The sequence below is a fragment of the Plutella xylostella genome, chromosome 29 (genome assembly GCF_932276165.1).
Source record: "Plutella xylostella chromosome 29, ilPluXylo3.1, whole genome shotgun sequence".
Classification (NCBI taxonomy): domain Eukaryota; kingdom Metazoa; phylum Arthropoda; class Insecta; order Lepidoptera; family Plutellidae; genus Plutella; species Plutella xylostella.
The window spans coordinates 1,438,555-1,580,616 of record NC_064009.1 but is presented as its reverse complement, the minus strand read 5'-3'; the positions used below and the strand labels follow the sequence as shown (position 1 = coordinate 1,580,616).

The window sequence follows — 142,062 nt, the reverse complement described above, 5'->3', positions numbered from 1 at the left end:
AGCTCACTGTACAAATTAGGAAGAGCAAGGGTCCCAATACAGAGCCTTGAGGAACACCGTTTTTGTTTTCTTAAAATAGAAGTGGAAACAAGCCAACGTTATCGCGATCGCCTGAGCAATGCTATGCAACGTTGAATAATCAACCAGGAACCCTTCATTAGTGCGTCGTATAACTCACCGTAGTACGCATCGGTTCGCATCGCATCGGACGCATCGGACGCATCGCATAAAAAACGCAACAAACGCTTATCTAGAGAATTTGCCTGCAAGTATTTCCAGCTGTACAGTCGGTGCGACGGGACGTTGCCCAGCTAATTATTTTTTACATCTTTTATTTGTATTTTTTTTTGCATGTCGCATATTCACAAGATTTATCTTCAATACGAGTATCAATGAAATGAAGAGTATCAACGACAATATTAAATACACCATATTTTTATTACATACCGATTTTATCAGACATTTTGCCCAGAAATAAATGAAAAAATAAATAAGACGTGCATTATATTAGTTATCCCAGACAAATAATAATTTGTACGATTTCCAAAACGTGCAAGAGATCTATGTTGTAGCACATTAAACGGAGAAACAAGTAGTCTAGCATGTACCTATAACACACAAAACTTATCATACATATAATTAAAGCATGCCCATCTTCACTGCACCACCCAGTACACTCATAAACACTGCTACTCTCAATTTGTCTGCCATAAACTTCTTTTAACCGCAATTTGTCAACGTCTGATTGCAATGCGCGTATCGATTCATCGGCCGAGTGAATCGATTCAGATCGATATCTCGTCTCTTTGTATGGATGCTACCGATTATCTCGAGCGATTATTCTGATTGTGTAAAGCCCGTTCGGTGTTCTCTGATGTTGAAGTGTGAGTGAGGAGGAGGAGGTACACAATATAGAGTGCAACTTTATCAGTGATGCATCTGACATAAAAACTCGACAGTTATAACATAACTTATAAGTAACTTATGTTATTAAATAAAGATGAGTGATGATGAGTTCATAACTTTTGAATAATGTAAATATTTCCTTCTGTTTCTGACTCATCAGGAAATTTAAACTGTCTATTAAGTCCAGCGACAAGCATCACTGAACTATTTGCCTATCATTAAAAAAAACACACACATTATGCCACACATGACTCCGAGAGGAATCATAACTTTATGTTTCCTAAAATGCGATTTTGATTTTGCAAGAACCGATTTTAGTTTTTTTTAACTACAATTTTTATGACACAATATTTCATCGCACGTGTATTAACCACGGTGATTTGGTGCCATCCATTTAAATAAGAAGTACTATGTAGGTACCATGAGGTGGTTCTGGAGGATTACTCTATACTGACGAAAAACAATCGAACGAGAGCAGCTGTCGTGCAATCGGCACGTTTATTACAAAGAGATAGAGTCGTGGCTCGCGCAGCAGCGCTCCAAAACTTAATTTTTCGTCATATAGAGTGACCCCAGAACTGGCTAATCCCTGAGGGGACTTCAAAGACGCAGGAATAGCCAGAACGTCAACCGCCCACCACAGGTGATCCTTCAGCGACTAGAATAGAATGTGACGGTATAATCTGAGGACGGCAATCTTGCTACAATGTTGTCCCGCTAGAGAGGACTATTAACTTAATTATTGTCATCAATTTTAATGGGTTGGCAGTTAATAACTGAAGTTAAATAAAGTCAGGACGGTAGATGTTCGTGTTTACCCACCCGATTGGGAAGTTGAATGTCTCAGCAGTTGTAGCTTATACAATGTCTACCAAGTTAGCAACAACATTATCTACCTACTTATACTGTATTTTTTATAACATAACACTATTCCAACAACAAGGGATCAGATTAATGTAATTTGTCTTACATATACATGCATACATGGATGTTTAATGGTTATGGACAAGAAAAAGGACTTGGTTATCACAATATAAAGAATTGAGAGCTGGAGAATGTTCCTATTCAGGATTCTATAGAGATTCCACTATGTTATTGTATTTTTGACTTTCCTTATGTCTGGTAAGTAAAGTTGGTTTTCCTTTGCAGTTGTCAATTATGTATGGGATTTCGAATGTCAAAAAACCAATAACATAATGGACAAAGTATAGTAGCACCTTCGTTCTCTACATAGGTACTTATCTCGTTGTATTATGCTGCGTACACACCGGGCCAACGAAGGCCAACGAACGGGTTTCGTTGGCCTTCGTTGGTTCAATCTGGACGGCTTAGCGAATGCCATCGATCGCTCGTTGGCCTGTGCCGGCGATCCGAAGCGTGGCGGCAACATCAAAGAAATCGAGCTATTTGAACAAACTCTGTTTGGACGGTCGCCGAAGACCAACGAACGAACGCTCAGTTGAAGCAAGTGGGCGTAGCGTGTAGACGTCCAATTTGATTATTACTTGGATATTTCCTCCCCATTTAGATCATGCAGAAAAACAAAGAATGGAGTAACGGCGATAATAATGATGTTGTCGTCGTCCATGATTAAATTGCGAATGAAAGAGAAAAAGAACCGGAATCCAGTGCCAACGAACGTTCGTCCGAGCACTAATTGTATTTGGACGTATTAACGAACTCCAACGAACATGCGGAGCCAACGCTAGCGAACGATAAATATCCTTCGTTGGCCGTTCGTTGGCCCGGTGTGTACGCAGCTTTAAGCGTGCCGATTGCTTGATCATTCTCTTCGTTCGTCGATTAACTGCCAGTTTCAATAACTATCTATCTATAACTGGTAGTTACTTTCATACAATTTTGACAGATTGTTACTTTTGATTATGTCAAAATCGTATGAAAGTAACTACCTACTTACCAGTTATGGATAGATAGAGTTATAGAAACTGGCAGTAAGGGAGTGACCCCCCGCATTTCTCAATACTGTTGGCATCGTCCCAACTGATTCACTGTGGCCGATGCATAATTTATAATTAAAACAATACGCGCTTTTCCTGCGTTGTTATTGTTAATGTACAATCTGATGTACAGTCAGCAAAAAGATATGTATGCCCTCCAGCGAAAACACTTATTACTTTAAGAATTACTCGGGATTGATAGGTTACACGAATAATATTTAATAGGTTTTGTGTGGTAGTATCGATATCGATTCAATCAACAAATATATGTTTTAACAGTAAATTCAAACGGTGTGCGATTGGGGTGACACTTTTTTTTTGCACATTGTATAATCTACTAGTTCCAACTACATATAGCCACTATTAGTTATTTTTTTTTATTCTCAATTTTGTATAACCATTTATGCGTAGTGTCTACTTGTTAGATTAATTTCTACTTCATATATAAATTTCTTTTCTACTTTGTTTTGTACATTAATTTCTTTCTTTCATGATTTTGCTGACTGTACTCCTTGTTTTGACGTCCCCGCTTGTTCCTTGTTATTTATACAGTTTTAGATAGGTGAGTATACATAATATACTCGCCATAAAGATCACTCTAATATATTTTGCTAATCCATTCATCCCATTTGCTAAATAAATGTTGTAAGAACAAAGTTGTTTTAGCTGGTGGTCAGCCAAAATGTACGTCAATCTGTTCAGATAATCTTTATAAATTGTTGTTTGGTATGTCCGTAACTTTCAGTAGTTAACTAGTGTTAATGGGCTTTCAAAGTGATAGTAATTAAGTTGTATTTTGTACTTCAGAACTGTGGAACTACGAATCGCTAATTAAAGATGTTACGGATGCCTAAATTAATAATAAATAGGATGTTAGCATCCAGAGGAAAAGAAATACTTATCAGTTTTACACGCATATAGTTAACCATAGCACCACAATAGGTAGCTATTGGAACAATAAACAGAAGATGTATACCGTTGTAAAATTACACTCACGAGCAATGAAAATTTTTCAGACACGTAGCAGTAGCACCAAATTACTCCTAAACGGAGAAGCTTTCTCTTTGCCGTCTAAAATATGTAAGTACATTTAACAGCGCCTCAGAATATTACCAATTTCTCCATAGTTTAGAGCATAAATAACCAGGTATTAGTGGTAGACTTATGACACATCTGTCAAGAATTTTATTTGGAGATGACGTATAATTGATGAACCAATCCCTGGTCGGTTAGATAACCGACTAATACTTTGATCAAATTCTAAATTAGAAGTTTTAAAAAAATGGGGTCATTTGTGTGAAACGTTTTCATTGCTGAGGAGGTAGGAGGAGGTATTCAAAAATGCGGAAGCATTACTTCTATCGCGTATGTGTCCACATCCAACGCACAGATTCTTGATGGCTGTTAGATGTAGATACGGAGTGTAAATGCAAATGGCGTCACTTGTGACACAGCCAGCGCCGATGTGGAGGAATGTCTCTGATGCCGCTTCGGGATAGGGGATTTCAGTTTGGCCATTTTCAAACTTTGCTGCTACACAAACGGAGGTAAGCGGTATTGGGTATTGCTATGGAAGACCGACAGTGATGTGGCACTTTGAAGGGGCAGTTCAACAGTGTATAATTTATTTGCTTACCTATATGATGAAAATAATAACTGACACTGAGGCATAATTTTATAACATTTTTCTAATGATTATATCAGCTTACGGGCTAAATCTTGAGTCTCTAACAGTACATAAACTCCGGGCACTCCAAATTATGTCACCATTCTTGCACCATATCTGGACCATCTCTATCTATCTATCATACCCTCAAACGTCTGCCAATAACCGAGCAACCAAGAATTTGCATAACAGCAAACTGATGGCTTCAAAAGACACGACATTCAAATTAATGGCAGGACGATACAGACACGATCGGAAAGTCTTGACTTTGTTTATATTGCAGCTCGAAGGGCATCGGCGAAGCACCATAGCTTCAGGTGATCATTGTTACGACAGTGCTATATCTTCAGAAACATGTAATAACCACGTAGTTTCGATACCTCCAATCCGCCTGCGAGCCGCCTGGAGATTATAACAAAAAATTCAACAAGCAAAATTGAGATGTTGTAGGAGTAAGACACTTATGAGATTCTTATATTGATTATTTACCAGCTTCCCGGTAGTGGTTGGAACTGACTGCACAAAAACAGAGTGTTGTGACGGCCCTTTGGATAAGTTTAGGTCCCGCAGTTAACAAATACGCTGATCTTATGATGAGGCTTTATCCAGAGATGTCCAAGATGTTGCATTGTCTGTAACACGTTTACTTCCGAAGCCTGTCCTAAATGTGCTAAGGCCATAAAAGGCGACGAAATGATCCAAGCCATCCGCCATATTGTTAGAGTAAATTGTTATTTTATAGCGTTCCGTGCTGCGTTTACCTTGTATGGTGTGAAGGGTGTCGAGAAATGTCACTTCACTTTAACGCCACCTAGCGGGCCGAGATAACTGTAGTTGTGTTAGGATATCCTTGGGACACTATGGCGTTAGCTATGTGAATGAAGTCAAATTAAGGCTGTGTTCATCCTGATTGAGACTGTAAATCGGTTCAACAGATCCTGTAGAGATGTCTGACTATACTATGATGAATTGTGGCTGTCAGAAGGATGCAGCATAGATTTCAATTATTCATCACTAGTATTTAGGTAGTATGGAATTATAAGAATAATTGCTAGTATGGAATATTAATATTGCTAGTATGGAATAATTCTGACAGCTAGTGATGTTCGACTACACATCTATATAATATCATCTACTCCTTGTAATCTTCTCCTGACGATTACAAGCTTCAGCAGCTTAACGATTGTCCAACATTGCAGGTTCATAGATCATCTAAATAGCTCTTTTATTTTTGATCCACCTAAATTCTTACTCAATTGACAAATAATTAAATCGTACAATATACGCACGCGCGTATAAGTACATGTATGCATTATGGAGTTAGTAAGACTTAATTGCGTGTCGAATTAGAAACGCTAAGTCGTCCCGAATACCACACCGGGATACAATGAATTATGAATTGTGCTGTTAATAAATGCTAAGCCTTAATCAAGCCGTGGGCTGGTGGCATCATAAAATAAACACATCAATACTTCACGTTCAATAATTATGGAGTCCACATTAAATATTCCTGGCACAATGGCAACGAGTAGGAGGATTCTAGACCAATCAAAGCTAACGTCAATCAAACTGTTATAAATCTTGAATAACAAATAATAAACGTATATCACCACCTGACATTCGTAAGTATACACTTGATGTAGCTTACAGTGGCGGTTTATATCAAACCTGCAGTCAAGGATATTACATACTAATCTAAAACTACTACTGAACGAAAAGACGTACATTTTGTCCATAGTGTTATGGTAAGTAACTAAAGCTGCGACTTAGTTACCTAACATAATATATAACGCAATATTTAACACAGAATAATCTTACCACAAAGCTACACTTTCATCTACAGTTGTACTTACTGTATAACTTATCCGTAGAGATTATAGAGCTTTTGAAGGTAAAATGAAGCTTTTGAAAGCTAAATGTTGTTTGTAGGGTAGTTTAGAAAGCTTGGAATTATATATTATATACAGTGTTTATGTAAACAACTGAGTGTGTTAATGTACTGTTGGAGCTGACCTCTCGGTCAATGATAGGTTTGGCCAAAATTATGAGAAGGTTAGTGAGACCACTTCGTTTGAACGAGTGTGAACTGTGAATATGTCGCATTCGGCTATGGTCATAAGTATGTACTTATACAAAATTGTATGCAAAAGATATATGTATATGTGGTGATAGATAGAGCTTGTTTGTTTAACTATCGATAAAATAATATTATTTTATTCATCTAACTTCTGCCTATGAATGACGAAACGGTTTGACCTGTTCATCGTTTACTATTTTTTTGTCATGGCTGCGCCTATTTGAAAATAAAATGCCTTACCCAGTGGCCTCACTACCCTACCCTGCCTTCACCATCTAAGCTACTAGGAACTCCTTGTCCCACACTGTAAGTGTTCAGGACCAACTATTATCAGGTTTCTAAACAACTGACTGACACCTCAGCCCGTTCATTTGCTTGAGGGCTTGTCCCTTCCTTTCTCATTACTAATATAACCTTAACAACCGTATCCCAGAGATATAAAGACTGTTATTGAAGATTTTTCATGGTAGGAAATCTATGACGAATGGACAAGCTTACGCTGAACGTATGGCTGCTATTATAGACGGTGGGCTATACTTATTGTACTATTGTCTTTAGCAGTTCGGATATCTATAAGTTGCCTTTCCCTTTCGCCGTCATATCTGCGGATCAAACCATTGCGATAATGCTGCTAGATAGAGATATTATATGTTACTTACCTACTATTGCTGGGCTTGCAAATACCTATATTCCACCAAAAACTTTAAAATTTAAAAAAATGCCAAGTCTCTCGATGCAGTCTTTCCAACGTAAAAAGTTATGAGATCTCATAGAAACCAAGTCCTATTCAAATTAATTTGTAGTTATAAATCAACAGTTAGTAATTTTATCAATAGTTTTCTTTATATTATAATTACAGTGACTTGGCAATGAGCACAAACTAAAAGCAGTCGAAATCCATACACAATGTTCTTACCAAACCGCAAATATAAAATTGTTTTCTATGCTATATATATATTTTTTTGTTTTTATTATTTTTCCTTTATATGTGGCTTGACCTATTACGGCCGAATGGCGTAGTGGTTAGTGACCCTGATTGCTGAGCCGAAGGTCCCGGGTTCGATTCCCTGCTGGGGCAGATATTTGTTTAAACACAGATATTTGTTCTCGGGTCTTGGCTGTTGATATTTATAATTAGTATCTATCTATCTATATATTTGTGTAAATATATCAGCTGTCCGACACCCATAACACAGGTTCGGCCTAGCTTGGGGTCGGATGGCCGTGTGTGAGATGTCCCCACATATTATTATTATTATTATTATTATTGCCTATCTTGTTGTAAAATTTTAAGTTTCAGGGTGGCTTTTACCAAAGTGATAAATGTATTTAACTTTTTATTTAAACACAATTTGAAATTAAATTTCGTAAAACATCTTTTACCACGACTTAAATATGATTAGTAATCTGTTAAACCTAAATGCGGTCAAATGGCTATTTAACTTTACTAAACACATTTATCTACTACGCATGTCATGGCGTCAGTCGCGGCGACCAGCTGACCGACCGGCTGTCAAGAGAACTTTTCCATTTCTAGCATTTTTCCTCAGTGATGTCTATGTCTAGTCTTCTTCTTCTTTCGTGTCAGTGAAATGCGATTTTTTATATTTGTCCAGACCAAAAAGAAGCAACTTTGATAGCATTCTGGTTGGCCTGGAGTAAGTCTTCCCGTGTGCAGGTGGAAGGGCACAGGGGACAGGAGAGTAAATGCTCCATAGTCTGGGGGGCGGTACCACAGTCGCATAGGTTGGTACCAACGGTATAGCCCCACTTACAGAGATTGTCCTTGCAGCAGCCTACCTCTGCTCGCAACCGATTTAGAGTCTTCCAGATGTGCCAGGGAAGACTGTTACCGGGAGCAAGTTTTTCCTCAAGAGGTAGGAAAGGATCCTGGGGCTGCTTTTCCTCCCAGAGCCTTAGCCTTGCGTTTTGTGGGTTTTCATCCGTTAAGGACACCTCACTATTTAGAAACGCTTTGCGGCTCTTAAGGCGGGAAGGTGCGGCAGTATGTGAGTAAAGTGGATGTCTGGAGTCGCATTCTTGTTTGGCTTTCTCTACAGAACATGCCACTTTACGCCGTATGCAAGGGGGTGCTATCCCAGCCAGAGAGTAGAGTTTGTGGAGCGGTGTCGGTTTGAGGCATCCCGTAACTATACGAACTGTGTCGTTAAGAGCAACATCTACTTCTCTAGCATGCGCGGACCTTGCCCATATGGGGCAGGCATATTCGGCAGCTGAGAAGCAGAGTGCTAAGCTACTTGTTCGTAGAACTTGCGGAGAGGCGCCCCAGCTGGTAGACGTAAGCCGTCGCAGAAGGTTGTTTCGGGAGCTGACTTTCTTCTTGGTGATTTGGCAGTGAGTTTTGTACGTGAGGGATCTATCCAGGGTCACTCCGAGGTATTTTGGTGACGAGCAGTGCTGGATTTTTACCCCTTCCCATGTTATGTCCAGCTCTCGATTTGCCTGGTGGTTGCGTAGGTGGAAAGCACATGACTGAGTTTTTGATGGGTTTGGCCTCAAAGCGTTTTGACTGTAGTAGTCACCCAGCTTCCGCAAAGCTGCAGTCAACGTGCCTTCCACTTCTTCGAACGTAGCTGCCTGCGATGCCAGTGCAAGGTCGTCAGCGTAGAGGAATCGAGCTGTTCCTGCATCGCGGGGCTGGTCGTTGGTATATATGTTAAAAAGAGTTGGCGCCAACACACTTCCCTGAGGCAGTCCATTTTTCTGAGAGCGCCATCTACTTTTTTCCGAGTTAATGCAAACTTGGAAACGGCGGTTGTGGAGCATCTCACTTAAAAGTTTGACGAAGTTGTTATCGTTAGTGAGTGCACCGACCTTCACCAGTAGTCTCTTTATATTGACTGTGTCATAGGCGGCTGATAGGTCGACAAACACCACACCAGTCACCTTTCCAGTTTCAAAACCATCCTCAATGGATTGAGTCAAATTTAAGGTCTGACTGGTGCAGGACTTTCCTGGTCTAAAGCCAGCCTGTTCAGGTATAAGTTTTGGCTCTATTTCGCTTGTGAGACGGTTAAGGATGAGCCTTTCGAACAGCTTATATGTATGGCACAGAAGAGATATTGGTCGGTAGCTCTTAGTTTCAGAAGCAGGCTTACCCGGCTTTAAGAGCGCTACAACTTTTGCTTTCCTCCATGGCTTAGGGATTCTTGCCGAATCAGTGCAGTTGTTGCAAAGGGCAAGTAACCAGGACACAGTCCCAGGGCCGAACTCTTTTATTTGCTCCACCATGATGTCGTCGACTCCAGCAGCTTTACCAGTCTTAAGTGATTTTATGACACAAATAATTTCACTGAGCGTAAACGGCTTGCTGATGTTGGTGGAAGGTTCCTCCTGGTTTACTTGCTTGGGTAGTCTGGGAAGTCTGCATGGTGGTTTGCCATTAAGTATCAGCTGGTGGGCGACTTGGTTTGCGGTAACTTGCCCTGGTTGTGTAGCTGCAGGTGGGTCGTCTGTGAGTTTACGCACCATCGACCACGCTTTCTTGCTATTATGGGTCATGTTGATGTTAGAGACCATGTTCATCCATTTTTGTTGACGGCTGTCACTTAACTTAAGCATGAGCTCCTCTCCGGCAATTATGGTCTCTTCCGAGAAAGGGTCCAGGGCGTAAAGTGACTCATATCTGGAGATTAGATCAGCCGCATCGATTGGCTGTCTGTATGTCTAGTTGTTGTCTGTGAGAGATTCAGAGGTCATTGTTCCGAGGTTATGTTGAGGTTATCTAATAAATAATGGATTTGTGGGATATTTTGTTTGATGACGATGATGAAGAATTACTTCTCTATATGAATAGACCTCGCTCATTACGCTATATTGCAGAAAGAACTAACTTATTTGAGACACTACCGGATAAAAAATTTGTTAGGAGATTTCGTTTGACAAAACAAACTGTATCGCTATTCTATTCTATTCTATTCTCTGTGGGGGTATAAGTACCTGCACCTGGCTATCTCGAGTGGAACCTTTGTGCATATCCCCAAGGCCTAAACTGCCTTCCTAAGCTTGGACCATTGCCCACCACCCTGGTCCACTGCGGGTTGGTGGGTTCACATATCTAGATGTGCTAGATCTAGATATGCAGGTTTCCTCAAGATGTTTTCCTTCACCGTAAGAGCGATGATATACATTGTACTTAAGTTAAAAGAACTCATTGGTACATGGTACATGTCAGCGCCGGGATTCGAACCCGCATCTCTGGCGTGAGAAGCGGGCGCTTACCCGACTGAGCTACCACCGCTCGCTAAACTGTATCGCTTCTACAACAAGAAATTCAACATCATCTTGAATTTATTTCCACCAGGTAAGTAGCTAAGGTATTGAAATAATAAAGTTATCTGACTACATAATTATCTTATACTTTTATTTAGACCTATAATTATTGTTACAAAAATAATGCAGTTACTCCAATGAACCAGTTGTTATGCACACTCCGATATTATGCAACTGGCAGTCAGTTAATTACTTGTGGAGATGTGATAGGTGTGGAAGAACCAACAGCTTGCAGAATCATTCATAGAGTTACTCATGCAATAGCATTATTGTATAAAATATACATTAAATCTCCTGATACCATTCAAGAACAATGTTTTTTTGCTCTCTATAATGTGCAAGTATGGTTCCAATACATTGCACAATAAATCTTGTTCTTCCCTTGTAAAATTGGGGGCACGAACACGAGAAGAAGCTGCTTGACTATTCATTTTACTTTGAAATCACAACAACAAATAAATACAAACACTACCACGCGGTGAAAGCCGAAATAAGTTTTGTTTTGAAATGAAATAAGTAGTGTTATTTTCTCTATGTTTGAAATTGATAGATTGACTCCGTTTTACGCTGAGTCGTTTCGAATGTTCAATAAAAATATGAAGTCTCTCATTAAAAGATGTGGAACTGAACGTAAATAACAAATCGCAGAATGCTAAACGCATTTAACTAAATAGTAATCAAAAGACCATGGTGAATTATGAAGCTAAACATGTTTAGGATAAAATTGTTTAGTGCATTAAACGAAATTAGGTAAATGAATTTATGTAGTATTTAAATAGAAGTTCGTATAGTGCCACAATCTTATCTGTTCCGGTGGTCAAAATGTGCAACTAACGAGACGTCATTGTCAAACGTCATTTCATATTCTGTGCGTTATTTGAGTTGTCAATTTCTGCGAAGAGGCTGACGCTACGTTATTTAATTTGTTTTGTGATTTTCGGCGTGAAAATAATGCCAAAAGCGCTAAAAAGTGATGCAAGAAAAGTAATACTAGATATATTGGCTTTTATGCAGGAAGAATAACGTATTCAGGCGCCTTTAATTCCGTTTGAAAAATTGGAAGAACGAGTTGCAGCGGCTACAGGTTAGTGTTGCCAAATATGACGAATAATTTTACCCGTATACTCACATGTAATTTTATTAATATTTTCACCCCATCCCGTGCCCCAGCAGTGGGGACGGGATGGGTCATAATGAAAAGTATATAATCTTTATTTTTCTTTGATTACAGGTGACATGTCACTTTAAATCATAAGCAGTATATACCAAGAAGAATTTCGCCTGCAGCGATTTTAGACGAAATAATAATGATTAATGACATGTTCTCCCAACCTACTATCAAGGGTTGGCTGGAAAAAATTGCTTTTTGGCAATTATCCTTTGTACATTGTCTGAATTTCTTTTAATTTTATGCTCTTATTTCTTGTTACTTTAGAAAATGTAAAATATAGTGTTCATAAATAAATAATAATTAATAGTTTTTTTAAGTCTGTCTATCTCGGTATTTCCACGACCCACAGATCTGATATTACCTAGACCATTGTAATCTAGATTTAATTTCCTATATAAGAACATAATTAGAGCTTATTTTATTTATGTTTGCCGTGTACAAATTTCGTTTGATTTATCCTCTTTCATTTACTATCGTCCCAATATTTTGATTTATCTATACTTATGAATGTACCTAATTATAAAATAGGCAATAGCAGAAATGCATTGTCGTTTAAACCACAAATAGGCAAAATTTAATCGATGGCATCACTGGATTCGATCACAGCGATGCCGTCACCGGAACAGATAAGATTGTGGCACTATAACAGCCACCTGCTAGAAGTACCATAAAGTTTTTAATGATCTGTCACATAGTCAGTGAGTGACAAAATGGTATAACTTTGATCGACCGTAACTCCTAAACTATTAATTCAATTGGCATGTTACTCAGATCAACTACAAATAGATTCGCAATCGCCGTGTGCACTATTCTCTTACTCAAACCATAGATGTTGCCGACAAAAAAATAAAACCTAAATATGGGGAAATTTCACTTATCATAATAACAAAAACAAAACTTGAGTATATCGTCGGTTGATAGGAAAAAGACACTAAAGGCTAATTTTTCAATAGCCAGACAAAAGTTTTGCTGGGAAATAATTTTGATGCTGTTGCGTCTCAATGTTTCTCAATGTTTGTATTACCCAGATAACATTTATCTGAATATTGAAAAATCAGCCTTAGTGAGTTTTTCCTGTCAACCGACGATATAAGAAAAAAAACTTTACTCATACTTATTTGATTTCAATATAATTATTTAATATACACAAACTGAGTGGATTGTATAATTCATTGTCTTCGTCCAATCGAAACAATCCTCTTCAAAATGTGCCGAACACAATTTTTGTATGTTTCCTTGGTTCCCAATTTGTGCGACCGGTAATGTCTATCCATTTTCTTGATATTTTTTTTTCTGTCGGAAACCTATGAAAGAGATAAATGGATGAGCATGAGCATTATAATCGTGGGCCAAATATGTGATGGGGTTTTTTTTAAAGGAAACACGTATTTCGTATCAATACAATAAACTTTATATTATACAGAAGAAATCACACATGGAAGAAAAAAAAAGAAACGAACGTTTCCTCACAATGAGAGGCACCTCATTTGAAAGAGGAGAATGACTTCTACAAAATACAATCTTCACAAAAACCGAATTCGTGCGCCCCATTTGTAAACCCAACCCGAGTCCGTTACAATTTCTAGTATTTTCTTTGCATACTATAATATTTGTGGGTAAAATAAATTTTCAATAACTTGCAACACCATGTGATTTGTTATGATATGGTACCTCGTAATTTTTACTTAAAACTGATACTAAAAGACCTTACAGTATTAAAATTAGTATCGTTTGGACGTAGTTACGCAGAAAGGCCTCAATCCACAACTTTGTCAAAATTGAGTTATATACTAGAACATGCTATTTAATGTAGGGTCTACCTGTCAAGAAAACAAACACAGTAAAAAACCAACTACAACATACTTTTTTGATGTGGGGGACCAACCCACATTGTATGAAACACACATTTTTTAGTTTCACATAAAGGACTCAAACTGTTTGAGTCCTTTTACAGAAACGCATTTCCTATGAAACCATGAAAAATTTAGTTTTTCACAAAAGACTCAAGCGCTCTGAGTCGTTTTAGAGAAATACGTATTCATTAAAAAAAGACAATTTTTATTTAGCAGAAAGGACTCAACCCGTCTGAGTCGTTTTAGAGAAATACTTATTCATTGAAAAAAGACAATTTGTATTTAGCAGAAAGGACTCAAACCGTCTTGAGTCGTTTTAGCGAAATACTTATTGATTGAAAGAAGTCAATTTGTATTTAGCAGAAAGGACTCAAACTGTCTGAGTTGTTTCATAGAATATAAGTTTTTAATAAAACAGAAAGGATTCAAACTGTTTTTGTTCCGTCTCTTGGCCACTATTCTGTCACCGCATTTTTCCACCTTCCGTCCCCCCACGAGCCAAGTATCCTGCCACTCCCATTTCAGTTCGGCGACCCGTATACCGACGTTGAACACTTTCCCCTTTTTGACGGATCACCTCGTTGGGAATACGTCTAAGCGAAATACTTAACATGGCTCGCTCTATAGCTCTTTGTGGAACTCTGATTCGGTGCAAAGTTTCGTTGGTCATCGTCCATGTATCGGCACCGTATGTTAGTGTGGGCAAGTCACATTAGCAATTAACAATCCATAAGCAGCGTCGCTCGACTCTCAAACATCTATCAGATTCATACAAGTTACACCCGATTTGACAAGCGAGCGACGATGCCTAAGGATTGTTAATGGCTAATTTTCGGTGGTGGTAACTCCAAAGGGATGTCACAAGGTGACTTGGTTCTCACACGACTGTCGGACCGGGAACCAAATCGACCACATTTTTATTATTCTAAAATGAAGACATTCACTTCTATATGTTAGAAATACTTAAGAAGGGTTGCTAAAGTCAAGAGTGATCACCACTTAGTCGTTGGAAAAATCTGCTTGACGATAGCGGGAGCTCAGAAGCAGGCCACAAGATCTGCCAAAGATGTCGCTGTAAATAAGCTGCAGGACCCAGAAGTCAGAAGATAACTTAGTATCCAGATCCACTACAAATACCATCAACCTACTAAGCGTGGGCGACGCGCCTCAATCAAAGATAACTGCACTGGCATTAAAGACATGTTTTAATAATAAGGCACAAGGAACACTTAAAGAAAGAATGGATGTCTAAAGGAACATGGCATATGATCAACTCTCCAAGGAAGACTTAACATCGAACTAGACTACCATTCTAAAGAAGCACGAGTTGCGTACGAGTATTTTCTTTGTGAACAAAATATCAAACGTAATTTAAAAAAGGACCAACGCTGTTAGTCTGATTCTATATCTTGGAGAAAACAAACAGCGGCTGCCATGAAGGATCTATAGAAAGAATCAAATAAACTTTGCAACAAACCCCAGGATATCTCCTTGTTGCTATGGAAGACCGACTTGTAAGATGGTATGACCACATTGCCGAAGTTTTTAAAGATCTAAACCAGTCTGCATCTGATGAGTTGGATGCAGATTCAATAAACCAGGAGCATCTTGTATATCCAGATCTTGATGTATGTCAAGAAGCATAATCGTAATCATTATGATTATAATAAAATCGATAGCAGTCGTTAAGCCTACTCAGAGACCTTCGGGCGGCTTGAAAACATCTGACAGTCGGGTTGCCCAATTACCCGTCAACTCTGTCAGCACAAGCTTGCTTGTGTTGGGGTCCACTAACCCACACTGGGACAGAGTAGTGGACTAGGCCTAACCCCTTCCTTCATTGGAAGGAGACCCATGCCCCGGCAGTGGAGATGTGACGGGTCGTGATGATGGTTAATGATAATGAGATTTATAATTATTCTGCATCTTAACATAAATTTTAATATCCAACCGCAAAGTAAAGTCGAAGTGATACGGACCATACGATCGCTGAAATCCCACTTTTCAGCGATCGTATGGTAAGCACAGGGAACGACGGATATCCTACGGAGGCATAAAAAGGAGGATACTTGCAATATACCGAGGATGATGAAGTGAAGTTAGAGTAAAGGAGAATTTTATTTATGTCCAACTTTATCCTTTGAGGTTTGCTTATGTTCATATTGCTTTATCCTGAAAAGTATGGGATAAATACGGGTCGTAGACACTTACTAAAAAAGCGGGCTTCCATTTCGTAAAAAAATATATCAAAATCGGTTAAGTTGATCCAGAGTTTTGCTCTTGGGAACACATTTCCGGTTAGAATTTTATTCATGCCCAACTTTTTTCTATGAGGTTTGCTTTCCGCCAAAATGCTTTATCCTGAAAATTATGGGATACAAACGGGTCGTAGATACTCACTAAAAACGTAGGCTTCTATTTTGTAAAAAAAATATCAAAATCGGTTAAGTTGATCCAGAGTTTTGCGCTTGGGAATACAGTTCCGGTTAGATTTTTATATAGATGTGAAATGTTGTTTCCGATTACATTTCAATATAAATTATTTAATAATAGGTTTACTTTTGATATATAATTTTTATTTTGTGTAAAAAAGTAATGTCTTGTGTCTACAATAAAAATATTTTACTTTAAAAACCATATTGTTATTTTTAAAAATATTTTATAAAAATAAATATTTGGTTGGATCCTTTCTGCGAAACGTTGAATTTCCCTGCTTGCATAGAAAAAGCAATTTAGGAGAAAGGATCCAAGTGCATATTTTCATTAATAACTCAATAAATATTCGTTATAGCCACACCATGATTTGCAATAGTAAAATAACAATAAATATGCATAATTTAAGATGATTTCCACATATAAGATGCTTTTCATTGCTGAAGAATACCGATTAGAACTTTAAACGTCTATATCTCAGAACTAGGTTTGTGTGGGTTGAGTCCTTTCTGCGTAACTACGTCCGTTTTATATTAAAATCGAGCCAATAGATAGTACGATGATGAATGTAAGCTTGTTAAACTTGATAGTATCTACTTACATGTGAAAATATATCTCATCCATCATTCCATCGTGTTTTCGTTCAATATGCTCTATACAACCGAACAAAATCCACCCACCCATGTCACACACTCGTTAAGTGATGATAATAGTCTAATAAACTTAATAAACACCCACAAATCACTAGCAAATCAAAAATAAATAGCATTTAGAAAATTTTGTTGTAACTGTCAGCCTTTGTTTGGCACAGATTTTTCATTTGTTTCATTGTTTGGCACAGAGAACTGACGTAAACAGGCGCCACAGCAAAAAGGACAAAAAACATTTACAGCTTAACGTTTCTTTCTTACGCTTAATGTAGCTAAGCGTCTCTTTTTCGCAATGTCAGAACTGTCACGATTATACCCCTGTGGCATGTTATTTCGAAATTAAGCTTGTTATGATGCCTACTATTATTCACCGAAAACCTAAACTCCTAGCTTTGTCCACATCGAAGATATAGGGGGTGCGAAACTGCCGCGAATCGCTTCGAGAAAAGATGGTACGGCCGTGCCCGTTTTGCTCGAGACTTCGCTGGGGCACTGCCGTGCCCCCAGATTTATGTTTTCACGAAATTCCAAATGTCGAGGAACAAAAGTTAACCAGAATTATTAAGCTTTGCAGAATTGTTAAATTATTAAGTTTTAACACCCTGAGACTATATACACATTATCTATATTATATAAGTATATAAAAGAAGACAGTGACTAATTGGGCATCAACGCACAGCCCAAACGGCTGAACCTACAATCATGAAACTTGGCACGTAGGTTAATTCCTTAGGTAGTGTAACTGAGCACTAAGAAAGGAATTCCCGAAATTTCCACGGGGAAATCTTTTAAGGCGAAGCGAAGCCTAAGATAGCTAGTCACAGGTACCAATACAAAGGGCATTTATTCAAAGTCTTTCTTACTCGATCATTTTACCGAACTACGACTGTGGAAACAAAATGCCGTTGCGCAGATAATAATAAAGAAATCAGTGCACGCTGCCTGCAGGCCATCCATCAGAACACCACAAATCGCACCCATCTCACGACTGCGGCCGCGAGGAGTCGGGCACTCGGCGCTTAGACTAACAATGTACGAAGAAGATGGTCTGTCGTGTACATTGTACCAATGAATAAGGTCTCAGTGGTATTCTATTCTATTCTGAGAGGGAGCAAAGTTCCTGTACATGGCTCTCTCGAGTGGAACCTTACGTAAAAGTCTCAGTGGTAAAAATGGGTTGTTATTCGTCGAGACGTTTCTTTAGCACTGACACTCCATCTGGTTGTACATTATTAATCTAACACTCGATGAAACCACTCGATGATGGACTATTCGATACTCGGCTCGATGTATAATCGATACTTAGCTCGAACAGCCGCGGGCGGGGGTGGGCTAATGACTGGGAAATGATTTTAGACGGGTCCTGATATCATGGTAGCCCTACATGTTAGATTGAATGACTGGTTCGGCAGAGATTTCTTAAATCCACGGAATTATTACAGTGTAACTCGAACTGGACATTAATTAGGGTATGGTTCTCAATGTCAGGGTAAATGTATACCTGTGGGATAAAACGCTGTCACTGTTTAAAAGACTTTCATCCCACAGGTAGCCATTATCCAGACATTGTGAAACAGGCCCTTAGCCTTTGGTGCTTTCGTATACTTTAATACAGACTGCAGTTAGTTGCTATTGTATTATTATGTTTACATGTGTATAGTGCAGCGTGCGTGGAAAAGTGGAAATAATACATGACGTGTGATATAATAGGCACGAAGCTATTAGATACGGATTCCCGTGTATTGTGGCTTTACCGCGCAATGTCTGTGCCGTTGCCTACTCTCAATCGTCATTGGTCTCCATACCCGTAGGCTAGCCAATAGTAACTAGTTGAGTTATGCCTAGTTTCACCATAGTCTGTTAGATCATTAACAGCTCCATTACATTGTTAGTGTCATCTAACATAAAATTTCCATATTGAATTCTTAATAGATGTGTCAAAAATCAACAAGTAATCCCTTTTTATGATATAAATAACATGATGTTTATGATCAAACAGAGTATGGTGAAACTTAAGGCTTAGGCCCTGTTCCACAATGTCTGGTTAGTGGCTACTTGTCAGATAAAACACATTCTGTCACCCTCTGTTATTATTTTTTTGACAGTGACAGCATGTATTTTATCTGACAAGTAGCCACTAACCAGACATTGTGGAACAGGGCCTTAGAGTGGTATTTTATCAGTGTGTTTTTGTTGGCAGGTAAATGTATCCGGCATACTGAGCAAATTTATTGTGGAATCCCTCAACCTTTTCTATGTATACCTAATATTTACTTTAAGTTCTACATCACGAAAGGCATGACGCGGCCTTTGTGAAATGATGGTAGAGTAATATAATATTACTCTATCGACAATTTTTTTACGTCTAATATACAGTGTTTCATTTCATTTCATTACAATATTTCATATCATTTTAGATATTTAAAAAAATAGATTCAAAGTAAGAAAAAAAAAAATTTTTTTTTTTTTTTTTCAAAGTAAGAGTTGTTGTATTTTCTGCTCCCGCGCATGCTGAAAGGTGATTAACATCATTATCCGCCGCAACTCACTCGTAACTCACTCGCAACTCACCCGCCGGCCGCGTCGCTCTCACTTCACACCAAATAACTCACCGAGAAGCCGATAGGCGTACTGAGTGGGCGGCTGGCAATCATGCGATTTTTTATCAAGGAAGAAATATATATTTTCTAATGCTGAAAAAGATGGAGGCACAGATCCACCAGACTTAGACAAGTTACCAGTAGAGCGATCCGGAAAAAACGCAGCACATTCTATTCGATAGTCTATTCGAAAGTGCTGTCAACCTGTCAACAACAAAATGGCGGTGTATAGATTTGCGAAAGTTTGACAGCTATCATTCCATAGGTCATTGTCAGAATAATATTATGTATACTCTGTGGTCATTCTTTTCGAAACTCTTTCGAAAGGTAAAAAGTGTTCGAAAGTGCTGTCAAGTTGACAATAGTCGCACTCGCATTCGATTCTATTCGTTAGCTCGAATTTTCGTGATACGGGTACAGAAAAAGACGGTATTACTGAAAATACTTCTTGTTACAGCGTCGTTGCCAAAGGTTACAGCTAGTCTAGGGTTTGTCTCCGAGGTAGAAGGATTGCTTCTCCAGCGTGCATCGGACGTATGTACTTATATAAAATACAGTTGATAGTGTTGATACGTCACTCGGGCTCCTTTCATGTACCCCATAATATTACATTTTATATTAGGTACAACGAATCCCATAATTGGCATCCGCCCACAATGCGCCACTGCAATTACGCATGCTAATACGCGCACGCAGCGAGACTAAAGAAAAACAATATAAAAAAACTATTAAAATTATAATTTATTGCCCCGCACTGTCATACGATACCACGCGTGAAAACAGGAAGCAGAAAGAATATATTTTTACTATCTTAAGTGAAAACTTAATTGTTCATTGAATATGCCTGCGGTAAGTTAAGATAAGTATCGTTTGATTTCACAGAAGATTACTTTAGCTCAAAGCTTAATCTATGCGCCAAGAGGAAATACCTACGTACGTACCTAACTAACCTACGATGTAATTAAGAAATTGAAAACAGCGAGTAACCTTATACCTTTTGTTCATGGCAGATCAAGTAAGTGCTACCTACCTAAAATACTATTAGGTATTTATTTGTTTTTGTCTGGTTATCGGTTATGTATCAAGAATTTATCAAAAAATAACCTTTATAAAAGGCTTTTCCCGTAGGAACTTCTGGCATAAAAAGCAAGTACTTACCACGTTCACAGGGTGTCAACTTATTGAATGCCAAATATCATAAAAAAATGGTCCAGCCGTTTTTCTGTTAAAAAGAAACAAAGTTTAAACTTTGTTGAAAGAACTCAAAGTTAAAATACTTACCTCCAAGCAAACTCTTCAAGTTCACTGCTAATGAACCCACTCCAATATCAAACTGCAACAATCTTAGCATTACAATAATGCAAGCATCGAAATGCCACTCATTTGGCTATCGTTTCACAAACAACCCAACAACCGTATCATGGCCACCAAAGGTGCCAGTAGGCAGTCGACGACATGAGGTTGCAGCATACGACCTGTCGCAACGTCACTAGTGGCTTTTAGGCCCGGGTCTCCTATTTACTCCGTAGGTCGCGTCAAGTGTCACCGCCGTGGGCCGCGTCACAATGTTCATTATGTCTACGCGCCAACGTCGGCGTGTGAGGGAGACCGCATCAGTACATTTCTATAGTGAGCATCGTGACGCGGCCTACGGCGTGACGCTTGACGCGACCTACGGTGTAAATAGGAGACCAAGGCCTTATGTATTTCTATGGCTGTGACGTCGAACGCATGTCGCTGGCTGCCAAAAGAATCCCATAGTACTCATGTTTTTTTTCTCATTTCTTACTACCAAGGCTATCTTATGCAGTTATCATACCATCATCGACACATTGGTATTAACAATCCATAAACTGCGTCACTCGCCTATCAAACATCTGTCAGATCCATAAAAGTTACGTCCGATTTAACTTCTTAAGGATTGTTTATTGCTAATGTTCGGTGGTGGTAACCCCACAGTACGACATAATGTGTATCTTTACATGTGTGGTCCTTCTGTACACAGAAATCAGTTGTAAAACGTCGCAGACCGCTGTAACAAGTCGTGCGCCACCAATTTGCGCCATAACAATGCCAAAAACAAAAGAAACACATCGTTTGACAAGTGAAAAAAAGAATTACAAGAAAAGGCGATTGTTATCGGCCCTTCGAGGTAATTCCCTAAAGTTTGTGCAAACAGTGTGGCTACCTCTCAAGCTGTCTGCAACTTGCGTTGTTGTGGCGGCAGTCCTGTAGGGCCCTTGACTTGGACCCACAGCAGATTTAAATTAATTGTTTGGTGATGGGATGGTGTTTTAGTTTAAATTGTTCTAGAGATGCACCCATTTCTATTTCTATTTGAAATTTCTTATTTGAAACTATTTTTAATTACATAAATTATGGTACCCCAAGATACGGGCAAAGCCTAGTTTTGGGACCACTTTATTAACTGAGATAACTAAGACATGTGCAAATTATAGTGTAATATTATTAGTGTACCTAACGGAAAATGGATGTACCTAAACTGTTTTTTGTGCAACAAAGTTTCTTTTTATTTTTTTATTTTTATTTATTTAAATGTTTGACAACCGGTAAAATATCTTAAAACCAACTAGTGAAACGTAAATAAATGAACATTAACAAAACATTATTGATATTACGTTGTTATACTCTCTTAAATCTTATGATCGAAATTCTAGACAGCATACACTGGCTTTCTTGCAATAAGTTGATACCGACCAGTATAATTTAATTTTATTGCTGCTCCAAAAAGTCCAAAAGCTCATCCCATTCGGTCCAGGGCCACTGCAGTTTTTGTCGAATGTCCGGTGTAAAGGCGTATGCTAATGCAATCCGCGTAATTACCAAGTGGCAACCCTGTATTAAAATATAAGCGCGAGCCTGCCAAACAAATTGATAAGCCTCATGCATATAGATGCGGTAAGCTTTCTTTGTCCGCTGACTTTGATGTACAATGGGGTCTCGTATGTCTTTGTACCGTTAATATATACTTCTTACATATTATAAAATGTATTACCATATTATGAGTTTAGGGATAACTGATCCTTTTAAATGGACAAAATGAAAATTACAATAAACCTAGACAGAAAATATAAGTTTCATAATTAAATAAATATATATTTATTTGATATTCTTTCTTAAAAACGTACGGAACAGTTCAGGAGTTCAGGCATGCGAGAGACAATATTTTACAATGTGAACAATTTATTATACAAGGTACTAACTTCAGCAAACCCTCCTATTTTCTCACAATTAAAAAAACTATTTGCGAGGTGGTGCTAACTTCCGAACGCAGCCTTAACTTACAGCAGGTGCGTAAGCCTTGGAATTTAAAATGAAACATACATCAAGGGGTTAAAAGTGAAATTGGCATGGTACGTGTTATAAGTAGTTTGGATGCGTTCATGAATATTGGAAGGGAAGAGTAAAATTTATTGACTTTTACGCTCATTGGCTACTGAAACTGTCTGTGTGTGAATAATGGCGCTGCTTCCTGTTTGTCTATGCTTCGTTATGGACTAGATTACCATCGACACTTCCACAGGATGTCCAAAGAGGAATTATAACTTTTTATAACGAGTTTCGTCCAATTATAAGTCTATTGTCGATTGTCACATAGTGTATGCTATCCCTAATACGTTTAACTCAATTTGCAGTATTGACCATAAATAGAGTATAAGTGCCAATAAAATTTTATTCGTACCATGTTCGTATCTGATACAATTTTTTGTCGATAATGTTTCTTAAAATATGTAGGTAGCGTTTCCTCATTCGCAACATTTTATTCAATAAATAATTCCTTGTGTGTCACTTAATTGAATGAACGATCCGCATTTTAATTAAATAAGAAACCATATATAAAGTTTTCTTTAAAACAATAAGTATAAAAATATAACAATCAGAGTTTTTTTTTTGTTGTGTGCCCTTCAGTTTAGATAACTTTAAATTAAAATAACTCAGGTTTTCAATTTGCAGAATACTACGAAGAATATAATATTATTCAAAACATTGCGAGGGCTTAGGCATACCATTAGCAACTGTGTTCCCACAACAATAAATTATTTAAACGTATAAATTGTTACTTTGACGTATTGGACATAGGCCTTACAACTGCATAAATTGTAAATGACATATGCCTAGTGGCACATCCTGCCTAGGAACAGGGGCCAAGCCTACCGGTCGGATAAGGATCTAACTTTGACCCATACGTCCAATATGAATTTCAGTGCAATTTCGTTATAAGCCGATTTGACGCGGTAGATTTAATCACGCATGTTTGCTCCTTAAATCTTATTAGCGTAGTTCCCGTCTCACCCTTTTATTACACCTTAATTTGAATGTTGTGAAACATGTTGTACGGAATGTGAATTAAATTATCAGGCTTACATTTCAAGAAGGATTTTTAATGACCAACTATAGTTACGTATCATCAGTTCAGTACAATCTTACCAATAATTATCATCTTAATAATTCTCGGTATTAACTGCCGGGAAACTAACTAAAAGCTGTCACTTACCTAGCAATTAGAGTACAATTCAGAATGGACAATGAGACCGCAAGATGGTCCTCGCAAATCGTCTGCGTAACCGTAAACATGGCGTCCGCGTCCGCAGGTGCTCATTTCCAATCCTTATTTATTATTCGAAGGTTGGACGAGGTCTGAGAAGACCGTGGGCTTTGTTACGGTCGTTTGACCCATAAAAGTGATAAACAATAAATCTTTATTCAATGAGTAATTCTTTACATAATGATTACACACTCCACACTCGCGAGAAATGTCAAGTTCCACCCACAAAATGCCGACACCAATAATTCAAAATTCAAATCATTTATTTATAAAATAATATTTATACGTCACAACTCACAAATCATAATTACAATCACAAATCATAATCACAAGTTATACTTATTACATTTTATAGATAGGTACATTAGCTAATTAAGTATGTAATATTATTTAGGTAATTACAATTTAATTTTAATGTTAATTTATAATGTTGTTAAAAATACAGTAATTTTACAGATAGGTAGGTACAGGTTGTTATTGCAATTTAGTTGGTAGGCAAGGTTGGGGTCACAGAGGACAACGAGGCAGGGAAGTCAGTGAATTTATAAATAGGCATATTAACCAATATATTTTTAAGTTTTGCGATGAAAACGGTTTCAGATTTTGTTTCTTTTACGTTATCAGGCAGTGCATTGTATACTCTGGGAACGAGAGTGTTAATACATTTATCAGACTTGGCGAGCCTAGTCGCGGGCGCGATCAGCTGGTTACGCCGCCGGGTGTTGACCCGGTGGAAGTCTGCTTTAGTATTAAATTTGTCAAGGTTACGCCTTGCGTATTTTGCAACTTCTAGCGCGTATAGGCACGGTAGTGTTAGGATGTTACAGTTTTTAAATAATTGTTGAGCGGGACAGTCCCATGGTTTGTGAGCAATTATTCGTACGGCACGTTTTTGGAGTCTTAGTATCCTTTCGGAGCACGCCGCATTACCCCAGAGGTCAACACCGTATGATAGAATCGAGTGAAAATATCCGTAGTATGCTTTTTTCATATTTTCATTAGACAAGCTACGAGCCAGACGGGACAGCGCGAAGCACGCGGAGGCGAGGCGGGCGCACGTGACGTCAATGTGAGGCGCCCAGGTGAGGCCGGCGTCGATCACGAAGCCGAGGTACTTCACCTGGTCCACCTGCGGCACCGCCACTCCGTTGCACACCACATTTAGGTCATGTCCCCTAGTCCTTCTCAGTTGGAAATGAACAATGTTCGTTTTTTCTATATTTAGCAGCATTCCATTTGCGCTGAACCAGTCATGTATGCAGGCAGTGACTAGGTTTAATTTGTGTTTGAGCAGAACATAGTTCTCAGCAGATACAATCAGGCAACCGTCGTCTGCAAACAAGACATATTCGGCGTGCTCAGATGCCGCTGTTAGGTCATTGACCAAGATTAGGAATAGGTAGTTTCCCATAGTAGAACCCTGCGGCACCGCGCAGTCACCTATGAATTCAAGGTCGGACTTCGAGTTCCGGACGTACGTGCATTGCTTCCGGTCACGCAAAAACACTGCAATTGTGTTGTAGAAGTCATCAGTAATACCATACAATTTAAGTTTCTTTAAAAGAAGTTCGTGGTTAACTAGCTCGAATGCGCGCGACAGGTCACAGAACACGGCGGCGACCTGCCGGCCCGCCTCGTGATGACTCATCACTCGGCACACGACATCACGCGCCGCGTCAACAGTCGACCTGTTTTGCTGATAAGCGTATTGTTGATGATTGAGAAGTTTATTTTTTATGAAATGTTTTATAAGTCTGTCACTTATAAGACGCTCAAATACTTTTGATATTATAGGTATGAGGGATATCGGTCTAAAATACTTAAGCATGTTCATTTCACCCTTTCCCTTGTATATAGGTTGTACTTTTATTTGTTTTAGAAGGCTAGGATAATCACCCTCATTTACGCATTGGTTGAATAGCATACAAAGTAAAGATATAACAACAGGAGGTAGATAGTCTAATACAGCCGTTGACATGTCGTTTATATCAGTGGATTGTTTACGCTTTATTTTATTTATAACATTTATTATTTGGTTCAATGATATAGGTGTGTTTATGAATTTAGGTACTTCGTGGGATTCTAAGTATTTGTTGAGGTAAACAATTGCGGAATCACAGCAAGGCCGGCAGTTCGGGTTGTTGTTAGCTTCGATATAGTACCGGTTGAGGGCGACGGCAGCGTGGCGCGCGCGCTCGCAGTCGCTGGCCCCCGCCGAGGCGCTGACCAGCACGTCGAGGGCGGCGCCGCCGCCGGGCGCGCCCGCCCGCCCCGTCTCCGACGCGATGACCCTCCACACAGTGCGGCACATGTCCTTTCCGGCACTAGCTATTTGTTTATTTATATATTCTTTACGCGTTAGGTTTAGGATAGATATGTGTTTCTTTTCTAGATTAACCAATTTGTCAATTAAGATTTGATCATTAGGATTTTGAGTTAGTGATTGTTTGACTTCTCGTATTTTTCTACGGCTGGACCGGACGTCCTCGGTGACCCACACCTTCGCGTTGTTTCTTACAGGATACTTCTTCAGAGGGAAGTGTATGTTAAAGTAATGGTTGATTACATTAATTGTTGCATCAATTTTTAAACTAGAGCACTGATATTTAGATAACAATTTTTCCCAATCATATAAATCTAGGCTTTGTTTAAAGTTGCTAATGTTAAATTCCGAGAAAAGGCGCTTATATCTTTCTAGGTTAAGCTGTAACATTTTGTTTATTTGTATAGACATAAATACACCTGAGTGATCTGAGACTTGTAATTGTAAAGGAGATACTTCATTTATATTAACATTTGGCATATTAGTATAGATGTGGTCCAAACATGTACTTGATTTGTCTGTTATTCTTGTAGGAAAATTAACTAATGATTTAAATCCAAACTGTCTTAAAGTCTCTGATAATAATTTTGAATTTGGACATTTTACTAACATATCAATATTCATGTCACCCATTATAATGATGTTATAGTTATTTACAAAGTGTATAGAAAGTAGGTCATTTAATTTTGAGAAAAAAGTAGGGAAGTCCCCTCTGTCTTTACCTCGAGGTGGTCTATAGATACAGACCACCACGGTGTCCGCACCGACGCACTCCACGGCGCAGGCCTCGAAGTGCATCTCCACCGACAGCTGCGCCACCTCCGGGCGCTCGATGGCGAGGACCTGGTCCCGCACGTAGATGCAGGCGCCGCCGCCCTCGCGCCCGCGCCGGCAGTAGTGGGCCGCCAGCTTGTAGTTCTCGAGGTGCACGCTGGGCAGCTCGTCAGGATGCAGGAACAGCTCGGTCAGGCAGAGGACATCTATGTTTCCGTGGACTTGTAGTTCACACTCCAGTTTGTTGGTCTTGTTTTCTAGTCTGTTGATATTTTGATGGAAGATTGTTAGATTTCTTGATTCAGTGCTGGTTGTTTGGTGTGTCTTTTCCGGTGGACTCATCAGGTGGTCTGTTGGGCCTTGGTAAGAGAAAGGGCCGCCATTTTGATATATTCGTATTCAGAGGCCACACGTCTGTTGCCATGAATTTTTCTATTGATGCAGCTGGTATCCCGATTTTGAAGGATGTATAGGTGTCATGTTTGGATGGGATCTTTTCCACGATGTACTGGAGTCCACCATCCACTTTCTTCAGGTGATCGATTAGGGAGTCCGTGGTCGTTTCAGTTTTGAAATAGCACCCGTGTAGGTACGTGTACCTCTCAATACCTTGGATGCCAGTGTTGGTTGCAGATCCACGTATTGCAGATGACTTTCTGGGCTGGCGTTTGGTGACGGTGATCCATTGTTCTCCATTTTCAGTTGCAACATCGGTCGTCGGGGTCGTTGGGATGCTCGTAGGTGTTACAGTAGTCGTATTTTTCTCAATTGCAGTCGTTTGATTGGAGTTAGAGGTCAGTGGGGTCGCGTCCGTTGTGATTATTTTGTCAGTTATTATTTTTTTCTTGTCCGTGGGGGTATGTTGGCTCGAGAGTTCTGTCTTGGCTGGTTGGCCGCGTCGTTGTAGGCTGGTTGGTCGTGTAGGTCGGTTCGCTTGCGTTGATATCTTCTCTTTCGCACGTATTGCAGTAGTGCGCTTCTCGCGTTGTGCCGCTGCCGTTAGAGAGGGACGGCTAGCTGGTGTGGATTTCGTACTAGAGGCCGGTGTTGTCACCGCTTCACTATAGCTGCCCGGTTTTGTTGATCCATCACTATTTGAATTCGATACAACGGATTTTAACTCGCGTATTTCGTCACTTATTTGGCTTATTCTGGAGCAAATGTCATTAATTTTTTCGTCAAGTGGTTTCAAGGCACTAGTTATTAAGTTTTTTAACAAATCTAGATCGATTTTTTGCGACATTTCAACCGCATAAATTTGATGTTTATTAGCGCGATAGTTTCGTATGCTTACGCGCGGGAGCGCGACCAACGACTACGAATGGGCCCAAATTATTAAATCATTTTATTTAAAAATAGAAGGCAAGTAAAGTTTTTGGTTTGTAATATTCTAATGCACTGTTAAATACATTTCAATATCGCAGACGGCGTTATTAAGCTAGCCTTTTCTCTTTAGTTGTAATTTCGTGTTATGTCACTAGCACTTTTTCATTGCTCTCGAGTGTATTACATAATATATTATAATGATCATATTTGTGTCATAAAAGCAGGGATAGGAATATAGAAATAGTACTTACATAAAAATTTATGATGTTAACATCAATTATGAAACACAATCTTTTAATACGACACTGCGACCTTTTGTAGTAGACTATACGGGTCTTACCACAAAAACTTAGACAGTATTTAACAGATGTTTAGCGCTGTCAAACGCTTACAAAATCTGTCAAATTTCGTTTTAAACAGTGTTTAAAGTTTTTTGTGGTAGCACAGTACAAATTTAAAAATAACTTTACTTACATATTTTTTATTAAAAAACTAAACGATTTTAATTTTAAAATAATAACATCAATAAATATTTTTAATAGGGTTCACTGCCATGTCCCAGTTGGGACCGCACCACACAGCTAGCTTGGAGGTTACAATTAATCCACCGAGCAGAACACATTAAGTGCGGGAAATAGCTAACTAGCAACGAATAGCTTGCGATTGGTTCCGGATGTTATATCTTATCGTATCTTATGTTATATCTCACGGTATCTTATGCTACATCTTATGGGTGCGTATTGCGACGTATAAAAACGAAATGTATAATTTCACATTAATAACGTTCACAAGATATAATGAACGTTAAGTATAACAACAAAATCTATATTTTCATAAGGTATAAGATTCAATTGGTATAACGTACATTTTATATAATATCAAAATATATAATACTTACGAGGACTAATATCAATTCGTATAACATACATTACGTATATCGTTTAAAATATATACTATCATTTAGTATAACGTTCATAAAACATACTAACATACAATAACATAATCTGTGTTTAATTACCCAACACCGTCAAACCCCTTAGCACCAAAACCTAAAGATAGGTGCGACGACGAGCAAAGCGAGGAGGAGCGTGTTAGGTGCACATGTTCGTCGAAACCAAAGCGGAGCGCAGCGAAGCGGAGCGGAGCGTCTCCCCACATAGCGTCAATAATAATAATAATGTCAAAACCCCTTAACACCAAAACCTAAAGATAGGTGCGACGACGAGCAAAGCGAGGAGGAGCGTGTTAGGTGCACATGTTCGTCGAAACCAAAGCGGAGCGCAGCGAAGCGGAGCGGAGCGTCTCCCCACATAGCGTCAATAATAATAATAATGTCAAAACCCCTTAGCACCAAAACCTAAAGATAGGTGCGACGACGAGCAAAGCGAGGAGGAGCGTGTTAGGTGCACATGTTCGTCGAAACCAAAGCGGAGCGCAGCGAAGCGGAGCGGAGCGTCTCCCCACATAGCGTCAATAATAATAATAATGTCAAAACCCCTTAGCACCAAAACCTAAAGATAGGTGCGACGACGAGCAAAGCGAGGAGGAGCGTGTTAGGTGCACATGTTCGTCGAAACCAAAGCGGAGCGCAGCGAAGCGGAGCGGAGCGTCTCCCCACATAGCGTCAATAATAATAATAATGTCAAAACCCCTAGTACCAAAACCTAAAGATAGGTGCGACGACGAGCAAAGCGAGGAGGAGCGTGTTAGGTGCACATGTTCGTCGAAACCAAAGCGAAGCGCAGCGAAGCGCAGCGAAGCGGAGCGGAGCGTCTCCCCACATAGCGTCAATAATAATAATAATGCCAAAACCCCTAGTACCAAAACCTACAGATAGGTGCGACGACGAGCAAAGCGAGGAGGAGCGTGTTAGGTGCACATGTTCGTCGAAACCAAAGCGGAGCGCAGCGAAGCGGAGCGGAGCGTTCCCCCCACATAACATCAATAATAATGAAAATACGATACGACAATCTTTTATACTTTTTGTGCATTATGCATTATGATAATTATATCCGTTGTAGAATATATGTTATAAACGTTATATATTATAATAAACGTTATGCATTTTAGTCGTTATATCAATTGAAATTATACTTTTTGAACGTTATTCTTTACGAAATTATGTATTTAGTAATTATGCCTTTCGTTTGTTATGCACAGTGATCGTTATACTTAATAAATTTATATCATATGGGCGTATACCTTGTGAATGTTATACCATTCGTTTTTATACCTCGTATTAGGGCATGCAATACCGCAATACCGGTATCCGTAATACCGGTATTAGGGACAAAATTCACGCTTTTTTCAATACCGGTATTGAAAGTTAATACCGGTATTGAAGTAATACCGGAATCGGACATTTTTTAGGCTATAAATCAAGCTATTAAGATATAGTTAGCCTTGTTCTCCTATATACTATGAAAGTGTACTTGTTTTCAACCGTTACATGCGGTTTTTGGCCTTTGGAAACCTACTTGTTGTCCATGCGTTCTAAAATTTTAACTCTAATACTCAATTCTCGTAAAAAATATTACATAATACAGAATTTGATTGCTTTTTCTTGTTGTATTTTGCCCTATACGACCTTTAAACAAAAAATATGCCATTTATAACAAGGAAGTCTAATACCGGTATTAATACCGGGATCCCGGTATTGAGTTCTAATACCGGAACTCAATACCGGTATTGAAAATAGTTCCGGTATTGCATGCCCTACCTCGTATTACTTACCCACATCTTATAACAGTAAATTACTAACAATGGTTTAGTGCTATATTGAAATCAGCCACTTCGATTGGCAGTTTTAGTAATTCTGCAGGGAATATTTTTATTTTTTATTTTGAAAAACGGGTGCATTCCGAACATACTTACGTGGAATTTATTACCCACACCTACATACTCCTAACTAATATTATAAATGCGAAAGTAACTGTGTCTGTCTTTCTGTTACTCTTTCACGCCAAAACTACTGAACGGATTTGAATGAAATTTGGTATACATATGGTATAGACCCTGGGACAGAACATAGGCTACTTTTATCCCGAAATTCCCACGGGAAAGCTTTTTAAGCGAAGCTCGCGGGAACAGATAGTATATTATAAACTCGCAAGCAATGAAAATGTTCATTGACATAGCACCAAATTACTCCTAAACGGAAAATGCTAGCTTAATGACGCCCTATGTAATTTTGAACTACATTTAACAGCGCATCAAATTATTATGCCAGTAGAAAATGAGAATTAAGGAAACCCGCATTGAGTCGAGTTTTAAACAAAGAATTTAATTTGTGCCTTCGGATTCGACATCATTATAAATAATATCACTAATGTATCACTAAATAGTAAGTCCATCCGTAGCCTCTCCTTTATCACCTACCAATTATTTAATTCCTCCAAAACCTTTGGCTTTTGGATATCAATTTCGGAATCTGCACAACAATCACAAGCCTCCACCGGTAACCTTCACTTTCCCATCGTCGAGTTAGCTTATCTGTAGTGGTCCATCGCCATATTTTAGCGTGGCGGATTCGAACCCGGGACTCCGGGGTCGGAGGTCGCCGCTTGACCGCTAGCTTTATGAGCTGCGCTGTTTAGGTCTGACGTCTAGGGTAGGATAGCGGTGCCAAGGAGTGCTTTAATTGTGCTGTTTCAAGATTAGATGGGTGAACATGTGCAACTTAATACAGGGTGTTGCAAAAAGGCTATTCTAAGCCGAAAACCCCCTTTCGGCTTAGTATACCCTTTTTTCAACACCCTGTGGATGTAATTTTAAGTCATTTAACGTACGGTAGATGCTGAAGAGGCAGGCCGAGACGGAGATGGCGGGACGACCTGGACAAATTCAATAATAACTGGGCTGAGAGTGCACAGGATCGAACGGTATGGAAGGAAAAAGGGGAGGATTTTGCCCAGCAGTGGGAAACTAAATAGGCGTTAAAAAAAAAAAGATGCTGAATGCGGTCACTCTGTAAATGAAAGAACGAACGAAAATTGTCACGCAATCGACACGCTTAATGCAACGAGATAGAGTCGTGGTTAGCGCTGCAGTTTAGTTTTTCGAACCAAGGCTCTATCCCATTGCATTAACCGTATCGATTGTTCGTTCGTCGATTTAGAGAGTGACCCCTTAAGCCTTACACTCAAATTCATACACCGTATTTCAAATTATCAAATTATCTTTTTGGTTGTAGCTCTATGCTATTTCAAATTTACAACAAGGTTAAAATTGACATTGAAACACACTAATGTCGACTCTTTACGTCAGTCAAAAAGATGAAAATGAAACTCGTATATCACAACATCAGTTTTAAACCTATTGTAAAGTGTCAAAAATCTCTATGAATTTGGGGGTTAGAATATAGAGACGAATGTAGTCTCTGCAATAATCTACGTTATTATAACGTTCTTCGAATGAAATAATGACTTGATAACCATTACATTTCACACAGGGAATATAAATTGTGTACATTATTAGTTGCTATAATAATAAAATACATAAATAAAGATCACTGACATGAGCTTTTTGCAATATGTTGCACATTTCTCTTGGCTAATTAATGCCTATACATATCAGATTTAGTGCCAAATTCTCCATTGTCGGTTATCTAACCGACTGGGATTGATTTATTAATTATACGTCATCTCCATATAAAATTCATGACAGATGTGTCAAAAGTCAATCACTACTCCCTGGTTATGCTCTAACCGACTATGGAGATATTGGCACTTAGGTTTTTTCAATTTTTACTTTATCTTTCAACCAAAGGTTGCCTGCAAAAATTACAGTGCATTCCTTTTATTTAAGATACTTACTATTTCGAAGATAATTTTATTATTTTTATGTTTTAGTATAGAAGGCAAAAATGCCTTTATCCAGTGCATTGGAGTTGGTTTGATTTAAGGCTTATTCACATAATTTTGGCCATATCTTTGAATGCAGTTTGTATTATTTTTTAAATTAAAATAAAGTATCTTTTCAGTAAAATGTCCGATCTTTACCATTTAAAATACCTGTTTCCCCTTGACATCGCCGTGCATGAAGTATCTAAAATATAAAAGCTATCAAATATACCTATTACCTACCTCAGTAAAAATATCACTTTCCTAATTTAATTACTTCAAGCCCCACAAAAGCCGTACGCCACGCAAATGAGAAACAATTATACCTAAATTGGCAAAAAGCAAGTAGATAAATGAAATACCTTCCAAAACAAACGGATGAAGTTTGAAACACAGTCCGGCGACCAGTCACACCTTCGTCACTGGACCAATTATGAACTGAGTGCATAGTTAATTCGTGAGCCCTCCCGTCATATAATTATTAAAGTGGATATCTAACGTTGGGGTCTGTAGAATATTGGGTAAAGTTTTATTTCTGGCTTCAGGTGTCTCATTTGGCGGTATACGTAACACGTACTTAACGATCCCTAAACAAAGTTTATACGTATGGTTTATACCTACTCACTTTTTCAATACAGTTATAAAGCGCTAAAAGTTATACCAGACACAGAATAAAATCCACCCGGTAGGTTGTCGATACATATGTTTTGTCTTCGAATACGATCTTACATCACCGTAATCAATATACTAATATGCAGTATTATATTACACACACACACACACACACACACACTCACGCCTTGTACTAATGTACTCCCTTGCGGGGTAGGCAAGGTAGGTAGGGGTAGTCTGCCTATTATATTACTTATGTAAAAAACCTAAGTATATTCTGTAGCCATTGACCAAAAAAACATTCTCAGGGTAGATCTCAAGATCATAAAGTTACTTTTTTTACTTCTATGCTCAAGATCGATCCATCCGCACTCTTTCGTTGCAAGTGTCAAACAACACACTTCAAAAAGCACAAGTGTTATTTAATCTTTGTCTAATATCGGCGCTGATGATCTATTGTAAATATAAAAACAAGCATCGTGCGTGCCCATTCCTATTTCGTAACACAACTGTTAATACGCCTACATGTTCTGAGATCTATGAGCCTTTCTATTTGATCAGAAGATTGAGCCCAAGAGAGGCGCAAACACCAGTTAATGCCCGTGACGCGTTGACACTGGACGACCATTCATTTAGCTGACAAACAGACATACAATTTCAACCTTGTTTGTTTTACTTTTATTCCTCTCGTAATGGCTTGACCGGTAAGTGTTGGTAGAAATGCCGCGGCAAACTTAGTCTGCGACTTGCGACCACTTCAGCAGGCAATGACAACGATGCTCGGCATGCGGCAGCCCTTACCTCGCACGTGTTAAATATCCCATAAAGTAAGCTAATTATTGTGCTGAGAAAAACGCCGTGCGGAAACTGCTGTAGAACGCGCGCTCAAAGAATTTCCGCTGCGAAAAAACAACTTCGATTTGATTTCTGAACTTGAGTGATGTGACGTTTGAGGCAATTACGCGGGAAACAACCGGCTAATAACTCCTTCCTTGCAGTTTAACCTCATTTCCGCGCCAGAACTGAATAACTACTACGAGTACTTTTAACGACATCTCTAGCGTTAAATATAAGTGTCAATGTTCCAACACAGATGAATTAAACATTGAATGTGGTTAGTGTTTCTCTAAACTAGCGAAGACGAACGCATCTGCGGACACGACGCATCTAAACTGCAACAAATGGTATGGCCGCCGGTTATCGGTTTTTAATCGTAGGCAGTAAGGAAGCCGTCGCGGCGAGTTATTCCTATGATTGCGGGCCTAGGGCCGGGACAACTAATTATTGCCTGGCCCTAGACAAGTGATGGATGGAACACATTAGCCACAACTGCAGGTACGACCATGCTGTGAAAATAATTGTCGTAAAACAGTAAAATATGGCTTTCGGAGGGAGCTGGTGGGATTAATTTAGAGATCTTTGGATAAATCTTGTCCTGTTTAGTACCTGCGCTTTAATGATCGTGGACGTTTTCAATTCACTCGCTAATGAAGTAATTTCTTCACTGCTCCTTAGCTTGCTTTGCATACAGCGGTAAACTAATACTTGCTAAGATTAAATGTAGTATTACATATATGTAATATATATATATTATATATGCTTGCTTATAGCTATTTATTGTATTAAAAGAGTTTATTTTAAATACTTTAGTACTCCACCAAACAAAGGTTGGTTGGAAGAAATTGCTTCTTGGCAATAAGCCCGCCTTTGTATACACTACTTTTAAGTCCCATTTTTGTAACTGTGTTTTGTAAGTATACAATAAAGTGTTTATAAATATATGTATTATTATATGCCCTAATGGGGATATATTCATTTAGATTATTTGGTTGTTGGTGCTTTCCGTTGCAATAAGTAGCCATTACCATTATAATCAATGTTGCTTTATTAAGCTCATTTAACGACGACTCTATTTCGTTTCAAAAAACGTTTCATATGTCTCATTTATTAATTTTTCTGTAACCCTCTCATTGTCGTATCGCAGTAAGTACTAGGTCCATTTAAATTCATGCATCTTCTATAATCTATACTAATACCTATAGGAAACCGGCCTAGAGTGTTAAATTAAAAATACACAGTCTTAAGCGCAGCACTAAGCGACCAACAATGCCTTTGGTGGTTCCATCATAACGAATGCAATAGCAAACAACATTGATCACCCGTTTATCCGATTTCGCAACGCCATTACTCAATGTACAATTTGAATTTAGAATCAGAACCAATAACGACATTTTGAATAGAACAAAGCCCCATGATAATCGAATACAATTAATTCTAATTTAAATGGAAATGGTATATTAAATTAACCAATTGTTTTATGAACAACATTAGAAATGCTGCTTAACATTAACCTAAGAGTTTCACTAGGGATTTAAGTATGTACAACATACGTATTATTTCAAAAATAAGCAACTAGGTATATAATGACGAAAAAAACAACATTTTAGTAGGTAAGTACCCCAAGTTAAACCAAACCTATTGAATCAAAATAGAGCAGCATTTTTTTAGGGTTTCAAGATGAGATACATAATGAAAGTAGTTGAAGTACCTCTTTATCTCGGAAACATTGACATGTTCACGTATAAAATTTCACTCTCTAGACATCATAGCCTTAAAGGTCGAGATGATAAAGTTGCTATAATTTGCGTAAAATATCAGTAGAGTCTAAAGGTAGAGCATTTTGCCTAGAGTAAGTAAGGCCGCCTTTTTGTACTGTTCTATTTTTTAGATTTGTATTTGTAGATTTGTAGACATCATATTGTTTTTGGTGCAAATAAAGTGTATTGTACCTATTGTATTTTACAGGATAATACCACACGCACCGCATAGGAAATCAATCGTAAAATGTGGCCTCTGGCTTGACACTGATGCATCAAGGGAAATGAGCAATTTACAATTAAAACGGAAAGCTTTCCTTTCCGCCAGCAGTGAACTGAGGGGAAACTGCTTCAATATTATATCGCCGTTTACTGCGCCAAGTAATGAGGATAAATTAGTTTTATTGCCGCATTGCTTAAGTTATAATACTTACTTAATAAAGTTTATTAGTACAATAATAAGTAGCTTATTAGTTTTATTAGACAAGAAATAAACTGTAGGACCTTTGGAATAACATTAAAACCTAAAGCACAGTTATGTACGGTGGCCTACGCCTAAAAGTATACAGGCGGAGTTTTTAAAATAGCGATCTCAAGCACTCAAGCACATCCACATAAACACCACTGCTACACACATCACACACAACACGTCCCCGGATTTATAACAGATGTAGCTGGTCCCTTCAACATCAGGGATCGTTATTTTAAAAACTCCGCCTGTATACTTTTAGGCGCAGGCCACACCGTACACATAATGTACTTCTTATAAATCGCCGAAGACCAGCTAAGAAATAACTCGCCGTCTAAAACCTAACATTACCCACGTATAATCAAATCAAATTGCATTTAAATAGTTAGCATTGAAGGCCCTAAGCTTTACCTAAACTATAAGTATACAGTAATATCATTTATGTAAATGGAGATTTATTTATTTATTTATTTATTTATTTATTTATATAAGGCACATCAACAGTACATGTTACAATACACTTATAAAAGAAAGGTTAGAGAGGTACTTATCAATAACATGTACCAATTACAGACATGCTCAACACTTGTTAGGCACATAACAAAACATAGAAATAATCATAATTAAAAATACAGTTTAGTATTACAAAAAAGAAAAATAAAACTTTAACTCACATTCTTTAAAAATTCTGACATGAAAACAGATATATTTAAACTTATTTAAACTATAAAAACAAAAACAACTTCTTAACACTAATATGTTATATGTTATACATTATTAGTTAGAGATCGCACTAAGTACCTTATTTCTAAAAACTGCAAGACTATCCCAAAAAATATCCAAATTGTCAAATTTACTATTTATAGTGTTGAATTCCTTGCACATTCTATTGAGTGGAGCGTGTACACCGAGGTTGGTTCTGGAATGGTTTGAGTGAAATAAATTGGTTATACGTTTACGCGGGTAATTAAATGGGACTGATATTTTGACTTTACTGGAGATATTACTAGAGTATATTTTATTATTAACAACATTATATAAGAACATGAGATCATGCTGAATCCGTCGATGCCGTAAAGAAATCATATTGAAATATGTCAACCGCTGTTCGTACGGACACCGGTGTGAGATGCCGGGGCTGATGAAGGCGAGGTGGCGGGTGAAGGCGCGCTGGATGCCCTCGAGGCGCTGCGAGTGCACGGCGTAGTGCGGGTTCCACACCACGCTTGCGAACTCCAATATACTCCTAACCAAAGCGTTATACAAAAGGATTTTCGTTTTATTACTAAATCCCCTTGTATTACGCTTTAGAAAGCCAAGCATCTGAGCCGCTCTTTTAGTGACACTGTCTATATGACTTTTAAAATTCAGTTGGCTATCAAGTATAACGCCTAAATCTTTTATTTCCAGAACTTGACTAATATTTTGGTTTGCAATTTTATACATTGATACTAAAGGGTTTTTCTTTTTGGTAAATTTAATAAAGTAACATTTATTTATATTGAGACACATTTTGTTTCTGTCACACCAGATTTGTATCCTATTTATGTCTTGTTGAATTAGATTTATATCGTTTACGGAATTAATTGTTCTATAAATTTTAAGATCATCGGCATAGAGAGAAAATTTACAATGATGAATGCAGGAGGTAATGTCATTAATGAAGATCAAGAATAATAGTGGACCAAGATGAGAGCCCTGCGGTACACCTGATACAGCAGGATAAATATTAGAGTCATAACCGTTAACAACAACACTTTGTGGTCTATTGTGTAGGTAAGATTTAAACCAAAGCAACAAAGATCCCTTAATTCCTGAATAATTAAGTTTATGCAGCAATAGATTGTGGTCAACTTTGTCGAACGCGCTAGAAAAATCTGTGTAAATAGCATCAACTTCATGTCCCTTATCAAGTGCATCAGCTAGTTCTGAGATGTATTCAACTAAGTTGGTTTGAACTGAGCGGCCGCTGATAAAACCGTGTTGGAATTCGGAAATCAGTTCTCGAAAGGTGTGAGATAGAGATTTATACATGAGTGATTCGAATATTTTAGAAAAACAGGATAGTATAGAAATTGGTCGGTAGTTCTTAATATCACTTTGATCGCCTTTTTTATAGATTGGTATAATTCTTGCCTTTTTCCACTCTGCCGGAAAGATACCATATTTGAGGGAACTATTTATAATGAGATAAAGAGGAAAAGTTAGCCTAGATGCACATCTTTTTACAAAAATAGGAGGAATGCCGTCGGGTCCAGCACCTTTGTAAATATCTATTTGCTTCAATTGTTTTAGTATATCCGTTTCAGTAAATACTAAATTGGACAAATTACTTATGTTGTTAGGGGAAATAGTTGATGAAGGTGGACTGTTCTCATTATATTGTGTGGTAATAGAATTGACTGTGTAAACTGATGAAAAATGAGAAGCAAAAAGGTTAGCAATATCAGGACCGGTGTCAGCAATAGAGCCCTCATTTTTCATTTCAGCTGGAAGACAAGCTGATGATTTTCTCTTAGCTTTCATAAAACCCCAGAACGCTTTTGGGTTCTTTGGAATGTTTTGCTCCAACTTTGATCTATAAGTACTGTAACAGTTTGCTGTTAATTTGTGACACTGGTTTCTTATTAAGTCAAATTCTAATTTATCACGAGGGTTATTGTACTTTCGAAACTTTTTCCTTAATTTTTCTTTTTCATTTAATAGTTTTATTAATGGGACAGTAAACCAAGGTGGCCATTGAGATTTAGAGGTTTTATGCTTAGGAACATACTTATCGATTATTTCATTAATTATTTTATAGAATATTTGAACCATTCCATCAGTATTTTCACAATCTACGAATTCAGTAAGCCAGTCAATTTCGGAGAGTTCAGTAAAAATGTTGGTATAGTCTGCTTTAAAAAAATTATATCGAGTCTTATTACGAGGTCGAAGGTAAGCCATGTTAGAAGATGGGATAGTGAGTAACAATGGAGGATGTTTAGTATCTAATTTACTAAGTAAGTCTAAGGGCTCCGATATAGAAACATCGGGAATGTTACTAAGTGCGAGATCCAACAGTTTATTGTCAATGTTTAAAATATTATTGCTTTGATATAAATTATTTATGGATAGAAAATCTATAAGAGAGTAACCTAAATTACAATTTTTACTATTGGTGGGTATCATATGGTTGCTATTACTAGAATGTCTACTCCAACTGAGAAAACCAAGATTGAAATCACCGACTATGATAACATTGTCTACATCATTCATTACTGTGTCTACATTATTCAAATAATTATCTAAAGTATCTTTTTTAACAGGCGGAGGTAAGTAAACAGCACATAAGGCAATTTTTTGAATAGTATCATTAATTTTAACTTGTACATTGACCCATAAATCTTCACAATCAGATTCATAATTAGAAACTCGGACAGATTGTATATCACGAGATGAATCTCGTACCAATATTTTCCGCTATTAGCTCTTAGTACACCCACGCGATGACTTTGATTAGAGTTTAGATTGATCACTTCACTTGATACTGAGTAAGTATATAATGTACCTACTTATAATGTATTCTACACGTTTTTGATACATAAAACATATTTGAAATCAATTTATTATTGAGGCAATTTTCTGGCACGAAACTGAAATCTGTTCCTAATAATTGTTCGATAAATGTTACGTCTTGCCTCTCTTTGAGCTGTATACGTAGGTACTCAGGTATGATATAAAATATTAAGGCTAACATGAATATATCGAAGTACCTACCTAAGAACTACGTGGATCTACCAACCACTTTAATTAACTATTTACGTTTCAAGGATCGTCATCTAATTTGGGTTTCTGCAATAAACACTTGCGAGTTTGACTATTATTGGATGAGTAAACGCACTAACCTTTCTCCTTTATTTATAGAGGAACACTAATCGCATTGAAATATTAATATTAGGTGGTAAATCTTCAGGTAATGAGTATGAAGTGGCTTGCACGCTCGCCAAACCTTTCGGGACTGATTATGTAGATAATTTAGCTTTTGGTTTATGTTTTTGCATCTTATGTATAGTGAGTGCAGGTTAATGGTAGTGTTATATTATAGTATCACAAATATTGCTGAAGAGGGATCTCGTAATATTCGTTCCTTAAGAGTTCATCGGGAATCTATCCAGACAATAAATTTTGTTTTGGTTCAAGTATTAATTTATTACTCAGCGCACCGGGCCATCTCATAAACCTCTTGAGTAGGTAGGTAATACTGTTCCAACAGTGGTCAAATTAGTTAAAAAACTATAGGTATAAATTTATCACACATGTTCGAGTAGGCCCTACAAACTATTGGGAATTATATGTACTTACTTAAGACCGTTTATTTATAGGCATGGTGACGATTGCCTCTACGTACCTCTACTAACTCTTGCACTATAAATCTGGAGTACACCCCCTGCATTTCATTTCATACCACAGTTTAACGTGGTTCAACGTAAGAAACCCTCGCCGAGGTGTGAAAAACTAGCAATTACTGTGTCCAACTTAACACGATTTATAACGTGTTATATCGGCGTAATGCCGGCAAAAACCAAGCGGTTTACTGCCAAGCATTCCCAGCTAGATTATTTACAACCTCCAACTTCCTACACGGATTTAATTGGCCAAATGAATTGTGCATATGGGCGTCGGACGCCCTCCGCTATTCATTACGGTGCTACATAAGTACTGTTATTGCGATTCGTTTTTAATGTTTATCTCGGATCGCATCAGTGTGGCTTTGTTGTATTTATTGAGCTTTATGAAAAGTGCATGTAGATTATATTATGTAGAATGTCATTTTAAGTGCCAATTTCTCCATAGTCGGTTAGAGCATAACCAGGTATTAGTGGTTGACTTTTGACACATCTGTCAAGAATTTTATCGTCGGTTAGATATCCGACTATGGAGAAATTGAATCTGTAAGTAGAAATGTGGGTCGTTGATTCTATATATCTATCGAAGTATATATGCTTACCTATTCATGTTTACATACAGTCGTCCGGGTCCTCAACCTTCCTCATCCAGACTCGATCACTACTGTACCCGTATCACGAAAATTCGAGCTAACGAATAGAATCGAATGCGAGTGCGATTATTGTCAACTTGACAGCACTTTCGAACACTTTTTACCTTTCGAATGAGTTTCGAAAACACAGGGGTATAATCGCGACAGTTCTGACATTGCGAAAAAGAGACGCTTAGCTACATTAAGCGTAAGAAAGAAACGTTAAGCTGTAAATGTTTTTTGTCCTTTTTGCTGTGGCGCCTGTTTACGTCAGTTCTCTTTGCCAAACAATGAAACAAATGAAAAATCTTTGCCAAACAAAGGCTGACAGTTACAACAAAATTTTCTAAATGCTATTTATTTTTGATTTGCTAGTGATTTGTGGGTGTTTATTAAGTTTATTAGACTATTATCATCACTTAACGAGTGTGTGACATGGGTGGGTGGATTTTGTTCGGTTGTATAGAGCATATTGAACGAAAACACGATGGAATGATGGATGAGATATATTTTCACATGTAAGTAGATACTATCAAGTTTAACAAGCTTACATTCATCATAGTACTATCTATTGGCTCGATTTTAATATAAAACGATACTAATTTTAATACTGTAAGGTCTTTTAGTATCAGTTTTAAGTAAAAATTACGAGGTACCATATCATAACAAATCACATGGTGTTGCAAGTTATTGAAAATTTATTTTACCCACAAATATTATAGTATGCAAAGAAAATACTAGAAATTGTAACGGACTCGGGTTGGGTTTACAAATGGGGCGCACGAATTCGGTTTTTGTGAAGATTGTATTTTGTAGAAGTCATTCTCCTCTTTCAAATGAGGTGCCTCTCATTGTGAGGAAACGTTCGTTTCGTTTTTTTCTTCTATGTGTGATTTCTTCTGTATAATATAAAGTTTATTGTATTGATACGAAATGCGTGTTTCCTTTAAAAAAAACCCCATCACATATTTGGCCCACGATTATAATGCTCATGCTCATCCATTTATCTCTGCTTCATAGGTTTCCGACAGAAAAAAAATATCAAGAAAATGGATAGACATTACCGGTCGCACAAATTGGGAACCAAAGAAACATACAAAAATTGTGTTCGGCACATTTTGAAGAGGATTGTTTCGATTGGACGAAGACAATGAATCATACAATCCACTCAGTTTGTGTATATTAAATAATTATATTGAAATTAAATAAGTATGAGTAAAGTTTTTTTTCTTATATCGTCGGTTGACAGGAAAAACTCACTAAGGCTGATTTTTCAATATTCAGATAAATGTTATCTGGGTAATACAAACATTGAGAAACATTGAGACGCAACAGCATCAAAATTATTTCCCAGCAAAACTTTTATCTGGCTTTTGAAAAATTAGCCTTTAGTGTCTTTTTCCTATCAACCGACGATATACTCAAGTTTTGTTTTTGTTATTATGATAAGTTAAATTTCCCCATATTTAGGTTTAATTTTTTTGTCGGCAACATCTATGGTTTGAGTGAGAAAGAGAATAGTGCACACGGCGATTGCCAGTCTAGAGGTAGTAGGTCTATGTTTTCGAACAACAATCCTCTTCAAAATGTGCCGAACACAATTTTTGTATGTTTCTTTGGTTCCCAATTTGTGCGACCGGTAATGTCTATCCATTTTCTTGATATTTTTTTTTCTGTCGGAAACCTATGAAGCAGAGATAAATGGATGAGCATGAGCATTATAATCGTGGGCCAAATATGTGATGGGGTTTTTTTTAAAGGAAACACGTATTTCGTATCAATACAATAAACTTTATATTATACAGAAGAAATCACACATAGAAGAAAAAAACGAAACGAACGTTTCCTCACAATGAGAGGCACCTCATTTGAAACAGGAGAATGACTTCTACAAAATACAATCTTCACAAAAACCGAATTCGTGCGCCCCATTTGTAAACCCAACCCGAGTCCCTTACAATTTCTAGTATTTTCTTTGCATACTATAATATTTGTAGGTAAAATAAATTTTCAATAACTTGCAACACCATGTGATTTGTTATGATATGGTACCTCGTAATTTTTACTTAAAACTGATACTAAAAGACCTTACAGTATTAAAATTAGTATCGTTTTATATTAAAATCGAGCCAATAGATAGTACTATGATGAATGTAAGCTTGTTAAACTTGATATTATCTACTTACATGTGAAAATATATCTCATCCATCATTCCATCGTGTTTTCGTTCAATATGCTCAATACAACCGAACAAAATCCACCCACCCATGTCACACACTCGTTAAGTGATGATAATAGTCTAATAAACTTAATAAACACCCACAAATCACTATAAAATCAAAAATAAATAGCATTTAGAAAATTTTGTTGTAACTGTCAGCCTTTGTTTGGCACAGATTTTTCATTTGTTTCATTGTTTGGCACAGAGAACTGACGTAAACAGGCGCCACAGCAAAAAGGACAAAAAACATTAACAGCTTAACGTTTCTTTCTTACGCTTAATGTAGCTAAGCGTCTCTTTTTCGCAATGTCAGAACTGTCACGATTATACCCCTGTGTTCGAAAAGAATGACCACAGAGTACATAATATTATTCTGACAATGACCTATGGAATGATAGCTGTCAAACTTTCGCAAATCTATACACCGCCATTTTGTTGTTGACAGGTTGACAGCACTTTCGAATAGACTATCGAATAGAATGTGCTGCGTTTTTTCCGAATCGCTCTACTGGCTGTCGAGTCCATTGTTTTGTACTATAAACATTAAGAGATAATCCACAAAGATGTCTTTACCCGTCTCATCCCAGTGGCTCAGTAAAGTAAATTATGGCGCATAAAACCCAACATTTATTCTCATCAGACCAACAAAGGCGGTATTGACAGGAACATCGCTAATAGAAGACAGCTCAGTTTGTTGTGTGTGATGTATGGATGGAAGCTACAAATGCTACAATGTTGTACGACTTTTCCCTTTCCATATAGAGATCAAACTTATGAACCCTTTTCGTGTGTTAATTTTTGAGAACACAAAACATAACGAATCTTTAGATTAGACATAAGAAAACAATAAAATTTTAAACTGATTTAGTTACCTGATTAACTACTTAGATATTAATATTATTCAGTGATTATATTTTCATATTATTATGTAAGGACTTAAAATAATGTAATTACACCTGTCTACCTATCGCGAATTTGTTTTGACAACGATTTTCGGATTCAAAATGAGTTGATATTGAATTTGACACTAGTTAATTACCTATTTCACAAATATTATTTCGTTTTGACTTCGCGATAGGGCCCATCGAGTCCCTACCAAGGTAAGGTAGGTAGTAAGAAGTATCCTTCCACACTTAGTACCGGCTTGCAAGACAGCTACAAATTGACATTATTCCGTCCCTACAAGTGCCCGCTTCAAACTCAAAAACATATTCCATCGCCTCTTCAAAAGGACACAAACAAAAGAGCTACAAAGTCAACAAAACGTATAGCCTGATGCCACACCCGTTAACCGCAATTTGTGAGGCCGCGGCCCCCGATAACTTAGCTTCACTAAGGAGGTTGCATCACTGAGTTTGGTTATGACCATAGACAGTCTATCTAGATCTGCTTTATGGCTATCTGTGTTCGCATGAGGTTCGCATGAGGTGCCTGTAGGCAGGTTGATGAAGATGACTATCGCCTCGCGAAGGCTGAAGTGATCCATCAGTTGTCTATGCCCTATCTGATAGTGATGTCCTCATTAGGTATCCGCCAGATACGATCTTTTGAGCGGACAAGGTATTTTTATGATCGTAGAATTGCTACCAACTGCTAGACTTGAGGTTTTTCTCAATGTGATGTTTATGTCATTGGTAGATACATAACGCCATAGAAAACCGCAGGCTTGTGTGTAAGTATACAGAATTAAACGTTAATACTAACTTTTTACACGGATTATAAATCGTAAAGCCTAAGCGGCCTGGCTATGCCATAAATCTGATGCATCTGCTGTTTATGTCCCTTAACGGAACTACCATATAAGGCTTAACTCTGCAAATCGTTTTCTCTCTTGAATTAAAAACTTAACATCCCATAGTTGCGTTTCTAATAAGTCATTAATATTAATTAACCTTTAACGGGCAACTGCTTACTTAAACCCGGTACGAATGAGAAACATAAAAATGTCCTTTACAGACAAGACGAGACTGCATTGAAAAACAGAGGCAATAAAATACCTAAGTTTTATAAAATAAAAACTTATTTCTACTTATCGGTTATTATTCGCATTCGCAACACCGACCTGCGCTCCAAAACTCAAATAGCTGACGTGGGTGCCAAGACTGCTAAACTGAAGTGGGACTGGGCGGGGCACATCTGCCGTATGCAGCCGGAGAGGTGGGCAAAAAATGCCACCAAATGGATACCCAACAACGGCCGCCGACGCAGAGGCAGACCAAGAAAGAGATGGCGGGATGACTTGGACAATTTTAACACGGAATGGTGTGAGCAGGCCCAAGAAAGGGATAAGTGGAATGTTCAGGGAGAGACCTTTGCCCAGCAGTGGGACAATAGAGGTTAAGAAAAAAAAAAAATCGGTTATTAATTTTAAGTAGGTAGTACATTGCTCACAAACTTCATACTATCTTTGATAGTAGGTACTTCAATCAAGCCTGACAATTTCTTTCTCATAGGTGCTTTACCTATTCTTTTTGCAACACTTGCACACAAGTGTATTAACCAAAGAGAATCGAGTCTCTTTCTCTGTATTTCTATTAATCTAAGATGCGCCACCTCATTCAATTAACTTTACGCTGCCCTCCGTTTGAGTAAATCACTGTTAAATAAATAAAATAGCAATAAAACGGTTCTCAAGCTGCGGGAGGTCGCAAGTAGCCTCCGGGTAAAGTGGTAGAATGTGCGACTTGTATGAGACTTACAATTAATACCAATTGATACTCAGATAGAGAATGTAACGTATTTTATAGGTATTTATATATATTCCTGCGTGGCTTCTTATGCAACTTCACTGTCCCTTAATATTTATTCAATCGTGTGTAACTGTGTAATGTTAAATTGTATAATGACTTCGTTCACAAATATAACAATCCATCATGCATATAATAATCTGCATTCACAAGCATACATAGTATACATACCTATACCTCAATATTCAATGTTCTACCACCAAAACAAATGCCATTGTAAATTTGTATATTATAATAATACCTACATATATGTCAATGCCATTAGAGCTTTTGTGAAATTAATTGTTATAGCATTGTTATGGTATTTGCTTGTAGTAAAAGCTTAGGCGCTTCGATTTTTACCCGCACGATACTATGATAATTTTTCTTCTTCATCATCATCGGCCAATGAAAGCGCAGAGAATCGCGCTGGACCAAATGACCAATACCTCCATTCCAGCTTTTCTAGTGTTTGTTGAGCAGTACGCAAGGAGCTTCCCTGATTTATGTATCAAATGTGCGGTCAGCTGCATAAGTAACTATACACTTTTGTTCCTTGTCAAACTAGCTACATAACAAACTGTCAATGTTTTAATAGGCAGTTTGTGAGTTTGACAAGGTACAAAAGTTACTTATGCAGCTGACTGTACCTACTTTGCAACTGAAGCTATTCGGACTGGCGAATCCTTTCACCGCGACGTGTTTAACTAACTGTAGGTATATATACGGAGCATAAAGGGATGAGGGTGTCCCACGCTAGGACTAAAGTTCGTCACCGACATGACTGCCGAGATTATTGTTGACTTGACTTGCTTGACTCACACCTGGCCATTTTTTCAGTGTTGACACTTCTCACCCTAGAGGACTTATATTCATACCCCCAAATTTACCCCAAATTCATAAAGCTTTTTGAAACTTTACAATAGGTTTAAAATTTATGTATATCAATTCGTTATCAAATTCGTATATCAATACGAATTTCAACTTTTTGACTGATGTAAAGAGCCAAAACTCGGGTGTTTCAAAGTCAATTTTAACCTCACACACTAGTGTTCACAGAATAATAACTAGTACCCTTGTTGTAAATTTACAATACGGTTTATGAATTTGAGGGTTAATTTTAGCGGGTAAAATTGCAACTACGAATGTTTGTCATAATGGTGAAAGGATCAGCCAGTCGATGAGTCAGCGTGAATAGTTTTATTACTGCAATGGCGCGAATACGCTAAGGCTGCGAATGCAGTAGGTAAACTGTTCGCTGTAGCTGCTGGGTTCTTAGTTTGCTAGTGCGATAAATATTTACATCATTTTTGTGTTAGGTATATAATTTTATTGCGCTAAAATAATTTTCATATTGACGCTGAATTTCCCCCTTTCCATGTCGCAGGTCAGGTGGTACTTCCATTTGTTCTTTTTCGTCACTACGTGGGTCTTTTCCTGTAAAAGAAAGGCAATAGTTAATTTATAAAACGATTCTCTGAACGGAAATGTAGCTAGTTACTGGGGGTCACTCTATATACAAAAAGTAGGTGTGGCTGTGTCCCCTGGCCCTGGACACAACCGTGTATTGACTTGAATACTAAGTTTTTAGCTGAATAATTAGGTGTTTTGTGTTGGTGTAATTGCCACACTTCATTTGGCTATAGGTTTTAGATTATTATTTTTTTAAAGACATTTATTTATAATAAAACCTTAGGCTAATACAATTTCTTTTCTGCCAAACTGCGTAACAGTTTGTTGGCAGACGCTCTTAGTTCTAAACTAAAAACTAAGTACTGACACTTATATTAAATTTAATCTACAAATAATTAAACTAATGATACAGTTGATATATTATATGAAAGGAATTTTATGGTACCATTTAGATGTAAATTTTTTCAGAATTAAAAAATATATTTTTTAATATAAGTTTTAATGTTGTTTTACAATATTTGTCGGTAGATCGCAAATGGTTGGTTTATTTGGTTTTCTCGGTTCGTGGTTTATGGGATGCGGTTGGTTTATATCGTGTGTTCGTTCGTTTTTCGTTAGTATAGAATAAGCCTCTTGAATGAGGAAATCTGATGTAGTCCTTGGAAGAGGCCTATGTCCAGCAGTGATGAATAAGGATAGGCTGATGGTAATGACGACGTCACACGCACCAGTATCTGCACGGCTCTTAAGGGATTATTGGAAGAGGCCTATGTCTAGAAGCGAATGAGTATGATCTGATGGTAATCATGACGACACACGTACAGTACCAGAAACCTGACCCCCCTCAGAAGCATTGTTACTATGAGAAGGGGGTCAGGTTTCTCTGCACCTGACCGTACCAGTATCTGCACGGCTCTTAAGGGATTATTGGAAGAGGCCTATGTCTAGAAGCGAATGCGACTCTTTGCCACCATACTTCCTTAAACAATGCCGCACTACCTTAGTTAAACCACTTCTGCTAGTTTTTAATCTTACATTACAACTAGGGCAATACCCAGCACAATGGAAATTAGCACATGTAGTACCCATTCCGAAATCCGGCTTCTCGTCTGACATTCAGAAATATCGGCCAATATCTATTCTTTGTGCTATTAGTAAGCTCCTAGAAAGCATAGTAGTAAGAAGAATTTACTGGCAGGTTAAACCATTTCTTGCATACGAACAGCATGGTTTCCTTCCCAAAAAATCAACCCTTACTAACTTGGCTATACTTTCAGACGATATAATGTCCACGCTTGATAGAGGTAACGAAGTCCACGCTATTTATACAGACTTTAGCAAGGCGTTTGATGTCGTTGACCATAATATTCTTTTAAATAAGTTAGCCTACTTGGGCATTCACGGTTCCCTACTTAGATGGATAGCCAGCTACCTAAATAACCGCTCTCAATTGGTCGCACTCTGCGGATATAAATCTAAGCAGCTTCCAATCTCTTCCGGTATTGCACAAGGTTCTCATTTAGGACCTCTTTTATTCGCCATTTTTATCAATAATATCCCAGTAGTTATCACCTACTCGAAATCTCTCTTGTACGCTGATGATCTAAAAGTTTATAAAGAAATAAAAAGACCTGAAGATTGTCACCAGCTGCAGACTGACATCAATAGCTTAGCAAACTGGTGTGAGACGAATAACATGACTCTCAACACATCTAAGTGCTTTCAGATAAATTTCACTCGTAAACGGCATCCAACAGAATGGTCCTACATAATTAATGGCCAAACATTACCGGGTGTTAAAACTGCTCGAGATCTGGGAGTTGTAGTGGACAGTACCTTTAAATTCACCGCTCATATCGAACACCTCGTGAGTAAAGCAAACAAATTTTTAGGTTTTGTCATACGCAAGACAAAGGTATTCCGCAGCACTGCCTGTCTACAACTTCTTTACAATAGTTATGTCCGGTCCGTTCTAGAATATTGTAGCCCTGCCTGGAACCCTGTCTACGCAGTGCACAGTGACCGTATTGAAAGAGTGCAAAAACGTTTCCTGTATCACCTATCTTATTCTCAAAACTTATGCAAATCCCTTCGATCCTATTCAGCTCGGCTTAATCACTTTAGAATGGAATCATTGAAGACTAGGCGTGTTCGCGCAGACCTAATTTTCGTTTTCAAGCTGATGCACGGTATCATTGATTGTCCCGAACTATTACAGAGGATATCTCTAAATGTCCCCAAAGTCTCAGCTAGAGTTATAAGAGATGCTCCGTTTACACTGCCCATATGTAGAACAAACGTTGGAGTTGGAGACCATGCCCCCATTAACCGAATTATGGCTTTATATAATACTTTAAAACATAGCATCGACATTTACCACACTACTATCCACCTACTCAAAATTATCCAACTGTGCTCATGATAAATAAAGAATCTATATAATTTATATTAAAAAAAAAAAACTAACTCATATAGTTCTCATGCCCATGTGACAATTGCTCACACACATTACTTTTAATGTATTCAAAATATTTTGTGATCTGTATACTTATTTTATATTTAAGTTATTATTTTTAGTTAGGTAACGCTCTTTAATGTTACACATGCTGTGGCTACATTTTTATTTAGAAGTGCATATGTCCTGTATTTCACTCAAATGTTATCAAATGTGTTAATGTAACTATCTTTTATGTGGTCCTTAAATTAATAAATTTAAAAAAAAAAAAAAAAAAAAAAAAAAGAATGAGTAGGTGCTGATGCTAATAATGACGTCACACGTACCAGTATGTGCACGGCCTGCCTGGTGCACATATCCCAGCTCACAAGATGCGAGTCGGCGAGCGCGGGCGACGGGCCGGCGCTCACGGCCGCGGCGCCCAGTCGGTATACGGACCATAGGGCGAAGCCGTTCACTGACGACAGCTTGTCTGACGGCGGGTTGCTGCGGAGAGGAATTAATGGAATTGTTATTATTTGCAAGCTTCGTGGCGCCATGAAAAGGGGGAAATTCAGGGTATACTAGCTTTCTGCAAGTCGGTACACGGACCATAAGGTGAAGCCGTTCACTGACGACAGCTTGTCTGACGGCGGGTTGCTGCGGAGAGGAAATTAATTAAATTGTTATGGGTTGTAAGCTTTGACGCTATAAAAATGGGAAATCATAAGTAATCGGTATTAGAGGTTTGCCGCACCGCCGAGTCGGTACACGGACCATAAGGTGAAGCCGTTCACTGACGACAGCTTGTCTGACGGCGGGTTGCTGCGGAGAGGAGAGTAATGGAATTGTTATTATTTGCAAGCTTCGGTACGCTTTTAACAGGGGAAATCTTTTCTCTACGAAAACGTAGCCTATTTATACTGTGTTGTGTCTACAGAGTGTGTTGCAAAAACGGTATAGTGAGCCGAAAGAGGTTGACTCATACGGAATAAATTTTGCTTCACCCCCTTAGTGTCAAGCAAAACTTACATAATAGGACACACGTCCTTATCTGCTGGTCGCTCAACCGCTAAAAACCTATGACACTCCAGTTATATTAAAGCCGGCGACACTCACATGATAGGACACTCGTTATCAACAGTATAGCTCTGTTTGACATCTGTAAAGTCCACATGCAACAGCTGTTGTGGCGGCCCGCGCGCGCGGCACGGGTACTCCCAGAGAGGTTGAGCATCTAGTTCGTCGTCGCTGATTTGACGGGCACCCTGGAGTTGATATACAGGGTGTCTAAAAAGGGTATAGTAAGCCGAAAGTCGAATTTCCAAAAGTCGTAGAACAAAAGTTGTACATAATGACGAGTTGATTCGAGTCACCCGCTTTCAGCTCTCTTTAGTACCTCTCTTGCAACACCCTGTATATCCATAATCCATTCTTAGGGCTCCCATCAAATCAGCGACCTACTGGTCGCTCAACCGTTAAAAACCTATATCACTCTATTCCACCTATATCCCATTCCACAGGGAAAAACATCTGACAGAACCCTTAATACATTCGAATAAGGGCAGTTTTTGTTTGTATCAGATGTCTTTCCCCATGGAATTGGATTTAGTTATATAAAGCAGGTGACACTCACATAATAGGACACTCGTTATCAGCCGTATATCTTTCCTTGACATCTGCAAAGTCCACATGCAACAGCTGTTGGGGCGGCCCGCGCGCCCGACACGGGTACTCCCAGAGAGGTTGAGCATCTAGCTCGTCGTCGCTGATCTGACGGGCACCCTGGGGATATAAATATGTAGTTATTATTAAATTAATGACATAAGTAGATGTATTAGCTGTCCGATACCCATATTATAGGCTCTGATTAGCTTGGGGTTGGGTGGATATTATTATTATTACATAGCAAACTTCGCATGGGGTAACTTGGGGTAGAGGAGTTCTCGAGTGGAGACAACGACCTGGCAAACGCAGCGTGGGACGCCCTACTGCCCGCTGTACCGACGACCATAGGGGGGTAGCTGGTAGTGGTTGGATGAGGAAGGCCGAGGACCGAGTGTTGTGGCGCTCCTTGGGAGAGATCTATGTCCAGCAGTGGATGATTATTGGCTGATGATGATAATGACGAAACTTTGCAGGCCACCGTATATGCACAGTGCACACTATGATAGATAAACTGTCTATCATCTCTCACTTCCTTCGTCCTTAATAAATACCCTTCTTCTCTAACTTTTGCCATTTTTATAGTTGAAAGTAGTTAGTAGGTATACAACACAACTTACCTCAACCAATTCATCGAAGATAGCCATATCGAACCCTTCGCACTTTTTCACCGGCACCCTAATCTTCTGCAAATCATAGAAATCTACCGGCATGGCCCAGAGCTCACAGCTATCTGGTACCATTTCTACAGAACCCTTCAACTTGGGCTTTAGCTTCAGAACAGTATGCGCGTATTGCATTAAGCTATGCCACGGCTGTATGGAAGTCTTGAAGCAGGGATCGCAAATAATAACATCTGCTTGTGCTGCTATTTCATCTGTTATTTCTGGTATAAATGTGATGTTTGTAATGTCGTTCGCTTGGCAATAATCATTCAGAATACCCAAATTCACTTTCTTATCCTCGTGAATGTACACAGTTTTAGCCATTTTAGCCGCGGCCAAACCCATAAGGCTGCTTCCATTCAAGTCTAAAACTACAGAGTTTGGACTCAAAACCTCTTTCAATCGAGCTAGAAACTTTTTGCTTCTGGTGCCGTCGTTCAAATACGATATGTGCGTCCTTGAGAATGTCAAATGAAATCCGCATTCGCATGCTGGCCGTTTGTACTCTTTGAACTTTGTTTTTTCGTCTTCCAGATAGAACCATAGAGAATATTCGTCCTGGCAGGATACTAGGCTGGCTTCAGTGTCTTTGTTCAACATGACTGATTTAGGGAAGTAGTAGACAGCTTGCATCCAGTGGTCGCGCCACGGGATGGTGTCTTGAGGTCTTTCTGCTTCTAAATTCACATCCGGATGATTCCACCAGGGTGCACAGCTTAAGACGATTTTGCCTGGAAGTAAGTAGGAAGTAAATTAATGAGCATAAAAAAACTATTTTATATATTTTTGAAAATTTTAGCAATAATTATAGACACGACGACACGACGTAAAAAAACATACAGGCGCGGCAGACATTCAAGTTTCGGGAAAATATATCAGTTTCATAATTTACCAAAGGGAATGATTTTTTTTCTATATTTTCAGCACAGAGTGTCCAATTTACATCCAACTAGCCAATCCTTTCATTATGGTAATAAACCCTAGTCTACCTCTAGTGTTTGTCAGTTTGTCACCGACACAAACTACGAAGATCGTGCGGCCTTTACTGGACCAGCTAATCATTAAAAAGCCCAACCAACCTTCAGTATCCATATTCAAGTCCCACCACATGAACACCATCTGGCCCGCCCCCGTCTGTTTCACCACAAAGCTCTGTCTCACAGTCCTATTGAAGTCCACAGGGGACTTGCCGGACCAGTCGTAGTAGAACACGGGCAGTGGCTCCGAGAGAAGCTTAAAGGAAGAATGGGGCAGCTGGGACAGCTGGATGTCGTGGACTGCAGCTGTTTCAGGACAGTCTTTCATCTGGAGAGTGGGGATGAAAAGTGGTTTGTAAAGTAGAAAAAGTTATGGTAACGTAATGTTATGATGGAATAGGTACTTGGAATTCCGAACGGAAGTTGGCCAGTGTAATGATGGCAGCAGCTAACAAATTAATATTAAAATTTATGTAAATAGGTAGGTCACTATATTTTAACATGGCTTCCTTTACATTTCATTAATCCATGGTATGAAAATTTATATTCATTCTTGCAAGTGGTAAAGACTACGGTACCTATATTTTTTCTGAGTCTGTGGTGTGGACATAGGTTTCTTACAATAAGAGTAACGTCCAATGTAGATGCTGTAGGATCTGCAGGATCAAAAATAACCATCCAACTCCAACTGACCTTCTGCGGAGTCCTCAGCACAACATTCAAGTCCTCATCGACCAGATCATTCACTTTGTTCCACTTCTGCATGGTGGGGCACTCCACCACCTGTGCGTATATGACGGCGGAGTCTGGAACCACGATGCAGTCAGCTTCTAGGAGATGCTTGTGGGCGTGGGAGAACGTTGATAGGGCTCCTGGAAACAACGGCATGGTTAATAATAAGGTCCTCCTATTCGGATTTTGACCATGGCATCCAATTTCATTTGAGATCAGCCATCTGCGCGGGACTAGAATATAGTGCCCACGTTGTGCATGCTCTGTTCCATCACTCTCATAACCCAATGGGACGGATTGACCGACACAACTGGAGAGAGCTAGGAGAATTGATAAGGCTCCTGGAAACCACAGACTGGTTATTTAAGTTGCTATACTAGTGTAGAGGTAGCAAAAGATAAGTGCGTGCTGTTTAGTTTTCCAATTCCAAATTTCAGTTGTCCAAGTTATCAATGTAAAAAGTGAAAGAATGGAAATAGGTTTATTTCACTCAATGAGAACAAAAATTTGGACAACTATGTAACAATGAATAGTTCAGGGTATGACCTTAAGAATTCAAATAGTTAATGTGTGATATTAGAATCAGCTCAAGAACCTAGAATAACCATAGTAATCATATTTCTTTTAACCTATTGAGAGAACAGGCTTTTTGTATTTGAAAAACTTTACATTTGAAATAAATCATCTTTTAGAAGGGTATATAAAACCCACCTTCTCCAATTAACTCTGTGTCAAAGACCTCAGTGACCAGAATGTTGGCTCGCTGCTTCAAGTCTCCCTCCTCGCCCACTGTCAGCTCTGTTGATCGCTTTGGTATCACTTTAATTTTATCTGCTAATCCATTTCTGTAAAAAGATATTCACCCTTTCAATTAATATTGACTGGAACTTTATTTGAACTCAATATGATGTGTATGACAAAAAAATGGGATTAAAAAAATACCATAAAAATTTAAGTTTGTAAAAAATTGTCCCATTAAAAATAACTTTAATTTAAATAAAGTTTGTGGTGAAAAAGACAAATGAAAATTCAATATTTTTCCAGTAAACTTACTTGGCCAAGATCTTCAGGCAGCACTCAGCCATGGGCTCAAACGCCTCGCAGGCCACAATAGAGTCAGCGCCGGCCCTCGCAGCCATCATTGACAGGAGACCAGTCCCTGTGCCTATGGAATTAACTTTAGCATTAGTACTAGGACTTGTCTTAATAGCTTATAGTAACAATAGGTTTGGTACATCCTCCTCAGGAACTGTTGCTTTAGGTTTGCACTAAATAACAGGTTGGTATTATATCAGTGATTGACTCGAAGAACAGTGTATGTATCACACTCAGTGAACAAGTAATATTTGTTTTCTTATTCTCTTTATGTCCTAAAATGATTGTTGGATTTATTAATTAAAATCTTACCTATATCCAAAACATTAGCCGGCTTCCCCTGCTCATGCATCTTCTGTATGGCCAGCTCCAGGGCTCTCTGGTACTTCTTGTTTCTCTCCGTATCATGGAGCATATCGGCGAAGGCGGCTCGAGCTATGTCCTGGAACGTATCGTACTCCTCATGCTGAACATCCCAATCCATGGACCCCGTTAAAGGGTTCCGCACTTGTTTAAACACCTGAGACATCTTAACTTCGGTGACTTTCGATGAGCTTTTGAAACTGAAAACAAAACTGGGATGAAAATGGATCTCGGATTTCTAGGATATTACTGAATAGAATGGGTGAAGGTGGTGTTTACCGTTTTACAGTTGGTAGTACTAAACATTTAATTAATCTTTGAGTAATATTGTAATTCATGTATTCTTAAAATTAAAAATATTCCCGATTGCCGATAACAGAAGAATAACCTCAAAAATGTTTAAAATAAAAACAGATGTGAACGAATTAATGAATGAACTAAATCGTTATTTTAGTCTGTGATTTACGACTTTACGTCAGTACATTACAATAGTGAAGTAATAGGGCTAGTTAAACATTATTCATTCCTTTCTTCTTTTACGACATTGTGGGTAATCGAGGCCACTAAACTGGTTCTACCTTTTTTGGCCTAAGATTTATTTGCCTAATATCGTATTGCATAGTAACGTTTGGTCAAAGTCTCGTTTCGCCAAAAATCGTATGGCATAAATCTCGTTTAGTATAAATAGGTATTTCGCATAATCTTGTTTAGCCTAATAATCGTATGGCCAAATCTCAAATAGCCTAACAATACTATGGCATAGCTTATACAAACTACTAATACTACTACTTCTTTATTCCGAGAACTGTTTTTTTTCGTATGGTATACTTTGTCCGTGATATTCTGTTGATATCATCAGTCATTTGATTGGTCTTTCATTCCGACGTTTTACTAAACATGGCGGCCGCCGTAGGCAGGATTTGTGGGGCACGACTTTTGAAAAGTTATGGTGTAGTCGGACCCCAGGTACTGAAAAACGTGTAAAACAAATTGCCCATCCGTTATAGTTTACAAAATTTCAGTTAGAAGTGCTTTTTGTGTTAAAATGGCTAAGTTATAGAGTGTGCAAAATTCCACGAAATTCGGGTGTATTTCGTCGTTTATTTCATATTTGCAGACAATTAAACGGTTTATTCCGCAATTACATTAGTGAATAACTGTACCGGGAAGATATTGTGTTTAAAAGTGATATTTTTATTTGTTAGAAAGAAGTGATAACCTATTTCACATTATGTAACAAGTACATAGAAATCTAATGAGGAATGTCAATTTCAGGTTGCACAGCTGTCCACCCAGTCCCAGGGCTGGTCTAGAAACAGAAAATGGGTAAGTCCCCGCCTAGCCCTACATTTGCCATCTACTTTTCAGTCTCAACTTTTGAAGGACAAACTGAAAATAGAACTGCAATTGCAATATAAACTTTAAAAACACTATAGATATGGGTTTATAGCTTTTATTAAAATAACATTACAGGCTGTTAACTAAATAGTGTCTTTTACTAATTACATCAACCATAATCATTAAAAGGCCAACTCTCACAAGTTACACAACATTTTTTAAAGACTTTGCTATACTATGTATATCCATTATTTGGTATTTACATTAGCTTCTATGGCTTTATATAGAAATAAGATTATTGCCACAGATTAATACCTAATGAAACTTACCTATAATTTTGGATACAGAAGGAAATGCTGACAAATTTAACTGTTCATATTTTGGATTCTCTTTTAAAGCAACATTAGATATGAGTTATGTACATGTTGACTGATTACCAATATTTTATCAATAGGAAGTTTAACCAGGAATAACATGAATGCAGCTTTTCTACATCTTTGTTTTTCATATTAATATTACCTTGAATGGGTCTTTCATAGATTAGCAGTTCTTAGTTATAGCCCAGACCCATGTCACTTAACATTTACTTGCCTTGAGGCAACCAATTTGTCTTTAACCATTCATATTCTATTCCATTTATTTTCCAGATCCTGTCCACACTAGGAGTGATGGGTGGTGGAGTGGGCGCGCTGTTATTTGCCCTTGAGCAATCAGTGCAGGCGTCGGGCTCCGAGGCGCACCCTCCTCACCAGCCATGGAACCACTTCGGCTGGTACCAGTCCTTCGACCATGCCAGGTCAGTGATTAAATATGACCTAGACTTTTTTTTAAATCCTATGGTCAATCCGTTTCTTTCATCAGCATTTACTTACAAAATTATTTATTTTGAAAATATATTTGATGGCTCTGCTTCTCTCGTGTTAATAGCATGAGATTGGTTAATGAAATATGTAGTACATATATTTATGTTTAACAGGAACTATCAATTCACTGCAAATAGTTAAAAGTGCTTTGTTTATCAGTATTTGAATAGTGAACATTTTGATAAGCAATGGGATGAATGGCTGTCATCCAACTATTACGATGACAGCATTTATTAGGGTTCCGTAGCCAAAATGGCAAAAACGGAACCCTTATAGTTTTGTCATGTCCGTCTGTCCGTCTGTCCGTCTGTCACAGCCGATTTACTCGGAAACTATAAGTACTACAGTGATGAAATGATGATGGGCACCAATATAGGGAAGCTGGGACCAGCACCAATAGAAATGAGTGATACGTCATTGAAAAGGTATTTTTTTGCAGAATATGAATAACGGAAGCGCTTGTCTTGATTTACTGTCCAATTAGAATAATCTTACCTTGAAAGTTTTTATATTTTATTTCTGTAATTTTAATGTTTTTGTTAGTTTTTCACATTCATTTTTAATTTTTATAACTAAATGATCATATTTCATATAATATTATATTTGTTTATTATCTCAGTAAATAAAACCAGTTGAAAGTAATTTCTCCAATTTCAATAATACGTGTTTACGTGTATTACGCCCTAACTGTCATCAGGAAAGAGAGTGCAATGCCATAGAAAAATACTTCCTTCCGACGAATATATTTCAAAATGGACAACTTATACGGATTTGTCGTCATAATACTTTTTTGCTCACTTGAAAAGAGCTATCCAACGATGTATGTCTCATCTTTATTGGACATAGGTCCCAAAACGCCCATTGTCATTTGATGGGAATATGTGTTGTATGAACCGCTACAAAAATATGACACTAAATAGTAAAAAAAAGAATTGGGGGTGGGGCCCCCCATACATGTAACTGAGGGATGAAATTTTTTTTTTCGATGTACATACCCGTGTGGGGTATCAATGGAAAGGTCTTTTAAAATGATAGTTTTCTAAAAAACATTTTTCTTAAAGTGAACGGTTTTTGAGATATCAGCTCTCAAAGTCGTAAAAAGTATGTCCCCCCCCCTCTATTTTTATAACTACGGGGTATAAAATTCTAAAAAAAATAGAGGTGATGCATGCTTATTAACTCTTTCAACGATTTTTGGTTTGATCAAAGTATCTCTTATAGTTTTTGAGATAGGTTGATTTAACTGTAATTTTGGTTAAGTTATTGTGCTTACACTATATTTGCTGCTACGGAACCCTTTGTGCGCGAGCCCGACTCGCACTTGGCCGGTTTTTTTTTATAATAATAAACATAATATTATCTGACAATATTATAAATTTTACAAGCTCAGACCAACTAAATTGATCTGAGTTTACAAGCTATTATATCAAATGAGTGCAATATATCAATTCTTTCTGACAGAACCAATGTAACAAAAACTTCTAAAGTGTTCTTAAAAGCCACATATTTGAAATTAAATATCATCATCAACTCTGGGTGTAGGTCTCTTCAAGGAGCACCCACAACATATCCTCAGCCATTCTCATGAGAACTGAAGCAGGCTAAAGAACTCCTCTCCCCAGATGTTGTACCCTAACCCCATGGCTATAAAGTTTAAACATCATGGAATGTTTTTAAAAAGACAAATTTTAACATAATTGGGTTCCATTAATCTCGACACACACTAACTTGAAATCTTGCCACGTGGTTAGTCATAACATCATCTTTGCTTTGTCAGCATTCTTGACAATGTGACTGTGGAATGTTATATTTATGTTTGTATGGTGGTCTCCATGAGAATAGAATATCATCATTTTATTCAACATAAAATTTTACTAATATTTGTTGATTGTTAAGGATATTGAAAAAAGTAGAAAGATAAGTCTACCACCATTACACAAAGGCTCAGTCACTGCGGAGAAGAAATGGCGAAAGAAACTCCTCAAGCATCTTTCCGTTGAAACTGTATAACTAACATTGACTAATTTGTTTGTTTCTCCCCAGTGTCCGCCGCGGCTACGAGGTGTACAAGCAGGTGTGCAAGGCGTGCCACTCGCTGCAGTACATCGCGTTCCGCAACCTCGTGGGCGTGTCGCACACCGAGGACGAGGCCAAGGCCGAGGCCGCCGAGGTGAGTTTAGAAATAAGAGTCCACAAACCAACCCGCACTAGGCCAGCGTGGTGGAATAGGCCTAAAACCGTGCCCCAGCAATGGGGACGTGATGAGTTGTGATAAAGAGTTAAGAGGAATGTTGAACATAATAAAAAGCGTCAGAAGGTAATCGGCTACTTTCTACACGATGACAAACCCTAGTATCTACTGTACCCTGCTCTAGTGTTTGTCACCAACAAGCTAAGAACTCCTTCTTAGCTTGTTGGTTTGCATCAGCAGGTTTGATTCATCAAAATCTAAAAGTTATCGTTTAGTGCAGTGAAATTTACACTATTTACAAAAAACCCTAAATAGGACTGCTGTTATTGAATAACCAAATTTAATATTGAATAGTGACGTGAAAAAAATCTTATAGGGTAAATCAGCCCAGGATCCAATTTAAGTATTAAATTGCTATTGTGAATAGTAAACCTATCACAATCACAAGCCGCAACTGTATATAAATGAAGGAATAAAAAATAAACTTCTTAGAATAGATCAATCCTGAATGAAATACCTTCCTGAACTTGGCAGCAACACCGCCTAGCAATATCACAGGAATGCTGAGCCAAAAATGGCAATTTTCCAAAAAGTTTATTCAACTTGGAAATGCTTGAAATTATTTTTATTTTACTTAGGTACTTTGGATGATCTCTTCTGAGGTTTGTCCTCTTTTTAAAAGTAATATGAGATTTCCTACACTGCTATCTAGTAATATGAGATTGCAAGAATTACGATAGTATAAAATATAAAAAAATGCATTTTTACGCGCTAGGAAATTAATTTAATATGTAATAATGCAGAACTTTTGATTGACTAAACAATAATGAGTGTTTAGTGCCTACTATGTCCACTTTATGTACGATACAAAGCATTACGTTTGTTTACATTGAATTCTAATCACTAAGTAATTTTTGGCTTCGTGCCAATTGGATCAATAGGTACTTATTGCTCTTAGTGCATGCCCACGTCTATTGTCCTGAAAGGGATTTTCAGAGGTGACACTGATTATTACATTAAAAGGATTCATGCAATATCATTGATATCAAAGTTACATTCATTTCAGACCGCGTTCAAAACCATCAATCAAATAGTTTGTATAGTAGATAGATAGAATATTATTTATTTCTATATACACACACAAGAACAGAATTACAAAGCTCATATATAGGCGCAAAAAGGCGGTCTTATCACTAGAAGCGTTTTTTTTTCCAAGACAACCTTTGGGTGGAAGAATATTTATGTTTAGTAGTATGTAGTGTAGATAGATGGCTCCGAACCAAATTGTATCACCACTATAGCTCACACTCCTGTATACTAACCCTCTCTACTCTCACAGGTGATGGTCAAGGACGGCCCCGATGAGGAGGGCAACTTCTTCGAGCGGCCCGGCAAGCTCAGCGACTACCTGCCCTCGCCCTACCCCAACGAAAACGCGGCCCGCGCTGCCAACAACGGTACGTACATTTATGCCTAGTGTACCATAGTCTGTTAGATAATGAAAACCCCTGAAACGTTGTAATATCATCCATTACACGTCATCTTCATGTTAAATTCTTGATAGATGTGTCAAAAGCCAACAACTAATCCCTTGATATGATCTCACAGAGTATGGTGAAATTGGTGAAACTCGGGGCTTAGCTTAGGGCAAGAAAATAATTGGTGGTAAAATTAAATGTCTTGCCTTTCTTCTTCTTTCAAAGACAAAGGCTTGGCAGACGGAGTGTCTAACATTGTGTTGTTGCGCTTAACTTCGTTACCGTCGCGTCGCTCCGGACGACCCTTTGACTACACTGAATGATTATTCTTGATTATCATAAAAATAAGTTTCGGAAACCACGTCTCCATCTCGACGAGTTTTATCAAGCTAGGGTAGCTCTCTCGGCCTATCAGTCCGGGTGCATACTATAGACGTGACCTGGGTGCCCGGCCACGTCCATAAGTATACTTACTAAATACATCTATTTCCTCTGTATTCTTGAGAGACACAGTCTCAGAATATAATAGAATAGCCTCCATTGTCCCTTCCAGAAAGCCAACATCACTCTACAATATACTTTAAAACCTCTATCTCTCCGCAGGTGCCTACCCACCGGACCTGTCCTACATCGTCTCGGGTCGCAAGGGCGGCGAGGACTACATCTTCGCGCTGCTCACGGGCTACGTGGACGCGCCGGCGGGCGTGGTGCTGCGCGAGGGGCAGAACTACAACCCGTACTTCCCCGGCGGTGCTATCTCGATGGCGCAAGTGCTGTACAATGAGGTGGGTGGAGTGGAATTGTAGAAGTTGCAAAATGGTTGTGGAAAGTTGGTGACTTTGGTTGGTGGAACATGTTTAGGTACGGTGGCCTGCGCCTAAAAGTATACTGGCGGAGTTTTTAAAATAGCGATCTCAAGCTCACATGCTGCTCAAGCACATCCACATAAACACCACTGCTACACACATCACACACAACACGTCCCCGGATTTATAACAGATGTAGCTGGTGCCTTCATCATCAGGGATCGCTATTTTAAAAACTCCGCCTGTATACTTTTAGGCGCAGGCCACTACACGGCTTTTAAAGATTCGTGAAAAAAAACATGTGGCCGATTGCTTGGTTGTATAGATACAGAACCAAAATTTCACGTATTTTAAAAAGTTTTATGCTACTACTTCACTTGGCTATTCGTATTCGCGTATTATTGCCAAAACTGCCATGTGTGGTCAGTATATTCGACAAAATTTTGCCAACATTTTTGGTACAGCAAACATCAAATAACAAACATGAATAGCTAAGTGTGGTGCCATCATTACATTAAGAATTGTTTGGAATAACCAACTTGTTTGGAGGGCCTCAAGCAGCATAAATACATGCAAAGCTCACATAAATTTTATTGACCTACAGTCAGCTGCATAAGTCGCTAATCGCTATACACTTTTGTACCTTGTCAAATTCACTAACTGCCTATTCATTCATTCAAACATTGACGGTTTGCTGAGTAGGTAGTTTGACAAAGTACAAACGTGTATAGCTACTTATGCAGCTGACTGTATGTTACATAAATTAGTCCAGCTGATATTAAAATCAACCTCCTTACAATCGTCTCCTAGCTTATGGTACTAATAAAATGTGCCACTGCCACCTTAGGAAAATATTAAAAACGACAAAGCCTTCTGCCGCTCTACATTTATAAAGCAGAAGATCCTAACACCCTCCCTCCCTCCCCAGGCGGCCGAGTTCAGCGACGGCACGCCGGCCACCGCGTCGCAGATGGCCAAGGACGTGGCCACGTTCCTGCGCTGGTGCTCCGAGCCCGAGCTGGACGAGCGACGCCTCATGACCATCAAGGCCATCGGCATCTTCTCCATGCTCGCCGCTGTCGTATACTACATGAAGCGACACAAGTGGTCTACCATGAAGTCCAGAAAGCTAGCCTTCAAGCCGGTATCCAAGAAGTAATAGACAAGATAGACAATTTCAAATAGGCGCAGTTATTAATTTGTTTATAATTAAATTAATTTATTGTATGTAACTCATCTTTTCCCGGAATCATGTTTGACGCTTGTCAATTGTTACCTAAGCTGGCTGTTGAGGTGGTGTATAATTTTGATATAGTATTGTTACGGTCGATTCCAGCATTTTATCGTCTAGTTAATACGTACTGCGGGCGCACAGAATTTAACGATGTTAGTTTATTTTGTCTGTGCTTGTGACGTTCGTTCCAGATAACTGTGAATCAGTGTACAGTTGAATAAATGAGTTATTCAAAAACATTATTGCCGTTTGTTTTATTTATGGAATGTACTTACGTAGTTAATAGGTCTAACCAAGCCTTGTGTTTTTTCAAACTTAGGGTGAAGCCAAACGATCGTAATTTTGTGAGATGTGCGACGCGTATTCCGACAGAAATATATGCGCGGGGACGATAAGAGAGAGGAAATTATGACCGAAAGTACGTGACTCAAAACCCACAATATTACGCTCGTTTGCCCTTACCAATTTTGTGGATCGATACGGTATCTTTGCTTTGGGTGGATTTCTTTTTTTATTTAATCCTACAACAACAGTCAATGAATTCTCTTAATAATTATTCGAAGATACATTTTTCTTATTTCGTCTCAGAATAATAACTGTAATATTTTGCATTATTTTGGTATGGTATCCCTAAAACAACCGGAAATGCATGCAGCCAACATAAAGAAATAATAATTAATCTGTGGTGATGAATGAAATAAATAGGATCTTTTCGTTCATTCGCTCAATCAGCTGTTTTTTGTCAAAACAAAACCGAAAAAATATTTTTATATTTAATTTAATTTCATGAAGACTTTGTTATGAATGCAATCGTTGGATTGTGCCATTTTTGTGAAGCTCACGGGCCACGGCCGGTATTCTGTACATTTACGACAGACGACGAGGGGCACACAACAGAGTCTGCTAATTCTACGCCTCAGTGCACTGGTTGTAGATCATTAGGTCCGGAGACTGTGCTGGTCACTAGGGATGAAGATGGAACTATCTACTGCAGCAGGGAGTCTGTGCCCAACGCTGAGGTGACGGCCTTTTTGCGACAAGCCGCTGTGAGGAGTATAACTTGTGAAGTAAGTTCGTTTGTGTTTTACCTATTGGATTTGAAAGTTTGTTTGGTTGTATCTCAAGATTCTCTTGTGAATACTACCACCTACGCACGTTTCTTACTAGGTATAAAATGACATCTCGAACCCTCTATATCCATCTACTCACGGATATTTCGTCCAATATCATTGAATATGCGAGTCAAAATGTTCCAATTTACATTTCCAGGTAAGTTGGAGTAAGGAGGGCGGCGTGGTGTACTTCAGTGACGCCCGCGGCCACGTGCTGAGCTTCACGTTCCAGCTCAAAGACACGCGTGCCCGCGGCCTCAAGCGATGGTTCTCCATAGTTGTTCTCATGAAGGATAAGATGCTTCTGCTGAATATTACTCCGCTACTGTCGGAGAATATGCAAGTTAGTTGATGATAGTTAGATAAGGTGAATAACACAAAGTAGGTATGTGATTGTTATTAAACAATTTTGCCTTCATTATAAATGTATTTATCATTTCAGTCAAGTAACAAATAACCATAGCTAGTTTTTTAAAATAGCTATTTTCATCTACAGAAAATTGCGAAGGAATTACAAGAGTATGCAGCGACGGTATATGATGAGGAGCAGAAGGTGTGCTCCCAGAGAGCTCTAAGACTCAACACCGGATGTAACTACTTTGGACAGAGCAGATCTTTGAAGAATTTAACAGGTAACCATTTAATTACAAACAAATTAGGGTATATGGTGGCTACTGTTTGATACTACACCTTATTTTATTTTTACAGGGCAAGATGATATATTCAACAAAATCCATGCTAAATTCACATGGATGCTTAAAACTGGTGCCCTGAATTACACAGAAACCCTTTACACTAGTCAAGACCTACTCAATAAGATTGTGCCTAATGGTACAAAAGGAATCTCAATATACTCACCCAATGCTTGTTCTGTGCCAACTGAAGAAGAATGTATGCCATTGAGGGTGTTAGAAAGTTTACTAACCAAATCAGTGTTTAGGATAGTCTTATATTGTGCACTGAGTGGATTGAATGTAAGTTAATTTATAACATTAGTTTATGTCATGGAATATAATGTAAGTTATATTTATGCATGCTTTTTTTCATCAACAAATCCTAAAATTCCAGATAGTTATAAAATCAAATGAGACACCAGCTAAGGAAATAGTGAAATGTCTCTCAAGATTGCTGCCAGTACTGGACAGTGAGTGTCTCCCCAATATAGGGGTAGCCAATGAGGAACAAGTTGTGCCCTCGGCTAGCAAGTGTGTCTTAGAAGAGACTCAGGAGAGACAGTTCTTGTGTAGATGGCCTGGAGTTGTGCCTAATAAGTGTAAGTATGTTTAACACCTGCATATAAGGAAACAATATAAAAATGGCGGACAGACGCATACGCTATTTTGCCCTATTCATAGGTCTATCAATACTCTGCTAAGATACTCCATCTTAAGGAAGCCATTTTTATATTGATACATCTATGGGCTTATAATTTCATCTGATACAGGCTAAAACGGTATAGATGTACTTTATTTTTGCTGTGGTTTCAGGTCCAACACTAATGAATAGGATTGAAAGTGCCATGAGCAACAATAAGTTCAATGATGATGTTTTGCATCAGCATGTCAAGTCTTTACAACTGGAATGGTTAGGGTAAGCAAGCACTATTACTTTATCTTTAAAGACCTTGTAAAATAAAGATTTAAATATGAACATGTTTCCCTATGTAATGTAAAACTATTCAACTATGAATTTAGTTCTAAGATTTGTATTTGTCTTTACAGAATAGCGAGAGCTATAAAGTCTGCAGTAGATGCTTCAGGAGCTAAATCGGAGCCAGTAACGAAACTGAAACAAGTGTTCGGCGTGACTCCAAATGATGAGCTTTTAGTTAACTATTGGATTAGTGCCTTCTGTTCCTAGTACTTTGTGATATGTACATAATAAAATAATTTATTTATATACCCCATCCAACTTTCACTTCATTTAGAAAGTAATGATAGAAAAATATTATAATATAAAATTTATTAGTAAGAAATAATTAGTTACGGGTTGCCCATCATCAGCCCTCTGCTGGACATAAACCTCTGTGAGAATCTCGACTAATCAGATAACTACTTTTCCTTCCCTCCCATCCCACAATAACCTTACTTAAAATAAAACCACAAAATTTTCTGTACTCTTATATTAAAGAATTACACGTTAGAACGACGGCTGGGCTTGGCCTGTTCGTGTCCCTTGGAGCGGACGTAGGGCTTGGTGTGTGACCGCGGCGCGCCGGGGGCGGGTCCGAAGTGGCGGACAGCCTCACGGGCGTTGCGTTGTCCCTGGATGAGCACAGTCTTGCGGCCGGTGGGCGCGCGCAGAGCCAGCTGGTCGAATGTCAGGATCTCACCTGGAATGGGAGATGGAGGATTAATGTCATGTAGAAGCCAGAAGGATTGGTATGCTGGTGACATGTTGTTTATACAGATATGGTGCAGCATCTGCAGTCCATAATTCTGTTAGTTAGGAATGTTCAATGTATTTTTGCCAGTGATAAGAGTTTGCTAATGCTATGCAATATTGGACACACCGTTGAACACATAGATAAAACAATATTGAACACAAAATTTATATTTCTTGAATTTTCATGCCTCAAGTCATCAAGTTCTTAGTATATGCTTGCTATAACATTGCTTGTGATTTATAAAGTTCTAGTTTGTTGTTGAAATGTGAGATGTAAAACTAAAATTGGCCCTAAATAAGTACAAGGCTTCAAGGAACAACACAGAAATTGTTTTTAATTAAGAATTGACTCAAGACATGAAGCCTAGACCAGATGACAAGAGTTTTGCATCATGCTCACTCACATGGCGCAGTCTCAAGAGTGAGTGCGACGGAGAACTCTTGTCATGTGTTAATAGCACACTGTGCTACAGGGCCTGGTGAATGATTAAGGATGCTCATAAATAGTATTTTCAGTTATTTGAACATACTCATCAAGCCAGTGGTCATAGATCCTGCTGAAGGGCAAAGCATGCTTCAGGACTCCTAAGTTTAATTCACTATGAAACTTTACTGAAATTATCAACAGATTTTTCCTTGAATAAAACTATGTGAAAATGAAAGTGTAACAATCTAGTAATACATCCAAGTTATATAGACAATCTAGAAAAACTAGTCCAAATATAATAATGAACACAGATTTAAATGCACAAAAATGATTGTTTACATCAACTTGCCATACCCAAAATTTAAATTAGAGCACTAAGAACTTCTACAGCTTTCTTCTTAACTCAAAAATGCAACAATAAACAAAAGCTCCATGCTACCACCTAACCTAATTATCAAACAACAACACTCACCACCAGCGTCGAGGATGCGAGCGCGAGCCTTCTCCGTGACGTGCAGCGCGGCGACGGTCATCTTCGGGACCTTGTACAGTCTGGTGTCGTTGGTGATGGTTCCTACAACCACGGCGATCAGACCCTCACGAGTGGGCTTCTTCATGTGACGTGCCAGGCGCGACAGAGATAGCGGCGGGCGGTTGATGCGGCTCATGAATAGACGCCTCAGAACAATCTGGTTGAACTTAGCATTGGTACGCCTAGCCAAATACCTGTACAGCTGAAACGAAAACAAAGTTAGGTTAGGTTATGTTTGGGTCGAGGGTTTGGAGTTATTTGGTGAATGTTGAATGGGAATTTTGAGTGAGGCGGATGACGTGGGAATATTGAGCTGTTACTTACTTTTACAAGCAGCCTCAGGTATACATCCTGGGATTTGACTTCGGTGCGCCGAACTTTCCTGTCGTGTTTATGGTTGATGTCGATACCCTGAAATAAACAAGGCAACACATTTTAACGACACTGGGGCAACTAATAATCACTTTAAACTTTCACTTCACTTAGTTTTCACCGAGATTTCATTGGATTTTTTACGAAATTCGTTTCACAGAAACTCACCATCTTGACAATCGGATGAAAAAGAGACTATAGACAAAAAATATTTTGACAGTTTGTCTTTTCTCAAATTAATGTTGCCATATAACAATACTCGATTCGATCTCAGAATAATCACAACATAGCACCTGTGGAATCGGGAAAAAACATGAATCTGGGAAAAAACTAGCAACTTGCACCCATTATTTTCCAAAACTCGTTATCATTCTGAAAACCTACATTTAAATTATTTATGAATATGTTTGACAGAGGAAACAAATGAACCAGCCAGCTGTTTTTTGTAAACATTGTCATCGTGACATTGCCAAATTTCGACCGCCGTTTTCGAAAGGGATGGAATTTATTACAAAACATCGAAAATTATGCAAAACTAAAAGTTCTGCTCGTATTCCTTCCTCGACAAAACCTCGTCAAAACAAAAGGAAGACTGTAACCCGTAAACGAAAATGTGCATGTTTTCCAGAAAATTATTCCGTAGTTGAGTTCCCAGCTATATGGAATGAACTCAGACAAAATGGACAGTTATGCGATGGAACGATTGTATGTAAAGACAAAAAATCAATACGTATTCACAGGGCGATTCTGTCCGCCGTTAGCCCATATTTTAAGGCAATTTTTATAAATTCGTTAAATAAGGGAGAGCAAGAAGAAAAGGAAATCATCGTTGACGTTCCGAGTTGTTATATGAGTCAAATTCTTGATTATGCGTACACAGGAACGTGTGTAGTAACTGCAGAGAATGTTGAACACTTGCTGCCGATAGCGGATCAGTTTGATGTGGTCGGAGTTATCCAACTGTGCTGCACATACCTTTTACAGGAATTGAGACCTCATAACTGTCTGGGAATATTTAAGTTTGCTAAGTATTATTTTTGTAGTGAGCTAGAAAAGAAAGGGAAGCTGTATATACGACAGAATTTCAGCAGAATCCTGAAAGAATGCCAAGAATTCAATAATCTTTCTTACGAAGAGCTTGAAGATCTATTGCGAGACGATGAATTGAATGTTAGAAACGAGGAAATTGTATTCCAAGCGGTCAAAACCTGGGTAGAACATGATTTAGAAAACAGGCGGAAATATATTTCATCGCTTTTGTCTTGCGTCAGGTTTGGCCACATCAGTTATAAATATTTCAAAACGAAAATACTGCAGTGGCAGCCAGTCATAAATGACGAGGTATGAGATTATTAGCTTAATTTTAAAGTACTTACATTAATTTTTGTTAGCATTAGTTAACAATTTATTTATTTCATTTACAGAAATGTCAAGAAGCACTTTACCCAGCAATGGTATTTTTAACAGTGTTGGATTCAAGACCCGGAGCGGAGGCGGATCTGAATGATCCACTGGCAAGGCCTCGAATACCGTACGAGATCCTATTTGCTGTTGGCGGATGGAGTGCGGGTAGTCCCACAAGTTTTGTGGAAACATACGACACAAGGTAGGTAATTTTATTTTTATATGGCAACACTGAGTTTATTCCTTTCTCTATGGTCTATTAATGCTTAGAATAATAATTAAAAATAGTCTTATGACAGTCGCTAGATGGCGCTAAATAACATTCCCTTTTCACCTTGCCAGGGCTGATCGTTGGTTCCTCTCAATCCACATGGACCTCACTCCCCGCGCCTACCACGGTCTCTGCTCGCTATACAACCTGATCTACATGATCGGCGGCTTCGACGGCAGCGACCACTTCAACACAGTTCGCTGCTACGACCCCGTTGCCAACACTTGGCACGAAAGGGCGTGCATGTATCAGGCGCGGTGTTATGTCAGCGTTGTTGCTCACGGTTACTATCAATAAAATTATAATAATTAAATGAAATGATTATAAGCCTTATTATATCTTAGAGTTTTTCCGTGAATAACCGAAGCAATGAAGAGTCATGAAAAATCAAATACTCTACTAGTTACCTATTATTTTATTTGATTGACTCTCCAGACGGCTTGATCTACGCGCTAGGCGGGTACAACGGTCGCACGCGCATGTCCTCAGTGGAGCGCTACCACCCGGACCGGAACCAGTGGGAGATGACCACGCCGATGAACAAACAGCGCAGCGATGCCAGCGCTGCTTCGCTGGGCGGGAAGGTGGGGAGTTTTGGAACTTTTCTTTGTAGCTATAGCTACTTTCTTTTGGCTTCGCTTACCTAGATAAGTTAAAAGTAAGTATAAGCTTCCTTTCTTTCCTAGGGCCTAAACTATGCATAAACTAACTAAACAATCTTAGCATTTACATGCGCAGAGGCTGTGTAAACTGTAAACCTCAACATGGAATATTTTGTTGTAACCTTCTAACAGGAATTCAACTTTATGGTCCGGAAGGTCCTAGTTAGCTCAGTTTCAGTCAGCATGTGCATACCAAAAGGCAAAAGGGTAAGTACCTAAGCGTTTGAGGTTCACTGTGTTGTAGTTATGAGAGTCCATGCATGACACCAGGAAAGCAGCTCCATCTTATTAACCAGCAATCACCAATTTATCAATCCCAAAAGAAACATTTACTTTGTCCTCCCCTCCCCAGATCTACATAGTAGGCGGGTTCAACGGGCAAGAGGTCCTCAGTTCGGCAGAAGTGTTCGATCCTGACTCGCGGCAGTGGACCCTGATCCGTTCCATGCAGTCCCCGCGCTCGGGGGTCAGCCTGGTCGCGTACAGGGACTGTCTGTACGCGCTCGGCGGGTTCAATGGGTACAGCCGGCTGAATACTGGTGTGTATATGGAGAATAATATATTTTTACCCCGTTTGAGATACGAATTACCCCACGACTACAGTGGCGAGTCAGTGTCCTCGGCCGATCCTCGACCAATGAACGGCTAGCAATTGACCGAGTGCTCGGCCGAGGATATTGTCTCGCCACTCTACTCGGTAGGTGTAACAAAGGCCTTAGCTCGGCGAAGGTGTTCGACCCCGACTCGCGGCAGTGGACCCTGATCCGCTCCATGCAGTCCCCGCGCTCGGGGGTCAGCCTGGTCGCGTATAGGGACTGTCTGTACGCGCTTGGAGGGTTCAATGGGTACAGTCGGCTGAATACTGGTGGGTATAGGGAGATATATATATATTTTTACCCCGTTTGAGATACGAATTACCCCATAGTTGCGGGTCCGTAAATATGCTTACTCTATTACAGTCCAACTGTAAAGTCGTGAAAACGGAAGTGGATGCTAACTAATTGTTTAAGATCGTAACTATTTAATCGATCGATGTTATAGGTATTTATTAAAGAACAAATCCGTTAAAAATCCATAATCAATCGGTATTTTATTTTTAAAATGTATGTAATAGTAAGTAAATAACTGATGATCATAGAAAGTCTTTGCAAAATCGCATTCTTTGATGTCAGGACTTTATAGTTTGATTGTACTTTTTTTTTGTATAGCTACTTGTTTTCCCTCTACTGGGCAGGCCTCTGATTGTACTTACTTTCGCAATTATTTAACAAAATAGTATTTTTGTTCCTTAATTAGATTTAATATTTAATATTATGAGATCCAACTAACCCCATAAACATGTAGACAGGTAGGTAATTAAGTAATGTTTAGGTACACACTTTACATAACTATTACACAATATATAAGTATGATATCACTTCAAAGCTATAAAAGACTAACATAAATTAATCCAAGAATTGAGCTGGCCTATTATTTGCAGGTGAGCGGCTGAACCCGGCGCGCGGCGGCGAGTGGCAGGAGGTGACGGAGATGTTCAGCGCGAGGAGCAACTTCGCCACCGCGCTGCTCGACGACATGATCTTCGTCATCGGAGGGTTTAATGGTTAGGAAGTGGAATGGACTTGTTAGGAGCTAGGCGTGTTGGTGACTAACATTAGATCTGGAGTAGGATTTGTCACCATGCATCAAAAAAACAAGCATAGCTACTCTGTAAAATAGTATACTGTGCCATGGTGAAAGGATTAATGCCTGACTGCCCAGGATGCACCGGATGTATTTTAACTCCCAACGGAAAAAGAGGGGTGTGATAAGTTTTAGGCATAGCACAGTACAATACGACCCTCGAGGAGGTTTATTAGCTAACAACTTATCTATCTCCATAGGTTCAACAACAATTCCCCACGTGGAGTGCTACGACGGCGACACCCTGGAGTGGTACGACGCGGCTCCCATGAACCTGAACCGCTCGGCCCTCAGTGCGTGCGTGATCGCCGGCCTGCCCAATGCCAAGTCCTTCTCGTATCTGGCCAAGGCAGTGCCGGCCGCCGGGGCAGACCAAGCCCACCATTCTTGACGCTGACTTGTACTTAATATTTATGTTTTATATTTCCCTAGTTTATAGCTGTTACCTATGTCTGAATCTGGCGTTGTTAGTGTCAAATGAATGTTGTGATTAGCCTAATAATGATATCATTTCACAATGTAGGTAATAATAATAGGTATCTACAGCATCGTTTTGGTATGTAGATCAATAATTTATCATGATAGTTATTTGATACGGACGATTACATAGGCATCAGCTGAAAATAAGGGAAACTTAAAAACAACACTTTTCACTAGGACTTTTATGTGACCAAGTTTGTACCTGATTTCTGTGATAATATCTAGATTGTAAATAATGTTTTTTGTATTTTAAATCATGGTCAATCATCGTTATTGTATACTACTTTAGTATTTGTAAAATTCATAATCAGAGCTTTGTATTCAATTGTTACTAATTTTATGTAAATGGTCGGAAAGCTCAATATTTTTAACGCCAAACTAATCTGGCACCTTTTTATTGTAGAGTATTGCTTTAAATCGTGAGTTCTATTGAAAATTATCTTTGTATATTTATTTTTTATGTGCGCGTGAACTTTACTTATGATTTTGCTTTGGTATTGTAACTGTTAATAATAATATACTACCAAATATTATTTTACCTTGAAAAAGCAAAAAAAATGAAAATATGGGTAATTTTAATTATTTATGAAAAATTTACCGTTTAAATTAGTCAAAATTACAAATATAGAAAAATTATTAATTTACTAATTTTTTCAATTATAACTACTCCTCCCAAAGAAAATAAGTACCTACATACTTTCTCTGAACCACCTACGTTACCATTCTGAAAATAAATATAACTGGCGAACGCTCATCCCCATAAAAAGGGCTAAAGTGTCACACAACACAGTGCATATAGCGACTGCACACATGTGGTACAAACCTGCACCTCACACCACAAATACGTGTCCACAACCCGGTGTCGATACTATACGCATATAGATCTACGCTACGGTGAATCAACTCCCGCCTCCCGCGCGTATACAACTAGGGGAGGCAGGGGGAAACCGAACCCCCTTCCCAGACTTTCCCCGTATCCCGTCGCGATCGAACGCAGTTAGGGTGCGGCGCTTTTCCAAAAACATAACTTAATAAGGTTAAAATGGAGCTGAAGGGCAAGGTGGCTTTGATAACTGGTGCCGCGGCGGGCATCGGGCTGGCCTACAGTGAAGAGCTGCTGAAACAAGGAGCAAAGGTAAGTTATAATAAAAACTCTTGGAATAAATAAGCAACGCACTCGAGTGTGGTAGAGTGTCCTTGATTTGTAGTGCTTATGATTCATGATATTCCCTGTTAGGTTGCAGTTTTCGATATCTTACAGTATTTTTAGGGTTGACTCACATTTCAAAATAGAACTTGTCCTAACGCACTGGCACGTAAAAGTGTTTTTGTTTTCTTAGTCACATGTGAATGGTTGAATCTTTTGTAAGTTGAAGGTTTTAATCTGTTGCATGAAAAGTGCTGGAAAGTGGCCAATCTTTTGAGTGTGTGTAGGTGCTACTATAAACCCGATAAATTTTGAAACTAAAAAGATTATTCACGCCGCTGAACACTTTCATTTTCTAAGGTAACCTACACTTTGCCGGTTTTGGTATTGATTTTCTTTGCCGGCCGTTAGTCGTATTACTTTCCACTGATTTTCCTTGTGCCAGACTCACATCGAGACAATGGAGATTTTTTTGGTCCATGTAGATAATAGTTAATAATGTGTAACTATATGTTAACATCTGCACTGCAGAGAACACACTCGTACTAACTATTATAGTACTTAGGTACCTAGTATATAAAATTATTTGCGTAATGCTATTTAGGTAGGTAAGTACCTACCCAGAATTGAAGTCAATGACCTAAAACGTAAACAAGAGTCTAGAGAATGATAAGTTGATAACGAAGCGTTGGTGTCGTGATAACTAAATGGTATTAAGTACCTAATGAAGTTTTGTATTATATCGCATTGCACAGTAAATATAAGAGTTCTTGAACTATTTTTATCTTTACCAATTAACGGAAGACGTTCGTATATCCGGGGCGGAACACTCAGTCACTTCGAAAGTTCACACTCCCATAGAACATCCGCCATTCATCAATCAAATATTCTAGCTACTCTTATCCTTTAAGTATTTTAATATGAGGTGTACCCCCACTTTAGACATAATATAGCTGATCTGTTTAAAAAATACCAAATACAAATTGTAATTTGCAGGTTTCCCTTTGCGATATTGATTCTGAAATCGGCGAGTCAGTGTCTGACGAGCTCGGGGCGAAGTATGGCCGCAAGAACGTGCTGTTCTGTCAGTGTGACGTCACGGACTACCCACAGTACGAGGGTGAGTGACATTATGTAGTCATAAGCGTTATGTGTTAACTTAGTTTCATTCGCAAATAATATACCTAGGTGGGTTTTAGGTGACAAGCGAATATCTTAGGTAATATTTGAGTATACTTGCTAGAAGACTGAAAAGTGGATTATAGATTTCTAGTGAACTAAAAATAAATAAAAAAACTTTGGTTGTTGTGGTTCTACTGTCCCTGAACTCCCCTATTAGGGTTAGAATGTTTTCGTGTAGGTACTTATAATATTTTTTTATTTTACAATTGCAGAGGCTTTCGCAATGACTATGAAGGTGTTCAACCGACTGGACATCGTCATCAACAACGCGGGAGTCATGAACGATCGGTTTTGGGAGCTAGAAGTTGATGTGAACTTGGTAAGTGCTGTATAGTGTATAGTCTACAAAGTTATAATAGGGCATTTTGTATTTCAACTCTATTGTATTTCCACATTGAAAGTCAAAACCTTCCTACCATAAATTTTGTTAGTTACTTACACAGCACACAATAGTCAGTGTGTATAATATTATTAGCTACATTACATATTACTTACATATTTTTAATATGACTTATATTTTACCCCGGGCTGGGGTAACTCCCATCTCAAACTATGAAAATAAACTGAACCTTTAATCCCGTGGAGCATTTATTGAATAGATCGAGGTGCACATGCATATTGATCGCTTCACTACGAATCCATTAGTAAATCATGAAACTGCTCTCGTATTCAGATTTATTCAATAGAGCGTGCGCCCGTGTTTGCTGAAAACTTTGCCATGCACTGCATGAATTCTTGTGTGAATATTTCTACTGCGATCCACTTCAATAGAGTGCATAGTGCATGTTTAGTGAGACGTGTGCGAAGTGAACGCCCTGCACTTTGGAGTAGTGTGTTCCATATACGCCTCTATGAAAATAGGCAGGTAGGTAAAATCAAGTGAGCAGAAATAAGTAGGTAGATGAGTATTGAAACTGATACAGCTTGGCGTAATGAGCTTGTGGTGGCTAGGCAACCTATGGACGTGGTTTACGTAATCCGTACATATTTAATTTCATGGGTTGTGGTAGTTTACCTTTAGGTAAAGGCCCGATGTACTTGAAATCTAGAAAAAATAACTACTATTGCAAGTACCTCTACATGCCTACCCACAAATGGTAGGTTAGGTAAGGATGGTATGGTATGACACCATCTAAAAAACGATGCTGTTTATTCATATAGGTGCATAGGTGCAATCCATGCAATCAAGTGTGCAATGTAACTCATCGGATGCAGCGTATCTTTTGACAGTCTTCAAGCGCGGGAGACGGCATATCCATGATTGTTGTATTGTGAACATTATGTCACGACAGCGTAAATAGCATATCACTTCGACTGAGCTTTGGGCATACCTTACTACTACTGTTGTTATTTCCAGAACGGCGTGATCCGCGGCACGCTGCTCGCGTACCGCTTCATGGGCAAGGACCGCGGCGGCGCGGGCGGCACCATCGTCAACACCGGGGCCATGGCCTTCACCAGGCCGCAGGTGTCCACACCCATCTACACTGCGACTAATTATGCTGTGGTTGGACTCACTAGGGCTTATGGGGTGAGTTGCCACGTAGACATAAATTACTTTCATGGTTTCCGGCACCGGCATAGTCGACGGCTTTCACGCGCTTCCAGATGCCCATCTACACTGCGACTAATTATGTTGTGGTAGGGCTTATGGGATGAGTTGCCACGTAGATGATACTTTTTCATGCTATCCGGCAGAGTACCTACCTACCTAAACAGACTGCTGAAACGTAACATACAATGTAACACGCATTGAAAGAATTAGTTACCACCATCATCAAATGTTAATTGGATAAATAGTTAAATGAAACTCCTAAAGCCATGAGTGACTACATAATGAAGCAGACCTACGACCTTACCAACTAACCAACTTCATGTTCCAGGACCAATACCACGTGAGTCTGACCGGCGTCCGCACCCTCGTGCTCTGTCCGGGGCTCACGGACACGGGGCTCGTGAAGGACATCCGCAAGCAGCTGATGAGCAGCGAGTATGAGGCCGCGTGGCAGCGCGACAACGGCAGTTGTAAGATGCAGAGGTTAGTGGGGATGATGTTCCAGTAAATTCCAGTTGTGGTTGAAGAGGTTCCAAAACATATACTTATTGAATTTTTACAGTTTGTGGACCTAATAAACCTGGCCCCTTTCAGTCTGACAATGCTATTTGAGACGGCAGAGGTGTTCTTTGCCCTGTCCTTACATAGTAATGCAATGCAAATTGTGATTTAATCAGTAAACAATTTTATTCTGAAACAGAGCTAGTGCATAGCGTGTAGTTACCACATCCACAACCATCTTCGAGGCGAAAGCGCGATGTGTCAAAATCAAGCGATGCTTTATGCCTCTAGGACGCCCTCCGAATCCTCTCTCATCATTCCTTAAATAATTTCAACATTCGCCGCCATTTTGATCAAATATCTTACTACATGTGTGTGACATATATCTCTAACTTACCCATTAACCATCGTATACCTACTTCCAGTGCGGAGCACGTGGGTCGCGCGCTGGTGGAAGTCCTGGGCAAGGCGCAGAGCGGCTCCGTGTGGATGGTGGAGAACGGACAGCCGGCGCGGGAGTGGCGCGGTTAACTAGCCGACGAGGATGATGACGTCAGCCGATGATGATGATGAGAGGGCGGTAGGGCTGGCACATATAAATAGGAGACTATGTCGCGGCGTAAAAACTCAAAGGGATGAAGCAAGAGAGTGGAAGGACACGACGACGTCGTATCGTATTTATGTGTGCGAGCCCGTAAGGTCAACTAGGTCAAATGTGTCTACGGGATAAATGTTTCAACCTAAGTTATTTTGTATTAAGTAGTACGTTTGGGTCGAGATGGACTAGTTGACCTTTATAGTGTCAAGAACTTATCTGAGCTATCATCATCAGCTGATTATCACCCACTGCTGGGCATAGAGTATTCCCATGGAAGGCTACAAATTCTTTCGTCTCCGGCCCGGCACTGTATGATTTTGTCGACGTCATTCCATGTTTGATTATTTATCAAAATACAGAATTCATCACTAGCATTTTGTAAAACAAACTCTAATGCGGTGTCGGTCGTTGACAAAACATATTTTTTATTAATTCTTTTTCACATTCAGCCTTTCAGTCAAATACGGTGATCGGCTGAAAATCAGAAGTAAATCAAATAACGTAACCTAGATCTAGAAAGTTTATCTATCAGGGATGTAAAGGATGTTAATAAGTAATAAATAAGTATAATAGGCTGGTCTTACAGTGCTGGCAATCCACACATTTTGGTCTCTCAGGTCGACGTTATAGTAGAGATTTCGCATTTTAAGACCAGCCTATGGTCTATGGTGTTTTTGGTAAACCCCATTTGTAGCAAGTTCATTTGGGTACAAAAAATATTTATATTTAGATACGTACAACTTTCTAGTTAAGAATAAAGGTAGGTATCAAACAAACGTCGAGGTTGATACGCACCTTTAGAATTGCCCCTAAAAGGCATTTTTATGATTACTGGCTCAAATGCTAAAAATATAATCATCATTAGGCTATAACGGAACGTATGAAGTCATTAACCAAAAAAGAATGGTTGTGTAAATAATTCATTCATCTGTAATTATAAGCGTAAAATTAAAATATTTGTCATAGTTAGTGCTTATACCCATGTAAAAGTCCTTGTATAACGAAGATAAATATGTATTTTATTATTGACGTGAAGGATATACGGTTACGCTCAGTCAACTACTGTCTGCTCAAGCATAATATGACTGCGTCTCCAGAAGGTGAACACTTTATCGACTGGGAACGCAGCCTAACTACATTTTCCTCTAAATTACATATTGTAGTGGCTATGATCAAGCTTCAATACTTATGATCAATACTTGATGCAAAAGAAAGCAGTTTAGTATCTGACTGAGCGTAATGCGTAACCTAAACAATGTATTCTCATAACATAAGTATTTGTTATCCTTGTATTATTAAGATAAGTTACGAATGTCTAACATATTGATTTTTAATAATGGGGGGACAGAGGACTGAAGTACTTATGAAGAAGTTGAGTGTTTTTTATTTATATTTGTATTGCCTCAGTAACGTGTAAAGTTAATTCTTTTGCAATAAAAAATAAAATCCACCGATGTGTTTCATTACAAGTACCTAATACGTAAGTATGATTATGCTAAATTTATGGGATGGAGAAATAAAATTGTATCATTTGGAAGATTTGTAGTAAATGTATATTTCCATATTAATACAATCACCAGGTACAGTTTTCGAGTTACAGATTTATTTTTACAAATATATTGGTGTCTTGAGTCGTAAGTCAAGATAGATTTTGAATTTCAACTAGAAAAGGTCTTGAAAATCTCCAAAAAAAAGTTATGAGAAACAAATCTAATACAGTTTGCCTTTTCTTACTGTAACAAATCTACGTATTAAAATGAGTGCAGACACTTGAGATAGTTGGAGGCGCGGCCACACTCGGCGCCAGATCTGGCGCTCTTCAAATAAATATCTAAACAATCGTTACAGTCTGTCGCGACCTTACAAATAATTACAGTAAATGGCCCTGCCATTGAGACCACCGGCGGCCCTGCTCTCATACCGATACTACACCTAACATTTAATTAAAAAGACAGTCAATAAAACACGAATACCGTCACTAACTTTCATTACAATAGCCGCAGGGCTGCCGGCACATCACGACCGACAGTCATTGCTTACTAAATAAAAAAAATAAAATGGAAGTGCAATGACCCTTGAGAATAAAAGTCGGCATAACTTCTAACTTCGTTACAACATTATAGGCACATCAACGCGTAACTGTGATAAGCTTTAGGAAAATATATAAATTCATTGGGCATAAATAAAGTTATCAATTAACTATGTCGGACTCCTCGCGTCGTAGCCTCGGATATAATTTACAGAAGGCGTCTTTTATTCGGGGTCCACATTTTCACTTCGCGAAGGCATCGACATGCTACAATCACATAATTTAGCCTAATATCGTATTCAGTGGGTCGACTTGTGACATTATACTATACATTTCAACCAATTTAGTAGATGCCAATGCTCGCTCGCTCTATACTTACATTATCCTACTGTGAGCGCTGATATCTGGACGTACTTTGTTCAATCGCTTCATTACGGGAATTTCCTTCTTACTCCTTCCATATATTGGATACAACACTAGCAAACCAAAGCAATGTCCTTCATTCTTGAAACCTCACCACTTTATAACTTCCCGCAATTACTTTTAACTTTTTTTATCGATAACATTTTATTTAACACGTGAATCACCGACACTTTTCCGTTACTTTTCCATGTGTTACTAACAGGTCCTCGCGATAATAAATTAAGATTCACTGTACGCGCGGCGTCAGATCTCCATCCTACTTGGCGGTCACTGCAACAAACAAAATACTTACATCAATCAAGAGCAAAAGAAACTCAACTCTGCTTAAATAAATTATTGCTTATGGAATTTGAGCGGTTTATAAAACAGGCTTCCTGAAGGCGTTCATCTGGAGCAGTATTATACGCTATATAGCCCTATAAATTGTGACGGTTTGAACAAATATCGATTGTGTTTAAACAAATATCTGCCCCAGCCGTGGAATCGAACCCGGGACCATCGGCTCAGTAGTCAGGGTCACTAACCACTACGCCATTCGGTCGTCTAATAAACAATATTTAGGTATATGTAAAATATAAAGATGGCTGATGATGACGAGGGAGTGGTACGTACCGGCGGGCTGCGGGGCGGGTGCGGGCGGCGCGGCGCGCGGGCGCGGCTGCTGCTGCTGCTGCGAGCCCCGGCCGCGCGGGCCGCCTCCACGCATGCCGCGCCAACTGAACGAGTTCATCCTGCAACACAGAGAAGAATATGTTAGCTTGGGTTCGGTATTTACTACGGGTGCACGAAAGAAGGTTTCTAGTGAAACTGCACTTATGGGAGTTAAAAATACTAGTAGGTACTGCGAATATGAAGTCGATTTGATAGGGCTTTCGCATTCATCCGAAGTAGTGAGCTAGAATTGACACCGAATGTGCTCTGACTGATCAAGTCCACTCGATAATATGGTCTCAACTTCTACTATGGCCGCACGACGATTTCTGCGTGAGTTAACTAGTGCGTTCGAACGGTCATGAAGTAGAGACCATCACAGGCTGTCTACAATTCACGGGTTTATCGGTGATAGGCGATAGTGACTGACAGTTCAACCCCATGTATCGGCGATAAATATCCATCCTTTATCGCCATGCGTGAAGCCCCCCTGAAGGGCTATGCACTATGGCTATAGGCCTGTGCGCATTTAAGAAGTGACCAAAGTTTTGCATCGCGCGCACTCACATCGCGCAGCCTTACGAGCGAGCACGACGGAGAACTTTATTCACGTCTAAATTCGTCCCCGTGCTAGCCCTTCTGGTGATGAAAAAATGACTATCGACAAATAATTGTAAAATTTTACGTCGATTAAACCATTTGAATTTGAATTTGAATTTAAAGGTTTAGCCATACAAAAAAAAAAAAAAAATGATGATAGCTGCAAGATGAGTAGACACTCACTGCTGGTGATGCGGGTTGTGCCGCCAGCCGCCGCGGCCGCGCCACGCGCCGCGCCGCGCCGACGCCACGCCGAACGTCTCCGAGTTGAGCTTGCAGTATACTCACTGCTGGTGGTATACAGTATACTCACTGCTGATGGTGCGGGTTGTGCCGCCAGCAGCCGCGGCCGCGCCACGCGCCGCGCCGCGCCGACGCCACGCCGAACGTCTCCGAGTTGAGCTTGCAGTATACTCACTGCTGGTGGTATACAGTATACTCACTGCTGATGGTGCGGGTTGTGCCGCCAGCCGCCGCGGCCGCGCCACGCGCCGCGCCGCGCCGACGCCACGCCGAACGTCTCCGAGTTGAGCTTGCGCTCCGTGCGCCAGTCCGTGCGCTGGCTGCGGCCCTTCGACCTGGAATAATATAATATAATAATAATAAAATATTTATTGATCAAAAAATGTATGATAGACATACATCGACAATGGAACAAAAATCTATAAAAAAAAGGGGACACGTCGAGTGTTTTAGTCAAGTTTTCGTGGCATAGATAGGGTGGTAATTGTATTTATAGTAGGGAAAGAATCACAGATCCAGCTGAAACGGTATTGCATGCTAAGTTTTAGCGTCAGATGTCTGCCAGTCTGATGACCTGTGACAGGCATAGCAAGTAGTGGCTGAATGAAGAAGCTCATAGACGAATGTAGTGTCTATCTGTAAGATCAAGATCATAAATGGACTAAACTGGGCCTCCGCTGCATTGAGTAGACAACCAAACCAAATACCCTTTGCAGAGCTTTTCTTTTGTCTTTCCATTCAACATCCAAAGGGTATTATTATAACAAGGGGATGAATTTAGGAAATCCCTTAAGTAATAATTCTATCTATAATATATTGGTATCTCCCACAATGAGTATAATAATGTACACTAGACATACCTCTCGACGGCCTCGCACGAAATGTTGTCGAAGAAGCTCTTGGTCTTGTCGTAGGGCGCGCAGTCGTCCTCGGGCTCCGCCTCGCCCGCGCCCGTCTCGTTGCCCGAGTCGTCCTTCTTGTCTACCTCCACCTGCAAAGAGGATGAAGGGTTAGCAACATTATTCGTGTCGTTATTGTAACTCATTTAAAATAAATCACACAACTTTGAAAGTAGTGCTTCGCGCCGTAATTGGTGTATTGCTGGTACCCTCATTTTGCCAGTGTAAAAAGATGAGGGCATATTGTATATTAACTGGCATAACCCTGTAAGAACAAAATATATCAGTAAATATTAGCAAATATATTTTCCCGACAAATATGTAGTTGTTGTATGTAGCTGTAATCCAGGATATTCGAGAGGCTAACTTTACAATTCAAAAGTTACCTACAGGGGCACTATCTATATCTCATACAAATCCCGGTGATCACTTATCAAATAAGTGGCAATACTATTAGAGATGGCATGAAACCCGGACTTTCGGCGCCTAAGTCACTGCAAGACAATACCACGACGAACCAGGATTAAAGAAGCAAACTTACGTTTACAAGAGCGACAGCATCCAGCGTGTCTGGCTTCACGTCATCAGAGATCTTGGCCTTGGCGAGCTGGCTGCGCAGCTCCTCGAACTCCGTGTTGGCTTGCTCGAAGTCGTAGTCGTTGTCGAACTTGAGCTTGTTGGCGCCGCGCGGCACGAAGCCGCGGCCGCGACCGCGCGCGCGCCCGCGCCACCCGCCGCGGTTGTAGCCGGGGGGGAAACCTGCGGGGAATGGATGTTGAGTTATAGGGAGGATATATACAATGCCTGCAGGCGGAGTTCTAGAGACCTATTGAGTTATAGGGAGGATATATAAAGCTTGTAGATAAAGAAACAATGTAAAATAGTAGATGTAGTAGACGGACTTATGCTATCTAATAGTATGTCTGACAGTCCTCCTTCCTACTTATACATGTAGCGACTGCCGACTGCCATATGATTTGGACCCACCGAAGACTTGTGTGGTGCTCCCAGGGATTGGATTGGCCTACATTGTTGGCTGCTGATGGTAATTATGAGAAAAACGGCTTGACTAAGCGATAATTTATGTTCAACTTTGGCTCGTCAACTGAGAAACTCATGGGAATCATGCATTATAGACCCTTCGCCACTTATATCTTTCTGTGCTCACCGTTTCCTCCCTGGTGCTGATTATTATGCTGCTGGTGCTGATTGTGCTGTTGATGCTGGTTGTGCTGCTGATGTTGGTTGTGCTGCTGGTGCTGCTGCTGGTGCGGGGCCGACGACTGCGGCTGCTGCAGCGCGCCGCCCGCGCCGCCGCTCGGGTACCTCTGCTGTTGGTGGAATATACACTTCAATATGAGCACTAGCACATAGATTAGACACGAGTTTTCGAGTCAGCAGGCATTCAAATGTTCCAATCTGTGGGAATGACGATTACAGAGACGTGATAGTAGCTGATAGTCTTTTGTTTAAGAAGGCAAAGAATGTTGTGTAGAACAACATGTTTGAGGACAAAGAAAACCTAATCTACTCACTCGCTAAATTAGATAGGATGTTTTCTCGAGTAGAGACCACCACATAGATATCAGTAGTATAGGATGAGGAATTGAGGAACTCAGAGCACATAGTTGGATCGTGCGCCTCAGGAGAGGTCCATGTAAAATAGTTGACAACATTTAGCTGATTCAACATGTAAACTAGTAGGTATATAGGTGTACAAGTGTAGTGTATGTTATACTGACCCGGTTCCGCGAGTTGTTCCTCGGCTGCTGTTGCTTCTGCTGCGGGTTGGAGCCGCGCCGCGCGTCCCGCTGTGCGCCCACCTGCACCGACTGACGCTCAGTTATCAACAATAAGGCTACGGCCGCACAGCCAGGAGGCTTGCTTAGCGCTTGGCGAGTAAAACAAACGTTCTAGAATCTTCGTGAACGACCGCACTGATACACGCTAAGCGACTATCCAGGCGCTAAGCGCTCAATACGGCCGGTCATAAAGATTTGAGACTCACTTAGCAAGTAGCTTAGTCAATCAAACTTTGTTTTACTAGACTACTCGCTAAGTGAGTCACTAGAATTTAGGCGCTAAGCAAGCCTCCTGCCTGTGCGTAGGGAATCATACACTACGAGTGAGCTACTTAGCTACTGCCTAGGCTATGGCAGTTTAGACCTCGGGCTCAAAGGTTCGAGAGAGCCGGTACTTACACCCCCACAGAGAATAGATTAAAAAAAAATAAAGTCTCCCTCCCCTCCCTTTCACTCAGCTCACTGTGTAGAGCTGGTTTGTGGTGTAGCCAGTCTAAATTAGGCTGTATTCTACCTATCTTAACTCACATGTGAGCGCATTAGCCACACTGGTCACTGCCACTGGCAACCAGGATATATTACTTATAAAAAAGAGACGGACAAATACAACAAAGTGATGAAGGGAAGAATGGCAGTATGAATTAGATGTTATGACACTAGCTGCCTCTGGCCACTTGTTCATTCTTTAACAAGTGGCCAGAGGCAGCTAGTGGAGAGAGCCTCTGAATTCATAAGTAAAAAATCTGTGTAGTGTCTTCTATTATCATCTTCATACACAGTACTGACATAATCAAACCCTTGGACATAGGCTCACTATGTTTTCCTAGTTACACGTTTATTGATGTAAATTGATAATGTTTTATCTCTATTTGATATTGGCTGTCTTATCTCAATCTCATCATGTGGCTAAACACGAACAGTTTCTTTACTACATGATTTATCTGGATTTAGAAACTATTGTTTAAAACAGTGACATGATGTTAGCGACAATAATATCTATGAAGTTATACACAAAAGATATTTTACCTGGGTACCCTGGTCAGCAGTAGGGCTCTTCCTGTGCCCTCCGAGGGCCGGGGTGTTGGACCTTGACGAGTCCCGCTGAGCTCCTCCGCCAATCAGATCAAGCATCGAACCTGGATCAGGTAAGATTGTTAGAAAAATGGGTTGAATTCAAAGTATAATATTAAAAATTGCATTTGCATAGCTAGATGAATCATGAAGTGTGATGTGATGGCAGCAATTTGTGAATTAAATGAAAATATGATGAATACGAAAGCATGAATTGATAAGAGATTTACTGTTAAATTTTAAATCAATCTTGCTGCAAGATACATGTTAGTCAAAATGAATGAATAAAATATGTGGTAATATTTATGTATTCAAATTAGCTTTTACATAATACACAAAGGAAAGCATTGAATATTTTATAATATTATTTTCGCGAGATTCAGGCAGACCAAAGAACTGATTTCATTATGCAGATTGCGATTTTTTGCTGAACATTTTAGTGTTTTAGTAGACTCAACACAACAAAGATTAGTGGAAATTTATTAATAGTCTATTCAGGTGTTCACTATTGATTAGTTTAAGAATCAAGTAAAACTTTGATATTGATAAATAAAAATATAAATGTTAATAATCGAAACTAGTTCATACATAAATCTTTATGGTTAGGTAATAAATTTATTACTATTACTAAACTTCTTTATTTATAAGAAAAAACACCCTTAATAGAACTAAAATAGCCTTCTTCATAAAGTTGTTAATTCAGTATTTAGAATTGATAAATTATCATTGTTAGTATGAAGGTGAATAGTAGATAATTATTATTCCTTTGTGAGCTGATAAATAATGAGTGCAATGACACATAAATAAATACAATTTACTACAAGCAAGGCCAACAGCATGCATGGTGATGTAGTAAACAAGGCAAGCACACAACAACAAAAACATTAAACTCTGAATTATTGAAAAAAACACATCAGAATTTCATGCTTTTGGGGGCGCCACACAAATGCTACAATTTACATACAGGTCACCGACCCTAAACTGGAGCATTTGCGAGCGCGTTCAAAAATCGCAACATAGCATTTGATGGGAAGCAGAAGCCCAAACACTTGAAATTGAAACCTTGGTCTTTGACTTGGTTGTGGTGGAGGCCAGAGCCGATGGGCTGCGCGAACGGCTGCGGGGCGAGCTCCGCGGACAACTCACTGGTCTTGCCGAGCGAGGCGTGCACGCCGGGGAAGCCCGCCATGGGGTGGTACTGGGGGAACTGCTGCTGGCCGACCACGGGGTGCGAGTACTGCGGGAACTGCGGCGGCGGCGCGCCCGGCCCGCCCAGCGACGGCGGCACCGACATCTGCATGATGGCCGGGTCGTTGGGCAGCGACGGGACATTGTTCAGCACGCGGATGTCCTTGATGTCGGAGCCGCGGAACAGGATGTAGTCGTACACTTGGCTCTGGGGCGCTACCGGGTACTGCGTCTCGCGGTCCTCCGTGCCGAATGAACGCACTGCAAGAAATACGGAGGAATTAGTTTCGGCAAAAAAAGAAAGTTAATAAAGGAAGGAATTAGTTTCGGCAACAAAGCCGTTAGTATTGAGCGTCTACAACGTCATCAATGTGATAGTACGGTCGAATGCTAGGGTGTAAGAAATAAACTTCCGAGGGTAGTTTCATAATACTTGCCACGACACCGATTACACCTTTTTGTGGCTGAGGTAATGATTTCGTGGGAAAACCGCTATGTAATTGTAACAATCTAGATGCAACGGCGACTTTATAAACAACAATCGGTTTCCTAATTACTGAAGGAGGGAAAAAAATACTGACGTTCTGGGTAGGCGGTCAGTGTTATTCGGCTAAAATGCATTTTCGTGGGGAGAAATACGTACAAACATGAAATAACTTGTTGTATCAAACAATAAATCAAAGCCAAATAATACGGTAAAAGTATCCATTTGTCAACTTACCGCTAGCCAAAGCGATGGTACATTCTTGAGGATCGACGGTGAAAAGACGGCCTTCATATCGAATATCTGCTTTAGATATTAGGCTTATCTTAGAGCCCAATTCGGGCATTCCAGAACTCATAATGTCACTGTAAAAATTAACTGCAGATGACGAAGATATTTTACGATTTTGTCGACCATGAAATATCAACCACCGAACAAAATGACTGAAAATGACTGACGTGAAGTTGGCAACAAGCGGACGTTTACAAACAGCTGAGATAGTGTTGTGCTAAAAATTCATATGGCAACACTGATTCGATTCTATTTCGTCGATTATACCTAGATATAGTTAAATCAAAGAATAAGTACCTTTCTTATATTAAATGGGTCTAAAAGTGGTCAATCTCATTGAAACGAACCATCCTACTTATAAGATAAACATGAGACGGACGGAGGGATGACCGATGTTGGCGGTTGGCACATCCCCATGGCAAACTAATAGAACCCAGGCAGAGCCGACTCGACTATCTTGATATGGTCATCCACTGTTTCGAATTAACTCACTTGTTGGATTACAGGCAGGTGATCAGCCAACTTAGTATTTCCTAATCCTTTGACTATCCCATATGGGGACGCGGACGAAGTTTACAAAACGGAAATGGAAACATTTTTGCGTACAGACTACTCTTTTTTGCCAGACTGTACGTCACTGTCTCATTCACTTTCTTCATCACTGTTCACTGTACTGTACCATATTTATTATGGTATCCCATCACAATTGTAAACAATTTAAAAAATCAAATTTCAAATGTCCGTTGAGATTTCGATGCACGAAAATGTTGTTTTTCGTAGATAAACTTGTAAATTAGTGTTTATTTCAAGTGTTATGTGACTTTACAAAGTTTTATACACATTGCCAGTGATTTGAAAGGTTTTACTAGTGTATAGAAGTGCGAAATGATGTTGGAAAGTCCGATATCATCGACACCGGATTTGATAAGGCTGAGGAAAAGTCTTGGCGGGAGCGCGAATACATCCCTCCGGAGACGAAGCCTTATCCCGAAAACTCCTGTAGCTGATGCTAGACTCGAGGTATGATCATATCTATACCATTTCTATCCAATAACACTGCTTTTAGTATAAATATTCTTATGGAATTCCTTCCTTTTTTGTATACCCTGCAGGCACTCTAGTCACTTCTGTGACAGGTACCCCGTGTAACTTGCTTCCTAATCCTTACTGTGATCCCAAAGAGGTAGTCAGAAGTGTCTCAACCCTCTCAATCAACCACTATCCACCAACACCTCACCTACCGCACACGACCACACCTCCTAACACCCCTACCGCCCTGGTCCGCAGGCCTGCAATGACGATGACGAGGAGCGCTCGTCGCTGCTGGCTCGTGAGCGCGCGGTGGCCACGTCCACGCCGCAGTCGCCGCGCCGCGCCCGAGACACCATGTCCTCGTCGCCGCAGAAGGAACACTTCCAGGGCTGTCTCAAGTTGTACGCTGAGAATGTGAGTTGATGGAATGTAACAGTGAATTTTATGTTAAGTTATGTTTTTTGTGTCCGATGCTGGAGAATTCCCATGGAATGAGGATTTTTTTACGTGCAAACCTAATGGGCCAAAACTAGTATTTCTTATGGCTAGATTACTGCTTCAATCTCTATACTCCAAGAGAGAAATATCCACATAAACTCCACTAAATGTAATCAGTTCGGCTCTTGTCTCAACTACGCTACCCACTGCTTGGCAATGCAATGGCCTGGCCCTTGCTTACCCACTTCTGTTGGCCTTCTAATACCCTCTTATCCTCCCATTCCAAATGAACATGTACTAACCAATATTTATCTCCATTCCAGAAAATAACAAAAGACAATGCGTGGAACCTCCAGCTCATAGACTTCATGTCGAGCATGCTTCGGAGACATGACACGCGCATGGAGAACCTGCAGACCGCCTCCACGGTGGTGGACGCCTCCGCGCGGATCTACAGCTTCAGAGTGGACGCGGTGCACCATGATGTGCTGAAGATGGCCGGTGGGCTCACTAAGGCTTCTCATGTAAGGGTTATCTTAAATATCTATTTGTGCATGAAATGGAATTACTAAATATGCTGTGGTAGATTTTTTGAGTAACACAGAAACAGCATTGACCGTTCTATTACATGCCTGTCTTACAAGTAAGGGCAGTTGAGCTTAACCTGTACACTTTTTAGAGATCACAGTACCATCTAGCCCATAGAGTGCTGGAGATTTCCATGCAAGCAATTCATATCTTTCTATGATCGATTATGCTAGCCAAGACATGTTACATATAGCAGACCTTCGACAACTTTTAACTTTAGCTAATCCATACCACCCTCCCAACAGGCCAAGCGAGGTAAGAAAGACGACGACGCGGCCACGCAGGATGACCCCGGCGACGGCGAGCCCGCGCAGACGCAGGCCGTGAAGAAGAAGAAGAAGCGCAAGGGAGCCGTGGCGCAAGACCCTGACGTGTTCAACGGAGACTTTGATGCTAACGATTGTATTGGTGAGTTGGCTTATGAACTGTGTATAACAGCTTATAACAGCATGTTCCGAATGCGTAATCAACTCATCACTCATTTGCGTAAACAAGGGTGACACATAAGCTGCTTCACATTATAAATATTTGAGTGAGCATTTGATCAGAATTTAGAAGTTCACTACTGTGTAAGCTTTGACGGTGTACTAAACAAAAATATGAAATGTTTTGAAGATAAAACATTATGAAAGTTACAATCGCATTGCAATAATACTTAATACTTGTTAAAAAATAACTTTATGCCTTATTTTTACAGATCCATTCTTCGAGAGACTAGCGGCGACGACGGGGGATGTGACGTCATCGAACAGAGCCTTCAACGCGACCCTGCCCATACACGATAACACCCTCGGACTTATATTGAGGTATAATAGTTGCTAGAGTACCGATGGCATGCACAGTATAAGCGAGTCTATACATATAAAGTGCACATTGCACATCCCAATCAAAAAAGGGGTCACACATTTTGTAACTGAACTGAAGTACTGTCATGTGACTTTTTCACATAGGATGTATCTGAAGTTTCCCCAAGAGCAGAAAACATACATAAATTATATGATTTAACTGCGCGTAAATGGCGTGGCGTCTTCTTGCCCGGTAGCAAAAGATACACACAAAAACTGAAGATAATTATACAACCCTCTAAAATCTCCCAGGACCGACGAGCCCTACCTAGAAGCCATCAGCGAAGAGGCCACAGAGGACATAGACCTGTCCGACAGGACGACGCTGCCGCTGAAGCTGCTGCCTCCCTTCGCCGGAGACAGGATCTGCGAGCCCTTCGCCGCCTTCTCCATCAGCAACTGGGACCCCGACACTGAGGATGAGTGAGTTGTTAAATCTGTTAACTGTGTCTGTCTGTTACTCTTTCGGATTTTTACTAAACGGATTTTAATGAAATTTGGTATACATACGGTTTATACCCTGGGAAAGAACATAGGCTCTTATCCCGGAATTCCCACGGGAATATTTTTAAGGCGAAGCGAAGCGCGCGGGAATAGCTATACCTAAATAATAGTAATATAATATGTAGGCATAACTCACACACGGCCATCCGACTCCAAACTAGGCAAAGCGAGGTATCGGACAAAATCAACAAATAAAACTCCAAAATAAAGCTAGCGGACAGCTGATATTCTGTCTAAACATAGATAGATACATATTAACAAGACCCGACAATGTAAAATAATGGTGGTGTAAGTTTGACGGACGTGTCTTTCAGATTTGAAGACGCTACTTTAGGTTATTTATTTGTAGTGTGTCGAGAGACTCGAGAGAGCAGCCATAGATGCCATGATAATGTACTGTTTCATCCCAATCTATCACTGAATATTGAAAAGAAGCAGAGTTATAGTAATAAATAAAGACTCGAGCGGCACGTAAGTTAATTACTACAGAGGCCTCTAGATGGCGTTGTGGACGTTGCCCCTACATCGCGATGTGGTTGCGTTTCCGGGCCCGATTGTGAATACGATCAGCAGGGCGATCACGAAAAACAGAGCTAACGTATAGAATCGAATGCGAGTGCGACAACTGTCAATTTTATAGGTAAAAAGGTAAAAAGTGTTCGAAAGTGCTGTCAAGTTGACACTAGTCGCACTCGCATTCGATTCTATATTTTTCGTGATCGCGCTGCAGATGATTTTCAGTCAATGATTGTGCACCTTTGATTCCATGGCTGTTCCCGTCATATTGAATGAAAACCATTCAATGGCATTTTTTGATGCCAGGAGTACATCTGTAACTAACTGGCTATTATAATATAAAAGATGTGTGAATATGATATAATATTAGTCATGTAATTCGAAAAATACAATAAAAACATAAGTAATACTTTATTATGCTCACACACGACTGTAATCCCCGAAGGGAATAATATTGGTCTTTTATTTTGCTTCAAAACATACACTTCTCCGGTATGTAATTTAAGTACCTACAATGTATACCATCGCTCTTACGGTGAAGGAAAACATCGAGAGGAAACCTGCATAGGTAGATTTATATCCACTAACGAAGGTTGGCAACAAGAAATTGCTTTTTGGCAATAAGCCCTATATGCTTTTACTGTTTTTTTATTTATTTCTATGTTTCTGTGTACAATAAAGTGTTCATATAAACAAATGTTGTGTTCGCAGCGACAATCGCGTCAGCAACTGGGTCGAGGAGAATCGGCTCAACTTGTCGCAACAAGCGCTCGCGTTTGATGTCAACGCCGAAGTGGAGCCCATACCCGTGGACGAGGCGCATAATGATCTGTTGGGTGAGCACACAAATACCTAATACGCTACAGTCATCCTTACTAATATTATAAATGCGAAAGTAACTGTGTCTGTCTGTCTGTCTGTTACTCTTTCACGCCAAAACTACTGAACGGATTTGAATGAAATTTGGTATACATACGGTCTAGACCCTGGGAAAGAATATAGGCTACTTTTTATCCCGGAATTCCCACGGGAGAACTTTTTAAGGCGAAGCGAAGCGCGCGGGAACAGCTAGTAATAGATACCTTTTACGTCGTAATTTATAATCTTCCAAAAAAACTTTACTTTCAAAGGTACTTTCCTATCCTACCAATATTATAAACGCTAAAGTTTATGTTTGTTACTCACGTAATTTAATATGAAGTTAACTGACACCCTAAAATAACACAAACAGTCTATATTTTATACCGAAATTCCCACGGGAAATCTTTTCAACTCCCAATCATTAGCTAATAAAACAACAAATCCCGTATCCCCTTCCAGACGACGAACCCCTAGCGGGCATCGACAGCGACGAGGAAGCCGACGTGGCCGTGGCGGCGTGCGTGGCGCGCCTGCCGCCCGCGCCCGCGCCGCGCCTCACGGACATGCGGCCCGGGCGGGGAGACTGCCGGCTGGAGTACTCGTATAGCGGAGCCGTGGTGCAGGCCTGGGCCGGCCCGAGGCACTGGCGGCTGAGGAATAATAGAGGTAAAGTGTCATAAGCTAATATACCATTGCTGGGTATGGCTGATTTTTCTGTCTTCGGCCTTCTGTATGACTACCTGGCTAACGAGATCATGCTACAAACAGTCCCACTTTTATTGTCATTTCCTGTTTGTGGTCTCCACAAAGTTGTCTATCCTTAGAGCAGCCAATCCTTTCACCTCGGTGACAAATCCACAAGATCGTTTGGCACAATAATATTTGTCACCAACACGATACTAAACAGATAGGTTTCGACACATTTTCACGACTAAAAAATACCCCAATAACCCGTTCACAATTTCTCTACCCCCACCAAAAAACTAACAATCGCCCGCCACTCCCCACAGCATCAGAACGCACCCAATCCACCGCCGGCGGGCTAACCAACACCAACCACAACAAGAAGCCGGCTCGCAGCAAGCGGCAGCTGGACTTCCTCAATGCCGGGCTCGCCTTCGAGGCGGGCGGCGGCGGCGAGTTCGAGCCCGCGCCGCCTGCCAAGGTCATGATTAGCAGGAAGACGCTTGCGACTGGACATGCGTGGAATGAGGCGAACTTTAAGACGCCTGTTGATCGGTAAGCTTGGGTTTAAGGGAGCGAAGAGTATGCGTTTTTGATCGCGACTGGAGTCCCACCGAGTCCAAATTCGATAAAGCAAACAATACTCGCCAGACTTAAAGAGACGGCGAAAACGCATTAACTCGGCAGTCGCATTCATAGTGGCATTGCATAATGTAGCCCCAAAGAAACGTTCATAAAAAAATATGGCTGCGACGACGCGACGCAACGCATCAATGTGGCCCTCGGAATTATAATCTGCCAATCGTTTTGAATTGCTATCAGCGCAGATTAATCCAATAAGCATTACAAGGGTCGCGCTCGGCTGCCCTATACTCCTAGGAAGCTTATTACCAATTCAAATACCCCAGTAATCCTTTCTAATACCCAACAACCGCTCACATCCCCATTCCCTCCACAGAGGTCTAGACGAGTCCCACTTCTACAAGCTATACCTACGTCAGTCAGTCACCCTCCGCGCCCCCGCGGCCCCCGCCCCCGCGCCGCCCGCGCCCGAGCCCATGCTGGATGATGAACCGAGAGACTACGATTATAATAATGAGAACGACGCGTCGTATTGTCCCACTAATGTGCCGGTAAGTGGCTTCTTTACACTTTTTATTTTACCTTGTGTACGAACAACTAACTAAGAGTCCGTTCATTGCTTCTATTATAGTTGTCCACAGCAGGCAGCGATGATTGATGCTGATGGTGTAAATTTTATGATATCAAAATGTGTGTTAACACAAATAATAAACCTTATAACACAGACTCTAGGTTATATTTCCAACGTGAAATTAATCTGCTGTCATCCCAATGTGTGTGAACGGACCCTAATAGTTACTTTCACACTACGAATGTTTACAAATTCTTCGTTCCGTAAGTAGATATATTCATGTACATATAAGAAATATGTTTCGCCGGCAGTCCCGTGTGTTGAAAGAATTTGGACATGTTTTATTAACGAACGGCTCACTTAACTATCGCGAGCTCCAATTTGTTATCTGCATGTTGCCTAACTGGACCAGTCATTAACCTCATTATTCCTCCCATCCGCAGGAGGGCGAGGAGTGGGGTCCCGAGGACGGCGCGGCGGCCGAGCTGCCGCACGCGCAGCCCGACGGCGAGCTGGGCGACATGCTGGAACCACCCACCAAGGTAACATCATTGTTTGTATGATCTCATGTGAGATTACACAAAACTAAACTATGCATGTACAGTAAGGGGCAGAAAAACCTGACCCCTCTCAGAAGCATTGTTACTATGGTAGGGGGGTCAGGTTTCTCTGCACCTGACCGTACGATGGGAAAACACATTTGGTAGACAGCAGATATACTATTTGACGACCGACTGGTGTAGTGGTTAGTGACCCTGACTGCTATGCCGAAGGTCCCGGTTTTGATCCGTGGAGGAGGCAGATATTTGTACTCGGGTCTTGGGTGTTAATATGTATGTCTATTGTCTACCAGTTGTCAGATACCCATATTGAACAAAAATTGTTCAGGATACTTTCGGCTTACTATAATACTTTTATAACACCTGTAGATACATATAACGAAGGCACTCCTCGCAATGCCCGTATTCATGTCAATACTCTGCTTTCAGGTGGCGAAAATCTTCATTCCCTACGCGATGCGAGCGAAAAAGGTAGACATGAAGCAACTGAAGCATCAAACCTGGAACATGCTGACGGAGAGAACTCCAACAGGCGAGAAAGAAGATGTCCAACCGACTACATTCTTCTCCATCTATTCACGACTACCGAACAAACTGTCCACTAATATGAAAGAATCTCTAAGTGTGCCGCTAGCCTTATTGTCAGTCCTACATTTAGCCAACGAAAGAGGATTGATATTAGATAAACGGGATGACCTAAAAGATTTCGATATCTTAGGCCTTATTAAGTAATTTGCGCATAATTAAATGTGGATATTGTCTGCATGGGTAGGAAATGAGTATTTTAATACGAATAAAAGATTTCAATAAAGTATGTAATTGATATTTGCATCACAAAATGTACTCCTTTACAAAGTGTAAAGTAATGCGGGCCATGTAAATACGCTTTTTAAAACGTTGCTGTTACAATTTAATATGAAATGTGTTATGAATTTTAAGATTGCATTTGTTATTTTGGATTTACTTTGTATCGTAGAAATGCTATGTTAGTATAATGTACAGGTGATTTTGTAAGAATTTAATTTTGTATTTTCTGTACGTGACCATCTAAAATAAATAAATTTACTTGAAATACAATATACTGTTTATTAATTAACTCTATTTAATACCGTTTATACTAATCTTAACAGGCTGAAACTTATGGAGCCGTAAGGATAACTAATGAAAAAAATACTGGGTCATTTTCATACGTTTTATTGTGTCGTTTGTGTGACATGAGTTTATAACATAAACAAGGTAATTATAACGGAGATCACAAGACTTTAGGTAACAAACAAGCAACATTGTGTTAACTGAGTATTATAAGTTAAACATAGCACACGCTCACTGGTTTTGTGATTATAACAAAATGATAGACAATCAAAAGACGGTCGTACGTAATATATTTTATATGTACGTCTTATTATGATAAGAACAGTGGAATTTACAACCATCGTTTTCTCAACATTTCACACATTTTCAAAGAATAAACAAGTCAAAAACAATAACTAATCTTTCAAAGAAGTTAGACTTTCGCAAAAAATCAAAATAGTAAAAACAACTTATCCTAATAAATGGACAACTGTAGAATGTAGAAGTCATTGACTCTCTTACAGCCTAACTAAGAACACAGTAAAGAATAAATAACAATAATTTTCTTATAACTATCACATGAAGGGCACTTGCTCAGCAATGGCCGAAGTTTCATCGAGATTGTATAATACTTAGGGATACAAATATAAGTTTTAGACTTATCAATCAACAATTAGCACTTCTGTTCTATTTACAACATTTTAGAAAGTTTCTTAAACTGCCTTTACTTCAGAACTAATTTCTGACAACTTGTCTGCAGTCTTTTCATCCACTTTAGTTTCACCTTCTTCTGATTTCTTGCTGTCAGTAACAGCTACAGAATCTCCTACTGGTGATTTTTCAGCTTCACTGGTGTAGCCAGTATCTGGGTTGATGGACTCTTTTGATTCATCCTTTTCGGGAGTTTTTATAGTATCGTTTGAACTCTCCAAAGTCGTGTCTGGTGAAACATCTTTTTCCGTCGTGACTATTTTATCAGATTCACTTTTGAATCCTTCATCAACTTCTTTATCGTCTTCTAAAGCGTCAGCGTTGGCTTCAAACGATTTGTTTTCTATCACTGTGTGGTTGCTGCTGATGCTTTCATTTAGGTCAATGGGTGTTGTGTCCAAATCATCAACTACGGTCTTTTCAGGTTCATCTGATTTAGATACCTCTGGCGTATCGGCCTTTTCCGTGGCTTCAATCGATTCAGTAGGAACTGCAGTAGGTTCTACACTATTAACATCAACTGGTACGAATGCAGATTGTTCAGTTTCAGTCTCGGGTTTCGTTACTTCTGCTGGTGCCGCAATTTCCGTGGACTCAATCGACTCAACTTGTGCTGAAGCAGATTCTACTTCTACGGGCTCTACATTATTACTACTATCTTCTCCTACTTTTTGGACGATTTCGTTAACTATTTCTGAGGACACTTCATTAGCACTCACTTTGGGTTCTTCTGATTTCTCCGACTTTCCAACATTAACCATTTTGCCGACATCTTCACCGCCCAGTAATAATCTTACAAGTACTGGTTCTTTCGTCGTGTCCAACAACTCTATTTGGAATGTATAATCTTCGGCCGTTAATTCGTCAAACTTTTTCTTCAAGTTTTCATTTGACGTGGCGCCTTCGGGGAGTGCCAGGCGGCAACACTTGGCTAGGGGTTCTATTAAAGCTAGATCTTCAGGTAACTGCCTGAAGTCTTCACACTTGGCTTTATTTCCGTAATCTACAAACAGCACCTGTGATCCGACATCGCAAAACTCCAGTATCTTGGCTCGGTACCACTGCTCGTCTTCAGCCCAGAAGGCGGCACAGAGTGACCCCACTTTGAGTTCCGGCGCGGTGTCGAAATCGGGCGCGTCGATCATTCTCTCGAGCACCTTGTCCAGGTCTGGAGTGGAGGACTCGAGGTGGATGTAGAAGTCTTCTGTGGAGTTGACGTGGCAGACCTTACCGGTGGATTGCAGCTCGAGACCCAGCGGCGCGGGGCGCTCGGCCGGTGCCTCCACGACTGGTGACCCCTCGGCTGGTGCCTCTACGACTGGTGACCCCTCAGCCGGTGCCTCCGCCGCCGGCGCCTCCTCGCACAGACCCACCAGCTCCTCCGTCACAGACTTGCCCTCCAAGAACAACTCCACTATCGAAATATCTCCCGACGCGATGAACTGCACTGTGAATATCGTCGCGCCCTCCGCTGCCAACTCATTGAACTTAACCTCCGATTTCCGTGACCAGGATTTGATATCACGAGGCTTCTGTAGAGCGCACTTTCTTGATAACGCCGGCTTTTGCTTCAGCTCATCGGGCAAATTACGTAGTTCAGTAGCTATGGACGCGTTACCGTAATCCATAAACAGCACCTCAGTGCCTTCCGAGCCGTCCACTATGACCTGAGCTCTGTACCACGCGCCGTCTTCGGGGTACTTGGCCGCGCATATCACGCCTTCCTCCTTATCTGTTAACTCTGGGAAGTTATCGGCGTCTTCCATAAGAGCCTCCATGGCTTGCAGCTCAGCTGTGGCCGCCTCCAGTTGAACCCAGAACTCAGATGGTGAATTCACGTGACTAGCGAAGCAAGTGGGCAGGTCACCACACGCTGGTTCCTCGGCCCTATTCGCGTGCCCTTCCGCCACTAACTTATCCGTCAAGTTTTGTCCATTGACGAATATGTCCACATAGGTTGTGACATCTTTGAGGACGATCAGAGCGTCGACTGGGGAAGACAGATCTCCTACCAGTTGCATGAAGTAGTCTGAAGCGGTATCGGACCACTGGCCAGTGCCGGTCGGGACTGCATTCACGCTCGACTTGACCGCGTACCGCTCGGCTTCCTTCAGATTATCCGGCAACACCTTGATCAACCCCGGCTGGTTGTCCAACACATCTGTGTTACCGTAGTCTATGAACCGCACTGTGGTTATATCAGAGTCTGCGTCAAGTATCTCCGCTCTGTACCACTGGTCATCAGCCAAGTACTTAGCAATACATAGGGTGCCAAGCTCTCTGTTTTCAACGTCGGCAAAACTGGCTGCTTTCTCTTGCAGCTCCGCTTGTATTTCCTCAATAGCGTCTATTTTGTCAGACATCTGTAGCCAAAACTGTCCGGGAGTGTCAATATGGCTGATGTAGACTGAGGTGCAACCAGACGGCAGTGAAACCGGTTCTTCAGCGGCCGGTGCGGGGGTTGCCTCTTCAGCTTGCGTCTGCGGCGCCGCTAGCTTCTCATTCACGAGCTTCATAGACAGATCCACACCATCCGAGTGCAGACTGGCCAGCCAGCCGTCAGTTCCAAACGACACCGTCACTTGTAGCTCCTTCTCTTCCGTCCACTCTTTCAGCTTAGCAACTGCATCATCACTTAAAGGCGCTAACCCTAGCCCAACGACTAGTGCTAGCGCGCATGGCTCATAGAACTTGGTGTTGAGTTTCTTGAGCGAGTCTTTAGGTAGTGTCTCGCAGTTGCCGTAGTCAGTGAACTGCACGTTGCACTCGTCGTCCGATGACGTCACGATGGTGGCGCGGTACCAGTTGCCGTCGCTCGACTTGGCCGCGCAAAGACCTTCCACCTCGAAGCTCTCCAGGGGCTCTGGTGTTCCTGTGGGGTAAACGGATTCATAAGAACAGGAGAGAAGACTATAATAATGGAAATGTTGGGTGAAGATTATGATATGTATCGAATCATAAAACAACCATATAAAATCTACAAGCACAAATTATTTCCATCTTGTTCTTAGCGTGTCGGTGACAAACACTACGGCATAGCCCAAGATTTGTTAGCATTTCATGCCAGGATTGGCCAGTGTTTCCGTTTAGTTTTCATACCATAATTTCACTCAAGCTTACACTTTTATTTTACAATTTACTTATGTAATCTAATAACTTACTATCAGGTGCACTGAAAGCAACACTTACCTTCCTCATAAAACTTGTACAACTCATCCAGCAGCTCAGCTATCCTGTCTCCATCGGCTGCCTTCTGCAGATAAACTTCATCCAACGACGCGACATGCGAGATGTACGCCAGACCAAAGTTATAGTTGAAGACTGCGCGTGCGCACAGCGGAGTGACAGATTCGTATGCGCCCTCGTCGGGGGTGAAAATGGCCACTTTCGCGCCGGTTGCCGGGTCGTACAGGGTGGTGTGCAGGCTGGAATGAGATTGCAGTGTTAGATTAGTGACTTCTTGAAGTGTGGGCTATATGATATGATAAAAATGCTATGGTTGGAGTAGAAATATCGAGATTAAAAGTTATGACTGTCTCCAACAAGTGTAATGAACGTATGAAGTATATCGTGTTTGGTATATAGCAACAGTAGTGAATAGGTTTGTTTGAAATATCACAAGTCTCAGGATACACTTTTTACTGTTTAAATGCCGGATTGAAATGAACTGGTAATTAAATTAACATATTACAGGGGTATTTATGCAAAACAAGGAATGTAAATAACGAAGCCAACCTTAATTCACCAATAACACGCATCACACTACATTAATCATGCAAATCACACGCCTCTTTACACTTACAGCATATTCTATACCCATATTTATCACACAACAAGGCAACTACACTCATCATACATCATGTTATGTTGCGAGCTAATCACATAAACATGTTAAATACCTGATATTCGGCACGTCATTGATGTAAACGATGAACTTTTTGTCCGTCAATCTTTCTTTCAGCTCGTCGAGAGAAAGCAACTTTGTAGATTCCTCAGTGTAATTGTGGAGGCAGCATTCCAGCGATTGGTAGTAATACACGCTGAGCTCCGTCGGTAAGATCATTAGCTGGAAGTGTAATTATGTCATTACTATGTGCGGGATTGAGTGATGATTGTGCAGTGATTATGGGAAAGAAGTTTAATTGGTCAAGTAGATCTGAAGATTATTGATCTATCAGTAACTGTGTATCATTGAAACAGATTTTTTTACGAGATAAATGACGACCTACTTGAGATACACTAAAAAGTATTTCATGCGTAACATTGCAGGAATTAGCTATATTGAATCTTAATTTAGTCAATCCGCATTAGAAGACATCAACCCTAGCACCACGGCGGCATAGGGAACTATTCAGCGGTATTCTGCATTTTCTCCTTCACCCCTGATGAATGCAAGGAACCTAAGGAGAAGTCATCATCATCCAGTCACCATCAACTGCTCGATATAGGCCTCTCCCAAGAGTCCCAAGGGACAACACTCGGTCCTCGGCCTTCCCAATCCAGCCATTACTGCAGCCGGCTTCCGGAACCATTTACTGGCCCAATACACAACAAGCTTATTTTTGTTGTATGTCATTACTGTTATGTGCTATAACTGTATTGATGCTGTTATATATTTTGTGAGCAAATAAATTATGTGTCGATGTCTGTCTAAAGTCGTCCAAACGGCACTACGCATGCCTATTCATGGCCTAAGCGCCTACGCTTCCTATGTGTAGATATGTCCACAACAAGTTCAACATGTACTCACATTATCCATAGTAGTAGTGACATTAATTCCATAATCAGGCAGCACGGCCTTGATGGCAGTCTTGTCCGAGGTGTCAGTGAGTATGGCGCGATGCGTGCGGCCGTCGCGCTTCACCGTGCAGTGGACGCCGTCGGTTAGGCTTGATTCCGCTAGGGGGGTTAACTGGAAGGGAGAATAGGGGGTTTAGTGTGAGGTCTTTTGGTATGTATATAGTGACTTAATAGTTAATTTTTGTATGCAATGTCATTAATCTTTTTATGGCAACAGACTGTGAAGCTAATGATGAAATACATAGTACTAAATGACTTTATGACAAAATTATAAATTGTTTTAGTAGGCCATCGTCGGTGCCGTCTTTCACCGATTCTTTAAAAAAAAACACACAGAAAAAAATAATTACTGTTATTTTTGAGAGCTGAATGAAAAACATTTATCATTCTACATACACCACACACTCACTATAAAATTCGTTTAGGAAAAACATAGCATTATTAATTAAGCGTTTACAATTTCAACTCACGCGTCGTCCCAAGAATGACTGTAAGGGATAAAAAAGGAATCAGATAGGTACTTGTAATAAAAGGACACCAAGTTAATACCACAATATTTCTCACATCAATTGGCAACCTTACACTATACGTAAAAAATAAACATAGTTACTACCGAAGTAAACAAAAAATCAACTAAGGTTTTCTTTTCTTACATTTTACAGAATTAAAAAAAAAAAAAACACGCACTCACGCCTTGTACTAATGTACAGTTCTCCCATATTAATAATGCGCATGCAAATCTTCGCAAACTGTCGTATTCCCGGAAATACCCGAATCAGTGCCTTAAACAAAGCACTTGCATTTTGATCTTTGTTCGAAAGAAATAGTAGTCAATATCATGTGACACATAATCGAAAACAATTTGGGCGGTCGGTGGCTGTCACCGATCAGTCAAGGGTCTCAAGGTCAAGATCAATATTACTTTTGTGGAATTATAAAGAGCTGCAATTACACATCGTTCTTGTTATTTTTTTCAAATGTGAATTTAATTTCAACTTTAATAATTTTTGACGATGTCATATTATGAGGCACATTTAAGAATAAAATATGCGTCACATTGATAGACTTCACTTTGCCAATAAAGCCACACCCAAAAGACCAAGTTTGTAATTGTAATATTATTGTGAATGATCAGCGCTGTAAATACTTTTGAACTGAGATTTTAATGTAAACAAACATTTTTATTAATGTGAAATAATCTGTGCTGTAAATACTTTTGAACTGAGATTTCAATTTTTTTATATAAACCTGTGTTTGAAATCCATTTCTCCTTATAATATAAACCTTGTGTTATTCAAACCTTCTTTCATCCATCTACATCAGCTTCAGTAAGACACTTGAAAAGTACCTACTGTAACATTTTCGAAGTAAATTTTAATATTATGGAATATTATGAATTATCGAATCAAATTTCGTTACTGATAAATCAATTATCTCTTTTAGCACCAATTACATAATTCTACTAAAATTTCATGAAGAAAATGCACTTAACCACTCTAAATACATAATAGTTTTCTAACGCTCGGGAATACGACCGTTGCCGAACAATGACGAAGATTTCTATGTGCATTATCAATTTTGGGGAACTGTACTCCCTTGCGGGGTAGGCAGAGGTGCATTGCTGCACCCACTTTTCGCCAGAGTGTTATGTTAGTCCCAATGTAATAGGGGGCGGGCCTATTGCCATTACAGACTTTCATGAAACGATTTTATTTATTAGTTGAAAAGATTCAACATAAATCCGTTTATCTTCACTCAAAATACTACAATCCCAATCCTCTACATTTCCCCCACCTCACAGAATAGTAATAACAGCACAAAACTCACCAAAGTAGCGTCAAAGTTATCTATAGCCTTCTCGACGAGCTTGGCCTTCTCCAGGTCCAGCTGGATGAAGAACTTGTCGAACGACTCCACGTGCGTCACGCGGCACAGCGCTTGTTGGCCCACGATGATGCTCAGGTCTATCGCCTCGTCTGCGGAATGGCAGGTTTGAGGTTTACATGGACATCATTTTAATTAATGAAATGAAAAGACGCTGTGTAAAATCATAAGGATATGTCGCTGGTGCATCCAAATTGGGGTTATTCGTCAAAGAGCTAAAAGAGTTATGTCGGAACATTATGCAAGCTTAAGTGGGAGTGGGTAAACGAGATCTAGATCATGTAAACGAGGCGTGGGGCGCTTTCCAACCCCGAGGTAGCCGGAAGGTCAAGGAGAGGAGAAAGTGTTAATGGCGGTGGTGTTACTTGGAGAAGACTATATCCAGCAGCAAACGACTGTTGAATCATAAAATGGACTTACGAAAAAAAAACAACTGGCACACTCACCTTTAACGGTAACAGCGGATCCCAGGTCCGAGGCAGCGGCCAGCTCCTTCTCAATCAACATATCCGCGACGCTCGCTCCATTATTCCACAACGACACCTTATATTTCCCTTCCTCAGTAGCCTCTTGGAACACGCACTGGTACCTGGGCGCATTGAAACACAAGTCTATGTCGTTATTCGCCTTCCATTCGCCGTCTTTAGGCGCCACGCCTAACAAAGAACAGTGAACTGCCATCTTAGGGACTTCTAGAAGTTGCTCGTCCAACTGCCAGATGTCGCGCGCGTCGACTACGAATTTGTTCCCGAAGTCGATGTACTGGACGATGTATTTGCCAAAAGGTTGGGTCGATATCACTGTGGCTCGGTATAGGACGCCGTCTTCAGGGTATTTGGCCAGGACGGACGCGCCGACCGATATATCTCCGGAGTAGGACCTCACTCCCTTGTATATTTCTGGTATTTTGTGCATCATGTCGAGGAATTTTGTCTGCAGCGACAGGATCTGCGTGTAGAAGCTATCCGGGGATATTATCCAGGTTACAGACACCTCGTGTTGTGCGTTCGCTTCGATAGTTTGTTCGGGGAATGGCTTATTAAGAGGGACAGGGGAGGGGAGGTCTTTGGGGACGTTGCGGGGTTTGTATGGCCCCCTCGGCTTGTCTGTACGGAAGCTGCGGTCAGACTTGTGCTCATCCGATCCGAAGGACCGATCTGCGCGGTCTCTAGGGGTGAAGTTGCTCTTTGGCCTGTCTCCTCGGTCGCCTCTCTCTCCCCGGTCTCGGTTGAAGTCTCTCTTCTGATGGAAGTTCTCTTTCTTGTCTCCCCAGTTGTCTCGTCTGTCTCCTCCATACTCCCGCCGCGGGGGACGCTCCGGGCGACTGTTGGACTCCCAGTTGTCATTCTTCTTTTCTTCCCACTCGTCTTGTTTATTAAACTTGTTGTCGCTGTAAGAAATTTCGATAATTATTGTAAAGTTTTAGTTGGCTTGGCAACGGGTTATTCGTTTAGTGATTATAATTATAACATACATAACATGTGATTGGTAGTAACTTTATGAGCGTTAATGCAATGTAATCGAGTTATAATTGGCAACGGAATCAATTAAACAGATTGTGTTACGGCATCAAATTAGGTAGGCATTACTCACACTCAAATGTGAGTGAGAGCTAATTGAAACACATAAAACAGACGATACAAGTACAGCGAAAGTGAAAAACCAAAATACCGCGTGATCGTAAAATGTGCTGATATGAAAACGCAAAAACCGGAAAACAAGTGTACTGTTAAATGGTGAGAATACGATATCAATTTATAAGCTTGCAAGATAGTGCGGGCCGAGTATACTCACCCAAGCGTTACCAAGCAAGTGGGGCGAGGAATGTGGGGCAGAGTCTATCTCGCTACCGTCCACGCCATTTCTATGTATTTACACTGCTAATGGATACTAATAGCCATCTAAACCGTGCAAGTCTAAATATTGGCTTGTGTACATTTTATGAAACATGTAGAACTTTTCTATAGACTAATGCTGAGTCCGCACACCTTTTTGAACTAAAAAACATCTATAATGTAGCTATGTATAGGGTGATGATAAGAAAGTTGAACACATATAAGGCAAAAACAGATAGGACACACAGGACAGTAAACAGGCAGTGGGTGGTCATGGGTGCAGGTGTTAACAAGCAGTTTCATACGAAACACTGATCTTTATACACCACTGTACCGTCTCAGCCGGTCCTGTATAGATGGTTTGGGGTCGTTTGGACCATCGCCGGGTTTGGTCCTCTTTGGTCCACCACTCTCGGCCTTGTTCTTCCAGCCAGGTTTAGGCCCAGTCCGGTCGGTCGGTTGGGACCGCTCTGGTTGATCAGGTTTAGGGCCTTTCTTTCTGTCAAATCAGTTTAGAATGCCTGTGACTTCATAGTTTGTATTTGAAGGTTTTTTTGTGGGAGTCGAACCCATCATCATTATGGATTATTCATAATACATAGATAATTAGATAAACATTTACACAAAGTACATAAGATAAGTAAGCTTCCAATAGCTTTAGCCATATTAACAGCATAACTAGCCAGATAAATCAACTTCCCTACCTCAGATCTGTTCTTTGGCAGCTACAGCCCTTCAACTAGAGCTTTTTAGGGCTCCCACACGTAAACACGGTACGACTTCGCGTTATGCCTGTCTCTCCCATTGAACAGCTACGAGCGGGAACAAGACGGTTTAACGACGTGATAGCATGTTTATGTCTGGGAGCCCACAACACCAGTACATACTTGTCTCTAAAGTCCCTGCCGTGTCTGGCGGGCGGGGCGCTCTCTTCCCAAGTGTCTTCAGAGGCGGTCACCGGGCCGCTGCTCTGGTTCTCCCATGGCTTGGAGCCTCCACGCCTGTGTACATGTAGTCCATTGTATAGGGTGAAGACGGTAAGGCATGCCATGCAGAAGTAATTTGGCCTTATTTATGAAAAACTATCTACATAGCTGACATCCTAAAAAGTTATCTACTATAACTTATCAGTCATTGCAGCACCCAAGGTTGCCTATTGTATCGCTGCAACTGTATAAAATTGTAATATTATGTTTTGTTTGATAAATGCGTTTGAAACGATGGTCACAGTCGATTGACCCAAGCCCTCAGAAGGTTTCGTCAGAAACTAAATACAAAGTTATGGACGAAACCGATCCTTGATCAATAAATCTATTGTTTTTATATCTAGTTTTATACCTGTCTCCCTTGTCGGGTCTGCCTGCGAACTTCTCGCTGTGTCGGCCGGGCCCGGAGCGGTCGAACCCATCGCGGTTGTCTCTGTAACAAACAACATCTCTATGAAAAACTACTATTTAGCATGCTTAAAATTTTCATTATGCTTGCTACCGATGGATGTTAGATTTTATTTCGAAAACTTCGCTAATTTCTGCCATCTTGCTATTTTGAAACGTACATAAGTACATCATATTTTAATGCCCCATTTATGATGCTTAAATATAATCAATTCGATTACTCCACCTATTTACAAATCCTTCACACTTGACTGCACTAAACATGTTAGGTATAAGCGCTACACGCAAAGTTTTAAATAATTACTGTAATTACAAAAATATATAATACTTAAATGTATTTTCGTATCCTATCATTTACTTTTTTATAAAATTACTGGTAAATCTTTGTATATTTTGATCAATATTCATAATTTTACTTACCAAAACTACACCAGACTTTGCTTTCAAAGCTATTATCTTAAAAAAACTACTAACTCGTAGACGAAATGCCAGTACCTACCAAATAGTCTGGGTCATCGAACTTAGATGGAGTATTTTGTTAGAAAAAAAACTCCAAACGTGATTGTAGCCGGTTGCGTAATTATACTCTTCGGTACCGATAATGGGATCATGGGTATACAGGTTTTTTTGCTGATGAATCATTTTATTTTGAAGTTCGCTGTTTTGGTAGGTTAAATTATGACCATCTAAAGCATTTTCGGGTACTTAAGCGATGAAAATAAAGTAAGGTGTAACATTATTTGGATCAATAGTAGGTATTTACTTTAAAACGCAGATCTATACGAATATATTTGTGTGAAAATGATTTTTGCCTCAGGTGCGTGATTTGATTGCTAATACGAACATCATTGCTAATAATAATAACCCAATTAGAATCTTTTTGTTTTTTTCGCAGATTCGCTAAATAACACAAATACGATTCATCATTGCACCAAGCCTTGCAAGATCATGCTATTCTCTGTACCTACACGTAAAATGTAGTTTATTTATGTGTTTCGGTTACCTACTATCTATGAATGATCGTTGGATACCTAGACTCTAGGTCATCATTCACAGATATCCCAATCTAAGTCCTAGAGGAGGGTAAAAAAACCAAATGATTGGAAGTGCTAATGTCTCAGCCCAGCATATCATGACTGCAATCTCCGAAGGGGTAGTCAGAGGTGACTAGCAAGCGAGCCGCCCGCTTTACGCTGTACATTTGTAGTCAGGTCGCGAGCTGTATCGCTGATTTTCAGTCAGCTCACCATATTTATCCACAATTTACAACATTATCATCTCACCTAGCTCTAAAGCTGCCTCCTCTCTGCGCCAGGTCATCCCCCTCGCGCGGTCTCCTATCTTCCTTGAAGCTCTTGTCCCTACGGAACCCCTTCTTGCGGACGTCAATTGAAAGTGCTAATGTCTCAGCTCACCATATCATGACTGTAATCTCCGAAGGGTTAGTCAGAGGTGACTAGCAAGCGACCCACCCGCTTTTCACTGTACATTTGTAGTCACGTCGCGAGCCGTATAGCTGTTTTTCAGTCAGCTCACCATAAATGTATAGCTACAAATTACAATAGGAATCATATATCCTCTCACCTAGCTCTAAAGCTGCCTCCTCTCTGCGCCAGGTCATCCCCGTCGCGTGGTCTCCTATCGTCCTTGAAGCTCTTTTCCCTGCGGAACCCCTTCTTGCGGTCGTCGGCGCTCTCGGGGGAGCTGAAGCCTGGCTCCGGAGCGTCTTTGCGGACCGGCGTTGTGGCTTTCGGCTGGTGGGGAAAAGGGTGGGTTAGGTAGGTTAGATCTTTAGGGGAAATGCAGTGAAAAGAGGTTCTATTACTGAGGGTGAAATATTGTAAATGCTGTAATAAAAAGATTGATGGTGATATAGTGTTAATTAAGAGGTTTGTGTCTAGTAGTATACTGCGATTGGATTACGGCGACGGTATACACCATTATAACAAATAGATTTTTAGATAAATCTTAGTGTATTGTTCCACTCCTATCATTTGCGAATCGGGAAACTATAAGTGAATTCGCAATTGTTGCTAGCTGAAAATATAAGCACCTACTGAATACTTTGTTAACGCAGTGGCAACTTGTAGTGGATATCATTCGAACAGTATAACTGTTATGAATGTTATGATACTTTCAAAACATTATATCCGCCGCCTACTATTTATTGTATGCAGAAATATTGTTATTTGATCGCCACCACATAAATACTATCGTCAACAATATCAGAGCTTTGATTCAAGGTTACTAAACAAAATTATTAAGACAAGATCATAAGATAATTTACTCGCAAGTGAAACGTCGAAACGAAATACCTAATTGAGTAGTAATTCAGAACGGAACAATAAATCAGTTTAACGCTAAAAACTCAGTTATAAATATTTAAACAGAGCCGTTTTTACCAGATATTAAGTAGGCAGCAACATACCTACTTTCCTCATAATTATATAATCATTTAAAAAGCAAACACCAACCAGACCAAATTGTACCAAAAAAGGGTGAGGATTAAAAATAAAGAAACCAAACAAAGTAACTCAAATTGTGCCTAATCGGACAGGGAATAAAGTCGATAGCAATCTGCAGTAATTAGCGAAAGTTGCAAAAATTACGAAAATCGCGAGTAATATAGCCCGAGTAGCACGCATTGCATACACAACAACATATCAACGTAAAAACGGACAGCCAGCGCCGCTTGACTGGCGGCTAACTTATAATTATTACGATAAATAAACGATGCAATATTTTTTTAGATTCCATAGCATAAGTAGGGTAAACCTGAGTTGTTAACTAAGTAGTGGAATGTGGATAGAATGCGATGTGTTTTCTAGTAAGCTACTCTCGTTCAATGAACTACGCCTGAGGCGAATTGGATGAATCATAATGATAAAAAAGTGTGTAAAAAACAAACGTCTACCTCTCTGAGGTAGAAGTACAAAAATGCATCGTTTACCACAGCCACTTAATTAGAAATCAAGGTTACACATTATGTGAATAGGAAAATAGGATAGATTTCATACATTTCATTTCATAACATCCAGTACAATAATACGTTACATACGTATTAAGTTTGTTACTCTATCACACGAAAACAGCTGGTAATTTTTTTATGTTTGGTGTGTTGTAAGTTTACACCCTGGATTAACTCCTAGGCTACTTTCTATCCCCTCCCTATCTTTAAATAATTGTAGTTTTTAGTGACATGTATAAATCCTTATTTTAATACTATTTTATGTAACCAGTGAAGCCATACGATAAATAAATAAATATCCCAAAAATTCCCACGGGAAACCATTTTAAGAGGTTTTCCCTTCGTCTCGATGTAAAATCTAGTTGCATACATTTGCCAAACAATACAACACTTAAAACCCCAGCTCCCCATAATCCTACAACTCACCTCATGGCTCCTCGGTGTGGACAGCTGCATCATACGGCGCGCCACGTCTAGCGGCGGGGAGCAGGAATCATCCACGAGTGACACCAGCATCGTGTCTGCTGATGTGGAGCCCATCACGTGCGCCATGAGCGTCTTCTCTAGCGCTAGCATCTCGAGCTGGTTGGACGACTTGGTCTCGATTGGCTTGTCTTCGTAACCCTGTGGGGGTAGGTTGCGGTGATATATTGGTATAAATTTGCAAGAAAGGAGTCTTGGCGAGTGATGTATCAATATAGTTAAGACCTCATTATAGGTCCAGTGCAAGTCATCTCAAATCTAATAATCCAGCTCTAGTTACCTACTTGTTTGTCAACATGATAATATCAAGTTTCAGAATGTTTATTTAAAACTGTTACAAGTTGGTAATAAAAGTGTTTAGTTACCTTCAAAGCGCACTTCAAGGCTTGCGCCGGCAGCTGTATCAGCTCGGGCGTGATGGTCCTCAGGTCCGACACGCTGATCTCCTGTTCATTGCCGTAGTCCACATACGCCACCGTGACCTTGCCGCCCTGCTGGTTGAGCACGCGCGCGCGGTACCAGTTGCCGTCATCAGGGAACTTGGCGCAACAAGCGGCACCTAATGGTAGTGCACCAGGGGACGATGACCGCTCGCAGTGCGCCTTCACTGCATCCATCACGCGGTTCAACTCTTCAATCTGGTCGGATAGTTGCACGTAGAACTTGTGGCAACTGTCCACGTATGAGACTAGGATCGACATCTTGCTGCCGCGAGTCAACATGTCCATCCATTTAAATTGTAAGGTCTCCTTGATGGTGGATGTTAGAAGGTCGGAGACGTTCTTGTTGTCTAGGTATAATTCTCCGTATTGAATTAGAGGAGGCCCTTCAGGCGCGACTACGCGCAGTGTCAATACTTTTCCGTTCACTAGCTGCTTGAATGACTCGTTTAGGTGAGGACCTTTTTTGAAATTCTTCACTCCAGACAAGCAGAATCTCATAGCAAACACGTTAGGCTTCACAAACTCTTCCGGTATATCAAATATGTCATAGTAGGACACCATTTCTGTGTCCCCAAAGTCCACAAAGAATAGTTTACACTGTTGTCCTGAGAGATTCATAACTATGGCTCGGCATATGATGCGGTCACCGGACATGCGGCCGAGGCAGACTGTGCCTATCATGGGAGGCTCCGTCAAGCTGCGGTGAGGCTGCCTGTTGATCTCATCCATCATATCTTCGAGCCTCTTAGCATCAGTCACAAGTTGGACGGCAAACAGTTCCGGGCCTTCTTCACAGTATGACACAAACACTTTGTGTTGTGAGTTTATTTCCAGTAGTCTACTCTTGTAGGTTTTGCTTGATTTTTGAGGAGACACAGGTTTGCCTGGTGGTGGAGTGTTGAGAGCTGGTGACACTGGAGTAGCCCCTCCAGATGGTGGGGGCTGCTGAGGCTGGCGAATAGGAGCCCTCAGTGTGACTGGGTTCCTAGATGTCTTATTGACCATCAGTCTTTGGCTAATAGCCGAGGGAGCGGGCACATAGCCTCCATTGAAAGGAACAGACACATTCTGTTGCAACCTCATAGCTGATGCTGGGTTAGACGGGAATATCTGATTTGTAAAGAAAGGCACATGTTCAGTGAAGTTGTTTGGCTCAGGCGAGTAGCTCGGCTGCCAGGTGGAAGACATGGGTTGCATGCTCTCATTATTCAGCTGTAGTAAGAGCACCTCCTGCTTGGTGACGGGTACAGCGATGCCATACTTATTATTCACAAGGTGCTGTGACAGATCATTGCCCTGGAAGAGTATGGAGACGATGGGTATGGTGCGAGTCTGCGCCTCCACGTTGACAGGATACTCGGAGTAGCAGAGCAGCGCCTGCAGCTTGAGCAGCAGCGGCTCGTCCCAGCGCGCCGCCGGGTGCATCACGCGCGCCACGTAGTAGTCGCTGGCCTGCCCGCGCAGCTGCAGCAGCAGCGGGTCGTATGAGTCCAGGAACCGGATGGTGCTCAGCGAGATTATGTCCTTGTTGCCGTAGTCGATGAAGTGCACCCCCACTAATCCGTTAGACAAAGTTGTGGTGCTCACGATCTTCGCGCGATAGTACGTCCCATCTTTGTATTTGGCGGCACAAATGATGCCCTCGTGAATAGCCGCCGGCGGCACCGCTCCGATGCCCTTCTCGAAGTTCTCTCGCGACGAGTCTATCAGGCTCTCGATCATCAGCGCCGCCTGCTTGTCCAGCTGCCCGCATATTTTCAAAAAGGGACCGTCGCTGTCCACATGGGTCACGAAGAGACGAAAGGCTCTTTGTCCATCATTTGGCAAAGCCATAGCTGGTGTTTTAAAAGTATCAAGAATATGAAAAATAGGCACTGACTCACATAACTCCAGTTGCAAACTACAAGTAATCGTCGTACTTTTACAGAACTAACGTAAAAAAACTCATCTACCGCTTTCTTTTCCGTTTACGTTTTCAACAAACATGGCGCACGCAATTTTTTGCTAGTTTGAATGAATGAATAGAGTGAATGAAATAAATTCCACCCTAGTGATGTTCTAGTAACGGTGATTTTGCCACCAGGATAATAATGCGTTGTTCGAAACATACATTATGTTCCTTGGGCTGGCACAGGCTATAGAATAAATAATAAACTATAGTAACTTTATGGATTTACCCACATTTCATCTCCTTCACATACAAGAGTTTTGAATATTTTTTCCGACCATCCTATGCGGTTGCCGAAGCCCGGTTGCTTGGGTCAAGCCGAATGCAAGGCACTATTTCGGTGGTACCACGTTGGCCGATGCAGTGTCCGCTCCGGTAGCGCCGGAAACGTCGGATGTACAAACCCATATATTTCTACTCTGTGTATGTTAACTACAACATGACTACAACACTATTTTTTTTTCTTGTTTATGTCAACTGTCAAATCTTATGTCAGAAAACAGAAATATTTGCGATTATTATGAAATTTATATTTTTTTGGATTTAATGATTTAATTCAGAATCTTTCTGCTTTTATTCCACTCGAATAATTAAAATCTGTAAAATTAAATTTTAACTCTCGTAAAATGATCGAAACTTGCTCAAGACGATGCATGCTTCTTGGAACTGTGAGCCTGGGAATGTTGGTTGATGTTTTCAATTTTTCATCATTTTCTGTGTGAATCTTTTAATAATATCACTATCTTTCCGTCCACTTTCTTTGTTTCAGCCTCACCATAGTTGTTCTAATTTTAGAATCACATCTAGCAGAGACACTGTCTGGAAATCACAGAATGAAGAACAAAACATTTCCAACAGAAAACAACTCAACATGCTGGATGCATCAGCCCTATCAGATCATCAGCGAGTGCCATCCGTGCTCAGGTAACAGCATCTCACTTTAAGATATAATATTTATAAGATAATTATTAAAAAGCAACATTTATGATATCATTGGTTACACTCATATTTATTTTATTGTTGTATTTTACTTTCAGACTTTGAAATCAGAAGCAAGAGTATTGGTGTTTGCATACACACAAGTTTTAAAGAAATATTGAAGTGTGAGAATGGAGAAACAGTGACTAGAAGGTATGTTAAATGAAAGCAAATTTTACAATTAATTTAAATGGTTCTGAGGTTGTTATGTATGAAGCTATGAATATGACATTTTCTTATAATACATTCACTGTGTTACTGATTGTCCCCCATATGGGTTTGCATGTATGGAATCAACACAAAAATTATGGATACTGTATGTATGTTTTGTCTCAAGAAAGCTTACTACAAATTATTTGTTTATTTATTTGGCAATACACATTGTTGTTGGTCTACACCATGAACTTGTTGTAATTATTAATAGGTATTTCTGATAAATCCATAGACCCTATACCCTAGCATATTTTCAAAAGCCTATGTTTTTTGTTTCAGTTGTGACAGAGTGGCATATCTTGATGAGAGAGCTTTCTGGAAGTTTACCATTTGGTCATTTGCAATTGGAGCTGTATCTTCTATTGCTGTGATGCTGAGGATGAGAGTTCTGAACCATAAAGCTAAGAGAAGAGCAAGACAACTACTCAGCAATGGTTCTATTTAGCCTGTAGAATATTACTAGAGTGTGTGGACTGAATTCTCAAGGATACCTTAAATTAAAAGGCATACATACTAGGTGCCAAGAGATAATAATGTTGAGCCTGTATACTGTACAGAAATATGGCATCTGAGGCTTCCAGTATTTATTAACAAGACAGTGATGAAAGAAAAATCAAGGATTATGACACACATAAAGTGATACTGTTATTTATTGTCATGAATATAATATTTTTAATAATTCACTGATAACTTTTACATTTACACTATTCCCTATTAGTCTGTAGCACTGTTTTCTAGTTATATGTTTGGGAAAACTGTATTTCTTAGGGAAAGCCATTAAGGCACACACTTCTTTTGGTGAAAAGAACCTTAATTTCAATTGTTTGATCTGTTCTATGTAGTCAGGACCACCAAGCTCATGGGTGTTAGCATTTTTGAAGCAGGATTCTACCATTTCCTGGCTGCATGGAGTAAAGACTGATCCGGTGCCATCCAGATAGTGGGAGTAAGCTTTTGTGAAGCAGCAGGATCTCTTGCTGTCCTTATAGCAAATGTCTAGGCAGTTTGCCCTCTTCAGATATTTATCTGGCAACAGGTATTCATCTCCAGCCTCTGGGTCTAGGATATTTTCTAAAGAATCAGGCTCTGGGTAGACCCTGTCAAGGGTTAACACCTGTAATACAAATAGTTTGTTTAGTGTTTGTAATAAACAAGAGCTCCTTGAACTATGTCTACCAGAAGAATATTTTTAACAGACTAGTCAGATAAAATAAAAACAAACTTTTGTAAGTAGTACTTACGATTTCATCTGTCCTTTGATAGTTCCAAGGTACTTGTGTCCTCCTCGCTGTGCAGTAATACCTGAGCCTGGAGTTGGGAATGCCAATGCTCGACGGACTCAACAGAAACTCTTGAAACTCAAACCCACATTTCTTCAATGCCTCAATAAATTTGTTCCGTACTGAAGAACATTCAAAACCTTTTACATTTTCCAGCAAAATGTATTCTATACAATTCAGCTCTTCCAACAACTGCAATATTGCTAGTAGTGAATTAGTCCTTGGGTCTTCTTCATCTAAATACTTTCCATTCCTTGTGAACGGCTGGCATGGTGGAGACATTAGGATTGTATCAACATTCAACTTTTCAATCTCACTTTTAGTCAAAGTTTGAATGTTCCTGGTTAGTGATTTTGTTTCTGGAAAATTGTGTTTATAAACCTCATTGGCCACTGTGTTTATATCAACGGCTGCTGCTACTTCACCAGGCAGACCGGATTCTAAATAAAAGGAATACAAACATAGTTCTTGTTAGAAAGTTGAAAGTGAGGTTATCTGCTTGTATGTATTTGAAAACGAAATATATTTACCTTTCCATGCACAGTGCATACCTCCTATGCCACTGTATAGTTCCAGTATCCTATGATTCATTTTATTCCAGTATAATTTAGTATAAACGCTTTGAAATTCTAGACTTGCAGGTTTTGTAAATATTACCAAAGAGTACACAGTACTGCACCACTCTACGTCAACGTCATAGCTGTTCTGTGGAGTTTTGCGAATGAAGCTCCCACTTCCTAGCATCAACATGTCCGACCGTGTAAGGAAGGACTGATTTTTTTTTGATCTGGCAACTTCGAAATAATTTGTGATTGTCAGCTGTCATCTTGTAGTTTCTTATTGTTTTGGTTAATCTGTGAAATTATCAGTAATGGCGGAGCTAAATTCAAGGAAGGACGTGCCGAACGATATCGAAGGCAACTATGCCGATTCCAAAGAACAAGTTTACCTCGAAGAGACCTTTTACATCCTTTCCAAGAAGAACGCAGTGTTCCGGGTGAGACTAACGTCGAAAGGATTGTCACTATCAAAGGAAACCGATGGAAACTCAAAGGAACAGACGATATTATTGCGCGATATCATCGGCAGCAAGTGCATGAGGAGCAAGCGGCGCCGCCCCGGGGCTGGCTCCTGTGTGTGTAGCTCGCTCGTGTCGCACCAGCTCAAGGTGGTGGACGAGAACAGCGGCGATCTGGACGAGAACGACGTCAGCGCCTACCTGTACGTTTACGCTTACATTCTCAAACAGAACAGGCGCGCGTCGAAACGAGAAAGAACGACCATAACATTGCGCTTCAGATCCTTCGACAAGTACGAAGACAACAACAAGGAAGCGCAGAAGTGGCGGACGACGATAAAGTGTTTAATCGCGGGACAGTCGGTCTCACACGTGCCGCCCGTCGCTGAGAAAAAGCTGTTGATTCTGTTGAACCCTAAATCAGGGCCGGGCAAGGCGCGCGAGCTGTTCCAGACTAAAGTGGCTCCTATTCTCCAGGAGGCGGAGGTTCCCTACGATCTGCATGTTACGAAGTATGCGAACTACGCCCGGGAGTTTGTCCGCACGAGGAATGTTTATGCGTGGAGAGGCATCGTGGCGGTGGGCGGGGACGGGGTGCTGTTCGAGGTGATCAACGGCATGTTCGAGCGGCTGGACTGGCAGCAGGCCCTCGCCGAGGTCCCACTAGCCGCCCTGCCCTGTGGCTCCGGCAACGGCCTCGCCAGATCTATTTGCCATTTATACAAGTGAGTACACATTCTTGTTAGAATCTTACAGGATGTTTTATGGTGATAAACAGATTTTAAGATTATTGTCCAATGGCTTAATGATGTGATGAATGTTGACAGTAAAATTAATGACCCTCGCAGCTCAACCTAAATTAATGATAAAGCTAATCTTGTTTCTAAAGTGATTAAATTGTCTTTACAATTTAACAACCATGCTTAAAATGTTTTGCCTATTTACCTTTTGCCTATGATAAAGTAGTTTTTTTAGGTAAACCTGTGTAGTTTGTACCCACCCACTTACAGTGAACCTCCACTGTGTACATGTCATCATAAGCCACTTCTTGCATGTTAACATATAATATAATATTTTGTAATATTGTTTAAATTGCTTAAGTCTGGGTAAGACTAAGTACTTATATCCCAGGAAAAAGGTATAGGTAATGTATGTAACTATGTACCCACCTAGGATCTATTATAAAAGAAGCAAATCATAATTAACTCTATTTCAAAAATTATCTCTTTAAGCCTGCATATCATCAGACAGACACAATGTCATGGAGGACTTTCCATAAGTTATTATTATTGTCAGTGTTCATCAACTCTGTCACACCATTTAAAATTGCTTATTTTTATGTAAATTCCTTTTGGCTTCTATGTAATGCAGACTGTTTAAGTAGCTTATTTGCATTACATTCATTTTTTTTAATTTCTTCTCGTTGTAGCTGTGTAGCAACTAGTAGCAAGTCCATTACAATTTACCTACAATCATTAGTTTTGATTTTGTTACCTATTACCTACGGCTGTCTATTATTTTGTGAAAAGTAGACACAGAAATATGAGTGAATTACCATGTTTCGACATTCAAAATTTCAAGGAGAGGTTCTACTATGATTAATTGTTTTGGTAGTAATTTGAATGGTCCCTCTGCCATTTATTGTATTATCGGCTGTAATCTTGACCCTTTACTTTCATTGACCTCTGTTTTTATTATCAACAATTTCACCTTCATATTTAAAAGAAGTCTATAAGTTTACAAGATTATAGGTAGCTATACATATACATATATTTTTTTGTGAATAACCACAACTTGTGAGGTGTACTCTTGAATTATGAGAATAAAACAATATGAGGAAAATCCTGCTGCTGCATCTTATATTCCACAGTATGGTTCTCCATGGGAGTCATGACTTGCAGACTTTAGCAACCAATGCATTTTGGCTGATGATGATTTACCTACCCATAAAATAATTGATAACTGATAATGATAATGTTAAAACATGAATTCATTAATAGTTCTTTACACATGAACTGTGTTAATAACTAACCTTGTAATACTATGTGTGAGGTTTAACCCAGTTTTGGTGGGTCATCTTTTAAGCCCAATTAACCTAGTGAACGTTGTTCAGGTAAACTATACCTACTCCGTTCCATTCTATGTTCCTAATGATACCCAGAATACATTTGTAAATGATACCTACTTAACTTTAGAGGAGCTTTAAAATCGAACTTGCAGTAAAATCACCTTTAGTAACGCAATCGCAAATTAAGCAGGACTAGAGTTAGTCGCCATGGTGAAAACATTGGCCAGTGAGATTAGCGTCAGTCGCTGACTGCCCTGGCTGGGCCGGATTTGAGGAGCTTCCTTTCGTGCACCAAAAACTAAATATCTCGTACCTAAATTGTAGAAAACAACAAGTAATTTGTGAATGCACTGCCTCCACTGGCCAAGCCATTCTCTATTAGGAAACATACGTTTGAATATTCATATTGTTATTCAGTCATATTTTAAAAAGAAAAATAATACCTATAATAATTATTGTCAAGGTTTTTTTTACCTGTAATGAAAATAAGTAACTACTTATTATTATTTATCACTGTTTAAGTGCGTAAACACAACTATAGTTCATGATTAATTTAATTCATGTTATTGTGTAATAAAATAGATTTATAATGTTACGCAATGACAATAATCTACCTTCAATGTTTGGCTGATAACGCGACCAATGTAATTAACGTTCATTAACGCTTGATAAAAGCCATAAGCTAAACGAGGCATTAACTTCAATAATTTTACATTATACCCAAGGGATAAGCACATAAAAATACAATATACCTACTTTACACTCGCGAGCAATAAAATAGTTTCAGTAACATAATATATATTATCGTCATATCACATGACAATGGCAGGTGGAGCTTTTTCATTGCTCGCACTGTAGTAGGTGCTCTTCCAAGGCTACAAGCGATTTTTACTATACTGCATCTTTCGTTTTGATACATTTTATCTTGATTTGCCGACTTTATGCTTTGTAAGGCACGCAAATAAAGAAAACTGTAAAGATGGCAACTGGACTTGTACCTAGGACTATTCGGCAGACCTTTTCATATTGTTTATTTATCTGCAGGTGTTATAAATTATAATATATCTAAAGTTATTGTATATTGTTAGGTATGTCATGATTCATATAATTTGTAAAATAAAGAGTTACATAATATAGATTAACTTACTACCTATATAATATGTATACCTACTACAAAGTACTTAAACGATTTTGTTCTGTCTGAACTGAATAGCAATAGCAAGCTATTTTATGGTTAAGTGGCTATGTTTGCCGTCGTCTTATCGGCTTAGTGATATTATTTCCAGCCATAAAATACCTAGTTACGATAAAATCACTTTCCATGCGTGTTATTGCGAGCTCGCAAGACCGAAGCAGTAAATAATATCACCTGCATATGACGTCACATTACCACAAGTTACAAAAAACTTAAGAGTTACTCAAATGGTAAACAGATTCATTCTTGAAGGGCAAAGTTTAACAACCGTACTCAATGGATTTTTTGTCATTATAAACATTGGTTTAATAGGTATACTTACAACATAATAATATGTAGACACCTACAACCTACATCTGTATAAGAGCAGCGTTATAAGGCTCCATATACTGAATGAAACAGCGCAAAACTATACAAAAATTAAATCATTATTACACCACGCACTGTGACAAACGTTGGTCTAGCTCGAGTGTTTGTCCTCGACAAACTTCGTCAGGTTTTCTCGTCCTTGCTAAATAAATCCTTGTGGGAAGATTTTTAAATCACATTATTCACATAGCACCTGCCAAGAGAAGCTTATTAGCCAGGGAGCTGTCGACCAGCAGTGTACTGTCTCGGGCTGTATGTGTCTTAATCTGTGGGCTCAAAAGCAACAATAGCACTAGCAGTTGGGAAACGACTCAAACTGGATAGAAAATAGGTTAATCTATTGTTATTATCTCGCGGCCTACTGTATATGCTTGCTCCATTTGTTTGTTATCACAAAAGGAGGTCACATTCTACTCCATATCGGACCCGGGGGATTTTTACCTCTGTATCGGCAATGCACGTGACCTCTTATCTGATTGGCTAATAGGTTTGCCAGTGCGCCTGCGCTATTGAACTATTAGATTATCAATCTTATAGGTACTTGCTTTTCCACGTGAGCCTCGCTAATGTTTTCTTGAAACTCCTGCTCATAAAAGCTTACAATTATAAATTGTGGTTTATGATGCTCATGTCGTACGTAACCTATAATTCCGATAATACATTTCAAACATAACTTATTATCCTTAGAATAGTATTTCTTTATTTCAATAACCTACTTAGATTATTTACAAAAAAAGTTGTGATCTTATCTTATACCTAGAAGTTGACTAACGGGTAAAACCAGTACCTAAGTATTATTGAAAATTAAGTTGAACTTTGTTGAAGTGCATAATTGATATTGATTTCCGCTTCTCATGAATAAATATGATTGCTAAATAAGACCTTCTACTGTTAATAATCATGGTGCAGGGAATCTTCAATTATCCGCTTATACATAACTAGCTGTTCCCGCGCGCTTCGCTTCGCCTTAAGAAGGTTTTCCCGTGGGAATTCCGGGATAAAAATTAGCCTATGTTCTTTCCCAGGGTCTAGACCGTATGTATACCAAATTTCATTCAAATCCGTTCAGTAGTTTTGGCGTGAAAGAGTAACAGACAGACACAGTTACTTTCGCATTTATAATATTAGTTAGGATTAAACGAGCATTAGTTTTTGCATCTTTATTATTTATAAAGTAACGAATGGTAACGAGCTAACGAGTAAAGACATTAAATCCGGAACAGGTTATGAAGTTATGATGCTCATCACAATTGGTCTTAACTTGCCGGTCAGAGTCCATTGTTGTCTATAGTTTAGTTGTGTAATGTAATAAGTAATAACAAGGTGAGTAATGATATATCTGGCTAACACCAGTAGCAACAGATTACATGTATGAATCCTCGCTATAATGATATCCGCACTTGTTTGATCAATTTAGAAAAGAACTAGCAGTTGCCTGCGAGCTCCGCTTAGCCTTTAAAAGTTTTCACGTGGGAATTCCGAAATACAAAGTAGCCTTTATCTTAATACAGGAATCCAGCCCCCGTATTATGTAACTCCGAGTGGGGTTGGTTGTTATAAAATGGCTGACAACTTAGAGCATTATTAATTAATAACTTTTTAATGACTTATCTGATTTCACAAACGTTTATGTTGAATGTAAGGGTAATAGCGTTAATATTGGTAGGCTTCTTGCATATTTCTTTCACTAAGATTTTTGGTGTTTTCGGTTAATAAGTCTCTAAGTTGATACCAATTATCACGGGTTGCTAACTTTCAAAAAGTTACAAAATACGGGGGCAGGGAGTCAGCTTCCCACATACCAAATTTCATCAAAATTACTTCAAATCACCAGGCTTCATCAAATGTAGCAGTTTTCCCGTGAAAGAGTAACTAATATCGATCTATCCATACTTACAAACTTAATAGGATTTAGATACCTATATCACGGAAAGCTAAAGATCGCATCCAGTGGCGTGCTTTGGGAGAAGCCTGGACGTAGGCTTCTCCTAGCCTATAGGCTGATGATGGTGATGATATCACGGGACATTCGTTAGCGATACAAACATCATAGCATACCGTCTGTGAAGTATAATAGTAGTAAATTAAGGCCTAATACACATACCTACATGTAAGCAGTTATTATTTTTGTTGATTGGGTCTGACTATCTGAGGCTCTTTGTTGTTGACCACACATACGCATTGATCATATTCCTTAAATTATGTATGACTCATTGCTTATGTCAATTGTCTTCAATACCACGGTCAGGGTTCACCATGATTTCATAGAAATTGCCATAAATTATAAATTAAAGTGGTCGCGCTTGTTCCATTAAAACAATATTTAGGAATATCTTAAAAAGTTAATGAAATGGCAATGTACCTTCCTATCTTCCTAATGTCAACAACATTATCAAAACCGCCTCTCTGACCTTCTGGTTTATAAACGAATCTAATACGATTAAGATTTCGCAGCGGTCAAGCTGGTTTCGTCTAAACAAAACACACAAAGCTCACAATACGTTGCAGTTCCAACAAACTGGTTCTTTAGTCGATGCGGAAGGCTTCATTGTTGGCAATGAGAAAATTCTTGTGAAACTACACTTTTTTATTATACTGCTCTACCGCACTGCAACAAACCGTGTAAACCGTCCTATGCGGGTTGTAATGCCTAATGTTATTTTGCAATTTCTTCGCTATCTCGAATTTGTCTATTCAACCACACCATAGGCAGAAGGATCACCAACCGGCCGCTGCTATAACACATCAAGACTCTCGTTCCATCATCTAACATCGATTCAGGATGCCCAAGGGCCCTCCCGCGCTCCCAGTTTGTCTATAATGCTTTGTTATCTTTGTTCCAGCGAGCCATACATTCCTCAGAACCTGACAGGAATGAGCATGGCACTGGCGAGGGGCAAGGCAGCCCCCATGGACGTCGTGCGAATAGAAACTAAAAGTAATGTAAGTATTCTTTACTTTCTCTCATGTTAAACAGGCCTGTTAACCGCTGGATTTGGTGATAAAGCAATTAGGTGCTGCGTTAAACCGGAAAAGACTGTCGGGAAAATTCTTGTAGAGGTCACGGCCGTCGAATTAGGCCAGGCGAAATAGCTGCCAAATGTTATTGAAATAAGTTTAGAATTTATAGAATGTCCTTTATCAATCCTTATTGGCAATCATCCCAGTTTCATTATTTTCAACTGCCCGAAAAGGGGATAACTTATGTTTTTTCTGGATGAACCGATTGGAATTTAAATTTTTAGTAAAAAATTACGGTAATTTTCTTTCACAAGATTTTTACTTTAGGTAGTTCAATATGCAAAAGATATGACTATGGTAAGGTTGCATAAATAAATGCACAACTCAAATCCAGTGTAGTAACTGTTACATCGACAATGGTAAATTGTTGCATAACATGAGAAAGATTTGTGCTGTAGCGGTCTTGCTTCTTACCCGGTGCAGAGACGCCGATCCAATCAGAGAAGGGATTGCAAAACTGATATCTCTGTGACGTAACAACGTCATTGATAGTGATATTCCCCGTTGTAAGAGGAGTTTCTTGAATAGTTTAAGTATCTGGTTTATCGTAACGACGACGTCGATAGGTACTTGCTTGTTTGCAATATATGTACCTACATACACCTGTATGTCTTAAAGATAGTTACAGGTTGAATACATATGGGTTGAATTATTTTCTTATTTCAAAATGCCCTTTCGTAGCAAAGCTGTTTGCCGTATTCACGCAAAAGGGCTCAATATCCTCTGACTCTGACCCCGGTAACCGTTGACGTTGTCCATAAATTAACTGATGGATTGCAGTCGAGGTCAATCTATCTGAACTTCGCGTGCTTACAAAACCACACTAGATACATTTTAATACGCGTAATGACCACAACTGCGAATGAAGTTGGTATTATATTCTACATCGTAACAACAGTTGTCAAGGCTTCCAGACTGAATTTTTCGTAATTAATGAGGGGCTAAATAGATTAATTTGATAAACTACCGCTTATCACAATACAAGATAGTGTAAAACGAAAATACATATACAATCCGTATTGATATTTGTGTTTCAAGTGGCATTGTTAAAACACACGCTTTCAAGATGATATTGGTTAGAATTCAGATTATATCCGATGAAAACAAAGATAAAATTGTTTTCGCCGTCCACGAGCTACGAGAAATCTTTGGCATGCACAGTTTGTTACAAGTTAGACAATGAGAAATTCTTAATAACTATAATAATAGGTACAGTTTTTTTTCACAAATATTCACACATTGTTTTGAAACTTGAAGGAATGTGACTTTGGACTCCTAAATGTAAACAACTGAAGCCAGGTGATCATACTTGTAGAATGAAACCGTTTTCAGCATAACACCTTTCAATTGAATACGTCCGTTAGTGGAGTGGTGCCACGGAAATGATATGGTTGGATTAGCCGGGGGTCGGGGGGTCCTGTTTACACGCGAATTATTATGACGCCGATCTGTCACACTACGCAGTAGCGTATAGATTATTTATACAATATAATCCAAGTAATTGAAACTGCGATTAATAACATCATTGACGTAGTATCATCGGGAAAATCAATCATCATAATACCTATTTATAATCCAGTGCGTGCGCAAATCTTTTAACCGTAGAATATGTGTTTTGGGTTCACGACAACCCCCCTTCATTGCCAGTTTTCCGTTGTGCTTCTCTTTACTTTACTTAATTATTTATGATGAATACAGTCATCCTAAAGTTCTAAGAATAGATGCTCCTTTACAATGCTTGTACCTACTTAGGTATATCTTAAAAATTTGCAGTAATCATTTTAAATATGGCCGCTGTCTCCTTCCAGATAATGTTCTCGTTCCTATCTGTCGGCTGGGGCCTCCTGTCCGACATCGACATCGAGAGCGAGCGCCTCCGAGCTATCGGCGGCCAGCGCTTCACCGTGTGGGCCATCGCGAGACTTCTCAGCCTGCGCAAGTACAAAGGAGTCGTCAGCTACTGCAAGATCAAGGACATCAGCAACATTCCCAAACCTAAACAGCCGTTGTTGCTGAGCCATAGTGTAAGCCACGACGGCGCGTTGGATTCCCCCGATGCAGAGGCGTTTATAGACTGCGATGAGAACACTGATGTCTTCACGACGGTCAATGGTAAGCGGCATCAGAGAGTAGACTCGTGGTACTCTGTGAACTCGCGGCGAAGCGCGTTCTTTAGCACGCGAGGGTCAGAGTACCACAGTGTCACTAGTAGTACATCAGAGATGAGGTCGCCAACCCATGCGTGTATGCACGGACCGGCACCCCGACTTCCGGCGCTAGTGTCACAACTCCCCTCGCATTGGGTGCATCTGGAGGGTGAATTCGTGATGGTCCACATCGCCTACCAGTCGTTCATAGGCGAGGACTTCCTGTTCGCCCCGCGCGCGCAGCTCTCCGACGGCATCATCTGGATGCTCATAATCAAGGCCGGCATCTCCCGCTCTCAGTTATTCTCGTTCCTGCTAAGCATAACCAGCGGAGGGCACGCGGATATCGAGACGGAATACATAAAGATGGTTCCGGTGAGTGCGTTTAGAATAGTCCCCGAGGGGACGTCCGGGACGCTCACGGTTGATGGCGAGCAAGTCGAGTACGGACCTATTCAGGGAGAGATCTTCCCCGATATAGTCAACTTGCTAGTTCCGGATATTCAGTAGCACAGGCCTGAAACGCCCTTGCCTAGCGGAAGTGCGTGCAATAATTGATGTTGTCTTTTGTCTGTCGCAAAGGTCGAGCTGTATAAAGTTTTTTAACCACAGTTTTGCGACATTTATTCAAGAATGTTGTAGTGAATTGGGCGTTTGTAGCCATACTTATAAGCCAGTTATGGCCAAAATGGGTATGGAATGTGATAGAGTAATAGGAAACGGCTAGTCAAATCAAAACTACCTAATTAACGTTAATGTATCTACCTAGTGCCAAATGTTATGGATTTCGCACTTTTAAAACTTGCATTTTCGATTTTTGAAAAACCGATACGCTCAAAATAAGAGCAATGTAAAAGGATTTACAGATTGTAACAGATGTGTGTAAGGTTGGAAGGTATTACACGAATATCACTAAATGATTCTTACTCGTGTTGAGGCAATAAAGCAGTGATGTACCTTCGTAAAGGTATTTAATAATTACGTATTGTTTTGTTATAATTAGTAAAATTTAACTTGCCTATAATTATTACTACTATTAGTTAATATATTTCTTCATACCTAGATAGTATAACCTACTAAAAAGGGATTGGGAACTTAATATGAAATGTTAATGTTTAATTTTATATAACTTTCTGTGATAATAATTATTCTGCCATATCATTTTAACATTTTGCGGATTTTGATTCCAAAGTTATAAACCCCAGGGAAGGCCTGAATAATAAGGGATTATTTTTTTCTGCTATCCCACAAAGTAATGTAAGGCAAATTAGAAATTAATTATTGAAATATCTACTTAATTTAAAATTATTACCTACCATATTCTACTTTAAAAAATATATAATTGCTATTTAAAATGTTACATACAGACTAGGTTTTTTTATGGATTGGGGATTTTTATTGAAATAATAGTATAATCCAACTGCTAAGTATTGTCCAATATACTTGTATTGTTAAGAAATAATTATAAAGCCACAACAATAATTAATTCACGTGGTATTTTCCTAGTTTTAATGTAAATATAAAATTTTATTGTATGTAAGGTTTTACCAATTTCTAATGCATTTAAAGTCTGTGTGAATGCATTTTCTATAGGAATAAAAAAACTGTGGTGGTTGTGACGATTATTGATTGAAGTTATGTAAAGCTCTATTGGGTCTGTAAAATAAATAATTAAAACTTAAATGGGCATTGTTGCAATCACCATGCACAATATAGTAAGCTCGTTTTTAATCTTTGTGTGCAAAGAATACCTACCCACTTACAATGGCTTACAAACTACATTTGATATACTTTGGAAACTTGCAAACACAAGACTCTTTCAATAATAAATTATTAATACATTGATAGCTGGCCTAGAATTGTATATTTTTCTATTCCTGTTAATGTTCTTGGAATTGCTAGCATCTTAGATTTTAAATTATAAATATGAGGTGCACAAAATGTTAATACATTCCTTAGACAGTTGTCTACAATAAGAGTACAAGTTATATGAAATAGTTGGAAATATTTTTACAAGATCACTTAGTATTATTTATAACTTGATCACATTTGGATGTGGATTACAGATATTATTCATGTATGGACCATTGTTATTACTTTATAGGATATTCAAATGAATTGATATCATCTGAACATGTCATAAAAGATAAATGGCTGTATGATTTTTAAAATTCCAAATTGTTTGATAAATTTTTAAGTATATTATTTTAACATTCCATTTTTTTTTGTAATGTAATTTTTTAATTTATCATAAATACTAAGAAGTCTATATTGTGGTTACTTGAATTGTGAGTTTACAAAATTGTTGCTGATAAATAAATATATTATTAAAGTTTTCTTGTGTCTTTTATTCGTGGATGTTGTCAAGGGCCATAGTAAATTTATAAGGGGCAAAAAAACTGCAGCCAATAAATCAATAATATTTATTATGATAATATATCTAAGTTCGTATAATAGTTAAATGATACAAATTTTAATGTAATTATGATTAATTGACTAATTATAATTATCTAATTAATGTGTATAACTAAATGAAATTCCATACAGCTAATGCACTCACCCATTATAAAGTATTAGAAAGTAATTAAATACTATTTTTTACTTAACTGCTACCCACCAAGACACATAAAATGGCAGATATGTAATAGTTATTTTATTTATGAATGGGTACTTAATTTATAGTGTTGTTACTTATTGCCTCCAGTAAGTAGACACATTATCTTGTGCAGTGAAATATTATGTAAATTACTAAAATTAAACAACTTGTGAGCTCATTTTATTCTTAGGCAGTAAATTGGTTCATTACACTACACATGGCACAAATGCCAACACAATCACATTTTTGCATAAAAATCTCTTTAAAAATTTACACATCCAAAGTAAGGTAATCCAAATAATTTATAATTTACAACCACAACAAGAATAGGAGTACAAAATTCCTTAGTCAATTATCAGCCTTGGATTTGTGCCATGCATAATAAAACAGAGTCCAGTGGACCAAGATAAATACAACAATTACCTCAGCTTCAAAGAGTCGAGGTTGTCAAGGAGGTTCTGTACCTCTGAGTCGACCTGCTCGCGCGTGCTGACCTGCTCGAGGCGCTGGCGCACGGACTCCAGCTCCCCCGCATCCGCCTTCTGCACCTTCATGTACTTGAGCATCATCTCCACCACCATGCAGATCTCTCCAATTAGGTGACGTGTCTCCTCAAAGTTCCCAGCCCCACTTGGACGCATCTGTATCAGTTTAAGTTTACTCTGAGCCAGCTGAATAGGATTCCTGCCATTCTTGTCATGAGAGCTGACGTCTGTGCCGGCGTCCAGCAGCTGGATGACCACGGGAATGTGGCTGGTGCACGCCGCCAGGTGCAGGGGGGTGTTGCCCAGGGTGTCCTTGATGTTAGGGTTAGCCCCATGTCTGATTAAAGCTTTCACTACATCTATGTATCCGCGGCAGGCTGCCAGGTGCAGTGGGCTTCTCTTGTGCTCGTCTGAGGAGTTGGGGTCGGCCCCGGAGGCGAGCAGCTTCTCCACCAGCTCGCTGTTGTTGGTCCACGCCGCGAAGCGCAACTTCTGGTTCTTCAAGTGGCAGAGACTGGTGCCGTAACGATATTTCAATCTGCAGTGTCTCGCCTTAGTGGAACACTTGATTTTACCGATGTGATCGTGCGGGTGCGGCTCCTCTAGGAAGTCAATGGGCATGGGCTGGCCAGCCTGATTGATGGGTATGGCTGGTGGGTTGAACTCGAGCATACAAGCAGAATGATCGAATAAAGGATTGTCACTGCTTTCGTTACTAGTGTCTACGCCGGAATCAGCCATCCTCCTGATAAGCTATAACTCTGCACCAAAATATTCGCTGTGTTCCTATGTTATCACAAAGAAATTCTGCATAACACAAACAAAATAAGCAAGCACAAAATGTAGGTGATGATGTTAGGAGAAAGTCAACACAAAACATAGATTAAAATTGAGTGAAACTATGAAAATATAAGCGCTTTCTGACATTTACCAGCGATACACAATCAAACTTGTCGGACGGATGGTTGTTCACAGGGTTGGAAATAGAACCACAGAGCATAAATTGCGTAATTTAACCGTTTTAGCGGAAATTGACATTGCTTGACAGTAGTTGACATGCATGGCATTTGATTTGATTCTTGACAGCGCAATCGGCCTCGAAAAGAATTTATCACATAAAACAAAAAAAAATACCCGCTATTACTGCGTAAACCCATAATAAAAACATGCAGAATCTATCCATATTCATGGTGAGTATCTAACATTTAATTTTTTCGTCGTAAGTTCCGTACAATGCTCGAGTGCGTTTCTAACCTATATTGTTTGCCGCAAGGATATCGAAAGTTCACGTTCGTACGTAGACGAGCTGTTCTCGTCGGAGGCGGGCAGCGTGGTGGAGGCGCTGGTGGCGCTGAAGAACGCCGTGATCGGCAGCAACCGGCAGAAGAGCTCCGTGATCCAGCAGGGGGTGGTCCCGCGCCTGCTGCAGCTCAGCACTGATGGAACCCTCGACCCCAACATACGGCTGGAAGCCACCATCACTATCGGTAAATATAAAGAACCTACTTGGTAATAAAAGTTATTAGTATGAGTGTTATGTATAGTTAACAAAAACACATGGGTTATCTATCATAAACATTGGATAGTTGTTGTTAATACTTTTGTTGGCAAGTAAGATAAGTTACCATGCAGCTACATTAAATCTGTACAAATATAACATAATAGCTTGATTTCATAACTCTCAATATCTAAACATGAGTAATAATTTGCCAAGTGCAATTTTAAAACCTTAACCTAATATTTCAGGGTCACTAGCGAAAGGCACACCAGAGAATGTTGCGTCACTGATAGAGCTGGGCTCGGCAACCACACTAGTAGAGATACTGAGGACGTCCCCGGTAGACTCCAAGCTGACAGAGGCTGCTCTGTGTGCGTTGAGGAGTCTGTTCCTGCACCCACAGGCACCTATCTCCGCATTGCCTGCTGACCCACCACTGTTGGCACACTTGACCCGTAAGTACATTAAATTATTGAAGTCAAATCAGGGAGGAAGTTGAATTTGATGCCCCTTTAAAGTTGGCAACCAACAGATTGATATGCCAAAATGAAAATTTATTTAGGATTTATATGGTGTATTAAATAATTATTCCCTAGATTGAAAAAAATAATTGAATCTTATCTTTTAAAAAAACATGCAAATTCTTATTTTGTCCTACTAAGAGTAGGAATGAAGATATGACATACGTACTAAAATATAAAATAAAATAACTAAATTAAAGGCATGCAACTCAAATACATACTTAATTTAAATATGTTACTATAAATAATGGTAATACTAGTGATCTAAGTACTTTCTTTTTTAAAAATCTCATTTATTTTATAAGCTTGTACATCTGACCTACTTACTTATTTAATTGAAAATTTACGCAAACAGTTTTTGTGCTATCTATTTAATCCTTCATTACTCTATTCCAGAAATAGCGCACGAAGGCACACCCACCTCCCGGGCATCCATCATCCGCATCCTGTCCATCTGGTGCGGGGGCTCAGCACAGCAGGACGCGCTGTGCGCGGCGGGCGCGTGTGCCGCCGCCGCCGCCATGCTGGGCCCCCGCGCGCCGCAAGCTCTGCCTGCGTTGGATCTGTTGGCTGCTATGTGTTTTGAGAATGCCGCTGTCTCGCAGTGCGCTATTAATACTAGGTAATATTACAATACAATACAATAATCTTTATTTGCACACCATTAAAAAAAATCTTAGATCTAACTGAAATAACAGAGATGCACAAATAGCGGTCTTATCGCTAAGAGCGATCTCTATTATTCGCTCTATAACGGGTACTATGAACAGAAAAGCGTAGTATGATCACCCTCTAGAACAGTGGACCGACGATCTTCGACAGGTGGTTGTTAGTGGCTGGATGAGGAAGGCTGAAAAATGCTAGGCACAAACAGAAGTGACATACTTCCCCAAATGTACCAGATAATTTTTTTACTGGAGGTAGCAGTATCTACCAGTTTGCATACCTTTTGTGTACGAAATAACGTAACTGTAATATAGTGGTTTGTAAATATTTAGACTAACTTAACGTATCTCCTCTCTTACTGCACTTACTTATCACTTTCTTACGACCATCTTTACACTTTCCCTTCCCAGACACAACGACAAATCCGTCCCAGCTCTCCTAAGCTCGCTAGCGGGTCGCTCGCAGCCGCTGCCGGTGGCGCTGGGCGCCGCGCGCGGGCTCGCCTTCCTGCACCGCGCCGGCGCACTAGACGCCTCTGATCCCAGGTGAGGATGGATAGGTCTTATTTAGTGTTAGTTAAAGACTCGACTATTTACCCGACTGCCGAAGGAGGAGGGTAATGTTTTTTGCTCTTCATTCCTGAATGTCAGTCAAATCAAATAACTCGGAAATTAAAAGTGACTTTGAAAAAAAAAATGTCCTACGAGTCCTATTCTTGAAAAATGACTCAAAAAAAAACTTGAAAAATGACTTAAAACTAAAAAAAATACTCGAGTCTTTAACCAACACAATAGTCTTATTGCTTATAGCAATCACTACCAGACAACCTTTGGATGGGAGATGTGACATAGTTTAAAGGCAACGGTGAGGGTTAGTCCAAGCAAGTCTAGCTAAATGTTTTAAATACGGTTTTTACTGCCTGCACCGCGCCGGCGCACTCGACGCCTCCGACCCCAGGTGAGCTTATTGCTTATAGCAATCTGCACCAGACAACCTAGAGAACCATGAGTGACATGTTATCAGTGCTCTAGATTGGCGCTCGCACCGCGCCGGCGCACTGGACGCCTCCGACCCCAGGTGAGGGTGGATAGGCGGCCTTATTGCTTAGAGCAATCTGTGCCAGACCACTGGACCACTCCAAGCCCAGGTGAGGGTGAGACGGACTTATTGCTTGTTGTTATTTGTGCTAGACAATCTTTGGATGGGAGATGTGACTTAGTCTACAGATATTGCTGAGGGTTGAGGCTTCCATTACCATCCAATTGCCTCTGAGCACCTCCTTGTTCGTCCACAATGAGAGCGAGTGAGAGGCACGCGTCCCTTCCACTCGGGCATGGTTAGCCCGCCTAAGAGCGAGAGAGACAGACATAATTTGAGGTAGTCGTTGTCACGTAAAACTTTCGCCCGTATACCGATTTTACAGGCAACCAATTTTTTGTTGTTGTTGTCATTTATCTTTTACTCACACTGTCAAGTAATAATTATTTCCTCAATGCCCCCAGGGTGGTGTACGGCGCGCTGCCGTGCCTGGCGCGGCTGTGCACGCGCGACGTGCCCGAGGAGATCCGCGCTACGGCCGCGGAGACACTCGCGTATTTGGCAGAGGTAAATATCTATACAATAAATGCCTGTAAGGGTAAACAGGGGCAACATTAGAAGGGAGAAAACGGGTGTATAAGAAGATAAAAAGAAGAAGTGTAAATGGCAGACGGGCCTTATGTTCCCATGTCGTACCTCTGTCTATACTCCTACTTATTCACCGAGTCATTTTCATTTAGTTGCGCGGCGTATAAATATAATTCCACACTAGGTATTGAACTTTGTTAGGAGTTCTCTTCCGATCAAAGCAATGCATCGTTCCAAAACCAATGTTTTTCAGTTTGTTCAGCAGTTCAAATGGTTTAATTTATCACATGGATTTAATTCATGTTAATCCTATACATATAACATAGCCCTAAACCCCTAGGTGGACACAACCCTCCAACGCCTAGCCGCCATCTCCAACCACCTGATGACGTCACTAGCCGACATCGTCACCTGCCCGTCGGCCGCCGCCAAACAAGGAGCCTTCAAGTGTTTCGCGTCTTTAGGAGCCAATGATGAGGATATTAGGAAGAAGATCATTGAGACGTACGGCCTGATGCTGCATGTGGTTAACGGGATGAATAATCCGGAGCCTATGGTGAGTGCTTTGAGAAATAATGTTTTTTGACGTAACAAGATAATGGGAAAGATAAACGGTGTTGAAATTTTGTTTAAGATTCGGCACATTTCACACACGTCTATGGAACACGTAATTTGTCTTTTGTCTAATGTCTTTTAGGGCCTGTTCTAGAGTGATTGCATACAGTTTATTTGCGTAATCAATCTCCTTTTGTTTTACTGAAATAGCCCCGATTTTACGTGTGACAATAAGTCAATAACTTATTGTCTATATGTTGTTAACAGGTGCGACTCGCAGCCGTCAGGTGTTTACACTCCCTGTCGCGGTCTGTGCAACAGTTAAGGACAACATTTCAGGTAAAACTTATGCGAAATAAGTCCCCTTTCACAGCTTTCTTATATATCTAATATTATAAACCTAAAAGTATTTTACGTATCGATAGATCGAGGAAACGGCTGGATTTTATATAATTAAGCATGTGGTAAGCTGAAGCCCTGGGTTAACATATACTTGTTACTCCGATATTTCTTCGAGAAAACCTTTTAAACCGAAGCGAAGCTCGTCGGAAACCCTAATCCAGTACAAAAGCAATTAGGCATCATCAACATTTTTCCCCTTAATAACCTCAACCCCTCGTCCCCAGGACCACTGCGTGTGGCGGCCCCTCATGCAGCTGCTGACCGACAGCCCCGGCACGGAGCTGCTCACCGTTGGTTCCTCGACCTTATGCAACCTGCTCTTAGAGTTCTCGCCCGCCAAGGAACCGATGTTGGACCAAGGTAACTTCGTACATCCACGAATTTATACCTACAGCTTTTGGTCACTTTATATGTATTAAATTACGTTGCGACATTCGAATTATGACTTTTGAATGACACAAAGAGTCTAAACTCCTGTACTTCATAGTCATTTGTAAATATTCTCTAAACTTAAAATACGGTCTATGAATTTGGGGGTTTTATTATAATATATTAGCACTTTTTTATATTGACTACTTTAGATAATCGAAAACCAATCCGAGAAAGAGAGGCATTATTATTTATAAATTTGATAGGGGCAGTTATTCCAGCTCAGGAGTGACCATAGAATATTAATATTGGTTTTATAATTTAACAGAGAACTCAACCCCCTCCCTATACATCTTTTTAACAGCCTCTCATTTTGAAACACTTTGTACAAGTCCATAGCTCACATTAACCCCTTGTTCTCTACTAACAGCCACTCCTCTTGGAACACCCTGTACCATAGCTCACACTAACCTTGTTACCCACTACCCAGGTGCGGTGGAGATGCTGTGCGCGCTGACGCGGCGGCCGGAGGCGGCGCTGCGACTCAACGGCATCTGGGCGCTCATGAACATGGCCTTCCAGGTATGTAGACATACTTACATTACGTAGGTAGGATTGTAAATAAATTAAATTCATAAATAGGTTCTAGTAACGGACCTACAGTCAGCAGAAGAGCTACATTGGTCACCTCAACGCAAACACTTTGTTTTATACGTGAAAATCACCGCAGAGGCGCCAAGCCGCTCCATTATGCTGAGCTGAGCTATTACCACATTACTTGCCTTATTATAATTTTGTTTGTTTTATAGGATATACGTTTTTTTATTTATTTATAGCGAATACTGCCAACATAAAATTGTTTGTATATATCGAAAAGATATTATTAGATTCATCTATTCCATCCACGAATCTCAGGGTCAAATTGTTTGCCCTGGAGAAGCACACATAGCTCTCTGTACATAGATAGGTGTTAGTAACGGAATGCATGTAACATACATATTTCATGGCGCGATACACTAGATTTAATGTATATCACTACTCCCCAGGCCGACCAGAAAGTAAAACAACGCATCCTATGCTGCCTCGGCTAAAACCATTTTGCATTTTTTCAGCAACGAAAACAGTCAGGCGTCATTAAGCTAGCCTTTTCCGTTTAGGAGTGTATATACATATATCCAAATACAATTATTCCAACACCCCAATTTCACCCTCAACCTCCCCACTCGCCAGGCCGACCAGAAAGTGAAACAACGCATCCTATGCTGCCTCGGCACGGAACAGATGTTCCGTCTACTCGGAGACGCCGACACTCGCGTCATCATGAAGACATTAGGACTACTGAGGAACCTGCTGTCCACCAAGAGCCACATAGACGCCATCATGCAAGATTATGCGGACCAGGTCATGCAGGTGTGTTGTTTGGTGGTGTGGATTTGGGTTTGTTGTAGTGAGCGATAGTGGAAATAATGTTTTGATAAAGCTACCTACTTACCTAGTGTAAAGCTTGCAGAATTAGTTAATTTCTGATGCGATCTTTAAGAGTTACTTTGAGCGTAGCTCTTTCTATAACCTTTTGAGCGACTATAAATTCGTGCTCCAGTCAACCGTCATTGTCCAAGTTTCACCGGCAAGACCTACTAGTTGAAGACCTTTATCTTTTAACTTAGGGGAATGGCTGGTGCAAGGATATATCATTCATATCTCTACACAGGTTGCAAAAGTGGTAGGTAAGCCGAAAGGGCTTAGCGAAGGAATCTTTAGATATCACAAATCTGCCTGACAGATTTACCTTGTTACACGAGCAGTTTGCGTTGCCCTTTTGCTACACCCTGTACATCGACTACTCATTCCAGGCAGTGATCGTGGTACTCGAAGGCTCGTACCCCTGCGAGGTGAAGGAGCAAGCTCTCTGCATCCTGGGCAATAGAATCAAAACCACCGATACTGTTGTCTTTTATTCTCCGTCTCTTCCATCCGTCTCGCTCACTCTTACCCCACTCACACATATCTATCTCTCTCCCCCAGGCGGTGATCGTGGTGCTAGAAGGCTCGTACCCCTGTGAGGTGAAGGAGCAAGCGCTCTGTATACTCGGCAACATCGGTGACGGCGAGCGAGCCAAGGACCTGCTCATGGACAATGAGGATGTGCTGAGGAAGCTCGTGGACTATTTGGTGAGTGGTTTTTAATTTGAGGTTTCGCACAGAAAGGTTGTGTATGACCGTTTGTCACAGAAACAAAACTGGGTGGATATTTCCATAATCTACACGGCTGGCAGGTGGGTTCGAGATATTAAACTACACATAGGCCACATAGCCTTGAGACGGTTGGTATCGTCATGTGATGGAGCTATTTTACCATCAGCCCACTATCCGCAGTCAGACAGATACAGGCCACAATACTCTGTTCTCGGCATTCCTTATCCAGCCACTACCGGCTACCTTTCTAAGATCATCGGTCCTAGCTGGTCGACAGGTCGCTGGTTGGTAGGTTCACATCTAGATTTAAATGTGCAGGATTTCGAACGATATTATAACTAGCTATGACTAATGTACAACCAGATGGACCTCTACATTTTCTAGCACTCCACTTATAGGAGGATCTCATAAGACGAAAGTAAATTTATGATAAGTGACAGATCTAATAAAAAACTAACCATTACCCCATCCCCACAGGCACACCCCGAGCGCTCCCTCCAAGAAGCAGCCCTATTCTGCGTGAGCAACCTGGTGCGAGCGGGCGGCGCGGGCGCGGCGGCGCGGCAGGCGCGGCTGGCGGAGCTGGGCGTGCTGCGGGCGCTGCGGCTGCTGCAGCGACGCACTACTACCAACCACACGTGAGTGTGCTGTTTGACAGAATGGATTTGCATCGTAAAATCGTGTATAAGAGTGTCATGTCATCTGTGTGTCTATGTAATGGGATGACTTATTGGTATGTGAGGCTAGCTGAGCTGGGCGTGCTGAGGGCACTGAGGCTGTTGCAGCGACGGACTACTACCAACCACACGTGAGTGTGCTGTTTGACAGAATGGATTTGGAGTAGATAATACGTTTATTACATTGTTGGGTGTCATGTGAGTAACTGGTAGCAGGCAAGACTGGATGGATTGGTACTGTTGAGGGCCCTGAGGCTTACCACCCAACGTACATCGTTGGACTCCCAATTACTTGATTGTGCATCAAAGTTTAGGGCGTGATTGTTAAAAAATACGTGACTTCACTTGAGTGTTGTTTTTGTTGAAATGAATTTGAATGGTACGTTCGGCCAATCGTATGTAATATTGGTATTGATGAGTGCCATGTATTTCTAAGTATACCTTACTGGCCGAACTGGTGATGTTCTTTCCACACGGCACACAAAATGTCATGTGTTTAGGAATAAAGTGAAAATATGGTTATTGAGCTAAATTTATGAGTGTGATATGAGTGGAAATGTTTTGAAATCACTGAAGTTTGCAAGAGTGTGCGAGTGGGGTGCTGAAGACATTGAAATGAGTGCTAGGGAAGAGTGTCGAATGTGTTAGCATGATTCGAAGTGGCTATGCTTGTGTTACATTGATGAGTTTGTTATGTGTAAAAATGATAACTGGAATTCTATAGTGGACATTATAGTGAACTTATTAGTGGTTGATCGTAGCTACTGTTTGTAGTACAACTACTATTGTTTTTAGTGTAAGATGAACATGTGATCCCACGTTTGAGTCCCATATCGACCTTAGTGAGGAACTAATATTACGTATGACTTTACAAAGTTCTTACTCTACAAAGACTCTAACTTTTCCTATTTTTTCGCGTTAAATGAAATGTTTCAGCGTCAAGGCGGCCCTGGCACAATTCAACGAGTTCACATAATACGGCAAGGTGCACAAGCACAAACGCTTGCGACGGAAGTAGTGTTATGTGATGTGTGCGACAGACAACTGTCTGACAACAAACATTGTACCGGTGTAACAGACAGGACTGGTGTAGATGTAACTTAGTTTATGTGAGCGGACTGGAGTGGTTTACTTACGTGTATAAATTGATTTCGAGTAAGAGCTAGAATTTTGTGTAAAATTTGTTAATGCCAGTCACTTTTGTATGTGTAACAGCTAGAAAATTATAATTATGTGTAAATTTTGGGTTTATTCTGGCAGTCACATTGTATAAAAAGTCTAATCTAAATGATTTTTCACTTTGGATGTATATGGCCAGCCGCTATTTGTTGGCATAAATTGTACGGATCAGACATAATGTTTGGCAGATCAGCGAAGCTATTAAGACGAGCCGCAATGTAAAAGTCGCTCCTATATATTTTATATGAACTATGGCACAGTATGACTTATAAATTGCACACGAGTGACTTTTGCTGTGGTGTATTTTGAAATAATGTGTGCGGTACTTTAACTGAAAGCAAAGGTGGACGTATCTGATTTATTGTACAACTAAAATGTGTTTGGAGAGTTCTAACCATCGTTCTGTAATAATAACTAACATACCTTTATCACCCGCTTTAATATAAATGATATTATGTGAAAAGTTTAGTCTTATAGTAGTCACACTAAAATTGTTATATAACTTCACGGCCTACCTAAGATTGTATGAAAGATCGAGGCAGAATCCTTTGAACTTAAGTTTTTTTGTTACATTGCCTTGACAGATAATAATAATAATACGAATAAAACGTCACGGAATTACACTTATTAACTCGTATGATATTGTTGAAATATTTCCATGAACCGGTAGCACAGATAAATGCAAAAGCGTGTATCATTTGCACGTTTTTATTACATTTTTGTGCACGAAAAAAGTACCTATGTAAAAGTACATACTTGTACAAAAGTATGTCTCGGAGTAACTGATATAATAATAATTATGTACTTATGTTAAAAAAATTGCACATATATTACGAATCCATATAACCTTTGTACGTGTCAAGAGGTCACGAATATGTGCAGTCACCAAACAAAGGATTTATGTATCCACTATCACAACCCAATGTAAAAAGTTTAACAGAGGAAAGATAAATGTGTTCTTAAGGATATTTGATCGATACATGAACCATTAAATGAGCTCTATTAAATGACTGATACTCGTATCATCTATTTTTCGTTAGTATGAATGTGTAAGGGGGTGGATACTGATCCCATTAGCTGACTGTACCTTCTCAATATTTAACCAAAATCTATACTTTTTGTTTTAATGTGTCGGGTATTTAAATAAATATTAATTTATTGAAATGCCCGCCATATAGGCTATAGACGTTAGCTATATTTGTACATACTTAGATAAGTAAGTTAACAACCAATTGTTATCTCGGCTTAAGAAGTTGTCACTATTTATTTGTTTTCTTATTTTTAACATTGTCATGAATACTTTATGCCTATTGGCTGGACCGGTATAGGAGTCGTGAAAGCTACTCTGTGATTGGTTGACGAATGTTCGTACTTACACGTGATTTGATGGCGTTCTTCTTTGCTCCTAGACCCGGTTTCACGTGAGAATGTGCCTCATTACAAGTAAAAATGTTACGTTTTTGCATGTATTGCATTCTCAAGTGAAACGCTCTCTTAGTATCATATTGTCATGATGGCACTTAGTATGTAGTATCATTCATTCGTTACATTTTCCCATAAAGTCTTCACAAATTCATTGTAATGTTTGTAAAAATGGTTTCAGTGAAAGTGGTGCTAGACTAAAACAAATATACATATTAGAAATAAAATTGAAGATAATTGTAGTTAAACTACATTAAACCATGTCTAGTGTTTTTGTATGAAATTGTATACCGTTGCGTCTAGTTGGTGTTTAAAATGGTTTTCAAATTTGACTTTGAAAGTCTGTAAGTTTGTACTTAGAACAATTTTGTAATATGTCTGTTTTTGGACTGAATATGTAAGTGATTATGCTTAAGTGGTACATTGTTGGATGTTTGATGTAAATTTTTGTGTAAATCTATACTGAATCGTTCTTCCCGAAGTAAACAGTGAAAATATAAAGAAACAGAATATAATTTTAGTCCTCCAGCCGAAAAAAAAAACTTTTTCATAGACACTTAGGTGATTTAGTTCTTATCTTATCTTTATTGTCTCTACAATTTGATCACTGATGATTTTTAATTACAAAACCTTCACCACGCACTTATGAAAAAATAAAAAAAATCGAAACGACTAATTCACCATTGTAGTAAAATTATTTACAAATTAAATTTGAATATCAAAATCTATTACTCATTGCAAATGTATGCACTGTATTAAATTGTGATCGATGTAAAAAACATTATTGGAAATATTTGATGTTCATGTTTTTTCATAATTTTCATACTTCAGTAATATGAAATCTAGTGTATAGTGCCACAAACTTATCTGTTCCGGTGACAGCGAACTAAATTGATCCATATCTCATTACTTACTAATGAATTGTATATTTTAAAACATTAGATGGGTTTATTAACACCGCAAGAGCGAAATAACAATACGAGCAAACTTATAATCTTATAGAATTAAGAAATATTAGAGATTTATTTGAGCTGTCACCGGAACAGATAAGTTTGTGGCACTATAGGTCTTTTACATGGAAGTAATACAACAGGAATGCGCACTGCACCAAAAAAACGAGCCGACAGAGATAGTCAGCACGGAGCCCTCCATCTCTTTCTATTTTTGGTGACCATAATTTTAGGTAATTCATGAGACATCACTTCTAATCTATCATGTCGCGAATAGGTGTCGATGGTCTCAAAGTCACCTATTATTCGAATAATTCGATTGCAATGTAGGTACGAATGTATTTTGGTGATATGACAATTAAGTAAACAAATGGGGTGAAGGTAAAATTTGTAGGTATAGATTGTCAAAACAGGTTAACATTAAACGCAACTATGTACCTAAAACGTGTTTACACTGTGGGTGTTCCGTTTACATAGTCTAGTAAAGTGTAGAAGTTGATGAAAATCATAAGATTTCAAAAAAAATATCTCAACCTAAGTGCTTCCGCCGGTTTTAAGCTTGATAAATTATCTTATAATACTCATATCTATCACAAAAAAATCAACAGCTCATAACTCTTTACCAGCCTTATAAGATAACAGTCACAATAATACCTAATGATACTTAGGTATAAAATAAAACAAAAAGTTAAATGAAACAGGTCCTAATTAATGGAAAGTGATTCAAAAGTACGAATGAATGGTCACCCTAACCATAACGTCTCTCACAACAGTATAAACGTCATCCGTCTTCTTGACAACTTCGGTCTTGTCGTAAAGTATTTAGAAAAACTACCAATATTTTTTATGAAATAATTATTCATACAAATACCAAATATTTCATTAAAATTACATGTTTATAATGATTTATTATAAATTTGTTTTTGAAAATGATATGATGTAGTCTATGAGTTAATTTAATAATTTTTTTGCATAGCTCTCTTCGTACAAAATCTACTAAAGTTTACACAACGAAATCCTGGCAATTGTCAGAAAGAGAGGAAGGGCTCTGTGGTAACCCTCTCTATCGGCTCGCGGCCTCTTTCACTTCAAATATAAGTCTTAAGGTGAATACGTTAGGTCTATTTTTGTTTGCATCATTTTGGTGAGTGCGCATTCCTGTTGTATTATTACTTCCATGGTCTTTTAATATGTTATTGACATAAATTGTATCAAAAGTATAAATTATGGTTTTCCATTTTGACAAGTCACTTTGATGCATCTTTTTCATTTATATCTAACTCAATTTTCTCCATGTATGAATGATACATTATACTGTTAAATTAAAAGAAATTTCTTGTAAAAACTTATTTTATTTATTCTCTTAAAAATATCAAAATAGGTATTCTATTATATTCTGAGGAGATAGAGTCTAGGTACTCTTTTCCCTTACACCCTTGTTACAACACCTACCAAGTCGAGACAGAAACCTCGGCCGAGCCTCGGCCAATGTACGGCCATCTATTGACCGAGTGCTTGGCCGAGAACATTATCTCGGCCACTTTACTTCGTAGGTGTCTAGGTTTAATCAGGGTATAAGAATCC

At 39.7% G+C, this 142,062-nt stretch overlaps 14 protein-coding genes across 23 annotated transcripts; 8 read left to right on the top strand and 6 right to left on the bottom strand.

Moving 5' to 3' along the window:
- Positions 1–48,403: 48,403 nt before the first annotated feature.
- Positions 48,404–56,849, bottom strand: LOC105392654 (protein arginine N-methyltransferase 7). Of its 3 annotated transcripts, XM_048631749.1 has the most exons (10): positions 56,707–56,849; positions 56,377–56,627; positions 56,023–56,134; positions 55,681–55,814; positions 54,931–55,109; positions 54,340–54,565; positions 53,216–53,991; positions 52,050–52,198; positions 51,278–51,437; positions 48,404–48,520 (listed from the first exon to the last, which is right to left on the bottom strand). In XM_048631749.1, exons 1-10 carry the CDS (start codon positions 56,763–56,765, stop codon positions 48,413–48,415), a joined length of 2,154 nt encoding a protein of 717 aa, XP_048487706.1. In that variant the 5' UTR covers positions 56,766–56,849; the 3' UTR covers positions 48,404–48,412. The 3 variants fall into 3 exon arrangements, with proteins under 3 accessions (XP_048487706.1, XP_048487708.1, XP_048487707.1); XM_048631751.1 differs by lacking the exons at positions 48,404–48,520; positions 51,278–51,437 and adding an exon at positions 51,500–51,590; XM_048631750.1 differs by lacking the exons at positions 48,404–48,520; positions 51,278–51,437 and adding an exon at positions 51,656–51,755.
- Positions 56,850–57,242: 393 nt separating this feature from the next.
- On the top strand, positions 57,243–64,579 carry LOC105392653 (cytochrome c1, heme protein, mitochondrial). Its single transcript, XM_011564316.3, has 7 exons — positions 57,243–57,393; positions 57,703–57,753; positions 58,413–58,561; positions 60,672–60,798; positions 62,159–62,276; positions 62,901–63,082; positions 64,032–64,579. Exons 1-7 carry the CDS (start codon positions 57,325–57,327, stop codon positions 64,260–64,262), a joined length of 927 nt encoding a protein of 308 aa, XP_011562618.2. The 5' UTR covers positions 57,243–57,324; the 3' UTR covers positions 64,263–64,579.
- Positions 64,580–65,053: 474 nt separating this feature from the next.
- On the top strand, positions 65,054–67,350 carry LOC105392652 (folliculin). Its single transcript, XM_011564315.3, has 7 exons — positions 65,054–65,404; positions 65,607–65,792; positions 65,946–66,081; positions 66,158–66,423; positions 66,518–66,722; positions 66,937–67,039; positions 67,171–67,350. Exons 1-7 carry the CDS (start codon positions 65,138–65,140, stop codon positions 67,307–67,309), a joined length of 1,302 nt encoding a protein of 433 aa, XP_011562617.3. The 5' UTR covers positions 65,054–65,137; the 3' UTR covers positions 67,310–67,350.
- Positions 67,351–67,556: 206 nt separating this feature from the next.
- LOC105392651 (60S ribosomal protein L18-like) lies at positions 67,557–69,433 on the bottom strand. The gene is made up of 4 exons (XM_011564313.3): positions 69,334–69,433; positions 69,118–69,204; positions 68,734–68,995; positions 67,557–67,781 (listed from the first exon to the last, which is right to left on the bottom strand). Exons 1-4 carry the CDS (start codon positions 69,334–69,336, stop codon positions 67,582–67,584), a joined length of 552 nt encoding a protein of 183 aa, XP_011562615.1. The 5' UTR covers positions 69,337–69,433; the 3' UTR covers positions 67,557–67,581.
- A 33-nt stretch (positions 69,434–69,466) lies between these two features.
- LOC105392650 (kelch-like protein 10) lies at positions 69,467–73,591 on the top strand. Its single transcript, XM_038115527.2, has 7 exons — positions 69,467–70,506; positions 70,590–70,771; positions 70,912–71,123; positions 71,276–71,424; positions 71,855–72,041; positions 72,983–73,105; positions 73,386–73,591. The coding sequence occupies exons 1-7, from the start codon at positions 69,589–69,591 to the stop codon at positions 73,574–73,576; spliced, it is 1,962 nt and encodes a 653-aa protein (XP_037971455.2). The 5' UTR covers positions 69,467–69,588; the 3' UTR covers positions 73,577–73,591.
- A 1,026-nt stretch (positions 73,592–74,617) lies between these two features.
- LOC105392649 (15-hydroxyprostaglandin dehydrogenase [NAD(+)]) lies at positions 74,618–80,098 on the top strand. The gene is made up of 6 exons (XM_038115537.2): positions 74,618–74,800; positions 75,809–75,932; positions 76,207–76,313; positions 77,352–77,525; positions 77,878–78,032; positions 78,476–80,098. The coding sequence occupies exons 1-6, from the start codon at positions 74,708–74,710 to the stop codon at positions 78,579–78,581; spliced, it is 759 nt and encodes a 252-aa protein (XP_037971465.2). The 5' UTR covers positions 74,618–74,707; the 3' UTR covers positions 78,582–80,098.
- An 80-nt stretch (positions 80,099–80,178) lies between these two features.
- LOC105389328 (protein LSM14 homolog B) lies at positions 80,179–88,516 on the bottom strand. Of its 6 annotated transcripts, XM_048631544.1 has the most exons (11): positions 88,276–88,514; positions 87,429–87,815; positions 86,322–86,431; positions 85,236–85,325; positions 84,762–84,824; positions 84,662–84,731; positions 84,035–84,252; positions 83,455–83,585; positions 82,795–82,929; positions 81,713–81,831; positions 80,179–81,370 (listed from the first exon to the last, which is right to left on the bottom strand). In XM_048631544.1, the coding sequence occupies exons 1-11, from the start codon at positions 88,394–88,396 to the stop codon at positions 81,357–81,359; spliced, it is 1,458 nt and encodes a 485-aa protein (XP_048487501.1). In that variant the 5' UTR covers positions 88,397–88,514; the 3' UTR covers positions 80,179–81,356. The 6 variants fall into 6 exon arrangements, with proteins under 6 accessions (XP_048487501.1, XP_048487502.1, XP_048487499.1 ...); XM_048631545.1 differs by having other exon boundaries at positions 84,662–84,824; positions 87,513–87,815; positions 88,276–88,516; XM_048631542.1 differs by having other exon boundaries at positions 84,662–84,824; positions 88,276–88,515.
- A 535-nt stretch (positions 88,517–89,051) lies between these two features.
- LOC105382606 (condensin complex subunit 2) lies at positions 89,052–96,584 on the top strand. The gene is made up of 12 exons (XM_048631535.1): positions 89,052–89,349; positions 89,617–89,775; positions 90,123–90,323; positions 90,633–90,795; positions 91,085–91,193; positions 91,485–91,655; positions 92,964–93,088; positions 93,573–93,779; positions 94,124–94,352; positions 94,756–94,930; positions 95,394–95,492; positions 95,940–96,584. The coding sequence occupies exons 1-12, from the start codon at positions 89,215–89,217 to the stop codon at positions 96,240–96,242; spliced, it is 2,076 nt and encodes a 691-aa protein (XP_048487492.1). The 5' UTR covers positions 89,052–89,214; the 3' UTR covers positions 96,243–96,584.
- A 107-nt stretch (positions 96,585–96,691) lies between these two features.
- LOC105392646 (maternal protein tudor) lies at positions 96,692–113,124 on the bottom strand. Of its 3 annotated transcripts, XM_048631533.1 has the most exons (13): positions 111,022–113,124; positions 110,600–110,797; positions 108,790–108,959; positions 107,150–107,230; positions 106,699–106,812; positions 106,146–106,310; positions 104,423–105,366; positions 103,920–104,068; positions 102,563–102,580; positions 102,043–102,204; positions 101,192–101,358; positions 100,482–100,717; positions 96,692–100,164 (listed from the first exon to the last, which is right to left on the bottom strand). In XM_048631533.1, exons 1-13 carry the CDS (start codon positions 112,930–112,932, stop codon positions 97,295–97,297), a joined length of 7,185 nt encoding a protein of 2,394 aa, XP_048487490.1. In that variant the 5' UTR covers positions 112,933–113,124; the 3' UTR covers positions 96,692–97,294. The 3 variants fall into 3 exon arrangements, with proteins under 3 accessions (XP_048487490.1, XP_037971215.2, XP_048487491.1); XM_038115287.2 differs by lacking the exon at positions 102,563–102,580; XM_048631534.1 differs by lacking the exon at positions 106,146–106,310.
- A 400-nt stretch (positions 113,125–113,524) lies between these two features.
- LOC105392644 (protein JTB) lies at positions 113,525–114,921 on the top strand. The gene is made up of 4 exons (XM_011564305.3): positions 113,525–113,729; positions 113,817–113,971; positions 114,085–114,178; positions 114,518–114,921. Exons 1-4 carry the CDS (start codon positions 113,674–113,676, stop codon positions 114,681–114,683), a joined length of 471 nt encoding a protein of 156 aa, XP_011562607.1. The 5' UTR covers positions 113,525–113,673; the 3' UTR covers positions 114,684–114,921.
- LOC105392645 (tRNA (cytosine(38)-C(5))-methyltransferase) lies at positions 114,859–116,208 on the bottom strand. The gene is made up of 3 exons (XM_011564306.3): positions 116,049–116,208; positions 115,480–115,958; positions 114,859–115,352 (listed from the first exon to the last, which is right to left on the bottom strand). Exons 1-3 carry the CDS (start codon positions 116,107–116,109, stop codon positions 114,894–114,896), a joined length of 999 nt encoding a protein of 332 aa, XP_011562608.3. The 5' UTR covers positions 116,110–116,208; the 3' UTR covers positions 114,859–114,893.
- A 172-nt stretch (positions 116,209–116,380) lies between these two features.
- On the top strand, positions 116,381–127,673 carry LOC105392643 (sphingosine kinase 2). The gene is made up of 3 exons (XM_011564304.3): positions 116,381–117,261; positions 123,012–123,111; positions 124,998–127,673. Exons 1-3 carry the CDS (start codon positions 116,390–116,392, stop codon positions 125,844–125,846), a joined length of 1,821 nt encoding a protein of 606 aa, XP_011562606.3. The 5' UTR covers positions 116,381–116,389; the 3' UTR covers positions 125,847–127,673.
- A 71-nt stretch (positions 127,674–127,744) lies between these two features.
- On the bottom strand, positions 127,745–129,301 carry LOC105392642 (ankyrin repeat domain-containing protein 54). Its single transcript, XM_011564301.3, has one exon. The coding sequence runs from the start codon at positions 129,156–129,158 to the stop codon at positions 128,352–128,354; it is 807 nt and encodes a 268-aa protein (XP_011562603.1). The 5' UTR covers positions 129,159–129,301; the 3' UTR covers positions 127,745–128,351.
- A 159-nt stretch (positions 129,302–129,460) lies between these two features.
- Positions 129,461–140,278, top strand: LOC105392657 (armadillo repeat-containing protein 8). The gene is made up of 14 exons (XM_048631518.1): positions 129,461–129,607; positions 129,691–129,904; positions 130,164–130,370; positions 130,833–131,058; positions 131,513–131,647; positions 132,605–132,707; positions 133,069–133,284; positions 133,551–133,622; positions 133,910–134,045; positions 134,545–134,636; positions 135,285–135,464; positions 136,080–136,226; positions 136,728–136,888; positions 137,864–140,278. Exons 1-14 carry the CDS (start codon positions 129,584–129,586, stop codon positions 137,901–137,903), a joined length of 1,953 nt encoding a protein of 650 aa, XP_048487475.1. The 5' UTR covers positions 129,461–129,583; the 3' UTR covers positions 137,904–140,278.
- Positions 140,279–142,062: the final 1,784 nt, after the last annotated feature.

Excerpts from the sequence above, each read along its gene's own strand:
- LOC105392644 (XM_011564305.3), top strand. The coding sequence starts at position 113,674 with ATGATCGAAACTTGCTCAAGACGATGCATGCTTCTTGGAACTGTGAGC. Across the intron at positions 113,972-114,084 it reads CGAGTGCCATCCGTGCTCAG|ACTTTGAAATCAGAAGCAAG; the intron begins GTAACAGCATCT and ends TTTTACTTTCAG. Across the intron at positions 114,179-114,517 it reads GGAGAAACAGTGACTAGAAG|TTGTGACAGAGTGGCATATC; the intron begins GTATGTTAAATG and ends TTTTTGTTTCAG.
- LOC105392642 (XM_011564301.3), bottom strand. The coding sequence starts at position 129,158 with ATGGCTGATTCCGGCGTAGACACTAGTAACGAAAGCAGTGACAATCCT.
- LOC105392654 (XM_048631749.1), bottom strand. The coding sequence starts at position 56,765 with ATGAATTACAATATTACTCAAAGATTAATTAAATGTTTAGTACTACCA. Across the intron at positions 53,992-54,339 it reads CTTGAATATGGATACTGAAG|GCAAAATCGTCTTAAGCTGT; the intron begins GTTGGTTGGGCT and ends ACTTACTTCCAG. Across the intron at positions 51,438-52,049 it reads GATAACGAGTGTCCTATCAT|CAACCCGCCGTCAGACAAGC; the intron begins GTGAGTGTCGCC and ends TCCTCTCCGCAG.
- LOC105392657 (XM_048631518.1), top strand. The coding sequence starts at position 129,584 with ATGCAGAATCTATCCATATTCATG. Across the intron at positions 131,648-132,604 it reads CTAGACGCCTCTGATCCCAG|GGTGGTGTACGGCGCGCTGC; the intron begins GTGAGGATGGAT and ends CAATGCCCCCAG. Across the intron at positions 132,708-133,068 it reads CACTCGCGTATTTGGCAGAG|GTGGACACAACCCTCCAACG; the intron begins GTAAATATCTAT and ends CTAAACCCCTAG.
- LOC105392650 (XM_038115527.2), top strand. The coding sequence starts at position 69,589 with ATGAACCAGCCAGCTGTTTTTTGTAAACATTGTCATCGTGACATTGCC. Across the intron at positions 70,772-70,911 it reads GTGGAAACATACGACACAAG|GGCTGATCGTTGGTTCCTCT; the intron begins GTAGGTAATTTT and ends TCACCTTGCCAG. Across the intron at positions 72,042-72,982 it reads GTACAGCCGGCTGAATACTG|GTGAGCGGCTGAACCCGGCG; the intron begins GTGTGTATATGG and ends TATTATTTGCAG.
- LOC105392652 (XM_011564315.3), top strand. The coding sequence starts at position 65,138 with ATGAATGCAATCGTTGGATTGTGCCATTTTTGTGAAGCTCACGGGCCA. Across the intron at positions 65,793-65,945 it reads TACTGTCGGAGAATATGCAA|AAAATTGCGAAGGAATTACA; the intron begins GTTAGTTGATGA and ends TTTCATCTACAG. Across the intron at positions 66,082-66,157 it reads ATCTTTGAAGAATTTAACAG|GGCAAGATGATATATTCAAC; the intron begins GTAACCATTTAA and ends TTATTTTTACAG.
- LOC105392651 (XM_011564313.3), bottom strand. Across the intron at positions 68,996-69,117 it reads ACCTGAGGCTGCTTGTAAAA|CTGTACAGGTATTTGGCTAG; the intron begins GTAAGTAACAGC and ends TTTTCGTTTCAG. Across the intron at positions 67,782-68,733 it reads TCGCATCCTCGACGCTGGTG|GTGAGATCCTGACATTCGAC; the intron begins GTGAGTGTTGTT and ends CTCCCATTCCAG.
- LOC105389328 (XM_048631542.1), bottom strand. The coding sequence starts at position 88,396 with ATGAGTTCTGGAATGCCCGAATTGGGCTCTAAGATAAGCCTAATATCT. Across the intron at positions 86,432-87,428 it reads CAACCAAGTCAAAGACCAAG|GTTCGATGCTTGATCTGATT; the intron begins GTTTCAATTTCA and ends TACCTGATCCAG. Across the intron at positions 81,832-82,794 it reads CACAACCCGCACCATCAGCA|GATGAACTCGTTCAGTTGGC; the intron begins GTGAGTATACTG and ends TCTGTGTTGCAG.
- LOC105392653 (XM_011564316.3), top strand. The coding sequence starts at position 57,325 with ATGGCGGCCGCCGTAGGCAGGATTTGTGGGGCACGACTTTTGAAAAGT. Across the intron at positions 57,394-57,702 it reads ATGGTGTAGTCGGACCCCAG|GTTGCACAGCTGTCCACCCA; the intron begins GTACTGAAAAAC and ends TGTCAATTTCAG. Across the intron at positions 58,562-60,671 it reads CAGTCCTTCGACCATGCCAG|TGTCCGCCGCGGCTACGAGG; the intron begins GTCAGTGATTAA and ends GTTTCTCCCCAG.
- LOC105382606 (XM_048631535.1), top strand. The coding sequence starts at position 89,215 with ATGATGTTGGAAAGTCCGATATCATCGACACCGGATTTGATAAGGCTG. Across the intron at positions 89,776-90,122 it reads TCAAGTTGTACGCTGAGAAT|AAAATAACAAAAGACAATGC; the intron begins GTGAGTTGATGG and ends TCTCCATTCCAG. Across the intron at positions 93,089-93,572 it reads GGCGCATAATGATCTGTTGG|ACGACGAACCCCTAGCGGGC; the intron begins GTGAGCACACAA and ends ATCCCCTTCCAG.
- LOC105392646 (XM_048631533.1), bottom strand. The coding sequence starts at position 112,932 with ATGGCTTTGCCAAATGATGGACAAAGAGCCTTTCGTCTCTTCGTGACC. Across the intron at positions 108,960-110,599 it reads CCACACCGAGGAGCCATGAG|CCGAAAGCCACAACGCCGGT; the intron begins GTGAGTTGTAGG and ends TTTCCCCACCAG. Across the intron at positions 100,718-101,191 it reads AATGACGTGCCGAATATCAG|CCTGCACACCACCCTGTACG; the intron begins GTATTTAACATG and ends ATCTCATTCCAG.
- LOC105392645 (XM_011564306.3), bottom strand. The coding sequence starts at position 116,109 with ATGAATCATAGGATACTGGAACTATACAGTGGCATAGGAGGTATGCAC. Across the intron at positions 115,959-116,048 it reads TATGCACTGTGCATGGAAAG|AATCCGGTCTGCCTGGTGAA; the intron begins GTAAATATATTT and ends CCTTTTATTTAG. Across the intron at positions 115,353-115,479 it reads ATCAAAGGACAGATGAAATC|GTGTTAACCCTTGACAGGGT; the intron begins GTAAGTACTACT and ends TTTGTATTACAG.
- LOC105392643 (XM_011564304.3), top strand. The coding sequence starts at position 116,390 with ATGGCGGAGCTAAATTCAAGGAAGGACGTGCCGAACGATATCGAAGGC. Across the intron at positions 117,262-123,011 it reads TCTATTTGCCATTTATACAA|CGAGCCATACATTCCTCAGA; the intron begins GTGAGTACACAT and ends TCTTTGTTCCAG. Across the intron at positions 123,112-124,997 it reads GAATAGAAACTAAAAGTAAT|ATAATGTTCTCGTTCCTATC; the intron begins GTAAGTATTCTT and ends GTCTCCTTCCAG.
- LOC105392649 (XM_038115537.2), top strand. The coding sequence starts at position 74,708 with ATGGAGCTGAAGGGCAAGGTGGCTTTGATAACTGGTGCCGCGGCGGGC. Across the intron at positions 75,933-76,206 it reads GGACTACCCACAGTACGAGG|AGGCTTTCGCAATGACTATG; the intron begins GTGAGTGACATT and ends TTACAATTGCAG. Across the intron at positions 78,033-78,475 it reads GGCAGTTGTAAGATGCAGAG|TGCGGAGCACGTGGGTCGCG; the intron begins GTTAGTGGGGAT and ends ACCTACTTCCAG.